Raw genomic sequence first — 144,179 nt, 5'->3', positions numbered from 1 at the left:
TCTGTAAACTTGATGCGATCTGGCGGCACTTCTTTTAGCCATTATGCCCTAAAAATTTGGAACTGTCTCCCTCTTTAAGAGAAAAAAATACCCTAGTAATTGTTTTTAACAAGCGTGTTAAGACACATCTATTTAAAATTGCGTATGAATACATAAGCTTTTAAGGTGTATGCATTTTATCTATATTGTTGTAGGTTTATGTGTGTATGTATGGTGTGTGCTTGCATTTGTAAGGACTATTGTGTGCGTGATCATGTGGATATATGCTTATATTTTGTGTACTTGAATGCTTTTATCCGAGTATATGTGACAAGTTTATGTGGTCTATTTTAACACTTTTTTGTTGTTGTTTGTGAGGCACTTTGAGTTGCATGTATGTTGGAAAAGTGCTATACAAATAACATTTATTATTATTACTTTAAACAGACATCAGCCATCGTCAACTGTTCGTTGATTGCCTCTATGATCTAGTGTCTGTTGAGCGAGTAGCACTTTGATCCTGATGAATGAACAATTTAGCATTCAGTTTTTTTAAACTGACAAACTATGGGTAAAAAAAACTCATTAAATTCCTTTTTAACCGTTTTTACATTTTATTTAACTTGCATTAATATGTAAAGTTTGTTTGTTTCGCAAGTTAAAAGTGACAGTTTCCCTTGTCTTACATTCCTAAGTAGATTTATTTTCTCCTCTGCTGCTCTAGCAGTAGGCTTTGGCACCCCCTTGTGGCCAATGTCTTTGACGTTTGAATGTACTACAGGGTTCCCGCGGGTCCTTAAAAAGTCTTAAAAAGTCTTCAATTAAAATCCGGAAAATTAAGGTCTTAAATTTTACCATAAAGTGGCTGTAGGTATAAAATTTTTATATATAGGCGCGGTAATGCACTGCACCTGTGGTCCACTGATTACAGCTGAGCGGTGCTGCGCACGGCAAGGCTGGTGACAGCGTACACGTGACCACCCAGCTGATAAGGTAAACACAACTGACAGCAACGCGACTCTAACACAGACACAGAGACACCCAACACACACACTCATACACGCATATACGTAAAACGCATAACGCACCACACCGCACACACACACATACACACACGCAGACACATCATAGAAGAACAGACAGATCCACAATCGTGACAGTCACTTACTGCCATAGCAACAGTAAACATTCACTTAAGAGTTAACGTAATGAGCTGTAAGTAGATGTGCAGAAACAAGCTATGTTTGTAAATACACAAATATATGTTGTATTTTACCACAATGTACATGATTTTACCAGTTAGTAATCCTATGAAAAATAATTTATTTAATAAGTAAAATTTACCATTACATTTATAGGCCACGCACAAGGAAGACCCCTGTGACCATATACTGACTTGAAAAGAGCACATATTAACCAGCACTATTGTTATAATCTGCATAATAGCTTAATCTGCAGGTATTTTAATATCAAAGCTCACATTTTTAATGTACGAAGGCATCCTGTATCATAACTAATGTCTGTCATTTGCAATAAAATAAATCTGAATTGAGCTCACTGAACATAAAACCATATAACGTTACCCATTATACAATGATTATCGTTAATTATGTTTATAATTACATTTCTGTATGTTTGCATTTTATTGTTGTGGATTACTTGGCACATTGAATTTATTTATTTACTTTTTTTTTTTTTTTTAACAAATGTGCAGGAAGGTACTAAGGACCTAAATCTGAACAACATGCTCTCACTATCAATGGATGGGCCTGCTGTAAACTGGAAGTTTGTTAAACTCTTACAAGAGGAACACAGAGAGCAGTGTGGTGGAGCCCAACTACAAATAATTGGGAGTTGTGGCCTTCACACGATGCACAACTCATTCAAGAATGGCTTTGCAGTGTGGCAAGTTGAGAAAGTCCTGCACTACCTGTTTCATTGTGCACCTGCAAGGAGAGAGGACTTTGTGTTAATGACAAAGTGTGGTATGTTTCCTCTGCCATTTTGCCTACATCGATGGCTGGAAAACATTCCAGCAGTGGAGCGAGCCATTGAAATTTGGCCATATATTGTCACCTATGTGGATCAAGTCAAAGCCAAGAAGCTCCCCAATCCAAGGTCATCGTCATAAGACACCATCGCAGAAGCCCGGATGGATCACTTCATCTTGGCAAAGTTACACTTCTTCATGATTGTCTCAAGAAGTTTTCAACCATTTCTCACCAAGTACCAGACAGATGCCCCGATGATTCCCTTCCTTGGCAGAGATTTGGAGGATCTAATCAGGGTAGGCCCAATGACTACTAAAAGTATATTAATGGTTTAATCATTCAAGCACCTTCATTTACAGAGGATATGAACAATAAAACAAAGTACTAAGTTTTCAGCATAATGATGTTTGTAGAAAGTATTGTAAATACTGTAATACTTTTTCCAATTTTGAATATAATTATTATGCTTGTGCTATTCTATTTTCAGAGCCTTCTTAGGCGCTTCATAAAGCGAGACGTCCAAGTTGATGTTTACCCAGTAAAACTGGTCAAGCTTGATGTGACAGACCAAAAGCTTTGGGTCAATCCAAAGCAAGTGGACATTGGCATGGGAGCCACAGCTGCCCTCAAGTTAAAATTTATCTTAGATTACCTTATTATGTGCTATATGCGCTGCAAAGGCACTTGACTAGTGAAGTATTTATGTTGAGAAATTAAAAGATCAGATTAATTGTTTTGACATCAGCCAGACCTATTATCTGGATCTGTCAAATGTTGTAGTTTAAGTTACACATTGGGAGAGTTTTTTTTTTAATGTTTCAGGTGATGTGACTTTTGTGCTTTTGTCAGGGAATGTCAGGCAGTCAGAGTGGTGGAATTAAGCATGATGTATTACTGTTTATGCGAGACCAGAGTGCTCTATCAAAAATTTGTCAGAACTTTCTATTGAAGTGCCCCCTGAAGTACCCCTCTGTTCGAAATATGATGTGCTTGGACCCCCAAAATATGCACAAACAACCAGACATGTGCCTGCAAAAAATGAAGGCCCTCATCATGAAATTTGTGCAGGATAAGAAGCTGTCAGGAGGTGTCACAGCGGGTAACATCTGTAGACATATCAGAAATGTGAACAGTTAGTCTAGTGTATATCAAAGGGGTTCTTATTTTAGTTCTCAAGTTAAACTAGCCTATTATTTTGCAGTTCATTTATTTATTTATTTTTGGAAATACAACCTCATATGAGTTATAATAAACGTATGTAGGCCTAATATACAGTTGAAGTTAGAATTATTAACCCCCCTTTGAATTTTGAATTTTTAAATATTTCCCAAATGATGTTTAACAGAGCAAGGAAATTTTCACAGTATGTCTGATAATATTTTCTCTTCTGGACAAAGTCTTATTTGTTTTATTTCAGCTAGAATAAGTGAAGTTTAATTTAAAACTAATTTTGAGAGGAGCATGTGCTCATGATTGACCCAGCTGGTCCACATTAGCTAATTATGATCCTCCAATCAAAGGATCTCAAATCACTATATATATCCTCATTTCCCTTCGACAACTATCTTCGTCTGGAAGAAAGCTTCCTGCTACTAAAAAGCTTCAGCTCTAAAAGCTTTTACAGCATTGCACATTTTAGCCCATCAATATGGCAATAACCAACAATATCTACAACTGCAACCAGAGCCCGGCTCTCCCTGAGACTTCAGCCACTGCAATGAAGCCAAACTCTCATCGCTCTTAGCGGTCCACCTGTGGTAACGTAGTATGCTCTAAGGGGAAGCTTCTCTCTTTAAGGAGAAACTACTCTCCAACAACACTAAACATTTCTTATGTCTTTAGAAAAGCAAAACTCTCATAACTAAAATAATTTAAACTATTTTAAAGACACAAACACTAAGGACTTAACGTCCTCCGTTAATCTGTAAACAAGCAGAGATTATAACAAACCAAATAAACCCACCTTTCAAGCTTGCTGTCTGTCCACAGGTCCATAACATTTTAACAGTCTGGCTGATTTGACTGCAAGGATCAAAGCAATCCAATCCATAAAACATTAGTCCACAACATGTATACATGTTGATAAACATCCATGGATACACTGCTGTCATCCAAACTAGTTGCTGGAGTGCTTTCAGTAAAGTAGTATCTTTCAGACAAAAACACTTGTATTATGGTCAACAAAATGGGCGCCGACCCTTTGATTGACACTTTATTGAGCCAATAGCTGAAAAGAGAAGTGTCACCATCCAAGCTGTCAGAACATGAGATGGTCCCGCCCTCTCTTATGATAGTTATGAACAGACTTAGTTGCAAAGACTTTGTGAATGAATTGGGCCAATTATGCTTCTGATTTCATTCATGTTAAGATTCCAAATGTAATGTTATCTAATCAATCAAATTAAAGTAAAGCCCATAGTAAACATTTAATTGACACAGTTTAATAAGGATGGTTCAAGTACAAATTAAATGACAACATCATTTTAGAAGTTAAAGAGCCCATATTATACATGAAATAGGGTCATATCCTGGTTGTAAGGGTCTCCAACAACAGTCTAATATGCATGCAAGGTCAAAAAACACTTTCATGGTCTTATAATCTGCATTTATTTTTAGCTAATTATCCCAGCGACTCCTGTATGAATCGTCCAGTGATTCATTTGTTCCCAAACCCCTCCTTAGCGCGGAGCTAATCTGCGCTGATTGGACCGATGACAGTCTGTCGTGATTGGTCGACTGCCTTCAGTCAGAGAGGGAAATGGCCAATAGCTAATCAGCAATTTAAAAAGTAATCACAGTTCATACACGCTCGATAGTGTAGACGTGGATTTTAGCTGCCACACTATGGCGAGTGGATAGTGCCACGGATAACCGAACGAAGGAGACAGTCGTGTACTCGCCATACCACACACACACAAAAACACACACACACCTCCGGATGACAACGCTCCCGCTTCCGCCCGCACCCGCCAGGTTTTAGCCCGAGAACCCGCTCCGTTTTCTGCCCGCCGCGCCCGGTCCCGCTAGAGCGGAGAACACAACCAAAAATCACCCAGTATACAGTCCAGACAGCCAAGTATAAACACACACACAGCACAAAGCACACAAAGCTCGTTCGGTCGTTCGTTCGTTCTCTCTCTCTCTCTCTCTCTCTCTCTCTCTCTCTCTCTCTCTCTCTCTCTCTCTCTCTCTCTCTCTCTCTCTCTCTCACACACACACACATACGCGCGCGTGCGCACTAACACACACACAAGCACCACGCAGACTCTCTCTAATTCGCATAGCAATATCCGTGATATTGCTAGACAGCCCGCTCCCGTCCCAAATTAAACCCGTTACTGACCGCTCCCGCGATTTATTCGGAAATTTATTCCCGCGGCTGTCCCCGCGCCAGATTTCTGCGGCGCGGGAATAAATTTCCGAATAAATCGCGGGAGCAGAACTCTAGCACGGAGCTCCATAAACAAACAGCACGCGTCGCGTTTTTAACGTGACTTTGCATGCGATAAGATAATATATCCAGTTAACCTGATACAGTACACGCGGTTACAAGTAACAAATCACAACTAAATACATTTGCAAGCTAGAGTAAACGAGGCAACAACTTTAACCGCACGTACTTACACTTGAGAAATGGAAGAAACCCATCCTGACGTCCATCAGTTACTCTTTACTGATCCTTCCTTTAACAAACTCAGATGAAGTATTCTTTGTAGCATGTAGCTTCCAGAAGTTTCCAACTGCTTGGTTATAATGCTGATGTTTCATCTTTGGGTAGAGACTCAATATAATGTCCATCTGCAGTGTTACTTCAATCGACCGGCATGTTTGTGGGTGTGCGTGTGTTTGTGGGTGTGTGTGTGTGTGTCTGGGTTTCTGCGTCAGAGGGCGGGGCCTCAGGTTTGAAATCTCCCGGGTTTGCGCGTGCACGTGAATTACTTGGTTTCGTTCGTACGTCATGGCGAAACACCTAATGAGTCGGTATCAAGGCGACTCGTTTGAAGCACTATGAGTCGACTCTTTTATAGATGAATCAACCGTTTTAAACACTGTATTCTTACAGATTTAAGCCTTAGCTGGATACTTCACTTCACTTAGAGCTGTGTTACACACTACATGGAGGGGAATTTTCAAAAACCCATAATATGGGCTCTTTAAAATAAATAAATAAAATAAACAAATAACTAACATTTAATAAACAAACCCTGCCACCTTCAATAGCTATTTAACTTCTAAAAAAATTACCCAACTAATGACAATAAGCATCACATCAATTATAGAAGTCAGATCGTAATATGCCACAGGAATTTAAACTTACTACTTCACCTACTCCACTTTAAAGAGGTATTTTTAGGATCACCAGCCAAGACATGCTCAATATCCTTAGCCCTCCACCATCCTGTGGGGGAATGAACGTCTACCAAAACATTTAAAACACTATCTGTCTGTCGATTCCTCACCTCGCTAGAGAACTGCGTTCTCACCACTAATTTTTTTTTCAGATTTTCTCATTTCAGGTCTAACCTATGGATTCCACCCGGGCATTCAGCTCTCCCTTCCTGTCCTAATATTCAGTCAGCTATTGCTGATTGAACCAGAAATTGTGGATCATCTTATTTAAAAAGAGATCGACAACCACTTTGTTTGACCATTCTCTGCCCCACCACTCAAGGTTTCACGCATTTGTCCCATAAGCAGTGCAACTCGCAAATTCTCCATCAATGGCTTCTTTCTAACAATCGCAGAATCCCCCACCTTATCCAACTTCAGATGATATTCTAATAGACCAACCCCCCCACCCCCCCTCCCCCCCACATTGCCTCCAGCCAAACACCTAGAGATCACCAAAAGGTTTTCGCCAATCTAGGTATTCTGCTCGCAGAAGGCTGGACCCAATACATTTATCTAAATTCTAGTGATCAACTTCGATTTGCTCAAATTCCAAGCTTCTCTTCCTAAAGAGAAAATTAGCTGAATAATTTCTCTTTCTCTTGTATTATAAGAAAGAGACTTGAATTTAAACACATACTGTTATCTATCCTCGGCCACCTAAAATTCACAGTGCAAATTTACCTCAAATTTGCCTACTCCAGCTCCCTACCACAAGTCACGATTTAAAAGGCACAATTTCTCTCTCAAAACCCACCCACAATGAACTCCGCTTATGGATTGCTTCCTTAAGCTATGGAATGGCTGTTACTTCTTCTGCAGAGATTGTTCGCACCCCCATTAGATATTCGTCTATTTACTGGTGCTACCCCATCAGTTGGGTTCCAAGGGTACTCCGAGGCCACTGGTTGCCACCACATGGCCCCCTCAATCTATTTCCACTCTAGAAAACCATTGTTCATCAGCTTTCTTCAAACTGTACCCAATAATTGCTGCCGCCATACTATGGGGAGACGAATGGTCCACCTCTAGCATTCTCATTCATTGTGTTGAGGAAGACAATATAATGCATAGACAAAGGCACTCCTAAACTAAAACCTTAAATGCTACTTTTAAGATGTCTTATTAGACAATTTATCATGTCTGCTTAATACGTGCCAGGTTGCAAAACCAAATCACTGACTCTCATTTTTCTTTCCAGAAATTTTGGTCACTGGCTACAGAAGTGGACCCCAACTCAACGCCTGTTCGTCTCTTTCCACAAATGACATTACCTTAAGCCACCCCCTTTATAACCTCCACCAAACTCCATATCACTTACCCTTAAAGTAGTAGCCCTCAAACCCTTCAGTCACACATCACAGCATGAAACATTCAAACTCAACCCCTCACTCCAACCCACCATAGCAGATCTAATTTTGTGTGATGAGGAAAGAAAGGGTTTCCTCGTCCTGCAAAGTAAGATAGATCTATTTGACAAAGTACATTTCATTTATATCTTCAACATTCCTGCCCTCACCCACCCTTCCAAACTCTCTAGTATACCTACACTTAAGAGGATTATAAGAAACAAATCCCCTCGTCCCCCTTTTTACTGATGACGCTAATCGTCCAGTATCACATCTCTGGTTCCAGAAACACCTCAAAGTTGTCCGCCTCTCAGGATTTCCTCTCGAACATTCTCCAGCCATTCATTCAGAATTGGCATTATTAAAAGGCTTTCCCAGCACCAGATCCAGACCCTCGGTCATTGGTTCTCTGAAGCCTTTCAAATCCTACATTCGCCTCAGTCTTTTCATCTCAAAGAACCCAAGTTGTTTCTATTAAACCTCTCAGCCCAATCTTGGCCACCCCTTTACTCTCTAGCCAAAGCCATCTATCTGTCCATCCCTAGCAAACCCCCTCACGGCTCAGACTCCCGCTGGAGTAAATATGAGCTTCAGCTCTCGCAGAGCTTAACATAACCCTCTTTCTGTTCCCCCTGCCAGCAATGAGTGCCTCTGCTGTTTCCTCCTAGTTCTTTTATTCCCTGCCTTTGACTCTCATGTAATCTCCTTGCTACATCAGCATCACCCTAAGCTCAGATTCCCGCAGGGGTCAACATGAGCTTTGGCTCTTGAGCCTCAAGAGCCTATCCTATCACCCTCTCCTTTCTGTTCCCCCTGCCAGCGTTGAGTAATTCCGCTGTTCCCTCCTAGCTCTTTACCCCTTGCCTTTGGCTCTCTGGTAACCTCCTTGCTCCGTCTGCATCACCCAAGCTCAGACTCCCGCAAGGGTCAACACGAGCTTCAGCTCTCGCAAGAGCCTCACCTTTCACCCTCTCCTTTCTGTTCCTCCTGCCAGTTGAGTGCTTCCACTGTTCCCTCCTAGCTCTTTACCCCTTGCCTTTGGCTCTCTTGTTACCACCTTGCTCAATCTGCTTAAAGCTCAGACTCCTGTAGGGGTCAACACAAGCTTCGGCTCTCCCAAGAGCCTCCCCTTTCACCCTCTCTTTTCTGTTATCCCCGCCAGCGTTGAGTACTTCCGCTGTTTTCTCCTAGCTCTTTACTACTTGCCTTTGGCCCTCTCATAACCTCCTTGCTCTATCTGCATCACTCTAAGCTCAGACTCCCGCAGGGGTCAACACAAGCTGTGGCTCTCATAAGAACCTCACCTATCAACCTCTCCTTTCTGTTTCCCCTGCCAGCGATAAGCGCTTCTGCTGTTCCCTCCAAGCTCTTTACTCCTTGCCTTGACTCTCAACTAACCTCCTTGCTCCATCTTAGCATCACCCTAAGCTCAGACCCCCACAGGGGTCAACACGAGCTTCGGCTCTCGCAAGAGCCTCATCTATCACCCTCACCTTCCTGTTTCCACGGCCAGAAATGAGTGCTTATGCTGCATCAGTTTATTCTGTATTGTCATTCATCAGTATCTACATTGTTTAATCTGTATAGTAGTTCTTTAGCATTACATGTTATCATATTCTGTATTTTGCATAGTAATCTCGTTACCTCCAACAGCTCTCCCCTTTTCTTTCCCCCCTGTCAGCGTTGTGTGCTCCCTCTGATTTATCTTATTGCATAATTTGTATATTCTGTATAGTAATTGTGTTGGATATTTGTGTTTCTTACAGCTGCTCTCCCCCCTTTTTCCTGCCATGCAGCATCAATCTGGGTGTCATATTAGACAGCAATCTAACTTTTAAAAACCATATATCCCATGTCACAAAAACTGCCTTCTTTCATCTGAGAAATATCGCTAAATTACGAAATATGCTATCCATCTCAGATGCAGAAAAGCTAGTCCATGCTTTTATGACTTCGAGACTGGATTACTGTAATGCTCTATTTGCTGGCTGCCCAGCATCCTCTATTAACAAACTTCAATTAGTACAAAATGCAGCAGCCAGAGTTCTGACCAGGTCTAGAAAATATGATCATATAACCCCAATTTTATCCTCCTTACACTGGCTGCCTGTTAAATTTCGTATTGAATTTAAAATATTACTTCTCACCTATAAAGCTCTAAATAATCTAGCTCCTGTTTATCTAACCGACCTTCTGTCTCGCTACGAACCAACTCGCTCTTTAAGATCTCAAAATTCAGGGCTTCTGGTAGTACCAAGAATAGCAAAATCAAGTAAAGGAGGTCGAGCCTTCTCTTTCATGGCTCCTACACTCTGGAATAGCCTTCCTGGTAATGTCCGAGGCTCAGACACACTCTCCCAGTTCAAAACTAGATTAAAGACCTATCTGTTTAGTAAAGCATACACTCAATGCATCACCTAGCGGGTTCCACACTGGCTTCTACATCTTGCTTATATACACTATGAACAGCAGCTACGCTAATTATTCTCTTTATTCTCTATTTTCACCTGGGGATACTCATCCCGAGGTCCTCAGATTAGGCGGAGTCACTGATTGGATCCAAGACCAGCGACGTGATGATCCCAAGGATTCCATATCCGGGACCAGGCCATATCCTGAGCTGCTGCTGCGCAGATTGGCGTGGGGAGTGGAGAACATGAGTCTGATTCCAGCGACGCTCCAGGGACAGACGAGTCTTCATTGAGGCCATCTTCCAGCATAAACCACGGCGAATGAAGTTCTGCACAAGACTTTTGGCCAGCGGAGAAATTAAAATGGTCGTGCCCAACTGAGTCTGGTTCTCTCAAGGTTTTTTTTTCTTCACTCCCATCAGGTGAAGTTTTTTTTCCCTCTCCGCTGTCGCCACTGCCTCGCATGGTTCAGGATTGGTAGAGCTACGCATCGATGAATTTGCTCTTCAGTGTTTGAACTCTCAGTAATGATTAAATCACACTGAACAGAGCTAAACTGAACTGAACTGAACTTAAACACTAAAACCTGAACCACACTGTTCCAGTTACTATGACCATTTATGTGAAGCTGCTTTGACACAATCTACATTGTAAAAGCGCTATACAAATAAAGCTGAATTGAATTGAATTCAAGCACCTTTGCAGCTCCAATTCATTTATTCTGCATAATGGTTTACTGTTATATCTTGTATTGTATCATTTGCATAAAAATTGAATAGTATATCTGTTACTTCCAGCCACCTTGCCCATTTCTTTTCCCATTCCAGTGTGGAGTGCTTCCGCTGCACCAGTTTATTTGTTTTCCATATAGTTATTTATAAAATGTCTAGATTGTGTTCATTCTGCATAGTAGTCCATTTTTATTTCATGTATTATATTGTGTATTTCTGGATAATTATCACGTTACTCCCAGCAGCTCTCCCCTTTCTTTCCACTTGCCAGAATTGAGTGCCTTACTGTTTTCTACCAGCCCTTTACTCATTGTCTTTGACTCTCATCCAACCTCCTTCCTCCACATTGGCATCACCCTAAGCTCTGACTCCCGCCGGAGTCAATAGGAGTTTTGGCTCTCGCAAGAGCCTCACCTATCGCCTTCACCTTCCTGTTTCCCCTGCCAGTGTCGAGTGCTTTCGCTGCATCAGTTTATTTATTCTTTATAGTTATTCACCAGTATCGGCATTAACGTGTTTATTCTGCATAGTAGTTCATTAGCATTTCATGTTCTGTATTTTGCATAGTAACCTTGTTACTTCAACAGCACCCCCCTTTTTCTCTCCCCTTACCAGTGTTGTGGGTTCCCGCTGCATTAGTATCTTTCTTATTGATTATTTTGCATATTATGCATAGTAATTGTATAGCAAATTTTTGTTAATTACAGCTGTTTTTCTTCTGCCAGCGCTAAGTGCTTCCGCTGCTTACTGCATTTTATTATGCATAGTATTTCCCTAATGTTTCATGTCTATATTTTATTGTTAATATATTAAATCTGTGTTAATACCAGCTTCCTTCCCCTCTTTTTCCCTGCCAGTTTTTAGCAACATGCCAGCATTGAGTGCTTCTGCTGCATAGCAGTTGTATATTCCACACAGTAATATATATAGCATTGTTTCCTCCAGCTTCTCTCCTTTGTTTACCCCTACCAGTTTTTATGCTTCCGCTACCAAATCTCTTCCCTCCTCTTAAACAGCCAGCTCCACGCCCTTCTTTATTACATCTCACAAACCTTCTCTTAAGCACTGACTTCCGTAGAGGGCCCATTTAAGCCCCAATTCACACACTAGTCTCCACCCACCCTCTAAGCCACTCAGACTTCCTAACTTTATTTCTTAGCCACCAAACCTACCCTGCCCTTCACACACTCCCTAGAAAAGCTTCTCCCCCACTTTTTTATCAGTTCTTCACATATATATCCAGCAGCCAGATATAGCACTTTTTCTTTGCACTTTGGGGAGTTGCCGTGTAAACACGCGGCTGCTGTCCCGAGCGCTTATCATTGGCTTTTTGGGGAGTTTGAGATAGACCTGAGCTCAATCTCCACTCGCCCTGCAAAAGGGGGGGAGCCCTGGGCTCGAGGATCCCTTGAGCTCAGGGCTCTCTCCCGGGACAGCATGCCAAACAAGCTATGTATAAATCATGAGCTAAGTGTGATCTCTTGAAGTGAAGTTTAATTTAAAACTAATTTTGAGAGGAGCATGTGCTCATGATTGACCCAGCTGGTCCACATTAGCTTATTATGATCCTCCAATCAAAGGATCTCAAATCACTATATATATCCTCATTTCCTTTCTACAACTATCTTCGTCTGGAAGAAACCCCCCTCCTCCCCTTCTTCCTCCTTTATCCAGATTGGGCGGCACGGTGACCCAGTGACTAGCACTGTTGCCTCACAGCAAGAATACCAATGGCGTTGAGTCCTCGCTGAGCCATCTGGTATTTCTGTGTGGAGTTTGCATGTTCTCCCCGTGTCCGCGTGGGTTTCCCTCAGGTTCCCCCGTTTCCTCCCACCATCCAAATGTGCTCTATATTATAGATAAAACAAGCCTAAACCTTTTTTACAATGTCTTACTCTCAGGAAGTTTGCCTTGGCCTCAGCAGCGGGGGAGTTTGAGATAGACCTGAGCTCAATCTCTACTCGCCCTGCAAAAGGGGGGGGAGCCCTGGGCTCGAGGATCCCTTGAGCTCAGGGCTCTCTCCCGGGACAGCATGCAAACAAGCTATGTATAAATCATAAGCTAAGTGTGAACTCTTGAAAAGCGGTTTTTAATAATAAAAAACATTTTAAGGACAATATTATTAGCCCTTTTAGCTTTATTTTTTCAATAGTCTACAGAAAAAAACTATAATTATACAATTACTTGCCTAATTACCCTAACCTGCCTAGTTAACCTAATTAACCTAGTTGAGGCTTTAAGGGTGTACTCACACTATCTACGGTTGCCTTGAACCGGGCCAAAGCATGCTTGCCCCCCCTTCCGTCTCCCCTGACGGCCTGCACTCACATTACATTCGGGCCTGGGCACGCTTGCATCATTGATGCACTGGTCAGAAGTGCTCTCGCTCAGCACAGTGGAGATTTCTTTAGTTATATATATATATCGATTGGGATGCGGTGACGCGCAGTCAGATATTTCGCTGAACAGATCAGCCACTTTTAACACTTATAAACAATCATAAAGCCCTCGTGCTGCAGGAATGAGGAGGTTTGCTGAAGGTGCAGCTGTGGTGCAGTGAGGGGTTTGCGTCTTTAATAAGCTATGACAGTTTGCGTTCATTGAACAGTAAGAATGATTAATAAACTCATATGAAACAGTCCCTCAAAAGTCACATCTCGGTTTCAGTTTCAGTCTTTGGCACAGTTTACACTTACCCACAAGCGTACCACGCCAAAGCCCAAGTGAACTGCGATCAGGCACACCTCTTCCAACCGGGCCAGGGCCCGATTCAGAGCAATCACACTTCTAAAACAATCTGGGAAACAGGCCTTGGCATGGTTCGGATATCATAGTGTGAGTACGCCCTAAATTTCACTTTAAGCTGTATAGAAGTGTCTTGAAAAATATCTAGTCAAATATTATTTACTGCGATAGGGCAAAGATAAAAATAATCAGTTATTAAAAAATTAATTATTAAAACTATTATGATTAGAAATTTGTTGAAAATAAGCTTCTCTCCGTTAAACAGAAATTGTGGTAAAAATAAACAGCGGGGCTAATAATTCTGACTTCAACTGTATGTTCTTATTCTTCTGACTTCAACTGTATGTTCAATGTAGTTGAAAATATGAGATACATTTTCCAGAGTATATTGAAAATAAATCTCTTGTGACAAAGTATAATTTAACTAGAAAATATTAAAGATGTGCTTATCTTTATCTAAATGCAGGTGATAAGATTGCCCAACAATTTCAGAAGTTCCTCTTGAGTGAAAAGAGGAATTCATGACTTTCAGTGCATTGGATGGAAAATTGCGAGTTGATAGCTTCCTCCATAGTGCCATGAATGGATATGCAGAACTTTGGAGCTTTGTGGAAAAGCTGCTGCTTCTGTCCCATGGACAAGCTACTGTCGAGCGTGGGTTCTCCATAAACAAGGAGGTGGAGATGTGCAACATGAATGAAGACACTATGGTCTCACAGAGACTAATCTGCGACTATGTGAGGGTGTGTGGTGGAGTGGTCAAAGTGCCTCTAACTAAAGAGCTGCTAAATGAGTGTGCATCTGCACGCACCCGGTACAGGATCTTCTTGGAAGATGAGAGGAGGAAAAAGGAAAAGACAAAACAGATGAACAAAAGAAAAGGGGTTGAAGATGAGCTTGAAGAGCTACACAAGAAAAGAAAAACAATCTCAAGTGTGTGTGAAACTCTAGAAAAGGATGCAGATGGCCTTGCAGAGAAGGCTGAGAATACAGCAGGGAACAAGATGGCAGAACTTATCACTAAATCTAATTCCATGAGAAAAAGATGCAAGGAAAAGAGAAGGGAGTTGGTAGACCTAGACCATGAAATTGAGAAGAGAGCAGCAGAGCTATGCCACATGTCTTGAGGAGAATTTGGGATGTTACAAAACAAAGGGTTTCTCTCGTTAAGTCACGTAATAACATTTGTGTTTTCTAACAGTTATGTAGATTATTTGTCAACATTTTGGCTTGTGAAAGGCTGTTTTGAGGACTTTCATTATTGAGCTTATTTTCAGTTTTCTATTCTATATGATTCCTTCATACAAGGCATTGTGTTTAGTGTAATACAATTTATCTGTTACGTTGGCTCTGTTCTACATCACAAAAGAACAATAAAAATAAAAAGGTCTCAAAGAAAAGTATTTTTACTTTTTTTTTTTTTTACTCACTGAATTTACACATTGCACATAATTGATACCAAATAGAAAACTTTCAAATTTTGATTTCATTGATGGAGGCAATGAATTGAATAGCCTATTCCAAACAAATTATGACATTTTTGAGTCTTAAATTATATTTGTTGAGGTCATAAAAAGGTCTTAAAAGCATTAAATTTGACTTTTAAAATGGTGCAAGAACCCTGTACTAATTAATCCGCCATTATGACTAATTATAAACTTAATACAACGCAGCAGCTAAATCAAACTACTAAAATTGTTTCTTGCCTTCCAAGAATTCATATACTTCACCAGAAGGACTTCAGTTGCTGTACCTTTAACCTTTAGATCTTGCTTCCGATGGTCTGTGTGGCTGGCTTAATTTCCTTTACAGAATCGATGCAGCAGTTTTGCACATCTGTTCTCTTCGTTCTTACAAGCAGACTTTTGACTAAATATACGTTTATATGTTTATGTTATATGTTTAAATATATGTTTACTGAATTTTTAAACAGCATAATATTAAACTCCAGTCAAAAAACAGTGTCGCTCCGTTTTTCTTTCTTTTACTTTCCTAATTCATATTATAACTTAAACAGTCCAATAAGGGCGGAGCAAACCATTACAAACAAAAGAGTAGGGGTGAAATCAACAAATGTACACAACTAAACCTATCAATATTTGTAAACTGTACATGAAACAATGCACTTATAATAAATTATATTAAATCAAATTATGGCTCTTACACTGAAACTCCCCTTTTTTAGTAATTGTGGCATTTTTTAAAACTTAAATATTCACTCTGCCTTTTAGGGTGTTTTATCTACCCTCTGAAATAAAGGTAGGTTTTGCACATACCCGCCACTTCCACATGACACTGTTGCAAAGAAGTGCGACCACCACTTCCACCTGATGTTGTTGCATAAATATCACTCATTTCTGCAATGATGTTGTGTGTCGTGAGATGCAGTTTTCTATTGGTCCTGATCTGTGTAAGATCCTTACGGGCAGCCACAAATTTGAAAGGTAGGAAAATGTATGTTTATATGTTTTGCTTTCCAGATTAACATTTAATTTTAATTGAATTTAATTTTTTGGTAACACTCACACTAAAGTAATGGACCATTATTTAATGCTAGTTAGTGTATTTAATACATAAACAAGCTATTAGTAATACATTTATGGTATTTATTCATTTTTGTTAATGTTATTTAAGTTAAATAACATTTGTTTAATGTCCTTTAGTTATATTCCTATAGTAGACACTTTTAGTAAAAAAAAATTTTTTTGAAGAAAAGTTTGATTTAAAAAAAAAAATCACTAACAAGCTTTGTAAAATTCATTAGAGAATGTACAGCATGTGTTTGTTTTCTCAATAACAATGCTCAACCGCTGCTTGTTTTCAAACAGTTACACAGATAACTAGAGCTTGTGGGAAACACATCAGCATTGAGTGCACTACACATAAAAGCCCGCAGAATGGTGTGTACATGTACAAACAAGAAAGAGCAAAAGAACCACAGGAAATCTTCTACTTTTACCAAGAAACCCCTCAGTCAATCACTCTAACCTATAAACAAATAAACAATAAAGTCATTGTAAGTGGAGTATTACCCAATCTTAACGTCACCATCTTAAACGTAACTGTCACCGACACTGGATTTTACTGGTGTGAGTTTAATTCGGAAGAAAAAATCACTCTTGGCAATATCACTTGGTTATTGATAGGTAAGTATTAAGTCTTATGTTTAAATGTAATTATTATAAAAATGTTTACGAATATAGACATATTGTTTCAACTTCGCTAAATGTTTGTTTAAAGGCAAAAGTAAAATTAGTTTAAGATTAATATTCAATGGAGTAAATATATTAAAGCTATAATTCTCTTATTTTTGTGTTCCGTCATGAAAAATCACTAGAAGAAAATCAAGGGGGAAATGCTGTTAACACATCTAAAGAAATCGGAAAAGAATGCACAGAAGATGCTATTCCACATGTAAAGATCATCCTCATTTTGTGTACTGCAATGTCTCTAGTCTGCATTTTGTTTTTTTTCTGTGTGATTGTTAAGGTAAGTGTAAAATGACAGTTTTGTTCTCATAAAACAACAGCTCAAATCTCAAAGCTTTTAGCGAATGTGATGTATATACTGTTACCAAAGCACATTAAAGGGCATGTTTTCATTTAACAACACTATTTGCTTATGAAAAAAATATCGTACGTGATTCAGCTCAGGCCAAAAATGAATGCGTCAGATAAATGAGACCTTTTAGATTTAGGGACTTTGGCAACATTGTTAAAAACGAAGCTGTTTCAAATTATATTTACTGGTAAATTAATGTTGGTGTAAAATATTTGGAAAAAAGGTATGACTTTGTTTTGTCATTGGCAGATGAAAGGGTGTTGGAGGAAAAAAATTACATTCACACAATCCAATCCACCCTCAGACTCAGTTTATGAAGAGATGAAACGGAGCAATTTGGATCCCCAGTCCAATGTGCGGACATTCATCAACCCTGACTATCAATCTACAGTACCAAGGATCTGTGATACTGTGAGATAGTGTAAGATCATTGTTTTAAGTAGAATGAATATGACGTGTCTCTAAATACTGTTGATCAGTAATAATAATTAAAGAAATGCATACTTGTATAATAATAATTGAAATGCAGCAGTTGAAGAGATATTTTTAGCTGACAAAATGTCAAGTGTCCCACTTGTGGTTAAGCTTCTCATGCATCTGCAATGGAACCTATAATGTAATGAGCGTATCTGCAAGCTTCAGTTTGACTGTTATAAAGTAGAGAAGTACATTTTACATCAGAATAAAAGAAATGTCATGGAAAACTTTAATCTAACAATTGAAGAAATTATTGTTATAAAAAATATACTATATTTGACTCTCTGATGTTCATTTCACATTCAACTAGTCACATTCTTTCAAACGTCGTGGTCATGTTTTCCATTCTATGAAGTCACATGGTTTTTCTTTTGATTAACAATGTTAAAGTTTACTTTAAGTGTGAGCTTAAGTAACCTACATGCAATTGAAATGCAATGTGTGCTTTTCATTTTTGCATTATATTTTATTTGGTTATTTTGGTTAAATGAACTGCAGATCATTTATACTGATTACCTGGACTATTTAAACACCACTCACATGCTCTCCGATTGCTGAGATTTTGTTGGCTGTTGCTGCATTTCAAAAACTGTTTATTATTTTTCTTGCCGTGTTTTGAGCCATCCGACTGTTTATATTGTTTCTGATTGTTTGCTGCCCTTCTTACCCATATTTCTTGTATTTGGATTATGCTTAGGATTATCTTTGTATACCATGTTTTGACCCTTTCCAACCTGATTACTCTAATAAAGCTGTATTTGTTTCCAACTACTGTATTCATGTCTCCTTCACAACAAATGTATTATAATAACTAATGATGTAAATACATGTGTTATTACAACAACAGGTGGAAGAAATTTCAACTGCCAGGTTTCTACTTTAGTTAATCATTAGCTATGATTTGCTACGATATCTTTATGATTGACTTTACCTGTTGAGGCACGTAATGTTAAGCAATTGTTTTAAACTAATTACAAAATAGTCAATTGGTTAACAGTCCTGTGTCTCAAAAGTAAAACTGCGGTCATGCTGCACTTTTCTCCCTGTAGACTTCCATTTATACACATGCGAATGAAGCAGACCAGAAATGCAAGCTCGTGTGGCAAGCTTCTCAGTTTGCTACATTGAACTCTGACCTGCGAAATTGCATCATGTGATTGCGTAAGACCAATCAAAGTTCAAAAAAATTACGTGACAGAAATTTATAATATTGAGCAATCTCTCTTTTTAAATATCCAATCATTTAATTTAATCCCGCCCTTTTTCACAGCACCATACAACAGAATTTCGCATGCTCAAACTCGGCATAAAGTCATAACAATATAATACCATAACAAATCATTAGCTAATGATTAAAGCAGATAACTTGAAGTTACATAACATTGACAATTGTGGTAATTAACATATGATATTAGTAACATAATAACATTACAATATTAGTTAAATTATAGTTTGTTGGAGAATAATGCATGATTACCTTATTACCAGTTTATAAATTAATTACTGCATGAATCATATACAATATTTATTTGTTGCTTGTGCAGTAACAATTAATATATGGTTAAGCTCTTTATTAGTTATTCCAGTGGTTCTCAGTCTTGGTTCTGGAAGTCTGGTGTCCTGCAGTTGTTAGCTCCAAACCTAATCAGACACACCTAGGGTTGCAAATCAAACTTTTAATCTGCGGTCATGCAGAACTTTTCTCCATATAGGCCTCCATTTACATGTACGCGAATGCATCAGACCAGAAATGCAAGCTCCTGCGACAAGTTTCACACTTCGTAACTTTGGAAAGTTCAAGCTTGGTGAACTCTGACCTGCAAAATTACATCATGCGATTGCTTAAAACCAATCGATAAATAGCAAAATAAAACAGTTACTGTTTTATTATTTACTATTTTACAGTTACTGCACAACCTACAGCAAGGGATAACAGTGTTAACTCATGATTATCTGTGCATCAGTTAAGCATTAATTAATGCATACCAGTGCACCCATATTGTGAAGTGTTACCCAACATCCTTTCACCAGAAGTTTTACAACTGGCATAATGATATTCAATGAATATGTTCAATTACACACAAGATTGTAGATTGTGTTGTTATAAATAGGTTATATGCAAGTGTTGTTCAGTCATTGAAATCTTCAGCCGAAATTTTTATGTGACTATTTTCAATTTCATAAGGTTCCTTTTACAGCATCAAAAATGTAGATTTTTATTTAGTTTATCAACAAAAGATAAATAGTGCAATTCCGCCTAGCCTGCTTTACTGAGATTGGTTAATTTTTAAACAAATGACAACCTGTGGCTACTCCCTATATCGTTTACCATGCTACTTTAAATATTCTGTCTGAAATAGCATGTAAGTATGGCTTGGTAATAACTGCAACTCCTAATTAGCCAACCATTATACAGTAGTCGCTTGAGGACTGTACCATCCACGATTCCAGCGATCCTTTTGTAATCCTTGGCTATAAGATATTAAAATAAAACCCAACTATGCCACCTAGGTTATATTACCCAGGAACATATAAAGAAGCACTTGCTTGATTAACACAAAAAGTTACAACAATATGAGGGACCCTGCTGGGTTTTATTTTATTTAAGACAAAGACGTGACTTACAAAAAAAAAAAAAAAAAAAAAAAAACAAACATTTATTGATTTACACCATCGTATACTCAATATTAAAAACAAATTTAAAATGGTCTCACCACAATTACCAATTAAATAACCACTGTCACAAAGAGACCCCAATAAATGACACCAGAATATAGGTGACACTCTACACAGCAAATCAGTGTTTAAAAATGATTAAAGCAAGTGACAAATTAAACCTATACAATTCAACAAACTCCCCTTTTAATTAATCAACATTACAACATTACCTGTGGATATGCACATAAAATACTTTCACAGGAAACAAACTGCACAAAATCACACAAGATAAAGTTCACAATGCAGCGTAAAGATCAAATTAAATGTGGATGTTAGATCAGGGTCAAAATGGTGACGGCAACGCACCAGCTGTGCAAAAATATATTGTCACCATAATATTTAATGAGTTGTCCAAGAAGAGTAACCACAGCCAAGGACAGTGGTAAATGAGACAAATTTAAAAAGCAGTCACAAATAAATGATATGTAACAACAGCTAGCACCTTCAGGCTGCACCTAAAATGCAAATACAAGACAGATGAAGTTTTTAGTTTTTTTCAATGAACTTTAACTTCTTTAAACCCACAGACTTCTTACCTCCTAGATGAATTTCATAGGCTAGAGTAGACTTTGTGAATGGCACTCGTCACTTCACGCACACACTTTCCTAATGATAAAGGCATTCTTTAGATTACCATTTAAAACTACCGAAAAACTGAAAGCAAACAACTTACCCGCAGAAGGCAAACAAGGGACTAAAGGAAATGGTATCTGACCACAGAGGCTTCACCTGCACTCAAAAAGCTCCCAATAATGAGCTGCACAGGTGTACGCAATTAAACTACGTACTGATGCAAGGAGGTGTATGCCCCTTATCACCCTAAAATTTTAAAAATAAACCTGTTACACCAAGGTTATTATAGTTAACGAAAACTAACGAAAACTAAAATGTAAAATAATTGTCGTTAACTGAAATAAAAATAAAAACGAGTTTTTTCAAAAACTATAACTAACTGAAACTGTATTGTGTACATACAAAACTAACTGAAACTAACTAGAATTATAGCAAAATCCTTCGTTTTCGTATTTGTAAATGTATTTAATACATAATCTTACTGTAAGCCTTTTAGAAGTAAATATAATCCGCGCTGCTGGTGTTTGTGTTTGACCCTTTCGCACCTCAGTGTCTCCTGCTGCCATTGGCCAGATCGAGCCGGCTCTCCTCTAGTCATCCTCGCTGTTGCTGCCGCGACAAAAACAACTAGTGGACGTGATAGCAGCACGGTGACAGCATTAAATAAAGAGACTGAAAACTATTACTTTAACACATTTGTGCCCAATAATGGGTTTCATTTCTGTATCGCGTTCACGAACTAATCTTTTTAACCGGATCTTCTAAGTGAACCGGTTGAACTAGTTTACCAAATCGAACTCAATCATTTGAAACGATTCGCGTCTCCAGAAAGCACTTATCCACGCACTTCTTACTTTATAACAAGCCTAATACCCACATCTGACTCTAAATAATCCAATATATACTCTCATGCAGTTATTAGAACAGCAACTCTACATTGAGAAGCGGTGAACCGATAATACTGCACAAGTGCGATTCAGTGAACCAAACACAAACAGTACAGCCCTCAGCCTTGCGTGTGACTGAACTGTTATTGTAACAACTGCAGCGGGGGTGAACCGAGGGCTTAAATCAGAGGATCTGGTGAAAAACGTAAGTTTATTTCATAACAGACAATCGTAATGGATTTTAAATAAGTGAAGCATGATTCTGTTGGGTTTACAGTTAGTAAAACTTTAATGTAAGACATTTTTCAGATCATGGTGATGTTTTAATTGACTAAAATTACTATTGCTGACTACATAATGTTGAGTCTTAACATGAGCGTTAGAAATCTGAATTTCCCGTCACCAGGCCCGGATTAATAATTTAGAGGCACAATGTCTTGCAGGCCCCCTATAGCCGCACCCCATAGTTGAATTAAAAATAATATTAATATAATATTTGTTATATAAAATCAATCTATAATGTATTGCCCACATTTTTTAAATAAATGATATATAGTACATATATTTCTAGTCTACAAAGATTTAACTTATTTTTAAAGCATTTAAAGCACAAAAATACAAATCGGGGAAATTAATGGATTTTAATATACTTGTTCAAGTTCACTTAAGCAGTACTAAAAATTTATATTTAAGGGTATTTTTAATGTATAAGTTCTTCAAACTTATAATGCACATGATTTGAATAACACCTCTCCAATCCTGTTCTAGGAATCTGATAATACACACATAAAACACACACTTATTATTAGGGATGTAACGGTATTGTAAATACCGTCATATCGCAATATTATTTTTTTTCGATATTACCGTAGTCGCATGACTCGGTAAAACTATAGGTCTTCTGAGAAAATTTGCTCAGGCGAATGAAGCGAACGGGAGGTAGCGAAAACTACAATTCCCATCAGCCCAGGCTTGGCCATAATCCCTTTGCGGTCTGTTGTCGCTACAGATCCAGTAATGCGGAAATGGAGTGTGCTGTTAGAAGCAGGGATGAAAAAGAGCTGGAAAACCCTAAAGCGGGTGTTGTCGCCGCGCGCGTACTGAATAGCGGTGTTGTCGCGCGCGTTCTGATAAGCTGTGTTGTCGCGCGAGTTCTTATCTGCTGTGTTGTCTCGTGCGTACTGTAAAGCGGGACGGAGGGTGTGTCGCGTCGCGGGGGCACTTTTGATCATTTTGGAAGGGAACTTTCTATCCAAGACTAAAAAGGGCATGTGCACTGCACAGGTTGAGCCCTGTGTGTGCACTTGCCTGCAAGTTGGGTGAATACGACTAATAATTAGTCATGGGGATTGCAGAAACACAGCACACTGTTCAGATTGATGCAGACATGAGACCTCTATCTTACTCATGGTTTGTCCTCTCAAGTGGGGGAAAGACAATGCACAACGTTACCCACTGCTGTCAACCTGGGCCAAGTCATATCTCTCTTGTCCCAGAAACCTCAGTCCCAAATGAGAGGGTTTTTTTCTGTTGCAGGGGACATTGTAAATACCCAGAGATACCAGCTTTTACCAGATTATATTTATATGATAATTTTCCTTTAAACCCATCTCTATCTAAGTGAGTGAGTGATTAAATGTTGAATGTGATGAGTTTTCAACACTACTAAATTGAAACTTAATTTTTTTACATGGTTTAATATTTTTTTGTTATTAAAATTGAAGTTCCTGTTTCAAAGCTTACAGATAGATGACTAATTTGTATGTCATTGACACTTTTGGCAATTTTTTGGAGTATTTTCATAAGTTTTGTTTTTTCCTGTAAATGATTCAATAAATACCGTACCGTGACATTCATACCGAGGTATTACCATACCGTAAAATTCTGATACCGTTAAATCCCTACTTATTATATATGATGATAGAGTTCATGTGTCCTCTGAATAGATGTTTCAAAAAATGTATGGCTGAGTTTTTATTATACAATATTTATACTGTTGATTTTGAATGTTGCACCTAACAAATGTCCTCATTTAGAAAAAAAAACTGAAACTAATACTGAAACTAATAAAAACTAAACTAAAACTAATAAAAACTAGGAAATCTGTCTCTAAAACTAATAAAAAAATTAAATAAACTGAATTTGAAAACAAAAAGTCAAAACGAAATAGAAACAAAAACTACTGAAAAATCCAAAACTATTATAACCTTGTGTTACTATTGCATGCATGAAATACTGACCATTATGACAAGTTTTGCTTGCTACTGAAAACGTGCTAGATATAATACAGCTTTTCGTTTAAAAACTGAAAGTACTATAATTCGCACTGCGCCAGGATGTCTATTCGCGCGCTTGCTTTGACTTAATCTCTCGCGCTTGACACGCGTTCTGCGTCTGGTGAGAACGCAGCATAAGAGTGATCACTCGTAAAAAAAAGTTATCCACCATACTTTTTAAGATCACAGCACACTTAAGTCACACATCCTGATGCATCAAAAACTGTCTAGTTTAAATGGTACCCTGAGCAAACGACCCCAACCCCCAAATTTTATTACTCGCATTGGAACATGTAACTGTCAAGCAAGCAAAAACAAAACCCTTTTGTATGAGGAAATACTTTCATCCGCCTTGAATTCAAATCATAAGCTGACAGTTAAACAGCTGAGCAAGCATTTTTTGAACTTTAGATCTGTAGTGTCTGCTTTTTGCTGGTTGTATGTGGGCGGAGTAATACACAAAGGGTAAAGAGGCTGTACAGGTGCTGATATTACTTAATTATATCGCGGCTGTCAGCCAATCAGATTCAAGAACTAGACAGAACTGTTGTATATATATATATATATATATATATATATATATATATATATATACACACACACACACACACACACACACACACACACATATATATATATATATATATATATATATATATATATATATATATATATATATATATATATACATACACACACACACACACACATATATATATATATATATATATATATATATATATACTTTGATAATGTAATAGATTACAGATTGCAAATTACCCTATTTAAAAATGTAATAAGTTACACAATTATTTGATTATAAAAGTAACTAATTACATTTGATTACTTTTAAGTTTGTAATGGACATTTTCAACAAAATCATTTTCTAGCATTTATACCGATGACATGATGTTATCCCCCCCCCCCCCCCCCCGATTTTTGCCCGTTAGTGCAGCGCAAATCAAAAGCATCAGAATAGCACCGCTTTAATAAAAAGCACGAAGCTTATCAAAAACAGGCAAAGCAACAGATTAATATTATTCAACATATTCCAGATTTTTAAAGAAAACCTTTAGATGTATACCCATTTGTAATCTGTAACATTTTCACAAGTAACTGTAATTTAATTACACTTTTTTATCAGTAACGGTAACGAATTTGTAACAAAGTGGCTGACACAGAGGGATTACCATAACACAGTTTAATAACAAATAGCACACAGATGTTGTGCGTGCGCAAACTCAAACACAGTAGTATATAGTCGTTGGGCTGGGGGCAGGTAAACACAGGATGAGTATGAAGGCATGGGTCAGAGGCAGGCAGCTAGTATCAGAGTTGGTAAGCAGGCTAGAGTTCAAGGCAGGCAGCGAGGATCAAAGTCGGGATTCAGGCTGAAGTACAAGGCAGGCGGCAGGCAGGACTGGCTCAATAAACGAAGCAAGATCCCAACGGGAAAGCAGGCAAGGATGAGAATGCTCAGTAGTGTTAGCCGGGGCACACAAGACTTCGAAATGAAGCTGTGTGTGTGTGTGCTGCTTATAAGCGTGAGCCAGGTGATTAGGAGATGTAGTGCACGTGTGAGTGCTAATCAGTCAATGGATGATGTAATGTCAAAAGTCCGGTGATGATGATCTCTACTGGCCAGCGAGGGGAATGACTGGGACCGAGTTGGTGATAGAATTACTGTTACTTTTATTTTGTAATTAAATTATGTAACGCCGTTACATGTAACTATTTACTCCCCAACACTGTGTCTGTGTGTGTGTGTGTGTGTGTATATATATATATATATATATATATATATATATATATATATATATATATATATATATATTCACCAGCGTGATTAAACCAGTCTTCTTTAACTGCATTACCTTGAGGTTTCTTTAAAAAGCCAGTGTATGAGATTTACAGAAACGAGGAGGAATTTCAGGATTGACCCGTATCCTTGCCTTAAGCCCATGGAGTATGTCCAATTCCTCTTTGAACACCCCAGAGCATGACTCCAGCACTTTTTTAATGGATGTAGCCTGACACATTTGACTGTCATGTTTGATTTTCTTCCAATTCAATGTGAGTTTTTTGCGGCCAATTCCTGCAACACAGGAAAGGGCCCTCCCCTTTTACTACATTTAAGGTTAGTGTTTCTCTTTGGCCATCATAGATCACTTTTACTTGAAACTGTCCTAATACATCCATAATCTCTCTTCTGTAAGTTTTCAGCTTGACTCTTGCAACCTCCAGTGGCTCAGTTGAGAATAACGTTTTAAATTGTTTATCAGATATGATAACTCTCGGCTGCATCAGTATCAAGGTGCATTATAATTCTCTTGCCATTTACATTAAATCATCACCTTAAAATTATAAGGTTCTATCTGACATTTTTGTCAAAATTATGTTATTGACATATTCTTGTTAAATGACAACTTATTTACGTTATGACATGGTTTTATAAGTTGTTTACATTTTAGGACTTTTTATTTAAAAAACAAATGTTACACACTTACATGCAAAAACTTTGAAGCTCAATATCTCATAATCATTCAGAACGCAGATAGAACCTTATAATTCCAAGGTGAAAAAATGTCTCTGTGAGTGACTCGTTTCTGTTTTCATCACTCAGGTTGTGAAACAATGGCAATTCAGCTTCCTCCACATACAATACTAAGTATTTTTCTCTGCATAAACTTCCATCTTACCTCTGCAAGCTTATTTTACATGGCTAGTTTTTTTTCTGCAGTTATGACACTTTGCATCTTTGAAATGAGATAACTGAGCATTTTTTTTTATTTTTGCCATGACGTCTATAGCACTTTATCATTAACTTTAATGTCACACTTCCACCTTATGTACTTGACCCAAATGTGAGTCATGCCCTCTTAACTGCTCCATGTCTTTCTTAGCCGTCTTCATGCTCAATGTGATCTCGAACACTTCTGCAAACATCAAATTAGAATCTGACAACAGCCGTTGCTAGAAGACTCCATTGAGAATTTCATTCACGAATCACAAAATGCCTCGCCCAGTGTTGCCCCGAACTCACAGCACACTGTTTCAGCTCCACTGTAAATTCCACTACTGTCTCATCAGCTCTTTGATTGCAGTTATGAAAACTGAATATTTCTGGTGTATCTAAGTCCAAGAATACACTGTTTAGTTATTCAATATTGAACAAAAGCATTACTTTTTCTGCAGTCGCCAAACCATATTAATCATACCTGTCCACCCTCTTGTCTTCCCATAAAGGTATTTTTCTGTATGTCTCCTGTATTTTTAATCTTTCTATAAAAGGTGATGCCCTTTGCTTTTAAATGTGAATCTGTTCTGTGCTTTCATTTTATTTAGGCATGAAAATACGTTGAAATAAATCAAAATAGTGGGATTCCATTTCTTTCCAATACAGGCACCGTTGCAATCCTCAAAACAGTCACTTCTTGTAGCGGTGCATGACTGTCTGGCGTGCTCCATATTGATAAATAGACACTGTTTCCAAAATGAAGTCTGTACACGTGATTTAAATCGGATCGAAAGCAGACTCTCTGGGTTTTGAGTGCGTGTTTAAATAGACATACACACAAAATAATAATAATGATAATAATAAATATAGCAGCAAGCAGCAGCTACAGCGCAACTGGAAAATTCTATAACTTTTTGGCAGCATGGTCTGAGACAAATTTGGTGGGAATTGAGATAATGATCTTTATAATGATTTATTGGCTAATAAATTATGTCAATGTTTTTTTGTAAGATCCAAGGAATCTAGCTAGACCACTATCACAATAGACAAACCTATTTCAAAGTCATTTGATAAAAATTGTATGATTTCTGTTGATAAAATGTAATTGCTTGTCTACTTTATTCATAAGGTGGTGCAAACTGATGTAGTTTGGTCAATCTCAGGTTTTGATCATACACATAAAGTTTGGTTTCAATACTTCAAACCATTGCAGTAATTCACCCTGTAATGTCATCTGGCACTTTTGGTCTACATGGTCTGAAGATGATCCAAGTTAATTTTATTGAAGATTGGACCAACGGTCTAGGAAGAGTTAAAAAAAGAATGGTTTAAACAAATTCAAAATGCCAGACAGGTAGTTGAGCAGATTATGGCATAATTGGTATCTGTCCATAACCCAAGTTTCATTATTGATGGCTAATTAATGTCTCGTAACTCTTGACCCATAGGTGGCGCTGTCTTTAAGTATCGCAGAGATACAGCTTAAGATGTAGTTTGGCATCATGCCAGCACATTTGTTGATCCAGTAAACGTAAACTGTTACACCTATCAACACAAACTCCATAACTTTTTGTCAGCATGGTCTGAAGATGAATGCAGGTGAATCTCTGACTGGCTTAGCTGTACTCCTGTGATATTACCTTTATATAATAGTTCAATGCACAAATGTGTAAATAGTAATAACATTAATAATATAAAAACACAGTGTCTTGAAAACCCTTGTGTGAGAACTGACTTTTTCCCACCACAGTTAACTGTATTACAGCTGAGCAAAAGCCTATTTAAGGCCAGGCAAGTTTGTTTATTTATTTATGTGTTAACATTTATGCTAAGCACTGTAGCAGAATAATTCACCATTGTATTATATGAAGTATTGTAATATTTTAGTGAAAGCAATGCAAAATCAAGTCTGTATTACTTTGCCACAAGCTGAAGTTCATCAATGTTTGTCCCATGAATAACTAAGACACTGTGATTACCTTTAAACCAGAATAAAGCAATGTTTTAATGTCTGCTGAAGAAAGCAATGTCTCCTTTTAACAATTAAAGGGATTTATATTTACTTCTTTTCATTATAAGTCTTAAATACTCATGATCATAATGCCATTTTGAACAATGTAATGCCAACAGTCAATTACCACTACAAACACAGACCATTTTGCAATACAAAGTACTATTAAATACTGTTATTTGCATAAAATATGACTTATGGAAAAACAGTATTTAAATAATATAACAATGCTAATCATTCATTTATTCAATATTTTGCAGCTTAGTCCCTTTATTAATCTGGGGTCGCCACAGCGGAATGAACCACCAACTTATCCAGGATATGTTTTACACAGCGAATGCCCTTCTAGCTGCAACCCATCACCGGTAAACATCCACACACACTCATTCACACACATATACTACGGCTAATATAGCCTACCCAACTCACCTATAGTCCTACCACGGAGCAAACTCCACAGGTTCGAGGCTCGAACCAGCGACCTTCTTGCTGTGAGATGAACGTGCTACCCACTGCACCACTTGCAGCCAATCCTAATCAAATTAGTCAAAAGGCTGTTTTGATATAGCTTTGAACTTTGAGCTTTATCAATTCAAATCTTTTTGCTTGGGAACAAATAACATGATTGAGACCAAATGTTGACAATAGGCATTAGCATTTATTCTTATTTTTGATTGTTTATTTTCAGTTTTTTTAACTTGAAAAGTCAAGTAAAGGCAAATCTTTATTTCAATAGCACTATTATAATGTAGACTGTGTCAAAGCAGCTGAACATATACAGTATGCTGTACTATATAATTTTAGGTTATGTTTATATATAATGTCCGCCCTATACACAACTCCTTATTTTGATTTTGATTGTAATGAAATAATGTGCACCTTTTGTAAAACTGCTTTGAAACAATACTTATTATGAAAAGTACTATACAAATAAACCTAAATTAAATTGAATAGATGAAGGAATGGGAATAAAAACATAAGTCTATAATTTAGATTGTTTAAAAATCCAGCATGTTCAGGCAAGCAAAGTAAACGGTTTTATTTTATAATATTAATAAATGCATTTATTTTTGTATTGTTTATACATTTGGTGTGTGTTAAGGCCATGATGAAATATAAACCAATAAATATTATTTATCTTTGAAGCGTCTAATTGATGGAAAACGTTAGGAGGGATTGTTTTAAAATACTTTACAATTGCGACATCTTCTGGTCAGAGAAAGTAGCTTGTTTCAGTCTATTTAATACATTAAACCGATAAGTAAATAAATAAAACAAATAAACCCGATTCAGAATATTGTTTTTTTTGTTTTTTTTTTACTTACAGCTCGCATACAGTAGCTAACATTAGCTGCTTACTGCCAATCACCAAGGATCTTGATTTCAGCTTAAAATCGACATCAACTCATCTTTAAATTTAAAGCAAATTTAACAGAATTTATTTTATTTTAAGAAAATATAAGTAACGGTATCAATGCATATTTTAAATAAAATAAAATTACATTTGTTTTGAATCTACCAAATACCTGTTATTCTTTTAGCAGTGCATGAGAAGCGCGTTCGTACGCACGCGCCCTACTTTGCGCTCTCATGCCTCATGCTCTTTTTGACAAGTGGAAGATGCATTCTAGCACGCCACAAACCTGGATAACAAGAGCTGCGCGCGGATTACACGTGAACCAATAAAGGGACGCCGAGACACTTATTGCGTAAATATTTACATAAAATAAGAATACATTATAAAACAGATTTAACAAAACATTCAAGTGGTTATTTCTTGAAGATGAAGAAGACTACTTCACATCAAGGTAAGAGTTTAATTCTGAGCTTTTGACTGTAGAGTTTAAAAGGGTTGAAAAAGGTTTGGCATGCTAATTTGTTTTAAGATTTCTTTCTTTCTTTCTTTCTTTCTTTCTTTCTTTCTTTCTTTCTTTCTTCTGCAGGATTTATTTATACACATTATATGATTTCCCTTCGGGGCTTTTTTTTTTTTTAAATTCTATTAATAATTTCAAGCTTCAATCCAGCTGACCTATATTCCTCAATGTAGATTTTACCTAGAAAGTGAAAAGGATATATATATAAATCATTTATTGATAAATGCACAAAAGCCTCAATATACTGTAAATATACATTTTAACATTAAATTGCTCATTTACCCCAAAATTAATATTTGCTCATTGTTTACTCACCATTCAGTGAATATGAACCTTTAAGCTTTTTTCTACTGCTGTACCCAACAGAAAATGTTTTAAAGAAAGCTGATGAATATAGCTGTAATACAGAGGGGATGTGTGACAAAAAGTCGGTAAGAAAGTAAGGCATAGCGCACTTTGTAAAGTGTACTTTGTTAAAATTAAAGTGTATTCATCATTCATTAAAAAAATTATAGTTTTAAGTGTGTATGTTCACAAGTACTTTATCCACTTTTAAAAAATAATCATGCCATATCTACCAGTATCTTCTACATTTTTTTTACACCAAAAAGCAGCAACATAGGTTCAGTTTACTCTTACTGTGTGCTTGCACTAGTGTCAAATTCATGCTCAGTGCTGCTGGCAATGCTACAATACTACTGGTCTGGGGCATGTCAAATATACGGCTTAGCAAGCCTATTTTAATCAGGTGGAAGACAGCATGTTTACATGTATATCACATGTCCATTGACACACTTGCAAGAAATGATTAATGCATAAACACAGGCATACATGTTTCAATGGTAAACTAAAAGTGTGAAGGCATACATTCTTATAATTAGCCTAGATTTCAGCTCAGTAATCAAGTTACCCGAACACTTGAAACATAAATCATTGTCTTGCCTTTTCTACTTTTTACAGCGATTGGTTGCCTCCTGGCCTTTTCTTCTTAACATTTGCATAAAGTTGAGAAATTGCCAACCTACTACGTATTGGATCTGATCAAGTATGAGTAATTTACCCTACTATGTCATTGTGCTACAGACTGCCAAACCTTTCTGATGCTCTCAGTGCTTTCGTTGTGCTACTTGTAATCTTACAATGCATTGCATGGGCATTTATCCTCAGCATTCATATTAATAAACTGAAAACCCTCTCTGCCCTATGCCTGCAATGTGCCAGTAAAAATGTGCCAATTGGGCATATAAATAGACATGTGAAACAGTTAGAACATAAAAAAATCTATATGGTTCAGGTCTTAAAATTTGGAAGATAAAGCTTTAGATGGCTATCTAAAACCTCACACATGTGTCATTATTAATTTTACAGAAAAAAATGACAATCCATAGATTAAATTCTTTCCGTTCAGATGCATGTACTGAAGATCCACTTGTAGGAGTAATTACTTCAAGTAATTATATTTTGTATAATTATCAGTTTCTCAGATCAATCCAGAGGAATTTTTGAACAGTTCTTGCCGCATCATTTCAGTCTAGGGCTGAGTGATTTGGCCTAAAATTAAAATCTTGATAAATTGAATATTTTAACTTGATTACGATTAATAAACAATTTTATTATTTATTCATTCATTAATTTTCTTGTCGGCTTAGTCCCTTTATTAATCCGGGGTCGCCTCAGCAGAGTGAACGGCCAACTTATCCAGCACATTTTTACACAGCGGAAGCCCTTTCAGCCGCAACCCATCTCTGGGAAAAATCCACACACACTCACACACACACTCATACACTACGGAAAATTTAGCCTACCCAATTCACCTGTACCGCATGTCTTTGGACTGTGGGGGAAACTGGAGCACCCGGAGGAAACCCACACGAACACAGGGAGAACATACAAACTCCACACAGAAACGCCAACTGAGCCGAGGATCGAACCAGCGACTTGCTTGCTATGAGGCGACAGCATTACCTGTGTCGCCTATTTGCTTATTTATATATTTATTTAATTTTTTGCCGTCATAGTTCACAAACAAGTTTACGGTTACAGTAAATTACATATTACAATAAATATTTTTGAATGAAGGGTGCATTACTTGATTTTAAAATAATTGATGGAAACACATAGATCTCTTATCTATGATTATTTAGTAAACATCAGCGTTGAACAACTGAAATTAAAACACACATTGCCTAAAGCCAACAGTCACTTTTTTCTTTTAAAAAAGTTAAAATAACGCACTTTTGGAAACAAGGTAAATTATTTTTAATGTTTTTCATATTAAAAGTAGAAAATAAGCAGTATTCAAACAGTGCATTTCTTGTATCTTCTGTAAACAAATATTTTAATGTAAATTAATATTTTAAAACAAAAGTTTCCATCTAAAGCTCCTCCATTGTACTCCACTTGCTCCAAAAAGCTTGCTACTCTCCTGTGGCTCTTGGCACCACCCGTGCTCATCAACACTACCAAGTTGACCAATCACAGAGTATGCACAACGCGCCATCACGATGTGTAGTTACATTTGTTGATAGCCACGGCAAGGGGTTTGCTGTAAATGATGAACGAGCATTGTTATCACACAACTGAAGGCTTCAGAGCAACAATCTGCTTATAATGGTGTTAAAAAGTGAACTAGATTGCTTTGTATTTTTTTTTTTAGAATGAAATAGCCTACACATGGGCACGTTTTATCAAGAAGTCGCTAACCCCATCATCAAATCTGAGATTGAGGAAATTCACTTTCTCTTTTGTAAGAAGGGAATTAACATTGCAATAAGGTATAATTCCCACTTCTATGAGCTAGTTTTCTTGGAATATTATGTTTGATATAGATATTTAGACATAAATCATGACAATATATATATATATATATATATATATATATATATATATATATATATATATATATATATATATATATAATTTGTTAATCTATATATTCTCTAAAAATATTTATCTACTCTCTCTTGCAATTACACCAGATGCTGCTGGGCCTTAGGTTATTTATAAATTAGCTTTTATGAAGCATGGAGCTAATGCCTGATGTTTGCTTTTGAACAGATGGAGACAAGCGGGTCATGGTGTTATGCTGTTTTTTACTCATTGTTAGTCATTAAGCATGAACTTTTAGTCAAACACACACTTTTTCCAGATGCTTGTTAAGGGACTGTTCCTGGGGCTATTTTCGTGGGCCATTTGCTGTATGTTTATTATCACACATAAATAAAATTAAATACATTTTTGTTGTTTTTAACAACAACAATTTTCAAGAAAGCTTTATGTTTGCATTCTTATTAGCACAAAACTTTTAAACTTAACACATAAAATGCTTTTTAGATTGTTATCATTGCCACACATTCAGTTTCTCAACCATGGTTAATGTTATTTTGCGATGTTAAATGGATAAGGTTAGAAATATGTAGCAGTTCAGGTGAACAAGTAAACTTGTTGGATATTGGTAGAAACTGTGACAGCCTTTTTGTATAGGCAGATCCAGAGCATCCCAAACATGCTCAATGGGTGACATGTCTAGTGAGTATGCTGGGATGTTTTCAGGTTCCAGGAATTGTGTACAGTTCCTTGAAACATGAGGCCATGCAGAAGAAGAGAATTATAATACTGCAACACGAGATAATGTTCGTGGAACAATGGCCCTCAGGGTCTCTTCGTAGTATCGCTGTGCATTTCAAATGGCATCCATAAAATCCAGTTGTGTTTGTTGTCTATAGCATATATACCAGCCCACACCATGTCTCCACCTTTACCATGAGCCACTTGATTACTACATTGATGTCAGCAAGTTGTTCTCACACACAATGACACACGCCGTCTGTTATAAGACCTGAACTGTTGAAACCAGGATTCAATAATGAAGAGAACACCTCTCCAAAGTGCCAGATGCCATCGAATGTGAGAGTTTTCCCACTCAATGATTAGAATTACAGTGTTATAAATAAATAGCTTTACTATCTGAGTTACTTATTTCAGTAACGATTAATCAAACAAATTCTGTTTTCCCCATTAAATTAATTACTAATATTTACACATGGCATTATTTAATTGATATATCTTTTGCTGTAATTGAGCTCAATGGAACACCTAATGCACAAAAGGTCAGGAGTCAGAGCGATGGCAAGATCAAATAAATGAAAATTTTGCAAATTAAAATAAAATAATAAAAGAGTATATATATATATATATATATATATATATATATATATATATATATATATATATATATATATATATATATATATAATTTATTTTTATTTTTTTAATTTTATAAAAATAATATTTTTTTGTTCAGTATTTTGGTAATAGCACTTGTTAAGCTTATATTGTGAGCACTGATGAACTTATTATATTGACAGCACTAAAATATACAGTGGGTACGGAAAGAGCCTTAGATTAAACCTTAGATTTTTCACTCTGTGTTAGGGCAGCCATTTGCTTTTGCACCCCATATACAGAAAAACACAGAATTGTTGACATTTATGCAGATTCATTAAAAAAGAAAAACTGAAATAACACACGTTTGCTCAATATGAATAGAAGCACATTTTAATCTAATACAGCCATGAAACTTTTTGGAAAGGATGCAGAAAGTTTTTTTGCACCTGGTTTTGGGGATCATCTGCCATTCCTTCTTGCAGATTATCTCCAGTTATGTTAGATTAGATGGTAAATATTGCATGACAGCCATTTTAGGTCTCTCTAGAGATGCTTAATTGTTTTTTAATCCTGTCTCTGGCTAGGCCTTACAAGAACAGTCACAGAGTGGTTGTAAATTCACTTCATTCACTTGTTTTTTTAGCTGCGTGCATAGGGTCATTGTCTTGTTTGAAGGTAAACCTTCAGCCCAGTCTGAAGTCCTGAGCACTCTGGAGAAGCTTTTCGTCCAGGATATCCTTGTACTTGTCCATATTTATCTTTCCCTTGATTCGTCGTCCTGCCCCTGCAGCGGAAAAACATCCCTGCAGCATGATGCTGCCACCACTATGCTTTACTGTTGGGACTTTATTGGACAGGTGATGAGCAGTTCTATTTTGGTCTCATCAGACCAGAAAATCTTATTTTTTACTATCTTGGAGTCGTTCAGGTATTTTTTAGCAAACTCCTCTAAGGAGAGGCTTCCATTGGGCCACTCTGCCATAAAGCCAGACTGGTGGAGGGCTGCAGTGATGGATGACTTTCTACAGCTTTTTCCCCATCTCCCGACCACATCTCTGGAGCTCAGCCACAATGATCTTTGAGTTCTACTTTACCTCTTTCACCAAGGCACTTCTCTCCTGATAGTTCAGCTTGGCTGGGTTCTATTTGGTTTTATTCGTCGCAAACATCTTTAATTTTTTGTTACTTTTGCCAGATCTGTACTTTGCCACAATTCTGTCTCTGAGCACTTTAGACAGTTTCTTTGACCTCTTGATTTTTATTTGCTCTGACATGCATTGTGAGATGTAAGGTTTTATATAGACAGGTGTTTATCACACACAGCTGTACTTAAATGAAGGTGTATGTAGAACCATCTCAAGGGTGATCATAATATGTATGGCACCTGAGCTAAATATATGAGTGTCACAGCAAATGGTCTGAGCATTTAGGACCACGTGATATTTCATTTTTTATTTTTTATAAATCTGCAAAAATGTCAACAATTCTGTGTATTTCTGTAAATATGGGGTGCTGTGTGTACATTTATGAGGAAAAAATTAATTTAATATGTCCATAGTATGTCTACTGGTTGTAATGTTAAAGTTTTATTTGCACTAGAACGATTGTATGTATTTGTTATTATCAGTTGGCATATATAATATTGTTGGCTCCCAAGTTTTTGACAAAAATTTTCCCCTGCTTCCCATGGCAATTAGTTATTTTTTTACAATGATGTAACTCAGTTACTATTTATGAGAAGTAACTAGTAACTCATTTTATTCATTCAATTTCTTTTTGCTGTGAGGCGATCTTGCTAATTACTGCACCGACATGATGCCCGTAACTAGTAACTATAACTAAAAATTTTAATTAAATACTGGTTACAATAACAAACTGCAGCCAGGTCAAGACCCTGATGAGGATAAGGAGCATGCAGACGAGCTTTACTGTTTCTGATAGTGTCTGTGTAGTCAAATACGCAGAAATGTTTTTTGTAGATGGCTTATGATAAAGAAATGAACATTCATTTCATATAAAACAGCTTTTGTGAACATGCCTGCGGTTAATATGCAAATTGCACACTCCCTCAAAACATACAAAATGCATTGTGTGATAAAACTGCACATTTTAGTGTAGATCTTTTTTTGTGGTCAGCCTAGGGCACACCAGTGCAATAATAATGCTGTATATTCCGCATTTAGATATGCTAATATGCCACACATATTGGATTCTCTTATCAAAGGAGTGGTGCCTTCTAACAGAGATTTAAACAAATGTGTGAACAATATCAATCAGGAATAGGTCAACGCCATACACCTTTGTCTTTCAGGTGCTCTTTTATTTGTATTGGTGATTAACAATGTGGTTGATAAGGTAGTTTTCAGTTGCTGTTTGGTGGTTGATTGTTGAACTACAAACAGCCACACATTTCAATTTTAGATGAACAGATGCTGTGAGTGAACCTGCGCATAAACAAAAAAAAAGTTGTATTTTAACATCAAGCTTTAATTGAGTAAATATCACATTAAAATGAGTTAAAAAAATACTTGTGAGAATAATGCTTCATCACTGAATGCTGCTATGTACAAAATACTTTCTGTAAAGTAAAAATAAATAAATAGGTGAAATACAACATATACCAACCTTTATTTCAACAATAGCAATTCATTCTTCACATCAATCAGAAATGTCCTCTTCTGAAAATAACAATTTCTGAAAAGACATCTAAATAATAGACATAAAAGATTATAATTTTTTAAAATGAAAATTAAAGTCTTTTCCATTTAACATTTCTTAAAACAGATTTTTTACAAATACATATCCCACAACAGGATTATTTCTGTTGTAGACTAATTTTATTGCCTGATTAGAAAATCTATGCAAGAAAGATGCAAAACAAAGAAAATGTTTTTAGTTTTCTTCAGGCCACATTTTTTGCAATAATTCTGAGATTTTTTCTAATTGTGCAATATTTTCAGAGCTCATTTAACACAGATTCAGAGTAAATTCCTACTTCACAGGGGGAAATATAACTCCTGCTTATTTTACAATATGTATTCCTCTATTATCACATTTGGTGACCATCAGGCCAAGTGTTTTATTAATAGACATCTGGAAATGTAGAACATTTGGCAGCCATCAGACAGAGGAAACCAGTCTACACTTATTACAAACCTCACCATTCATTAGACAGGGTCAAGAAACGGAATGACACAACCCACAATTGAAAAAAACTAATTCCATGACTTTAAAGAATATTATATATTTTAATGAAATTATTGCTATTTTCAATATTTCTCATGTGCACATATAAAAAGAAAGCCCACTTATTGCCCAACTCTGTTCCTTGAATCACTCCATCACATCCTTTTATCTTTTCCGTATGTCTCATTCTTTTTACTTCCTTTGCTTCAGTAAACGTCACTGCCCTGCGGCCCAGCCATCAGAGCTGGCTGTTCTAGTGAATAAACACTACGCGCTTATATAATAAAATGTGCATGTTTGAGTCATGCTTGTAGGTCAGAGTGTTTGGGGCTATAAAGCATATCCCCCTTTAGTTACAATGATGCTGTGCTATTTGTGGATTTATCTGCATTTCTGTTTTGCGCATGGATGCCTTTGTACACGTGCTCATGTCCACTTGCTTTTCTTAAAAAAAAAAGACTGCAGCAGCATGTGTGTATGGGAGTACATGTGTGTTTACAGAATGTTTATTCATGCAAGAGGAATGTGTTTGGACGATATGCTGCAGGAGATTGTGTTGTGTGAATCAGGCTTGAAGGCAGTGCTGAAAGGTATGGTAGAGATCTCCACTGTCTCTTCCATGTACTGATAAAAGCTTGGGGCCTTCCCTGTTTTAACTGCTGCTCATCCCACAAAGCCAGATGGCTATGTGCCCAGAATACGATTATATAAATATCTCTGTTACTGTGCTATTAACTCTAGTGACGTTTTGTATTATCAGAGAATCTGTGGTAGCCATACACCATGCTTTTCCATGCCACACAATATATATATATATATATATATATATATATATATATATATATATATATATATAAATGTATATATATATATATATATATATATATATATATATATATATATATATATATATATACACACACACACACACACACACACACACTCACACACACACACACATTTCCAGTGCAGCAATTCAGATGCAAATTAGACCAGAAGTTGGTATTAACTCAATAAATTTACACAGATAAAAGATAAGATTACAATCCACAATCCACCAAAAAGTTATATTCAAAAAAGTGAAATAGGAGAAAAAAGTATTGAACACAACGAAAAATAAATCTCATTTTAATCTCCTTTTTGTGCAAATTATAATCAGCCAGGTTCTTGCAGGTTGATTAGTTAGAAAAGCCTTACCTACCTCTGAATGCAAGTTTTAAAAACATCTCATGATTGGTAGAGGCAAAGAACTTTCCCCAGACCTTTACAACAAGATGTTTGGGCTTCATAAAAGTGATACTAGTCGCAGATGTATTTTACAACTCCTAAATTTTCCTGTAAACAGCATTGGGTCCATTATAGGCTAGTGGAAAGAAAAAAAACTTGACCATCAACCTGCCATTCAAAGGATGTCCTTATAAGGTTTCTGATCAGAGAGTCAGAAGGTTAATCAGAAGAGTAATCCAACAACCCAAAGTCAAGGACCACTCGGAAAGAGCTACACTCTCGGAAGGTTTCATTGTTAAAGAAAAGGCGTTGAAGTTGGGTCAGTACCTTAAAATATTACACGTTTGTATCATTGATGATCAGCGGAACAAAGAACAGGTGTGTGTGAGGTGCATGACAGGATTTGTAGGCCATATGGTGACAGGATTGTAATCCAGATAAAAGTGAATAATTCCCAGTGATCTACAAGCCTTGATCATTGGTGATTGTGATAGAGCCCCCTTTTAGAGCGGCATCCAGACACTCAAAATACAGGCCAAGAGGGAGGTGGAGCGGAGGAGGTGCCATGCAGGAGAGGTGAGCCTGGAGCGTGGAGCTGCAGAGGGCCTGGAGCGTGGAGCTGTGGAGGACCTGGAGTGTGGAGCTGCGGAGGACCTGGACCATGGAGCATGGAGCTTTGGTTCAGTTGGAATTGACAGTTCAGATAACCCCAATTTATTAGGAGGCTTAGGTTCAGGGGGCATTGGCAGTTCAAATAACCTGATTGGTTCAGGGTGCTTCGGTTCAGGAGGCACCGAGAAGTCACACAGCTCTGGGGAGTACACAGCTCTGGCGGTTCTGGGAAGTCATACTGCTCTGGTGGCTCTGGGGAGTCACACGGATGACAGCTATTTGTGGAACTTGGTTGGTAGCTCTGGCCATTCATGGGACTCGGGAGGTAGCTCTGGCAGTGACAGAGGATCTGGCAGCTGTAGAGATAATGGTGGCAGCTCTGGCAGTAAATGCTCTGGTGGTGGCAGCAGCTCAAGCAACTCAGGTGTTGGTGGCTCAGGTAATGGTATATCAGGAACAGGAACCAGGACAGGGACTATGACACAGCAAAACTTGGAACAAGAAACCATCTTCTGAACCAGTGGCAGATCGGAGGTAACAATTTTGTGAGCTGGTGAACTAGCTGCGGTCATTTTGTGAGCTGAAGCAGATACATAAAGATAATCCATAATCGTAGGCAGGCAGTCAGTACCAGCGGCAATCAGCATGTGAAAATAACAGACAAGGCAGAGGTTAAACTCGGCAAGGTAAGAGAAGGGCATTGTAATGTTCATTAAACAGATAAACAAGACGCATGTGTGTGTGCTGTCTTTATGGTCCAGATAATGAGTCAATGATGATATTCAGCTGTTTCTGTGTGTGTCATCAGCAGAAGACTAGAACAGGTCTGTGAGGTGTGTGACTGCAGTTGTAGATCATATGAGGATGGGATTGTAATCTGAGTGAAAGTGAATGATTCTTAGTGATCTACAAGCATGGATCACTGGTGATTGTAACATATATATGTATATGCATGTTAACAAATATATACATGGGATAGTCTGCAACATCAGAACACGTACAGCCTCCTCACCCTTCTGTATTTCTCCGCACACATAGAGTGACCGCAGATCAATAAACTCACTACAGTTTGACAAATATTGCAGCTGTTGGACAACATAATTTTTTTTGAGGCGAAAATGTGGTTTAGATTGCTAGTATGCAGTTTATTTATAAGGACAGTGCCTATACTACACATTTATAATTTCGGAGATACAACGTGTCGGCACCCATCAGCCTGTCATACTGAGCAGAGCAAAGATGCTTGACGTTGTCCATTCACAAGATGGTGACAGAGACCACATAACCTTAGAAGAGAAAAACTACATGTAATTTCAAACTGTGGCTGATCAAATCATTTTAAAACTAGAAAGTGACATTCTAAGTTGATCTCTCTTTTGTATGTTGTAGGGCAGTATTTATACTATAGTACTTGTATTGAGTGTGAGATGGGACTAACATATCAGGAATGTATGTATCTTGTGTCGGCCACTCTTTGTATAACCCTGAGTTACTTGTTGATTGGCCATCTATTTGTTTCTAATGAGTCCCTTTAAAGAAAGAAGACATGCCGGCATGTGTTTAGCATTTTTCCTTATTGCAAACACAACAGTAATCTGGTAGTTTTTGCGTTGCTTTGGCTTTTTCTAGGTTAGTTATTTTGATATCCTGATTGCAACAGAGAAATACTGGAAAATGTCTTTTGACTGATGGCATTTCATGGCGTTCAGCCTTATAACCTTAAAATGTCAGCAAAATCGCCTGCTTTATAATCACTATAGATATTGCGCTAGAGAATCATTCAAATACTAGCTCTAAAATGATGTATGTGAATTCGTAACAGTTTCTACTGTTCTGATGTAAGCTGAAGGAATAGTGGAAGAAAGTAGTTCCTCATACAAAAAGATTTTTAGACTGCGGGCCCTATTATACACCCAGCACAATACGGCACAAGACGTTTTGTCTGCGACATGTTACTATTTTCAAACCAAAGCAACCCTAATTTTCTCATTTTCCTTTTTACAGCAAAGTGCAAATATCTTTGTAAAATGAAAAAGAAATAAAAGATTAAAATATTACAAATATTATTATTTTCTACATAAATATATAAACCACTGCCTCCATGCCTTCCTTATCTCAGGGGGCTTTTTTCATTGCACTTGCTTTTCATTCATTCATTTTCTTTATGGCTTAGTGCCTTTATTTATCTGGGGTCGCCACAACGGAATGAACCGCCAACTTTTTCAGCATTTGTTTTACGCAGCAGACACACACTCTAAGGACAATTTAGCTTACCCAATTCACCTATACCACATGTCTTTGGACTGTGAGGGAAACCGTAGCACCCGGAGAAATACCTACGCTGACACAGGGAAATCAAGCAAACTCCACACAGAAATGCCAACGAGAACCTTCGCTCCAACATTTCAGTGCTTTAAAATCCTAATGCTTACAATAACTTTCACAGAGAGTTGAATAACTTAAATAGTGTATAATAATGGATTTAACAAAATATTTTAATGTGATAAACAAGCAATTCATGATGCTTTATCTTTTAAAACACAGTGGTTTAAAGTTTTCTCTCATTTGCTGTCATGGTGAGCGCATGAGGCTGTTTATAGAATCACATGGTTTATCCCCATCTCAGAGACACAATACAGCTTCAGTGTCAAAAGAGGTCAAAAGAAAGGCGAAAGAAGATGGAATGAAGCCATATGATCAGCACATGTCAGGGCAGTCCCATTGGATTTACTTGTCTGTAAAACAATGAGCAATTTATTTTGAAAGAAAGAAAAAAGAAAGAGGGAATTAGAAGAACAGTGTGATTGGACTGAGAGAGAGAGAGAGAGAGAGAGAGAGAGAGACAAAGAGAGAGAGAGAGAGAGAGAGAGAGAGAAGAGGAAGAGTGACTAAACTTTCGGAAAAAGCTAAAGGGGAAGTCTGCAAATAAAGGGAGAGGAGGAGAAACACTAGAAACCACATGTGGCTGTTAGGAGCCATAACCTAGCTATGGAGCGAGACAGAATAGCTGGTAAGTAAAGATTTGTCATTCTCTTTCATTTAGATGAAAATAAGAATGTTTGTAAATTGAATTTACATTTGTCATAGAGCTTTTTTCTTTAGACAGAAGTAACGGAAAGAATCGCATGTGTTATTTCCACTTTGTGCTGGTAGGTCAGGTAGAGGCACATTTGTGAAAATCATTGCTCTCATCTTTTTGATATGTATTATTCTGAACCCAAAACAGTCAAGTTTGAGAATACAGCAGTTTATGTAAATTAATCATCATGTATGCCTGTTTGTACTTAACTGACTTGTTCCAAAAGGAAAACAAATTTTCAATTCGTAAATTGCACAAAACTTTTTGTTTTACTCTATGTGGATTTTATTTTATTTTACTTTTTTTTTTTTTTTTTTTTTTTTACAGGAGACATATACAAGGGAAAGGAGAACTTAGGGGAAGCAGAACCTTATTTTAGTTTCTGCCTTTCAGTGTTGTCATTTATTTCTTCTTCTCTCACTTTAAAGTTTTTAGTATTTTCTTGTTTCTATTATGTATGGTAAATATGTAGTTATGCTATTTATTAATGAACAAAAAACAAGACAGGAGAATACTCAGGCTGTATGTGGGCAAGCCTCTAGTGAAGTTGATATCAGTGACACAATGAGAAGGTTTAGCTTACTCAGCAGAATCTTCTGTAAGGATTGTATCAGTATCAGACCCCAGAGCAGCTGTGCAGGGAGGGGTTTGCTGTGTGGCATGCCTCAAATCTTTGAAGCTCCTGTAACATCAGCTGTTCTAATGGACAATGCCACACGCCTTAAACACACCCAGAAACAGTAAAAAGTGTTTTATATATTATTAATTAGAATTACACACTTACTATATTATTGGTAAATTGCAATTTAATCTGGTGAATGGAGCAATCCAAAAATTTGCAGTTATGTGTTTTCATGCATTTCATGTTTTCGCCTGAATTGCAATTTAACTGAGCAACATTTATTTATTTATTTATTTGTTTATTTTTCAATAATAAAATGGCACTGTCTTTTTATTAAAAAATATTTGTGTGTATGCAAAGCTGTTGTGATGTGCTGGAGTCTGTGTTTGTTATCAGAGCTGGGAACAGATTTCCGAAGTGTAAGTTCAGCTTTATTGGGGAAGTTGTGGGCAGAGTTGCTTCCTGGTTTTGCGTATCCATTGGTTTGTACATGCTACCATGGTATTGACACAACATATTGTTTTAAAAGTGATACGGCACAGGGTACTAGATCTTTTGAACCAATAGTCTCCTCTAAGAGCTCAGATTTAAGATTATATTACATGATTGCACATAAGTTAAGATAGTTGGATAAAAGGCAGACAGTGAAAAAAATTATCATGTAACATACGGAATTGTTTTGGTATGCTAATATAATTTTAGCAAATCATACAGTGCACCTGGAAAGTATTCATAGCGCTTATTCTAAAATAGATTAAATTAATTTATTTCCTCAAAACTCTACACACAATACTCCATCCGCTTGTTAAGTGTGACGTCACGTGAAGCAGCTTCCGGCTCCAAGAGCTCTATTCAAATGTATGGGGAGACTCAAATTTCTCAACTCAAATGAGTGCCGGCTTGGACCCGGAAACAGTATTACATACGTCAACAACACGTCATCACTTAACAAGCGGATAATGACAATATAAAAAAAGATTTTTTTAATTGTTGCAAATTTATTTAAAAAAAAAAAAAACTGACAAAGGAATTGTCTGGAGACCTCCAAGACAGAATTGTCTCGAGGCACAAGGCTGGGAAGCTTACAGAAAAAATTCTGCTGCTCTGAAAGCACTTTTGCTGCTTCCAATGAGCACAGTGGCCTCCATCATTCATAAGTGGGCGATGTTTGGAACCACCAGGGCTCTTCCTAGAGCTGGCTGGCCATCTAAGCTGAGTGATCGGGGGAGAAGGGCCTTAGTCAGAGGGAGGTGATCAATAACCCGATGGTCACTCTGAGCTCCAGCATTCTTCTGTGGAGAGAGGAGAACCTTACAGAAGGACAACCATCTGTGCAGCAATCAACCAATTAGGCCTGTATGGTAGAGTGGTCAGATGGAAGCCACTCCCTGCCTGGAGTTTGCCAAAAGGCATCTGAATGTCTCTCAGACTATAAGAAACAAAAATGTTCTGATCTGATGGAGTAAAAGACAGGTGTTACGTTTGAAGAAAACCAGGCACTGCTCATCACCAGGCTAATACCATCCCTACAGTGAAACATGGTGGTGGCAGTATCATGCTGGGGAGATGTTTTTCAGCAGCAGGAACTGGAAGACTAGTCAGGATAGAGGGAAAGATGAATGCAGCAATGTACAGAGACATCCTGAATAAAAACCTGCTTCAGAGTGATCTTGACCTCAGAAGGGACGAAGGTTCATCTTTCAGCAGGACAATGACCTTCACAACAACTTGTTGAATGTCCTTGAGTGGCCCAGCCAGAGCTTAAACCTAAATCATATTGAGCATCTCTGGAGAGATTAGGTCTGGGCGGTATATCGAGTTCTAGGGATTTATCGATATGATTCCCCAACGCGATGTGGGATTATCCAATAGCTGTCATATTGATATGGTTTGAGGCCACACATGTGCATTCTGGTTTAAACAGATCACTCCAAGGTAGCACCACTTGCACAAATGTGTGCATACCCAAATAAATGATTCACTCCATGAGTCATACAAAAGATTTTTTCAAAATGAATGAATCATTCAAGAACAACCCATCGCTGACGCCACATGGAGGAACATCCAGTGCCGCTGTTGTATCGAAATCTGACTCCCCGGACAAATCTGACTCCCTCTCACGTGCACACACGTCACACAATGCCTGCTGTGGTCACAGTGGCTTATCAGAAACCTTTTATTAATCATTTCTTCTGCAATTGATAGCAAGAACGAACGTAAAAGCCTTGTCAAATTGACAAGCAACACCTGAATGTGTTCAAAAGAATTAAAAGCGTCAAAATAGGACAAATTTATACCACATTTTGAAAGTGAAACCACCTTATTTTCACTGATTATAAGTGATTATAATGATTATATACTGATCATAAATGCTATGTGTTTCATATTTACATTCAATGTGGTTATTTTCTATCCTACAAATATTTTTGATGTGTTACTATTTAAGTGTGTTCCTTTGTTGCTCTGACAATGTAGCTGTTTTCTACGGTTCCGTTTACTTTGTTACTTGCACTACAGCACAGTAGTGCTGTGTATAGTGTTAAGCAAAAAAAAAAAAAAAAAAAAAAAAAATCTGTTCTGTATTTAATTATCAAAGATTTTCTTTATCATTTGAAATGTTGTGCAACTTATAGTTTTAAGCAGGAGGAAAACCTGTACTGTATTTTATTTATCAAAGATTTTGTGCAGCTGTTTTTTGTGCAGCTGTTTACTTGTAAACAGGGAGGGAAACCCCTGTGTTTAAATTATATTTTGCTAAAAAATTGTTTAATAAAATTTTTAATAAAGACTTTAACTCTCAAGTAACCCTTTATAGGAAAATACCTGATATATATATATATATATATATATATATATATATATATATATATATATATATATATATATATATATATATATATATATATATATACTGTATGCCGTAATTTCTCTTAAAAATACAGAGATATGATTTTTTTGCCCATATCGCCCAGAGATCTAAAAATGGCTGTACACCATCGCTTCCCATCCAACTTGATAGAGCTTGAGCAACATAATCTCACTGCAGGTTGTAACTTTTTGATTAAGTTGCTAATTCGTACGATCTAATTTGTACAATTTAGTATGATTTGCTCTTCCCTTAATGACGGTTGGGTTTAGGGGTGAGGTTGGGTGCCAAGCCTCCTTTATAAAATCGTATGACTACGTATGACTGAACTCGCACGAATTTGTACAAATTAGTTACTAAACAGACAAAACATAAATTAGATACGTTTTCATGTGAGATCTGTCTGGCTTGAGAGGTACTGCAAAAAGGAATGGCCAAAAATTCCAAAAGACTGGTGTACCAAGCTTGTTGCATCAGATTCAAAAAGACTTGAGGTAATTGCTGCCAAAGGTGCATCAACAAAGTATTTAGCAAAGTGATGGTAAAATGTACCTTTTGTTAAATTTTTTTACACTTTATTTATTTAATAGATTTTTTATATTACTCATTTTCTACCTTTTGTCCTAATGCAAAATAATAACAACATGTAAATCATCTTGTAAAACCTAAAATGATTTGTTTTCCTAAAATGAATTTACAACTTAAAATTATATGTAAAAATGCATTTTTACCTAATTTGGCTGCTGGTTTTCTCCATGATTGAGGATAGGGGATAAATTTGTGCAGATGTAATAAAAATTAAACTTTTATTTGTTTTAAACACTCAAATCAAAATGATACATTATACAAAATATGATAGAAAATGTTATTATTAGTTTAATATTATTATTAAATGTTATTATTAAATGTTAATTATTATTTTTATTGCAGCTCTATTGCAAAGTTTACATTCATACTTTTGAGTTTGTGCCTTTATCTATGAATATTATCTGCAAGTACAGAAAAATGTTTTTCAGCCAATGACCTAATTACAATGATACACATATGGTATGTATGTGTTTTTACACACTGCATCTGTGCACACATTTTGAATTGCTTTGAAAGTAACTGCACAATTACTCATCCAGCAGTTTAGTCACATGGTTTTGTTATTTCTACAGTTTTAAAGTGAGCATCCTGCGTTCAGTGACCTCTATACCTGGCACTTAAGTTCTGGTTTTGTTCCATTAAAATGGCGTATGGGATATCCTGAATGACTCATGATCACAGAAGTATACAGCACACACACACACACACACACACACACACACACACACACACACACACAAACCAAAACACTGTCAGTAATTATTATTCTGGTATTTTATAACAGATACTCTTACCCTTTAGAAACACTGTATTTAAAGGCTTTGAAAACCCACAGCTTTGGCACAGTTTTGGAGAAAGAGTAGCACAAAATTTTCTCAGCACTGCTATGTCCCCAGAGGCCAATATTGAAAGTAGTTTTACATTTACAATAGAGTTAAAGGTTGTTTGTGCAGTATATGTACAGTATGTGAGTGCACAAAATAAACATTATAATATAATAAGTAGAATTGTTATTATATTTGCCCATTCTACAGTTAATAGATTCTTTCTAAAAGCATTTATAGTGTGATTAATTCACACCTTGGTACCGAAATATTTTAAACAAGACAAACTCCTGAATTTCACTGTGCTGTCAAGTAAATGTTGTTTCTTGAGTAATTAGCAAGCAACTTTCCTATCCTTTTTGCTTTCATATATTTTAAACAGTTACTGAATCTGACTGTGAGTCTGTCAGAATTAGAAAATCAAACAAACTCGATATCTAAAAGATGCTTAGTTTCTGACACTTGCTTTGCTTGTATTAGAAAAGAAAGGAAGCCAAATAGTATTTATGTTTTCAAAGGGCCAAAACAGGGGTTTGTTTTAAATGTTGACAAATTTAAGCTTCAATCAGGCTTTGTTGCTGCTAATAAGGATGTGCTTAACCAAGTTTCTGAAGCACTGAGTTTTGTTTTGTTTTGTTTTTTTACAACATCTGGTGGTCAATAAAAAACAAAATTTACCCCAGATATTTTATTTGAGATGTTTTGTTTATTGGAATGTAATTGCAAGATTTTATTTTAATATTTCAAGAGTTCACACTTAGCTCACGATTTATACATAGCTTGTCTTTCACAGAGTGAGGGAAGATTGAGTTTGGATCGATCTGAACCCCCCCACCCCACCCCTGCTGAGGCAAAGGTGAACTTCCTGAGAGTAAGACATTAGAAAAAGATTTAGGCTTATTTTATCTATAATATAAAGTACATTTGGATGGTGGGAAGAAAACGGGGAACCCAGGGGAAACCCACACAGACACAGGGAGAACATGCGAACATGCTCCGCACAGAAATACTAGATGGCCCAGTGAATACCCAACGCCATTGGTATTCTTGCTGTGAGGCAACAGTGCTAGTCACTGGGCCACCGTGCCGCCCATTCTGGATAAAGGTGGAAGAAGGGGAGGAGAGGGGTTTCTTCCAGATGAAGATAGTTGTAGAGAGTAAATTAGGATATATATAGTGACTTGGGATCCTTTAATTGGAGGATAATGATTCGCCAATGTGGACCAGCTGGGTCAATCATGAGCACATGCTCCTCTCGAAATTTGTTTAAAATTAAACTTCACTTCAAGAGTTCACACTTAGCTCACGATTTATTCATAGCTTGTTTGGCATGCTGTCCTGGGAGAGAGCCCTGAACTCAAGGGATTGATTGAGCTCTGAGGGAGCTTGAGCTCAGGTCGATCTGAAATTTGCCAAAAAGCAAACGATAAATGCTTGGGACAGCAGCCGCGTGTAAACACGGGAACTCCCCAAAGTGCAAAGAAAAAGTGCTATATCCGGCTGCTGGATATAATCTAAAGAACTGGTGAAAGGGGGGGCTTTTCTAGGGAGTGTGTAAAGGCCAGAGTAGGTGTGGTGGCTAAGAAATGAACATAGGAGGCTAAGTTTGACTCCTGCAGGAGTCTTAAGTGTTGCTATGAGGGTGAAGACTTGTGTGGGAGTTGGGGCTCAAGTGGGCCTTCTGTGGGAGTCATTACTTAAGAGAAGGTTTGTGAGAGGTAATAGAGAAGGGCATGGAGTTGGCTGTTAAAGCAGAGGGAAGAGATTTGGTAGCGGAATCATTCGAGGCCTCGGTGTGGAGCTCCCCAGTCTTTGCACTGTTATTGTTAGTCTGTCCTGTTTTATGTTTATCAAACATGATCAACTACACCAGAGACAAGCTGCTGAACATTTGGCAGTGCACACCAACTGATCAAGAACTAGATTTTGATTTCTCTGGCGTTTTGCGGAACATTGCATTTTGCAGAGCAGCTGCACTGTGGAAACGCTATACAAGATGCACAAGCGTGGGAAGTGAGCCAGCGAGCTCGCCAGGCTGAGACAGCGCGGCTTCAGAATGGCCCTGCCCAGCATCCATCTGGCGAATCATTGCTCTCTTCCTAACAAAATGGACGAACTACTTTTGCTCACTCGCAAAAACAAGAACTTTAACAACTCTGCTGCGCTGTGTTTCATGGAAACCTGTCCATTCCGGACAGCGCATTAGACCTACCAGACTTTCAGCTGTACAGAGCAGACTGCGATAAGGAGTCAACGGCCAAAACGCCCAGCTGTGGGACATGCTTTTACATCAACAGAAGATGGTGTACGGATGTAACTGTGTTAAAGAAGATGTGCTGTCCTGATGTGGAAGTGCTTTTCATTAACTGTAAGCCTTTCATTCAGCCTTTTTATAATTGATCTGATCACAGAGACAGAACAACATCACCTGGACTCTGTTTTTATCATACTTGGGCACTTTAATCAGGCAAAACTCACACATGAGCTGCCTAAATTCAATACAGCACATTACATGTCCCACCAGAGACAATAACATTTTGGACCATTGCTACGCCACAATAAAGGATGCATATCGCTCCGTCGCCAGAGCAGCTCTAGGACTCTCCAACCACTGCCTGGTTCATCTTATACCAACATACAGGCAAAAACTTAAAACTACTAAGCCAGTATTAAGGACTGTTAAAAGATGGAGCAACGACACAGAGCAAGTCGTACAAGCCTTTTTGAAAGCACTGACTGGAGTGTTATTGAAGCTGCAGCCACAAAGAGGAGTTATGCATCCCTACCAGGACCTACTTATCATTTAACAATGATAAACCATGGTTCACACCAAAACTCAGACAGCTTTGCCAGGCCAAAGAGGATGCCTACAGGAGTAGTGACAGGATCTTGTACAATCAGGCCAGGAATACATTGATAAAGAAGATTGGAGAAAAGCTATGCCAAAAAGCTGACGACCCTGCATCAGTGTGGAGAGGCTTAAAAGGTTTTACTAATTACAAGACACCATCCCCCAGCATCGACAGCAATAAACATCTTGCAAACAAGCTAAATATGTTCTACTGTAGATTTGACACCTTTGACCAGATACCTCACACCCACCCGGACCATCTCCCTACACAGCTATCAGCACCACATCAACACAGCCCGGACCATCTTCCTACACGGCCATCAATACCACATCAACACAGCCCGGACCATCTCCCTACACAGTCATCAACACCACATCAACACAGCCCGGACCATCTCCCTACACAGCCATCAACACCGTCAGCCATTATCCTCCTCCCCCCTGCAATTCAGATCAGTGAGGATAATGTGCGCCAGATCTTCAGTAAACAGAGAAGAAGGAAAGCACCAGGGCCAGATAGTGTTTCACCAGCATGTCTGAGAACCTGCGCTGACCAGCTGGCTCCCATTTTCTCACAGATCTTCAACAGATCACTGGAACAGCGCAAAGTTCCATCCTGCTTTTAGCACTCTACTATCATCCCTATCCCAAAGAAGCCAAAGATCACAGGACTCAATGACTACAAACCTGTTGCATTAACATCTGAGGCCATGAAGTCATTCGAAAGACTGGTGCTAGCATATCTAAAGGACATCACTGGACCTCTGCTGGACCCCCTACAGTTTGCCTACAGAACAAACCGGTCTGTGGATGATGCAGTCAACATGGGGCTGCATTATACCCTACATCTGGACAAACCAGGGAACTATGCAAGGATTCTGTTTGTGGACTTCAGTTCTGCCTTTAACACCATCGTCCCATCACTGCTGGAGTACAAACTGACCCAGCTCTCTGTTCCTAGCTCTGTCTGTCAATGGATCACCAGCTTTCTGACAGATAGACAACAGCTTGTCAGAATGGGCAAAATCCCATCCAACAGCCGCACCATCAGCACGGGTGCCCCCCAGGGATGTGTTCTCTCCCCTCTGCTCTTCTCCCTGTACACCAACGACAGCACTGCAAAAGGCCCCTCAGTCAAACACCTTAAGTTTGCAGACGACACTACTGTTATCGGCCTCATCCGGAAAAGTGACGAGTCTGCATACAAACAGGTGGTGAAGCGGCTGGCGTTATGGTGCAGATACAACAACCTGGAGCTGAACACGCTCAAAACAGTGGAGATGATAGTGGACTTCAGGAGAAACTCCACTGCACTCCCCCCACTCACCATCATGCACAGCTCTGTGGCTGCAGTTGAGTCATTCAGGTTCCTGGGCACCACCATCTCTCAGGATCTGAAGTGGGACATTCACATAGACTCTATCGTGAAGAAAGCCCAGCAGAGAATGTACTTCCTTCATCTGCTGAGGAAGTTTAACCTGCCACAGGAGCTGCTCGTGCAGTTCTACTCAGCTGTCATCCAATTCATCCTCTGCACTTCAATCATCGTCTGGTTCGGCTCATCTGCCACAACCGACCTCCGTAGACTACAGCGAATAGTCCGGACTGCTGAACGAATCACTGGCACTACCCTTCCTACACTTCAAGAACTGTACTCTTCCAGAGTTAGTAAAAGGGTTTGCAAAATCTCTCTGGATGAATGGTACCCAGCACACTACCTGTTCGAAATGTTACTGTCTGGTTTCAGAGCACAAAAACAGCGCTTCAGAGCACAAAAACAGCCAGACACAGGAAAAGTTTCTTTCCTAAGGCCATCTACCTCATGCACTTGTACACAGCACCTTATATCAATATACAATGCAATAGTTTCTGCAATCGCATTTGTACACATCACCGTATAACCTGTATATTTATTACGAATCTGTACATACAACTCAACATCCAAATTTTTCGACTAATTTGCATCTCTGTTTATTGTGGATCACCTTTTTTAAATTTTTTTTTGTGTTGTCACTTGTCACTTTATGTACACTGGAAGCTTCTGTAGCCAAAACAAATTCCTTGTATGTGTGAAGCACACTTGGCAATAAAACTGATTTTGATGAAAGATGAAAGATAAATGTAAACTACTATGCAGAATAAATTAATTAAAGCAGCAGAGCTGCACGATGCTGGCAGGAAAATAAAGGGGAGAGCAGCTGTAAGTAACACAAATATTATATACAATTACTATACAGAATATACAAACTATGCAATAAGAAAGATACTAAAGTAGCGGGAGCACACAACGCTGGCAGGGGAAAGAACGGGAGAGCTGTTTCAGGTAATGTGATTACTATGCAAAATACAGAATATAATAAACATGAATGATAATGAGCTACAACGGAGAATAAACAATGTAAACACTGGTGAATGACTACTTAGAACAAATAAACTGATGCAGCAGAAGCACTCAATTCTGGCAGTGGAAACAGGAAGGTGAGGGTGATAGGTAAGGTTCCTGCGAGAGCCGAAAGTCGTGTTGACTACTGTGGGAGTCTTTGCTTAGGGTAATGCTAAGAAGGAGCAAGGAGGTTAGATGAGAGTCAAAGGCAAGGGGTAAAGACCTGGGAGGGAAACAGTGGAAGTACTCAATGCTGGCAGGGGGAACAGAAAGGTGAGTGTCATAAGTGAGGCTTTTGCGAGAGCCAAAGCTCTTGTTGACCCCTGCGGGAGTCTGAGCTTAGGGTGATGCAGATGGAGCAAGGAAATTAGATGACAGTCAAAGGTGAGGGATAAAGAGCTAAGAGGGAACAGCGGAGGCACTCAACGTTGGCAGGGGGAACAGAAAGGAGAGGGTGATAGGTGAGGCTCTGCAAGAGCCGATGCTCATATTTACTCCTGCGGGAGTCTGAGCCATAGAGGGGGGTTGCTAGGAATGGACAGATAGATGGCTTTGGCTAGAGTATAAAAGGGTGGCTAAGATTGGCTGAGAGGTTTAATAGAACCGACTGGGGTTCTTTGAGATGAAAAGACTGAGGAGAATGTAGGATTTAAAAAGCTTCAGAGGACCAACGGCCGAGGGTCTGGAACTGATGCTGGGAAAGCCTGTTAATGGCTGCTGTGGTGGCATGCCAGTTCTGAATGAATGGCTGGAAAATGGTTCAGGAAGTAATCCTGAGAGGTGGAGGACTTTGAGGTGTTTCTGAAACCAGAGACATGATACTGGACGATTAGAGTGATCAGTAAAAAAGGGGAGCTAAGGGGTTTGTTTCTTGTGATCCCCTTAAGTGTAGGTATGCTAGGAGGGTTTGGAGGGGATGGATGAGGGCAGGGATGTTGAAGATGTAAATGAAATGTTCTGTCAAATTGATCTATCTTACTTTGCAGGATGAGGAAACCCTTTCTTTCCTCATAGAACAAAATTAGATCTGCTATAGTGGGTTGGAGTATGAGGTTGAGTTTGAATATGTTCCAGGCTGTGATGTGTGACGGAAGGGTTCTGAGGGCTACTACTTAGAGTATATGCGAAATGGGGTTTGGTGAAGGTCATAAAGGGGGTGGCTACAGGTAAAGTCATTTCCAGAAAAGGAGGGACTGCGTTGGGTTGGGGTTCACTTCTGGAGCCAATGACCAGAATTTCTGGAAAGCAAATGAGAAAGAGAATCAGTGATTTGGTTTTGCAACTTGGCAAGTGTTCAGCAGACATGATAAATTGTTTTTTTGGCTGATGTCCAAATAAGATGTCTTAAAAGTAGCATTAAAGGCTAGTGGGTAGTAATGCCTTTGTCCATGAATTATACAGTGTCTTCCTCATCACAATGTATGAGAATGCTAGAGGTGGACCATTCGTCTCCCAATTGTATGGCGCAGCAACTTTTGGGTACAGTTTGAAGAAAGCTGATGAACAATTGTTTTCTGGAGTGGAACTCGACTGAGGGGGCCATGTAGTGGCAAACCAATGGCCTCTGAGTAACCTTTGAAATCCAACTGATGGGGCAGCATCATTATATATACTAATATCTAATGGGGGTGAAAACAATCACTGCAAAAAAAAAGGAACAGCTGTTCCATTGCTTAAGGAAAGCAATCCATAAGCGGAGTTCATTGCGGGTAGGTTTGGAGAGAGAAATTGTGTCTTCTACATCGTGGACTGTGGTAGGGAGCGGTAGGAGGCAAATTTGAGGTAAATTAGCATTGCGAAATTTAGGTGGTTGAGAATGGAAAATAGTATGTGTTTTATTCAAGTCTGTTTTCTTGAAATATAAGGGAAAGAGAAATTCAGTCAATTTTCACTTTAAGAAGGGAAGCTTGGAATTTGTGCAAATTCAAGTTGACCCCTAGAAATTCGATAAACGAATTAGGTCCAGCCTTCTGCGAGAGGAATACCTAGATGGGCGAAAACCTTTTGGGTGATCTCGAGGTGTTTGACTAGAGGCGATGTGGGGGGAGAGATGATTAGAATATCATCTAAAAGTTGGATGAGATGGGGGATTTTGAAATTATTAGATAGAATCCATTTGTCTGAGAATTTGCGACAAAAAATTCTACTTATGGGACAAATGCATGAAATCTTGAATGGTGGGGCAGAGAATGGTCCAATCATAAAATGGTTGTCAATCTCTTTTTTAAATAAGATTGTAAAAATTACATATTTCATGCTTTGTTTATTCTCCAGAAATAAACATGTAGCGAATTATAATAATTATGTAGATTAACTTGCACGCATATCTACATCAATAATCCGTAACTAATTATAATGTAGATTAAAGTGCTCGCATGTCTACACCATTATTACTGTAGTAAATTAGCTCAAGGTTATTCTTCCCGCACCTTTCCCACCGTTATAATGTTGCGAGTTATGATTTAGGTTTGAGTGCTTGCGTACCTTCTGGACCATTATATAGCGGACTAGCTTAGCGGGAGGAAGATTCATTTGAACGAGGCTTCAAATGAATCGACTCTTTAGATCCGAACAAACAAATCGTCCAGCGATGCTATCAAAATAAAAATCCATAAAGTTTGAGCAGGGTAGCAAAATCAAAGTTTTAGACATTGGATTCATTAATATACACAGGCACCTTTCTTTATACAAAATTAAACTTTATTGGCTACTCTATCAGAAACCAACACCTAACACAAACACATTCATACAAGCATAGGGAAGAGTAACAAACGTGAAGTAAGAGGTTGAGAGGAAGTAATGATGGGAAAACCTTGGATTTTGTAAGAACAAACCAAGCAAACCAAACATAATCAAATTCAATATAACCCTTCTATTGTCTCTTTAGGGTTGAATTTAGCTTACACCACTTTAGATGTTGGAAGAGAGTTGATACTTGCGGTCTGTCCGTGAGGTCAGAGCTCCCGTTGTTGAGCTCGTGAGCTTCGGCTGTTGTACTTTGTTCCCACGAGGGTTGTAGTGGGAGAGTCTGTGTTTCAAGCTGAAGCAGCCAAAGGATTCTGGAATATGTAATGTCAGATCGCTGTGCGATTAACCCTTTTCTGTCTGGGTTTCTGAGGGAGTTGCTGAGAGTTTGAAGAAAGTTCAAAACAGCGTGTTTCAGAGCAGAGAGGGGGGTTGCTTTGGAGATGGAGGAGAGAGAGTATAGTTTGGTCTTAGAGCCGGGGGCGAGGGAGTTTGAACAGAGGGGAGAGGAGCTCCTAGGCAGCGTGTTCCAGAGCCGAGTGAAGTTTTTGAACTGCGAGGGGCGTTGCTTTCGGTCCCAAATTTATATAGGGCAGGTTCGGATCCACCCTCCATTGAAAATTGACCAATTAGAAGCTAACTTCCTGGAATAATAATTTTATGGCTCTTTGTCCGAGGCAGAAGAATTTGCATAGGCAAATTTTATGCAAATCAGGACAGAAATATTAAAGTCTCTTAAAATGTTAATATGTTGCACTCATATTAAAATAAAATGTCAACGATCAATTAGTACAGCGAGTGAGCTTTTCGAGAAGTCCAAACACCCAACAGTATAAGAGGTTGTTTAGCTTCGGTACAGTTAAACATTATATGCAGAGGTATTAAAACCAAAAATATTAATACAGGAGAAAGGGAAACTTTACAAAAAACATGATTACACAAAGAGAGTAAAGTTTATATGAAAACATCAGTGTTAAACAAGCAGCTTAAAGGGTCCTGAACCGTTCTTTGTTTAATGCCGCAAGGCACATTCCTTTTGGTTTGTAAATACTGTAGCGTACAGTCCACAGATAAAATTACTTATTGATTTTATCACGGTCTGGGTTTAGTCGACAGGACGGGTTTACGACTCCTGGCTCCACAAGTCTGGATACACCCGACAGACTTATCTCTCCAGTGTCCCTGGATTACTAAGCCTGGAACTTCAAAGACATTCCTGCCCAAATACACACACACACACACACACCCACGAGGCTGTCCCGACAGAAAGAAAATGAACTCAAAAAAATCCTGAACCAGCACAAGACTAAAGTGTTATGTTTTGTAAACTTTGTATCTCATTTCTGACTTTTCTTACCTGTGTAATCTCTCTTATAACCTGTATGCATGTTACTTTTAGGCCTTTTTAAAGCATAAATATTGTAAGGATATGAAAAATTATGTTGATGTACTTTTAAACGCCCCATGTTTGGTACCGATGGGTTTCTGCTGACATTTTACAACACATGATGCATAGAGCAAGATCATAACTCGCATTGCTTTATTCTTTAAAGCCATGTATTAAATGCCTGTCCGCATGCTTTGGGTGGACACTCAAATTTGCATACGAGCAGCCTCGAGACAAAGGAAGGTTCGCGCGCAAACTTTGTCCTAAAATCATCGGTCAGAATGCTGAACGGGTTGTCACGTGACCCGCAGGTATAACCAGACTTCTCCCCAAGCATCCTGCAGAGAACGTCCGAACAAAGAACTCACGAAAAGGTGGCCCCTCGGGCCACGCGGCTTTTCTAAGCCGCATGGACTTTTTCCCGCCACGCTTTTCTTTATTTTCCGGCAAAGTAAACTCAGTTTAAAGTTTGCGATCGTGTTCGTCCGAACTGCATTACAAACTCAACGCATCAAGAATTACATCAAGGGAGTTTCATCAGGACGGAAGCATAAAGAGAGAGACCCCAGACATTAAGTCCAGGTACTTTTCGTTATGTGATTAAGCTGTGCCCCTATTATCGAAAAGGTGTTTTTTATAATCTTGGTGGTCTTTAATGGTGGGTGTGGAACTGAAAGTTTTGTCACTCTTTTATCTGAAATCTATATTTCCGCGGTTTGCTATCTCTCTCTGTTCGTACATGTTTTATAGTCCCGTATAGACCCGATATCTCCACGTGGTTTACCTTTGTTCTGTGTTTAATGTATGTTTGTGCATTTGTTTTGTTTGTTACGTCTGACTAGTCAATAAATTCCATTATAATCAAATGAATTGTATTGTTTGCCTCACGAGAAAATGTCACTGAAATACAGATTCCCCCTGCCTAGCTATTATAAGTTGTTTAAAACTTTTGAATGATTAATCTACTTCACAAGAAGAAGCCATTAAATTCCCTTTTTCTAAATGAATAGATCATTACCGTGTCCGCTCGGAAGAGCGGCGGCTCTGCTTGTGTTTGTTTGGTCAAATTAACAATAAATTGATTCGGAATATTAATGATTAATAATAATTCATTATTGTTGATAGTTAATATTCATAATTTGGGAATCCGCTCGGTCGCGCAAGCATGATTATATACAATCATGTTTGTTTGACCAAATTGACTGAAGCTTAAGCTGGAATATCAATAACTAAGAATAAACCATTATTGTTGATTATTAACATTCATAAAATGAGCTAATTTCTGTTACAATACCTTGGAATCAGGTTTCGAGTCTTCTCTGGGCAAAGTTGGCTCGGTTGTGGAATAAGAAGCAAAATAATTATGTGTGAGGTCGGCCATATTTGTTACAAGATTTTCAACAGTTTCGGGTTCAATCAGTGATAGCTGATTGAGGATTACGACAAAAAGATTAATGGAAGGGAGAGCTGAGAAGCCCGGGTGGAATCTTCCAGACAAAGATAGTTGTAGAGAGTAAATGAGGATATATATATATATATATATATATATATATATATATATATATATATATATATATATATATATATATATATATATATATATATATAGTGACTTAGGATCCTTGGATTGGAGGATCATGATTAACTAATGTAGACCAATTGGGCCAATCATGAGCACATGCTCCTCTTGACATTAGTTTAAAATTAAACTTCACTTAATAAGCATATATGTCATCGGCAAGTAGTGGTGGCAACATGTGTGTGTGCAGGTGATATAATTTTATTTCTGACCCATGAATTTCATGGGCTGCACAGTGGCACAGTGGTTTGAACCTCACAGCAAGAAGGGTGCTGGTTTGAGTCCCAGCTGGGCCAGTTGGCATTTCTGTGTGGAGTCTGCATGTTCTCTGTGTTTGTGTGGACTTTTTCACTTTATTTTAGTTGCCCTGATAAAATGGGATTGATTTTGACATGTATTTGAAGAGTGAATTCTACAGTAGGCTATAATACCATATCAAGTTTCTATCACAGTTACATTTCTACTTGCATTAGTTATATTTTTGTTAAAATGAAAACAATAATGCCAACAATAAGAAAAGAAAAGAAATCAGCATCTTGTCATGGCATTGGAGTTTACATATAGGCTCGTTGTGTCTAAAATGGATATAGCCAAGCTATTCATAGACATTGCCAGATAATCACTTTACCTCTACCATACTTTTAACAGATCATTTGTGATTATGACTGTCATCCTTTCTTGCATTGTCTTGAGCCTTCGCATTGCCAATTATATGCTATATTGTTAGTAGCTTGGATAAGTCACAGTTATTCTGCTACATCATATCGCTTTCTACTGGATGTAATATGCTCTGCAGTACGTTTTGTCATTTTAGAATGTTAAGTTCTAATTCTGTTGTTATTTTGGTGAAAGTAACTAAAAAATAATATAAGAGTCATGTAACATATTTCTACTCGAGACAGTAATATTGCAAAGTAAGGGATTACTTTTAAATAACAGTAACAGTAATGTATTACAGTTTGGAAGTAACTTGCACAACACTGGTTGTTACAAGGAATACATCGGCAAATGAAAAAAAGTTAACAAGAATTTTTTATATTATTTATTAAATTACCTATTAAATTGTATTCTTTTAACGTCTACCCTTACCCCAACATTAAACCCAGTCATCACAGAAATGTTAAAATATTAACTATTGTTGTACGGTGTCAAACCATTTATGCTATATTGGTGTAAGTGAAAAAGAAAAATGAAAAATATTTAATAGCAATAAATGGACTAGAAGTATGAGACATAATTGACATGCTTGAGACTTTAGCAGTAAAATTGTGCAAAACTACCAAGCAGCTAAAAAGTATCATTTGTAGTTCTAAAAAATAAAAAAAGCCACAAATGAGTATTGGTCAATTTATACTCACAGAGCAAATTTGTAAAGGTGTATCAGAAAACTTGTACTCACAAAGTAAATTTGCAATTGTGTAGCTATTTTTTTTCTCTCCAACAATCTTTCACCATAGTTTCACAAGACTTTTTAGATGAATCTCAAATAAGGAAACTCATGTTCTTTGCTTCTATTACTTCAGTGAACATGGTGCAAAACACATTCACACACCTGCATCCAAAAAGAGTCACAGAAAAAATTTGCACATCTGCACATTGGAATATCTGCAACTCTCACGTGGTCTCCCGCTGAAGGTCCTGACTCTCTGTGGTCTTGAAAAATCCCAGGATGTATTTAAAAAAAAGAAAAGGGGTTTAATCCCGGCATCCTGGCCAAATTTGCCCACTGGTCTCTGTCCATCATGGCCTCCTTGCCATCACTCTGTCTTCTCTCCATCAATCTGGCACAATATGCACTCATACTGCCCTTAGATGTTGCATATGCCGCTGCCAATCATTACTGAAAATGATTATGTCACCCAAATAAGCAGCAAACAGCCCAAAAGGAAGCGTTACAAATTTTTGCAATCCAAACGCTGTTGTGAAGGATGTTTTTTCATAGGATATTGGAGTTAAGGGGATCTGCCATTATCCCTTTGTCAGATCCAATGTCAAGTAATATCGAGCAGCAGCTAACCGGTCAAGCAACTTGTCAATACGCGGCATTGACTTTTCCATAATCCACACAGAACCGGATCGAGCCGTCAGTCTTGGGTTCCAAGACGATCGGGCTGGCCCAGTCGTTGTGGGATTCTTCTACTACACCCAATTTTAACATATTACTCAATTCTTCCTAAATCCCTTTTTTCTTGTGTTCAGGTAGGCAATACGGCTGGGTCCTAATGACCATGCCCAGATCAGTCTTGATATGGTGCTGAATTAAATTAGTACGACCGGGCAGGGGTCAGAACACGTCAGAATACTCGCATTGAATGGGCTGGACATCTATAAGCTGGCTCACAGACAGATTGTCACCCCCAGTGAACAGAGCGCCTGGCCGCTGTCGGCCAGTTCTTTCTGGCCCTAGGTCATCCTCATTGGTAACCAGTGTAGCCAGCATCACTTCCTCCAGCTCCCTCCACTGCTTCAGCAGATTAATGAGGTATATCTGACGTGAATCAGCCCTGTTCGAATGTATCACCTCAAAATCGAGATCTCTGGCTCGTTGTGTGACCACACACGGCCCTTGCCACTTGGCGAGTAATTTAGAGCAGGAAGTGGGTAACATTACAAGCACTTTATCTTCTTGTGAAAATTTATGTAGTTTGGTGCCCTTATCATAACGCCAGCGTTGGTCATCCTGGGCCTTGAGCAAATTTTCCGTAGAGAACCAGTGTGTAGAGTTTTGCTCGTAGGTCCAGGATATATTGGATCATGGATTTAAGCTTGCGAATAAACCTTTCCACCAGCCCGTCTGTTTGTGGGTGATAGATCCTGGTATGAATAGATGTATGAATAGACACGGTGCCTTGATTAGTGAGAATCTCTTTGGGCATTCCCAATCGGAAGATCTAATGGCCCAGTGAAATCTATATCAATTCTCTCGAAGGGGATCTCCACAATTAGTAATAGGCGCAATGTCGCTTTTTGGGTGGCCGGTGGATTCACCAGCTGACATTTGCGGCATGCAGCGCACCATCTGCTGACATTACCATGAATGCCTGGCCAAAAGAATCGGGTCATAAGGCAATTTAGTGTGGGAGCCAGACCTAAATGTCCAGCTATAGGATTAGAATGAGCAGCCTGGAAAAGCATTTCCCGACAGCTCTTTGGTACTAATAATTGGGTGTATCTTTTTTTGTCTGAGCGTCCTGGGTCACTCGATGCACTCTGTCATTAATGATTGCAAAATATGGATAGGAGAGGGGTCGTTTAAGCTGGAGGTTTTGCCCTTTCGAGTGAAAGTCTCAGCATGTCGTTACGCGACTGCTCCATGGGAAAGTCTTTACACCGGGAAATTCTCGGTCCATCCCCTAAATCAGCGTGTGACATCAATGCTTGGGATTCCCCCAGCTGAGCGACATGCCCCCTATCCAGCGATTTCTTCTTCCAAGAAACACCCGCAAATAAGACCCCTTATAATCTATTAAATCCAGGCCAATTGGTTCCCAGAATTAATTACCTCTTTGCTATGCTTTTTACTCCGGAACTGAATATCTATCTCTGTTAGCGGGTAGTGAATTACATGCCTGTGCACACACCTTACCCTTACCGTGCGGCTCATATCCATTCCAGGTCTTGAAGCAGGCTTTGGTGGATGTAGATCTGGTTACACTCCAAATCCACCAAAGCTTGATATGTACCCTCTTTTATACTCACAGGTATCCGGTATAGCCCGTCGCGGCCGGGGGCGACGTTTGGGGTGGCTGAAACGCGAATCAATGCACTCCCCTCCTACACGGAGAAGCTTTTTGGTGCGCTATCCTTATCCCCGCGGCACCAATGCATCAGCCAAGACCTTCCCACTATACCCCCGGGGCCAGTAAGACCAAGTGATTGAACCGGAGAGAGACCTGGTGCTGTCTGAGAAGCAGCCAGGGGTCGAAACTCTGCCCCATCGTCCTGGTAGGTGCCCCCTTCAGCAGGACCTGCTGCGGATCCGCCTCAGTGCACCGATGTCTGGGTGCTGGTGTAGGCAGTCTCTACACTCTGGGCCTGGGAACAAGACAGGGGAGAGAGAGAGACAGATAAAGAGGGGGAGAAGAGAGAGAGGATATTTCGCCAACGTTGCACCTCACCACCAGGTGATCCTCCGCCAGCCGGATGGCCGTCTCCAGATCTGGCTGGTGGCCCTGAACCCACTCCGATGTTCAGGAGGGTAGGCAGCTGATGAACTGTTCCAGTACTGTGGCATTCACCAGCTGGGTGGTCGTGCGGCCATCCTGCACCAGCCATCTGTGGCAGGCGTCACTGTGCTGCTGGCCAAACACGAAGGCCATCTTCTCGAAGAGTTTGGGGAACACTTCAGGGTCGTCCTCCGGTGCCATTTTTTGTGGGGCGATGGGAGGGTAGGCTGCAGATGTTGCAGCAGACCGGATCTCCTGGGACAGCAGACTCCGGATTTGCTTGTGGTCCTCCCGCTGGGCTTCCATGAGGACTTGGAAACATTGCTCATGGATGTTCTTCAGTTCCACCAGCATTTCATTTTGTTGTTGGTGGAGGACTGCGAGGGCCTGGATAGCTTTCGCAAATGGCAGTCTTGATGGAGTGATCATTTTGGCAGTGAGGCTCTTCTCCTTCCCGGGTTGTTTAATTAAGTTTGTTCTTGTTGTGGGAAGAAGAAGACAGGGTCGGCAATATCAGGTGAGTAATTGTTTTTATTTTTAAATATTCACGCAACACGTGAAAGTGTGCATGTGTGTGTGCTCTCCTGTCTCCCAGCTGCTCCTTCTTTTTTCCTTAAAGCTGTGCCACACTGGGCTTTTCCTTCCATAGACTTCCACGCACGAATGCGTCAGACCGGAAATGCAGGGTCACGCGTGAAGTTTCATTGGTTGCTGCGGTGCAAAGTTCAAGCTTGGTGAACTCTGACCTGTAAAATCGCATCACTTGACTGTGTGAGACCAACCGTGGATTAAAACATGACCTCTCTGGACAGAAATTTACAACATGGAGCAATTACTCGCTTTTTTAATGCTCAATAATGTTGTTTATTCCAATCCCTTTAGCACCGCCACACGACAGAATTTTGCATTATCAAACTCTAGTGTGACCGGAGCATTAGAAGGATGTCTCTCCAGCACAATCACTAGAATAAACTGGTGTATTTATTATTTCTGATTTGCCTGCTGATTAGCCACAGGACTCTCTCTCCTCATTGGGTGTTTGAGTATGCTTACCTCTGCACACACCCTATTCTTTACATCTACAAATCATACTTTTTCAGCTGCTTGTTAGTTTTGCACCAAAAATACCTTTATATGAAATGTCTTCCTTCCAACCTCACAGTTGCATATTTATCTGATGAGGTGCTAGTTGTATTAAGAAGAAAAAAACTGAAATATTAGCTGTCATTTGAAACCACCGATAAGGAAAAAAAATTAACATTTATAAATTGCTATAAAAGGCTAACATAATCTCAGAAATAGCCTTTATTAGTAGGGTTCCCAGTCAATATGTACTGTAAGAATGCTTGAAAGTTTATTTTTACATTTTGCTCTGTGCTAATCTCAGTGAAGCAGATTTGTAGTCACCATCTTTAAGTGATGGTAAATGACACACCTCACTCAGCTTGTGGTTGTTTGATCTGCCCCAAATTTGCTGGTCATATGTCTGACTTTAAGCAGCATTATAAATGGTATTCCATGAAGCATTTAAATTTGAAAGTGTGATATCAGTAGTGAGCAGCGAGTAACAAAGAAGAGTAAATGTGATTCACTGCAAAAATTTTAATATTTTAAAAATACTTCAATTTTAGGACTTGTAAAATTAAATCGTCATCATACCAGTCAAGTCCATAATATTTTATGTGCTTTTTGCAATATTGCATGAAAGACTTTGCATAAAACATTGCATAAAATGTCCCTTTTTGTGGACTTTGCATGTTCTCCTTGTATCTACATGACTTTTCTCTGGATACTCCTGTTTCCCACACAGTCCAAAGACATGCAGTAAGTGAAATAGATAAACCTAATTGTCCATAGTGTGTAAATGTGAGAGATGTGAGATGTGAGTGTTTCCCAGCACTGATCACTCCAAGTGCTGGGTTACAGATGGTAAGGCATCCACTGCGTTAAACATGTTCATTTCACCGTGGTGACCCCTGATATACAGGTAGAAAACCAGAGGAAATCGAAAAAATGAGCGAGATTTTGAGGGCATAATGTAACCACTTTCAATTAATTTACTTTTGTACCTTAGGAAATGTGTGTGTGTGTGTGTGTGTGTGTGTGTGTGTGTGTGTGTGTGTGTGTGTGTGTGTGTGTGTGTGTGTGCGGTAGAGGTCCATTTGTCATATCTCTTGGATCAAACTTAATACAGCCTGGAGTAAAGGTTTATTATAGGAATGCATGAAGTTCAGGATTTCATACATATTATTCTAACCAAAAATGAAACACTTTTTTTAAATCCAGGTGGGTAGAATAGATAGTCAATATTCCCATAATTATGCTGGCTTTTCTTCAGAAACCAAAGCCAAAATGAGCTCTTAAGCTTAGCTGAACTCAGCCAAACAGCTGTAGCTACATCAGTAAATGTCAGTTCCTATAACTTTTAAAAGCACATTGTTTTTAACACAAACAGCTGTTTCAGCAGGTTGATCTGTTCATTGTTTTATTTTAAATATGTGAACCTTTGATATATAGATTTATATTAATATAAAAAATCTAAGGGGGGCTTATAATTTTGACTTCAGCTATATATATATATATATATATATATATATATATATATATATATATATATATATATATATATATATTAGGGATGTAACGGTATCTGTAATACCTCGGTATGAATATCACGGTACGGTATTTATTGACTCATTTACAGGAAAAAACAAAACTTATGAAAATACTCCAAAAAAGTGCCAAAAGTGTTAATGACATACAAAATAGCCATCTATCTGTAAGCTTTAAAACAGGAACTTCAATTTTAATAACAAAAAAAATATTAAACCATGTAAAAAAATAAAGTTTCAATTTAGTATTGTTGAAAACTCATCACATTCAACATTTAATCACTCACTCACTTAGATAGAGATGGGTTTAAAGGAAAATTATCATATAAATATAATCTGGTAAAAGCTGGTATCTCTGGGTATTTACAATGTCCCCTGCAACAGAAAAAAAAACCTCTCATTTGGGACTGAGGTTTCTGGGACAAGAGAGATATGACTTGGCCCAGGATGACAGCAGTGGGTAACGTTGTGCATTGTCTTTCCCCCACTTGAGAGGACAAACCATGAGTGAGATAGAGGTCTCATGTCTGCATCAATCTGAACAGTGTGCTGACAACACCGCTATTCAGTACGCGCGCGGCGACAACACCCGCTTTAGATTTTTCCAGCTCTTTTTCATCCCCGCTTCTAGCAGCACACTCCATTTCCGCATTACTGGATCTGTAGCGACAACAGACCGCAAGGGATGATGGTCAAGCATGGGCTGATGGGATTTGTAGTTTTCGCTACCTCCCGTTCGCTTCATTCGCCTGAGCAAATTTTCTCAGAAGACCTATTGTTTTACCGAGTCATGCGACTACGGTAATATCGAAAAAAATTTATATTGCGGTATGACGGTATTTACAATACTGTTACATCCCTAATATATATATATATATATATAACTTATAATTCTGACTTCATTGATTTATTTAAAAAAAAAAATGAAATAATCACATGGTATAAAGTATTCCGACCCTATGCTCAGTATTTAGTAGAAGCAACCGTTTGATGTAATACAGCCATGAATCTTTGTGAAAAAGGCGCAACCTCTGCTATTTCTCTGCGCAAATTCTCTCCACTTTTGTCAGGTTGGATGCGAAACGTTGGTGGACAGCTATTTTTAGGTCTCCGGAGATGCTCAATTAGGTTTGAGACAGGGCTCTGGCTGGGCCATTCAAGAACAGTCACGGAGATGTTGTGCCAAATGATCTTGAAAAGACACTCCTTTGTATTTTAGATGTGTGCTTATAGTCATTGTCTTGTTGAAAGGTAAACATTTGGCCCAGTCTGAGGTCCTGAGCACTCTGGAGAAGGTTGTCATTCCTGTACTTGACCGCACTCATCTTTCCCTCGAATAAAACCAGTCGTCTTGTGCCTGAAACTGAAAAACACCATGAAGCTGCCACCACCATGATATACTATTGAGACTGTATTGGACAGGTGATGAGCAGTGTTTTCTTCACATATACCACTTAGACTTAAGGCCTAAAGGTCTATCTTGGTCTCATTAGACCACATAATCCTATTTTTCACCTCTCTTGCAAACTGCATGCAGACTTTCATGTGTCTTACAAGAAGACTACGGGCCACTCTGCAACAAAGCCTTGACTTGGAGGGCTGCAGTAATAGTTGACTTTCTACAACTTCCTTCCATCTCCCAAAACCATCTCTGGAGCTCAGCCACAGTGATCTTTGGGTTCTTCTTTACCTCTTGCCAAGTCTCTTCTCCTCCAATACCTCAGTTTGGCTGGATAGACAGCTCCAGGAAAGGTTCTTGATATCCCAAACATCTTCCATTTAAGGATTATAGAGGCCAATGTGCTCTTAGGAAGCTTAAGTGAAGCAGATTTTTTTTGCAGCCTTGCCTAGATCTGTGTCTTGCCACAATTTTGTCTTCAAGCTCGTGCAGATCCCTTGACGTCATTAGACACCTCAGGACAACACCTGAATTAAATATATGAGTGTCGCAGAAAAGGGTCTGAATACTTAGAACCATTTGATATTTCAGTGTTTTTTTTTTATAAATCTGCAAAAATGTCAACAATTCCAAAATAGGTTCACTATGAAAACGTAATCCTATATACGTGTCTGGAGACTGCATATTATGTAGCCAGAGCTACTAACATTTTACTAGATATTTTTCAAGACACCTCTATACAGCTCTAAGTGACATTTGAAGGCTTAACTAGATTAATTAGGGTAACTTAACAGGTTAGGGTAATCAGGCAAGTTAGTGTATCGGAAGTCTATCGGAAAAAAAATGCCTAAAGGGGCTAATAATTTTGTCCTTAAAATGGTGTTTAAAAAATGAAAACTGATTTTATTCTAGTTGAAATAAAGCAAATAATACTTTCTCCAGAGGAAAAAATATTTTCAGACATACTGTGAAAATTTCTTTGCTTGTTACACACCATTTGGTAATTACTTAAAAAAGAGAACAAATTCAAAGGGGGGCTAATAAAAGTGACTTCAACTATATATATATATATATATATATATATATATATATATATATATATATATATATATATATATATATATATATATATATATATATTCATGGTAACAAAATTGGTTCACTTGCACTTGTATCCTCGCCAATCAAGCTTGCTCACTTTTGAATTAAGTCTTGTTGTTTTTTTTTCAACTAATAAATGATCTATTTAATTATATGACACATAGTTAAAGGGTAAGTGATTAACCTCAGCATTTAGTTCATATACATATACATATATATAATCATCTTGTGAATTCAACAGAAGTACCTCAAAAATGTTTGAAACAAGTGAGGGGAATTGAATAATAAAGTTTTGTGGAATCTGTAAAGCAGAAGACATCTGTTATGATGTGTCAGAAGCCGGTTGATCCATCTGCAGTGCTTTATTAAAAGATACAGATATCAGCAATAGGAAAACAAGTTGATAGACAGGCAAGGGGTCTTTTCAAGCACAGGTAATACTGAAAGTGTGTACAGAATGCTAATATTTTCTAACAGTAATAGTTATACATACTTGGGAAAATAGTAAAATAGTTTTAGAAAATTATATAAATAAAACTTATGTAATCTTTAGGTATAAACGCTTAATATTTAGGATACCAGCTTAAGTACAATTTGTGTATGATAATAGACATGCACATAGCCTATTCAATTGTTTTTTAAAGGAATAAAAAATTTATGCAGTCATGCACATGTTTTGACAGCTTATATGACAGTGATTTGATCCTTCGCAAAAATTGCCGACATCTTTACCGATATCAAAAAACTTTTTGATGCAAAAATGTTTCTACAGTTATTCCTTACACCGATTAAGTAACTTGAATAGGCCTAGGCTACTACAATAAAGAAAATCCACTCTGAATGTAAAACTAAATAAATTGCTGAACACTCCTGATACATGAAAATGTAAAGCCTGCAGCACACAACAAATGTGGAAAATTATTAGATATCATATTTAACAAATAGTTTACTATGTATTCTATGTACTTTTGCTCACTTGGATTAATAAATATTAATTTGATGATGTCATTACTCTGTTGTGCAGTCAGCCAGTCGTTGCATTGCTGATTTTCGATAGATCTGTCCTTCACAACACACACATCAATCTTAGATCAGTTTATCCAGATTTTTTTTTCTGATTCGCAAACTTGTTTGAAGAACCAAATTAGCCAGAGATCACCAAGATTAAACGATCCATGATCTACCACAGATCATTTAGATTAGTTAAGTGAGGTACGGAGAACGGACCTCTGAGCTCCATTTACAACAACATCATGTACAATATTGCCGTTACCTTTGTTTTGTTTCACAAAAAAGTCAGAAATACTGATAGTTTATTAGTTTCTGCTGAGGTGTATTGAGTGACATTATGGTAAAATCATCTGACATGTAGAATATATATAAGCAATGCATGTGGTGTGTTTCCACATGCTTTATTCATTACTGTTTGTGTGTACTGTTGAGTGTGAGAATCTCATAAGGGATTTCAAAGCACTGCGAATACTGCAAGCACTTTGGCAAACTTTGGTATCTGGGAAAGTTTGTGTCTGGAATATCTGGCCCAACTTTAGAGAGATTCTGTTTTTCCCCAAGTCATATAAAACAGACTGGTGGGATTTTGAATCCAGTAGTAGAGTGGTTTCTCTTTCAGACTGTTCGTTTTATTTTGAACATGTTCACATATCCAGATTTGATTATAAAACTGGAAGTGGGTAAAACATTTAAATGAGCAGTTGAACATTTATTTAGTTGTTAAAGTTTATGACACTGTGGTATTAACTTTACTATAAAGTGTTAGCATGGGAAGATTATGCTTTCCTTTAGCAAATACTGTTTAACCATTTATTCAGATGCCATAATAAAAAGTCGAACAACTTACACAAGTCAAAATAAATGTCACACAACTTTTAGCTGTTTTTTCCCCTTTATTATAAAAAAGTTAAGTGTTCTAGTGTCTTGTAACATTAAGTATTAAAACTGCAGATTCAGAAAAATCTGAAAAACTTATTGCAAGTCATTGCATGGTTAAGTAGCATACGGAAACTCATACTTTATTTGTTTGCAAGTGAATAGGCCTATGTCAATGATTATTCTTTACATAAGAGGAGTAATACACCACAATTTACAACCATGAATGGATATGACACTTTAAAGTAAGACATAATTAAAAAAATAAATGTTGTGTAAAAAATTGTCATAAATCATTTGATAAAAGGTGACAAAGCATCAACATTATATGAACATTATGCGAAGCCATTCTAAGGACAAAAATGTAAAAAAAAAAAATGTGATTATGACAGAAAAGTGAAAAGTAAATGATTAAAATGTTAAGGAGAATGATTGGCTTGTAGTTATGGCCATAATGTAAATATTTCACAATTTGATTTGACTTATTTCAAAACTTTTAACAGTTATGACTTATTTTCTTTTCTTTCTTGTTTGCCAGAAATGTACATCCACCTGATTTATAATAGAGGACTGGATAGCTCATGACTTAACTGCATATCCATATTGGCATCCCTAATTATGATTCGGCATTGGATATAATAAATAGAATATTATATGATTTAAATGAGAAAACATTGTCAAACAAGCCACATATTTGCATCTGTAAACTTCATGTGTACTGTCCGACTGACAGAAATGTTCTAAACATGAAATTGTTATTTATTTGGGATTGAGAAACATTTCATAACAATACCAACTAAATACAGGGCCAGTATAGCACACATGTGTGTATGTGTGTAAGTGTGTTTGTGTGTGTGTGTGTGTGTGTGTGTGTGTGTGTGTGTGTGTGTGTGTGTGTGCGTGCATGTGTGCGTGTGTGTTTGAGAAAAATGCTTTTTTCCCTATTTTATTTCCCTAAAAAGTATTTCTGAGGATACATATGAGCATTCAAGTGTTTATAAACATGAACAAATAAAGATAGAATAAAATGCTTATTTTTATGCAAATTCTCTATTTCGATATGTAATATGGTCATATTCCTATCAGAAAATCGTCTAAGGAAAACCTTCAAAATCTTCAAATATAAAAAATCTAATTGACATCCAAACTTCAGAGTTTTGGGTTAAAAAAAAGAGTCTAATAATAGTCCAAAATATACTATCAAATAGACAAACTAGACAGACTTCCCATTTTTTCCTGTCTATTTAATGACTAGTCAATTTTCATTTTTCACTGACAATCCAAATTTAGCCTTGTTTTTAGGATGTCTATGTATGTATGTCTATTGGAAGTTTTTATGCACACAAAAATGTTTGCTAGAGCATCTTAAATGCTTAACTAGGGCAGCTCCTCTGGGCCTCCAGTGACCTTCAACACGGCAACAATGATTCTGACAGTGCTACCAAACAGGAGCAATTATGACAAGCATGAGAAAACAGCCCACTATAGCAGGCCACTACTAATATGATTTAACCAGATATGAGTTTGTTTCACTGTACAAATTTACGCTTGTAAGAAGACTAAAATGTAAAATTTTAAAGTAATATATATATATATATATATATATATATATATATATATATATATATATATATATATATATATATATATATATATAATGTATGTATATATATATCACTTTTTTTTTTTTGGGACATATTTTTTCCTCAGCAATTTATTTTCTTTTACAACAACTATCAGTAATAAATTGCTGGGGAAAAAATATAAAATATGAATAAAGCATATTTCTGAACACATTGGTGCTGTGTTTGGGCTACATTTTTGGCCAGAACACTGACCTACTGAGCATTCATTATAACATACTGTAAATAATATTTTTGTTCTGATAAATTCATTCTGGTTACAAAGTCACATTTACCACCTGTACTTTTTTTTGTGGGTTTGACCAATGTGCCTCATAGTCTGGATGCCCTCAGACCACCCTTACTTTGCTAACACTATAAAATTTAAATGTTAGGTGGAGTGCAAATGAATGGCTCTTTTTTTGTTATTTATATTTCAAACCTCAAATGTTTCTCTAGAATGTTCCTTTTAGAAACAAACTATATTAAAGAATAGTATTTAAATTAATTGTTCAGTGTGATTTAAGAAGATTCATGGATGTCAGTTTACAAGTATTGGCGCAATTGTTTACACTTAACATTGGCTTAGAGAGGGAGAGTGTGTAAAGTGTATTTTTTCCTCAAATTGTTTTTATTTATTTAAAATGGCAGAATAAAACATTACTCAAACATATCAATTATCATCAGTTTTACATGCAGTCCTGTGCAAATTTGTGCTACTGTTTCTATACACTGTAAAACCTAATCAGTTCAGAGCGATCACATTTTTGTGGTAATCAATTATCTAGTCAGAATTATTAGCCCCCCTTTGAATTTTGTTTTCTTGTTTAAATATTTCCCAAATGATGTTTAACAGAGCAAGGACATTTGTCTACAAAACAAATCATCTTTATAAAATAACTTGCCTAATTACCCTAACTTGCCTAGTTAACCTATTTAACCTTTTAAGCCTTTAAATGTCACTATAAGCTGTAAAGAAGTGTCTTCAAAAATATCTAGTTAAATATTATTTCCTGTTATCATGGCAAAGATAAAATAAATCAGCAACTAGAAAATATTCTCTCTATTAAACTGAAATTGGGAAAAAATAAAAATAAAGAGGGGAGCTAATACTTCAGGGGCCTAATAATTCTGACCGCAACTGTGTATATATATATATATATATATATATATATATATATATATATATATATATATATATATATATATATATATATATATATATATATATATATACATGCACTTAAACTTTAATGATACCAAAATCTTACAGTAGGGTTTAATATGCAATTGTCTCACCCTTTTAACATTTAACAGATTTTCACAAGGTTTAGGGGTATGTTCATGGTATTTATTATTATTATTTTTTTTTAATAATTAGACATTCAATGATTAGACATTCTTCTAATCTAGAATATGAGGTCAGGGCTCGATGTTGGATGAGAAGGCCTGGCTTGCAGTCACATCTCTAATCAAAGAGGTTTTCGAAATTGTGTTCTATCAGGTTGAGGTCAGGACCAGTCAGGTTGCTCCACAGCAAGCTCACTTATCCCTGTTTTTATAGACCTTGCTTTGCACTGGTGCGCAGTCAAATTTGAACAGAAAGGGGACATCTCCAAGCTGTTCTTACAAAGTTGGGAGCTTAAATTGTCACCATAATCACCCAAACTTTACACTTTGCACAATGTAATCAATGTAAGGCCACAGAAAGTTTCAATTCTTGTCTGTAGCTGTCTGTAGCTTCTGGCTGCAGAAAGTTTGGTGACGTCTGCACATTGTGCATCTCAGCTTGTGTTGACCTAGCTCTAACCTTAAATGGCCTATTACTTCATGGCTGAGCTGCTGTTTTTCCCAATTGCTTTCACTTAGTTATAATACCATTAACAGTTGACTATGGAATACCTTGTAGTGTAGAAATTTCATGAAAGGTCTTAATGTACAGATGGCAGCCTATCACAGTACCATGCTTGAGTTATGGCGCTCCTGAGAGCAATACATTATTCACAAGTGTGGTCATGGATGGACGTGTGTCTGTGTGTATGTACTGTATATATGTACAGTATGTATGTATGTATGTATGTATGTATGTATGTATGTATGTATGTATGTATGTATGTATGCATGTATTTGCTTCCTAAACATGAACTTATCTTGACAAACTACATATGATACATTATAAACAATCATTTTTAAGTCTGTACTCAAAATAAACTCAAAAAGGGTTACAGTTAAGCGATTCATTTTTGTAGATCGCCTGAAGGACTTCTCATCACTATCTGCATTTTTGTTGCAATGTACAAAATCTAGCTCCATATTCAATGCTGACTATTAATATTCTGATCTCTTATTTATTTCTCTAGCTCTAAAACGCTCATTTGAAGTGGAGGATGTGGATTCTTCATCACATTCTTCCTCACCTCACACACGCCGAGCACCGTCTAATGTTCAGCGTTCAGCCATGTCCCCTACCAGTGGACGGTATTATGAATTAGGTTCCAATGGTACCAAGCCTTCTGACACCTCGAGGCCCAAAGCTCGAACTCCCGAACCTGTGCCACGTAGGACAGAGCTGTGCTTTGACATTGCATCCAACAACAACGGAAAAGCTATTGAAGGCTCTCCAAGGTAAAAACACGTAACAATGATTGCAATGTTTACATCATTGTCAGTTATTAGATTATATTGACGAAACCAAAATTGCTTTCTGTGGCATATTTTAGCCATTCCAGTTGCGTGGTCCTGCTGTAAGCAATTCTGTTAAGATTGGTAGCTAAATAAGCAGGTTCACTGAGAGAATAAAATAAAACTAATTTTAGTATTTGTGTAAATTTAAAACACTGATTTGCAAAAATGCTTTGTGCACTGGTGGCAGAAGCAAAAAAAAAAAAGGTGTTTCCTCAACCAGGAAATATTATATTGGAGTAGAATAAATGCCATTTCTCGAATTTTTGTGCTTTTTAATGAAATAATCACTGTTTGCCCTTCCCTCAGGGAGGGTAAATGTGAGTGGGTACAATTTTATTGATCTTAAAAAGTGGGTGGGTCCTGTCTCTACCACATACAATGGTTCCAACACTCATGCAATATTTTTTCAAGATTTATAGAACCAGTCAAGAATAAACTCTAATATTGATTCAGGATTATTTAGATTCAAATAGACATTATACAGCAGTTAGCCTCTTTTTGCATGTTGTAAATGAGTCATTTAATAATTCACTTAAGAATGGGTGTTGTTAAATAGTTTTAAGACAATTTTGATGAAAGGTGATGATCCACTTCAAATGTTGTCTACTGTATATGACTGCACAAGTGTACAAATTGTACTGTACCATTTAGTACAGTACAATACAGTACAGTATGGGTATGGAATTATTTAAATTTCTACTTTAAGATGTACTTAAATAGCGAACAGTACCGCATCTTTTTTTGTGACTTTCAGATGGGTACTCAGCACCATAAAATGGTTGAGCTAGACTCACTGCAGACACTGATTGGTTTACAGATAATCTTTACTTGTGTATGCTAAAAGTAGAAAAACAAAATTGATGTGCCATTTTTTAAATATTCGTCTGCAACATAACATCATAATAATACTTTACAATTACAGTGCACATCAATTAACTATGGTCAACCTAAAGTATTCTTACAAACAGCCCATTACAATAATTAGGAAGGAACCTGTTGTAAATCTATAATTATTAAAGGTCATTAACATGTCTTACCTAAAAATTAGTGGAAAGCATGAGGTGTGCCTCTTCCTCTTTCTCTATTTCTCTATTAGTGCATGCATCTACATTTAAAATAACAAACTTAATCCCTCTGTTGTCTTAGAAATCTGTTTTCGAATGGTAAAATTGTATATATCATTGTACAACCATTGTGGCCTAAATTTGTACAGCCTCCATGACAATATTAAAGTAGAAAATTATATATTTTTTATAATGTTAACAAGGTAATTGTTGAAAATATTACCAAATTTAGCTTTTTTAAAACTTTTTTTCTGCTGTTAAAATGGTGGATGGGACATTTTTGACCCATAATCAACAGGAGAGTTAAGTGTACATAAGATAAAAATGTGGTAATGAAACCTATGTTTTTTCTTCTTTGAGCAAAATTAACTTTGATCGCTACTTTCCAGCTTATCATGTGATATCGATTACAACCTTCTGGCATACACCACCCCTACCAACAATTGGTAGGCTACAATTGGCAGAGGAAGCATAAATCAGGGTTGCACATACCAAATTGTACTGTGCTGTACTATACTGAATTGTACTGCTACAAAGATGAAGGGTAAATTAAATTAACTGGAAAAAAAATGTTGTTCTGTACTAGTCCAGGCACATCTCGGTTTGGGCTGAAGAGGCCAGATGTCTTGGGCCACAGTAAGACACCTGAAACCCAGAAGCACTCAGTGACCTTCAGCAAGACACTAGAGACTATTGCTCCCATCACACGTGCAGCATCTACCATTGTTCCCCATGCCAGTTCTAAACTCCCAGAGACCACCTTTAGGAAGAGTGAGCCACCAAGCCCTGGGGATGGATCAGCAAGAAAACCTGAAATTACTATCTCCAAAACATCAGACATCAGAAGTCATGAGAGTCTTCACCATCCACCAGTTACAACCAGGTGCCCATCACCTAATCACGTTGGACGGAAATCTCCTGGATCTGATGGCCATAGTAAGTACAGTCTAATTTTATCATTTTTTTCTCAGAAGAAGAAAGAAATCTTAATTGTCAACTGTGACTGGTCATTTGTGTTCTGATAAAAAAAAAATATATATATATATATTTCCAAAGACATTCAATATATATTGTTTTAAACAGAACTTATACAAATTGGTTGGGTGGGTTTGGGGTTTGTCCCTCGTGCCCTACATTATGGTTAGATCCTATTATCATTAACCTCATCTTTTTCTTTCCGTGATATTTAGAAACTGTCACCTGTAAATGCCTGCCATTACTGCCTTTCAGTCTTCTGCTTTGTCTAATCTTGGATTTCTAGGCCTCATCCTACTTAGCTAGAGCACATAGTCTTTCTTCTGTGTGTTTGATCTCAGCTGGGCACTGAACGTAGACTGACTCTTATATCTTGAATAAGTTTTGAACATGACCTTCAATGAAATTATTAAGATGCAAATAAGCCATAAGTGGAAGAAGACAAATGTTTCCTTCCTTGTCTGGACTGAAGCCTTTCAGTCCAACTGTGCTTCAGACAGCCTTCATACTGAGATGTAAACATAGTGTGGTAACCCCGATCACAAAGAACCTGAGGCAGAGAACAACAGTGCTTAATGTGAAAGGAAGCAGTCAAATTTAAGTTAGGACAGCTGTGGAATATTTCCAAATTATAATGCCAATTGTAGCTGAAACCAAAAAACATCCACAGGCTGTCAGATTTCATTTAAAGTTTAAAATTGTTATAATGATGGCTGGTGTTTATTTTAAGACAATTAAATGTGATGGATATGCTGTCAGCTTTATTTATATTTGGTATAAATATAATGAATGAGGAGAGCTTTAATTTTTTTCTTCCAAATTTAAGCCGACAAACATTTTTATGGAAGGTGGAAGTAAAGTTAAGGCTTAGAATTAGCTCATGTTTTAGTAGAGGTTACAACAGGTGCACAACCTACAATTAGCTTACCATGTCTATTATGTAATTTGCAGTCTGAAACTCTGCCTTTGTGGTTGTAATATGGGTATGATGTCAGAGCAGCTCACATGGAGGTCACTGAAATATAAAAAACTATTAAATAATTAAGGAACCATACATACAGTATGCCCATTATAAAGGTGATGCTGTATTGTTGTGGAGCAATTTAAAAGTTAGCATCCCCCGCACCTGATTGCCTTAACAAAATTTCAACCAGATTGTGTAATTGTTTTTTTTTTTTTTCGACATGAGATTCATGCATTACAGAGAGAGAGATGCTCTGTAAAACTAGTAACAAATAGGCTGCAATGAAACGCCCCCTGCTGGTACCCTAGAACCTTTGCAGTCTGTTTTGATTGGCTCCTTGCCTCATCCTGTGTGTGCCTGAATGGATGTGTGTGTGTGTGTGTGTGTGTGCATGCGTGTGTGAGAGAGAGAGAGAGCGTGAGAGAGAGAGAGAAAGAGAGAGAGATAAAGAGAGAGAGCATTGAATCTTAGAGAGTAGAATGGAAAACAAAGATTTGTTTACAGTTTTTTTTAAAGCAGTGGACCCATAGTGATGTGAAAGATGTTTTCTATGTTTATTTTCAACACGATAAAAGCATAGAGCTAGTAACAAGTAATAAATAGACACTTTAACTCAGTAATAATACAACTAGAAATATTAGCCTTATCAAACCATTCTCTACAATCAATCATTCATTTTCTTGTCGGCTTAGTCCCTTTATTAATCCGGGGTCGCCACAGCGGAATGAACCGCCAACTTATCCAGCAAGTTTTTACGCAGCGGATGCCCTTCCAGCCGCAACCCATCTCTGGGAAACATCCACACACACATTCACACACACACACACTACGGACAATTTAGCCTACCCAATTCACCTGTACCACATGTCTTTGGACTGTGGGGGAAACTGGAGCACCCGGAGGAAACCCACGCAAAGGCAGGGAGAACATGCAAACTCCACACAGAAACGCCATCTGAGCCAAGGTTCGAACCAGCGACCCAGCGACCTTCTTGCTGTGAGGTGACAGCACTACCTACTGCTCCACTGCCTTGTCTTCCAATCAATCAGTACATAATAAAAATGTTAAATAGAGTATGCTTTGTACACACTTTTGTGTGTAAAAGAGTGCTGGTAAGAATGAACAGAATTAATCAGAATCCACAACTACTTCAGAGAACTTGAATATTCTACTGCAAATTAACTGGATTATTTGCTTTTAAGCAGAATGTTATAGTCCTACTTGTTTGAGCAATAATACTGCATAAATGTTATTATAATTACATAATTATATGCTTGTTTTTTATGTTGTATATTTGTGCTTTGAACCTTTTTGAATTCTTGGAAGCTATGGAAATGAAATGTATAATGCAGGAAATACATTAGGACCATTGTTATTGCTTACATTTCTCAAAATCGTACATAGAAATAGATTTATTTTTGCATGTTTAGGCTAAGGAGTAAGGTCACTTTGTTAATCCCCATGGGAGTACTTAATTTAAGCCATATTTTATTAGATCCTATTCCGGGAAATATCATGTTAATATTCATGTTTTGTGTTCTGTTACTTGTTTTAATTACATTTACATTTACATTTAGTCATTTAGCAGACGCTTTTATCCAAAGCGACTTACAAATGAGGACAAGGAAGCAATTTACACAACTATAAGAGCAACAATGAATAAGTGCTATAGTCAAGTTTCAGGTCTGTAAAGTCTAAGAAGGAAAGTATTAGTAGTATTAGTATTTTTATAGTTTTTTTTTTTTTTGGGAACAGTTAGTGTGATATTCAGAGAGGCAATTGCAGATTAGGAAGTTAAGTGGAGACTTAGTAGAGTTGAGTTTTTAGTCGTTTCTTGAAAATAGCGAGTGACTCTGCTGTTCTGATGCAGTTAGGGAGTTCATTCCACCAACTGGGCAGATTGAGCGTGAGCGTGAGCGAAAGTGATTTCTTTCCTCTTTGGGATGGAACCACGAGGCGACGTTCATTCACAGAACGCAAGTTTCTGGAGGGCACATAGATCTGCAGAAGTGAGAGCAGATAAGAAGGAGCAAGGCCAGAAGTCACTTTGTAGGCAAACATCAGAGCTTTGAATTTGATGCGAGCAGCAACTGACAGCCAGTGCAAACGGACTAGCAGCGGAGTGACATGTGCTCGTTTAGGTTCATTGAAGACCATTCGTGCTGCTGCGTTCTGGAGCAGTTGAAGAGGCTTGATAGAGTTAGCTGGAAGCCCAGCTAGTAGAGAGCTGCAGTAATCCAGTTTGGAGAAAACAAGAGTTTGAACAAGGAGTTGAGCTGCATGTTCAGATAAGAAGGGTCGGATCTTTCTGATGTTATAGAGTGCGAATTTGCACGATCGAGCAGTTCTAGAAATGGGGTCAGAGAAGTTTAGTTGGTCATCAATCGTTACTCCAAGGCTTTTCACCATTTTGGATGCAGTAATGGTTGCCCCATCCATCTGGATTGAAAAGTTATGGTGTAGAGTCGGGTTGGCAGAAACTACAAGCATTTCCGTTTTTGCGAGGTTCAGCTGAAGATGATGATCTTTCATTCAGTGTGAAATATCCAACAGGCAGGCTGAGATGCGAGCTGGAACTGAGGGATCATCAGGATGAAAAGAGAGGTATAGCTGGGTATCATCAGCATAGCAGTGGTAGGAGAATCCATGTCTCTGGATGACTGGTCCTAGAGATGACGTGTAGATGGAAAAGAGAAGTGGCCCAAGAACAGAGCCTTGAGGTACCCCAGTGTTTAGATGCTGTAGGTTGGACACCTCTCCGCTCCAAGACACCCTGAATGACCTGTCAGAGAGGTAAGATCTGAACCATTGTATAACAGTGCCCGCAACGCCCAGTGACTCGAGCGTAGATCGCAGGATCTGGTGGTTGACAGTGTCAAAAGCAGCTGACAAGTCCAGCAAAATGAGGACTGATGATTTTGAGTCTGCTTTAGCCAGTCTGAGATCCTCCACGACCGAGAGCAGGGCAGTGTCAGTTGAGTGGCCTTTCTTAAAGCCGGATTGCTTGTTGTCCATGAGATTGTTTTGAGTAAGAAATTCCAGGACTTGATTGAACACTACTTTCTCCAGAATCTTGGCCATGAATGGAAGCAGGGATACTGGTCTGTAGTTTTCAAGTAGCGTATGGTCCAGGTTGGGTTTCTTTAGCAGTGGGGTTACCCTAGTCTGCTTAAATGAAGTGGGGAATAAACCAGAGTCAAGAGATGTGTTAATTATGTGAGTCAGTGTGAGTCAGTGTCAGTGTGAAAAAGATCTCGTGAAGATGGATTTGTAGTATAAATAGTGTAAATAGTGCATTCAAACTGAAAACTCTAAAAAGAATAAGTTTACCTGGATGCACTTATTCAACCATTAAAAAAGAAGCATGTAATGTCTGACACTTTGCACACTCAAGAGCCGCTGCTTTGCTCATGTAGCAGAAGGGGCGGAGCATTCGGGCAGTGATGTTGGTTTACTTTATTTATTCTGGACTGCTAAAGCAAAATTATTTTACAACAGTTTGAATTTTTGCTTAGTATACAAAAACATTAGTGTTCCATTTGGGATGACACTACATACATATACTGTGCTGTTGAGTGTGTAAGTGAATAAGTACATAGTGCATACTGTATAGTGTGTCATTTGGGATGACGTTAGCGTGTGTAATTTCTTTTTTTTCACTTAGAAATGAACTAAATATCAGTGGCATTAGTAAACTGAATCGTGATGCTTCATAATATATATGTTTGTAGTATGTTTGTTTTTATCCATTCACCCATAACATTGTATGGCACAAAATAATTAAAATCCGTTCCCATATTTGATGCTCTTTATTGCACCATTAATGATGTCATGTTCCAGAAATTGTGTGGTGGACGTCAGTCATGGTAACTTTTATTTCCTGGTTTTGTTCCGGAAATTATTTATTTACAAATTAAGCACAGCCTCAAAGGGGTTATGATTGAAAGTGTTATCATTCATTAATTCATTTTCTTGTCGGCTTAGTCCCTTTATTAATGTAGGGTCGCCACAGTGGAATGAACCGCCAACTTATCCAGGACGTTTTTACGCAGCGTATGCCCTTCCAGCTGCAACCCATTTCTGGGAAATGAAAGTGTTATCATTATCAGGTAATAACAATACAACACGTTCAACAGAAAATGCAAAAAAACGTTTTAATGTCTCATATCATCAAACAAATTTAAATATTTGTATAAATTTGATTAAGGTTTTTATTATTTAGGGAAAAACACAATACAAAACTACTTAGCCCAAAACAACATAGAAAATGTGTTTGCCCTCTAAAACTATTTACTGGTTGGGCCATCCATAGCAGCAGCAACTGTAGTCGAGCATTTTCGATAAGTTTAAGGTCATGCAACAGCTTCTCAGTTGGATGTAGGTCAGGACTTTGAAGACCACTCCTCATTTTGTTTTTTTCAGCCATTCAGAAGTGGATTAGCTGTTGTGCTTTGGAGAATTGTCCAGCTCCAGGACACAAGTTTGTCTGAGCTTGAGGTCACTAATAGACAGATATTCTCCTTTAGGATATTTTGGTAAAAAGTGCCCCAGACCATCTTACTTGCACCACCACCATATTTTACTGTTGGCATGATGTTCTTTTTCTAAAATGTTGCATTACTTTTATGGCAATTTTTTAATCGATATCTGCACAAGATGTCAGTCAATATGCCCATGCAGAAACACATTCCCCAATGCCTCCGTCCTCAGTGTTAATCTACTTACACTTACATCCATGTCTCAATTTTCCCTCACCATAGACCATTTCTTCAGTGTGCTTTTATAGGCTGGGCATGGCAGTACAAGGTCCTCCCCTTCGGGCTGTTCCTGTCTCTGTACGCTTTCATTCGAATATGAGAATATTTAGAATTAGGGGATCCTACAAACTTTTCCGTTTGTAACTGTAGAATTTGTAGAGATAGGAACATATGTTTGGAAGGCGTGCCAGTCCCAACGAGGAAGGAAGATGCATAGGTCATCATTTTGCCTATGCAAAAAGGTAGACCACATTTTAATTATCGTGCCTACAGCAAGCTAGCCAGGACGAGCCAAGTCCAGTCGCGTTTCCACTTTCACTTCAGGGGCCTAATTGAGCCAAGGCGGGGCTTTCTTGGGGCCAGCAGCCGGCCTTTTTTGGCCCGCCGAATACCTTGGGCCAAAGAGGGCCAGCTGGGGCTTCGGGGCGGAGTGAAATGAGAGGTGGAGTGCGGACACATTTTTCCGATCGCACATACATGCACTAGACAAATAAATAAATAAACAAATAAGGAAAAAAAAAAACGTCTAGCCCTATAGGATGGGCTGTTGCATAAAATAATAAAGTTTTCATTTATAAGAGACTTTTCTTTGCTGCGTCCTCCTTGATGTTTCAGTAACACATATTAATCTTTACACCATATTAAAGACACAGCAGACAGTAAAGGTTTTTAAGAGTTTTTGTCAAGTTTAAAAGGTGTGTTTGTGCACGTTTAGATACCTGTTTGTTAATGTGAGACCGGGCAAAAGTGCGCTCCCTTCACTGCTCTGAGGCTGGAGGTGTAAGAGAAATAAGTTTGTTCTCTAAGACCTGGGAACCTGTGGCAAAGCGCACAGAGGTTATGAGCTGGAAGGCAGCACATCTCATGTTGGAACCGCTTTTCGTTTTTTAACACTAGGTGCTTTTTTTTTTTGACAATTTGGGTACTGCTATCCGGTTGGTCATAGTTGAGATATTATGTTGCAGAGCTAATTGGAGGTGGGATCCTCTGCTCTCCATGAGGTTGTAGGCTCAAGGCATGAAAGACAAAGACTGACTGCAAAAGCAAGGTCCACCTGGGGAACAACTCGCTTATTGGGCCCCATGCAGCACCCATCTAGCCGGTTTGGTGACTAGAACAGGGGTGATAAGAGGCCAGGAAGTGGGAGGAGCAGGGGACAGCAGAATTGCACCATCGATTCTTCCCAGGTCTCATGGGTGCAATGATGCCACTCCACCCCCAAATGCTGATGTTTATTCAGTTTCATTTTCCTGTAATACAACACCAAATCTATGCATTGCTCTTGCTAATAAGAATCTTAATAATATTGATCTTCTGGATGTATACAACCATCAGTTGATCTGGAATATCTGGGGTAATATCAGATATTAGAAAAGAGAACACTTTAGAGTTAAAAAAAAATCAAATAAGTGATTTGAATTAACACTGAGAAATAGAAACACCTGAAAGCAGGTGGTTATTTATAATATTGCCATAAATATTTAGTTTTAATTCAAGGTTAGCAACCTAACTGATGCATAAAAATAATCAGTATACCTATTTTTATGCATAATAAATGAGTTGTATTCCAGAGTGCACAGAAGACAAAAGTTAGTTTCGACTTCATGTAGCCCTATGCAGACCGATCAAAATTGACTTGAAGCAGTGTGTGCTGGTTAGCAATGTTGTCCAACTTGAAAAGGCACAGACACGATACCATTAATACATGTGTCACTAAAGTATTGTGATAAATGGGAGGCTTCGACCGGTGGCGATCGGCTTTAGCCTTGGTGCGATCTGTCTGGCTCTGCTCTAAGTGTGTCGACACCTCTGGACAAAGGCGTGGGCAGAGGGGACCGCGATATCAGATTCCAGACTGGGAAAAGCTGGTGGCTGGTAACCTAAGCTACACTGAAACGGAGAGAGGCCCGTAGCCGACACTGGTATTGAATTGTGTGCGTACTCCACCCATGGGAGCTGCTGACTCCAAAAGGAGGGATTTTGGGAAACCAAACAACGTAACATGCACTCGAGATCATGGTTGGCCCTCTCTGTTTGTCCGTTACTCTGAGGATGGAAGCCAGAAGAAAGACTTTCGGTCGCCCCAGTAAATGACAGAATTCTCTCCAAAATTTAGAGACAAACTGGGGTCCCCTGTCAGAAACCACGTCCGTCGGGAGGCCATGAATGCGAAAGACGTGATTGATGACAGCATCCGCTGTCTCTCTGGCTGAGGGTAATTTAGGCAGAGGAATGAAATGAGTAGCCTTCGAGAACCGATCCACAACTGTCAAAACAGCCGTATTGCCACCAGATGGCGGGAGACCGGTGACGAAATCTAGCGAAATGTGCGACCAGGGTCTCGAAGGCACTGACAGCGGCTGAAGGAGTCCAGCAGGAGGGCGTTTAGAAGTCTTAGAAACAGCACAAACAGAACAGGCCAAAACAAACTCGCGTATGTCCCGTGCCATAGCTGGCCACCAAAATCGCTGTTTAACCAAAAATAAGGTACGACTCACCCTAGGATGACAAGCCACTTTGGAGGAATGTCCCCACCGAATGATGTCAGACCGAATCTCCTCCGGCACAAACAAACGACTGGGTGGGCATCCGACCGGGAGCGTTACCCCATCCAGGGCTGTGCGGACCCTGCTCTCGATCTCCCATGTTACTGCACAAATACAAATCCTCTGGGGAACGATGGGCTCAAGAGGCGTATTGCGCTCTGAAGAATCAAAAAGACGTGATAACGTGTCAGGTTTGATGTTTTTAGAACCCGGTCGATATGAGATAGTAAAGTCAAAACGTCCGAAAAATAATGCCCACCGAGCCTGCCTGGAGTTAAGTCGTTTGGCGGACCTGATGTATTCGAGGTTCTTATGATCGGTCCAAACGATAAAGGGAACCCCCGAACCCTCCAACCAATGACGCCACTCCTCCAAAGCGAGTTTGACAACCAACAACTCCCTATTACCAATGTCGTAGTTTTATTCTGCGGGAGATAATCGGTGTGAGAAAAACGCGCACGGATGAATTCTGTCATCCGAGGCTGCGCGCTGGGACAGGATCGCGCCCATGCCCACCTCTGACGCGTCAACCTCCACCACAAACTGCCGGGAGGGATCAGGTGTCACCAGAATGGGAGCTGAAACAAAGCGGCTCTTTAGTTTAGTGAATGCAACCTGTGCTGCACTCGACCACCTGAAGGGAGTCTTGGCGGAGGTTAAGGACGTCAGAGAGGCTGCGAGCTGGCTGAAATTGCGAAGAAAACGCCGGTAAAAATTAGCGAAGCCCAGAAATCTCTGCAGGGCCTTACGAGAATCGGGGATTGGCCAATTTACCACAGCCTGAACTTTCTCCGGATCCATGCGCACCCCCTCGACTGACACAATGTGTCCTAGAAAGGGAACAGACTGTGCATGGAACACGCATTTCTCCGCCTTGTTAAAAAGCCCATTCTCTAGCAACCGCTGAAGCACTCACCTGACGTGCTGCACATGTTCCTGGAGAGAACGAGAAAAAATCAGAATGTCATCCAGGTAGACATAAATAAACTGATCTATTATGTCTCGCAACACGTCATTTACGAGTGCTTGGAAAACCGCAGGAGCATTAGAAAGCCCAAAAGGAAGAACACAATATTCAAAATGCCCCCTAGGGGTCAAGAACGCGGTTTTCCACTTATGGCCCTGCTTCATGCGAACCAAATGATATGCGTTGCGGAGATCTAATTTTGTGAAATACGAAGCCTCCTGCAGACGCTCGAACGCTGAAGACATCAGCGGCAAAGGATACGTATTCTTCACCGTGATGCTGTTCAGCCCTCGATAGTCTATGCAAAGTCTAAGAGACCCATCCTTCTTTTTCACGAAAAAGAACCCCGCCCCCGCCGGAGAAGAAGAGGGCCGTATGATCTTGGCCGCTAGAGAATCAGAAATATATTTCTCCATGGCCTCCCTCTCAGGAATGGAAAGAGAGTATAACTTGCCTTTAGGCGGAGACGTACCTGGCAATAAATCTATTGCACAGTCATAGGGACGATGGGGAGGCAGAGAAGCAGCTCGAGACTTACTGAACACTCTCTTCAGGTCGAGGTACTCACTGGGCACGTTTGACAGGTCCATGCGCTCCTCCTGAAACACAGAACAAGAAACAGCAGAACGAGTAGACGAAAGACAAGACTTATGACATTTCTCACTCCACGAAAATATGGAATTAAGACCCCAGTTAATGTGAGGTTTATGAAGAATTAACCATGGATGTCCTAAAACCACCGGTGAGTTGAAACAGTCTGTTAAAAAAAATGAAATGTGTTCAACATGATTTCCAGACGTGATAAGTTTTATGGGTTTGGTGGAGTGAGTGATAGTGGGAAGGGAAAGCCCACTGAGGGCGCGTACTGCAATGGGTTGTGACAGAGCTATAACCGGAAGTTTAGATCTAAAAGCGAAACTGGAGTCAATGAAATTTCCCTCCGCCCCGGAATCGACGAGGACATGAGTGTCATGACTTCCGGAACCCCATGATACAGTGACGGGCAATAAAGTAGCAGCCGTAGAGGATTTGTCCAAATTAATTTCACCCATCAGTAACCTCTTACCTACTGATGGGGGTTGTCTTTTACGGGACAGGAAGCCACCCTATGAGTCCCTCCGTTCTCCGTCGGCGCTTTTCTTGCACGGACAAGCGGGATCTCCCCAGCTGCATGGGTTCCGGGTCAGCGCTTACTACTACTGGTGTCACAGCCAATGCCGGAAAGTCAGGGACGGAATCCGAAAAACCTGCTCTGCTGCAGGCGAGTCTCACGTCGAAGCAGTCTGGTGTCCACACGGATGGCCAAATCTACCAATTCGTCCAAAGACTTTGGAAGATCTAAGGAATAGATCGCATCTTGAAGACGATCAGATAATCCGTGCAGAAACATGTCCCATTGCGCCTCCGCGTTCCAGCCGCATTTAGTGGCTAGTGTCCGGAACTCAATCGAGTACTCCGCCACGCTCCGATTCCCCTGGCGGAGTTCAACGAGGACTCGGGCGGCCTCTCTCCCGGAAGCGGCCCGATCGAAGACCTTCTTAAGTTCTTTGGAGAACAGGTCAAACGTAGAGCAGTATGGTAGCTTTTGTTCCCAAGCTGTTGTTCCCCACTGGGCTGCCTTGCCCGAAAGGAGGGTGATGACAAACGCCACCTTAGATTGCTCAGAGGAAAATAATGACGGCTGCAGCGAGATGTAAAGGGAACACTTAGACAAGAAGGATCGGCACAAGAGAGGCTCTCCAGAGTAGCTGGTCGGAGGTGGAAGGCGCGGCTCAACAGAGCGACCAAGAACTGCAGGCGCTGGTGACACTTCCGGGGTCGGTGCAGTCTCGGGGGCCGGTGCAGTATCAGCCTGTGCAGCTCGGGTAACCAGTTGTTGGACATGGGAAGTGAGCAATGAAACTTGGCCAACCAGGGCCTGGATCGCCTGAGCCGTGGTGGCTAGGGCCTCATCCTGTCGATCAATCCAGGCGTTGCTCTGAGAGACGAATTCGGAGATCTGGGAGACACTCGCTGGATCCATGTAAAGGTCAGCTCGTTCTGTTACGTTCAAATAAGGGTCAGAGAGGATCCAAGTGCAAGTGACAAATGTTTATTAGTATCTGACAATTAAACCAAAAAGTGCCAGGCTAGAGGGACGCAGAACACAGGGCAGAAACAGAACGGGGAAACCGGATCCAGATAATCTCCTCAGGGCCTGAGCACAGACAGCACAAACATGAGTGATAGTAACGAACTGACACAGACACACAAAAGCATCGCCCAGATATAGGCACCATGATGAGCCTCAGCTGGCGAACTAATCAGACCAACTGAGTGTTGTCATAACACGTGAGCATAACAAATCCACATGGACAACCAAAACAAAACAAACCCACATGATCAAACATACACTCCGGAGAAGCGCACAAACCTGCAACCGTGACAGATTCACCCCAGGACAACAATCATGTGTGTTTTGTGTTTATTTGACTCCAGGCCCAATTATGCAACTTTTCAGCTTTGTGTTTAACTCCCCCCTCGACTGCACTCACCTAATTGTCTTGGCTGCCGGCTGAAGCCATGGTTCAAGTAGAATGCTCCTAAAACAAAAGCTGTCATGTGATCTTTTGTAGGCAGGCAGATATGATATTCTACAAATTCACATGAATTGTGTGGACCTTTACTTATATTTCGTAAATGAAGCACATACCGTAAGTGTTTTATGTAAATTATATTTACTGTCACGGTTGTCAATGTTTGCCGCAATCACAGTGTATTCCACTTTTAATGTAAAAAATAAAAATAAAAAAATAAAAAACACATACATAATATAATTAATTGTTAAAACACATCTTGCACACTGCAGTCACTGATTCAGAATCAAAAAGGCTTACTTTAGGTATATTTTAAGTTCTTTTTCATAGAGCTGTAATGTTGACAGAGGGCCCCCTAACTCAATGTATGAGAAGATTGCACTGAAAATAGTCCTCTTGTGATGAAATTTCAGGAAACACGTTTACTTTAAATGACAAGATGGAGGTCAGAGGTCACAAATTTTTCCCACCATATTGCAAACTGTTGGGGAAGATCACTGGAGATTACAACACAAACGGGCTCTGTCTAAATTATTTATCCTGGGGACCCTTTGCGTTTTCCCTGCTTTCGTTTCATATTCTGTGTTTGTGGTGTTTTTTATGTCTTTAAACATTTTAAGAAGAATGTAGTTTTATATAATGTCTGTCTTTGGGTTAAACTATTTTCAATACTTTTTTTATTTAAATATAGGCTACCCCTGGTATTTACATACCTATAATTTGTTCAAGTCAGTTTCCAGTGCAAATACTGGTGTAAATGGATTCTGAAAAATTACATTTTGTGATAAGATCAATTAATTAATTTATTTATTTATAGTAAAAATTAGGTTTAATTTGAAATAATAGATGCAATATAAATATATTTATGTTCAGAGAGTAAATACATGACATCCCTTTTTTATTAGGCTTTTTTTTCATTAGGCTTATTCACCAATAGAGTAAACACACCTTCATTCTTCCTAATTAGCGTTGTCCAAACCAGCCAAGGGTAGCTATTACAAACAGGGTAGTACATGGTTGTAATTATGCTGTCTCCAGATTTTACTTATTAGTAGGTCTGCTCTTGAACAGAGTGACTAACTACAAACAAAAGTTTCGCTCTCTGTCTTGACACTGCCGCTCACAACAGTGCATGTACTGCGAGTCTGATACTCTGTAAACTGCTTCACGCACACTATGGCCAATTTTAGTTAATCCAATTCAATTTTAGTGTATGTCTTTGGACTGTGGGGGAAACTGGAGCAAAACCTTGAAGAAAAAACTGGTGGAAACTTATGTGAACACAAGGAGAACATGCAAACTGCACACAAAAATGCCAACTGGCCCAGCCTTGACTCAAACCAGCGGCCTTTCTACTTTGGGGCAACAGTGCTAACCACTGACCCACATTGCCACCCCTTGTCATTGAAGTTTCAGCAAAAAAATATATAATAAATTTGCACATATCATTTATTATAACATTAAAACATGTATTTTGTGGTGTGTGAAAAGAAAGCTGTTTTGGTGTGTGATAGATGATTTTCAAAAGCATGCATAGTAAATGCATCTCTGCTTTGCATATGTATAAAAAAATTATGTTAAGGATGTGATTGCATCATATATAAATTTTAATTCTCATTGAGTAAATTGTAAATATTGTAAATTGAATTACCATCAAAAATAAAAGTAGCTCACTTTCGCTTTCTATGTGGCTTAGTTCTTGGAAGCAAATGAAGTCTTCAATGTTAAGCCTGATTTTGCAATGTTAAACACAAAGATACAGAAGCATCTTACACTTGGTAGTTGTCAGTTGCATTGCTTAGGACATGATTTTGCTAATGCAACTGCTGGGCTGTATAAAAGAAAAAGGACAAAATAAAAGACCATGTGCAACAACTAAGGGCAGAAACTGTGGAAATCAGCTATAGGCGGAGCCTAAACAGTGTGATGTCACATTGCCTAAAAAATCTGAAGTGCATGCCTAATGACACTGGTTGGGTTTAATGAGAATTAAAAAGAAAGGAGTGGATGGATTTTTATAAACGTAGTATGGTTGCATTCAAAAACTGTTTACACACAACGTAAAAGTGGATTTAGCATAATAGGCACTATGTAACTAACCCTTCCCCCGCAATGACCAGTCTGCATTGTGTTATTGATGTGAAACCCAATGAAATGCTTTGATCTGCTTGAATCTGAAGGAGAAAAAGATAAATTATTCAGTTGTGGAGAGTGCACAACAACCTTTGACCTGGCTTATTTTCCTTTTGTGTGCTGCAACATTATGCCTCATGACTCACAACTGACACTCAGAATACAGAACAGCAGAGTTCATCCAGCTCTAGGAAGGCTCATTCTCTGGTGATTCCAAAGAGGAGGCAATGAACAACACTGCTGCTTTGTTGAGAAATTTCATATCACATCATAACATCAAAATAATCAGCACATAACATCAACATATTTTTTTAAGTTTTAATTATACTGAGAAAAACTGAAGCAAAAGCTTTGTGTATTTAACAGCCTGTCCTCACGAGAAAACGTAAGTATTTTACGTTTTGCCAGTTTAGTGGCTAATTCCTACGAATTCCTACCCTAGTGGCTAAGTCGTACGAAATGGTATGATTTTAAAAAGGAGGCGTGGCACCTAACCCCACCCCTTACCCCAACTGTCATTGGGGGATAAGCAAATCGTACTAAATTGTACGAATTAGATCGTACAATTCATATGAATTATCCACTAAATGAAAAAGTTACGAATTGCCATGAGATTGTGTTGGTATTTAACCATAGAGTAAATTAGTTCTGAAAAAAAAAAAACAATAAATCCAAACTTAAATGCTTCTAGAAGTCAATGCCTGACTATTATTATGAACCACTGAGAGCCTTTAGGATATTTTAAACTGAAGGCTGCAGCTTTACTATAACTACATATCATCTTTAAATCTAAACAGTCTTGAGTTGAGTCAGACAGAAGAACACCAGGGGGACAGGAATGTATTAAACCAAGCTTCTTCTAGATAAGACAGAGCTGCAGTATTAAATCTCTGAAGGGTTTAAGAATGAGTCATCCTAGATTCCTTGGTTCTACGAAAGCTGTGAAATCAATTCCATAATTATAAAGCGTGCTTTACAGTATCATAATTAATCTTGCACAGCACCAGTCCCCTTTCTCTACAATTCATTGTCTCATTTCATCTTGTTTCTGTACAGTAATACACCTTCATTTGCTTTTTAGATGACTTCCTGTGGAGAAAACAACACAAACATTAATGAAATAATAACAAACACAGTGGAAGAGGCTGGCTGTGTGTGAAAAGCAGCAACCGGTCAGTTATATTTGTGTGTTTACAGTGGTTTTCATGAGCAGGAAGTCATGTTGTAAAAGCACTATGGACCAATTATTATGTATATATAATTAAGATAAGCAGTGAAAACATAAACACTTGAGGAAGTCAGCCCCCTCTAATTCTTTCTCCTGACAGAAGTTCCGGAGTAACATAATATACTGTAACAGTATTGAAAATCACACTCTATTGCAACTCTGACAGAATGCTATCATACAGTCATGATCTAGCTTTTATGCTTTCTTTTCATTTTGCTAAAATTAACGTCATATCATTGTGTTTAAATGAAGTTTGTGATCAGTCGGATCTACACTTTGCTGGATGTGGTTTCTCTCAGACACATGAAGCAATAAACACCAGTACTTACGCTTTCTTTAAACTCATAAGGATCTGTTCAGTTTAATGACTTCCTTCCATTTGCATGCATACTTGTATACATGTGTATTAGGCATGTAACGGTATTGTAAATACCGTCATACCGCAATATAATTTTTTTTCGATATTACCGAAGTCGCATGACTCGGTAAAACTATAGGTCTTCTGAGAAAATTTGCTCAGGCGAATGAAGCGAACGGGATGTAGCGAAAACTACAATTGCCATCAGCCCATGCTTGACCATCATCCCTTGCGGTCTGTTGTCGCTACAGATCCAGTAATGCGGAAATGGAGTGTGCTGCTAGAAGCGGGGATGAAAAGAGCTGGAAAACTCTAAAGCAGGTCGCACACCAGAAGCGGCGCTCGGCGGTGCGCCGCGCAGCGCCACGCAGCGCCATGTATTTTAGAATTCTAAACATAGGTTTCTATCAGGATACACACACCGGCGCCGCAAGTCGGCGGCTGTCGGCGGCGCCCGGCGACGGCTCAGGACGCAGTTCATTTTTCAGCCGCGCCACAGAGCGCCATCTGATTAGTTTCATGTTAAATATCATTCGAATGTGCGCGTCTGGTGTGTGATACTTATAAACTGTCATGTACATCTGGAAACGGAAGCGGGGCTGCAGACATTCGCCTCTCTGATTGGGGCTTTTCCTGAATATTAAGTAGCCTAACACGCACAGTTCAGTCCTGCATTATCTCCGTGTAAGTTCAGACTTCGCAAGTTTGATCAAGGCTGCAGTCTCTTCTTTTCAGTTTGATATGGAAAAGCAGATTATACCGAGGACACGGGTAAATCTTCAAAGGGAACAGTGTACTTTATAACTTCATTCACATCACCCTGGCTTCGTTGTTTCACTTTCTCAACAATAAAATGTAAACATGATTTAAGGAACTGCCTATTTTCATTTTAATATTAGCAACTTAGACAGCAGACATGTTGAGGCGTCGTGCTGCATAAGATGAGCCTCATTTTCACTGTGTGGATATTTATAACAAAACGGAGCCGATAAAAACACTGCCTCCTTTCAATTTCAGTGAAAATACGAAACACAAGCTGCGTCCCAAATGGCACACTATACACTATGCACTCATGCACTATGTACTTATGCACTTACACACTCAACAGGATAGTATATGTATGTAGTGCTGTCCCAAATGGCACACTAATGTTTTTTTACTAAGCGGAAATTCAAACCGTTTCCCTGATGACGTTTGACTGTTGCCAAATCAGTGAAATAAACGACTGAATTATCAAGTAATACCTGCCGTGAGTATTGCCGCATTTACCATCCGGAGGCGCTATAATCACTCTCGTAGGAGAATTTTGCTTTCACCATCCAAAATAAATAAAGTTATTCAACATGTGCGTCCGATCGCTCCGCCCCTTCCGCTACGTAAGCAAACCTGCGGTCGTTGAGTGCGTGAAGTGTCCATCATTACACACTTCATTTTAGCGGCTGAATGAGTGCATCATCCGGGTAATTAAAGTGCACTTATTATTTTGAGAGTTTTCAATGTGAACACACTACTTACACTATTTATACTACAAAATGGCGTAAAATAGTGCATAAGTATGCGATTTGGGACGCAGCTACAGCCTCTCTTTTGCTGAGTATCAGTTTTAAGAATCGATAATGGCCATTTTAAAAGTATAACATACAATAAGTTTATACATTATAGGAAATAAAGGCAAGCGATCAGTCAATATACAGAATGGACGTGGTTACATTAATCATTAACTTATCTTTGCGCTCAGCCAAAACACGTTACCTGAGAACAAGTAATAGATTCCAATGCCCAAAGTCAGGGAATATGTCGTTAGATAAACACAACAAGATAAATGAAATATCCCGTTTAATAAATATAGTGAGATTAGATCCAGCGGGAGATGCTTGATGAGAAGTCCGACTAGCAGAGCTCTCATCTGGGTAGATGGGCTGAGTGTGATTAAATGTTGAATGTGATGAGTTTTCAACACTACTAAATTGAAACTTTATTTTTTTACATGGTTTAATAATTTTTTGTTATTAAAATTGAAGTTCCTGTTTCAAAAGCTTACAGATAGATGGCTAATTTGTATGTCATTGACACTTTTGGCACTTTTTTGGAGTATTTTTATAAGTTTTGTTTTTTCCTGTAAATGATTCAATAAATACCGTACCGTGACATTCATACCGAGGTATTACCGTACCGTGAAATTCTGATACCGTTACATCCCTAATGTGTATACAAATACACTCATGGGCGTTCATACAAATACAGTTGAAGTGCGAATTATTATCCCCCCTTTGAATTTTTTTTCTTTTTTAAATATTTCCCAAATTATGTTTAACAGAGCAAGGAAATTTCACAGTATGTTTGATAATATTTTTTTCTTCTGGAGAAAGTCTTATCTGTTTTATTTCAGACAGAATAAAAGCCCCTTTAAGCTATATTTTTTCTGATTGTCTTCAGAACAAACTATTGGTATACAATAACTTACCCTAACCTGCCTAGTTAACCTAATTAAGTTAGTTAAGCCTTTAAATGTCACTTTAAGCTGTATAGAAGTGTCTTGAAAAATATCTAGTTAAATATTATTTACTGTCATCATGGCAAAGACAAAATAAATCCGCTATTAGAAAAAAAGTTATTCAAACTATTATGTTTATAAATGTGTTGAAAAAAAATCTTCACTCAGTTAAACAGACATTAGGGAAAAAAATTAAAAGGAGGCTTATAATTTAGGGGGGCTAAAAACCATCTTATATTTTCTTCTTAAATTAGCATTTCTCTCCATCACCTGTGTGTAGGCTGAGTAATTTTTCTTTTATAGTGACAAATAAGATATTTACATTACCTTAAAGTAAAATAACTGAACATAAACATAGAAGGCTGACAAAAATGGTAATTTTAAGATGGTAATTTTAAGAAATAATTTCAGATGGCATTGAACATATTTTTTAACATATTTCTAAACATGATAGTTCTAATAACTAATAACTGTTTTTTTTATCTTTGTCATTTGATAATAGTAAATTGTAACCCAGGGTATGAAACTTGCAACAGAGTTCGGATCCACATGCAGGTTTATTGAGGATGTCAGGCAAGCAATGGTAACAGGTGATCGGTCGGAAGGCAGGCAGCAGACAGGGATAACTAGAGAAACAAGGTGAGGGTAAACACACAGAAAAACAAGACAAAGGAAACACACATATGTTGCAAGACTCAGCGACTGAAGTGAGTGTCTTAGGCAAGTTATTGCATAATGATGTTTTTTCTGTAGACTATTAAAAAAATATAAAGTCTAAAAAGGCTTGTAATTTTGTCCTTAAAATGGTGTTTAAAATTTTGAAACTGCTTTTATTCTAGCCGTAAAAAACAAAAAGACTTTCTCCACAAGAAAAAAATATTATCAGACATACTGTGAAAATTACCCTGCTCTGTTCAACATCATTTTGAAAAATATTTTAAAAAGAAAATTCAAAGGGGGGCTAATAGCTCTGACTTCACGCACATATATATGGGCTCCACCATGGCACAGTGGTTAGCACAATCGACTCACAGCAAGAAGGTTGCTGGTTCGAGTCCCAGCTGGGTCAGTTGGCAATTCTGTGTGGAGTTTGCATGTCCCCCTTGTGTTTGCTACGGTTTCCTCCAAGTGCTCCAGTTTCCACTATACGTCCAAAGACATGTGGTACAGGTGAATAAGTTAAGCTAAAAATGTCTGTAGTGTATGTGTGTGAATGAGTGTGTATGAATGTTTCCCAGTAATGGGTTGCGGCTGGAATGGCATCTGCTGCGTAAAACATGTGCTGGATAAGTTGGTGGTATTTATATAGTTTTTTTCCTTCACTTCGTCAATTGGTGAGTTTTTTCCTCACCACTGTCACCACTGGCTTGCTTGGTTTGCAAATTGTGGAGCTGCGCATCAATGGATTTCCTTTTCAGTGTTTGAACTTTTGGCAGTGAAATTTAAACTACACTGAACTAAACTAAACTAAACTAAACTGAACTTAAATTCTGAAATCTGGACTTTACTAGAACTTTTATGTTAAGCTGCTTTGACAAAATCTTTGTAAAATTAATATATATATATATATAATTTTTTTATTAATACATTTATTCTGTTCATCATTCATCATTTCAGTTCATCATTTATTAAACGCAAAAAAAATATATATTAAAATAAAAAAGTTAAATATTTATAAAAAAATTAATATTAAGATAATTCTTATTGCATGTAGTTTCAAATGAAATTATTAATCCAGTAATTACTGCTTTTATTACTATTACCGTTACTACTACTACTACTACTCATAATAATTATAATAATTATAATAATATTATTATTATATTATTATATAATAAATTAATATTATATAATATTATAATAATAAATATTAGAGTGATTTCAGATTTTAGTTGAAGTCAGAATTATTAGACCCCCTTTATTTTATTTATTTTATATAAGGGAATGTTACAGTATGTCTGATATTTTTTCTTCTGGAGAAAGTTTTATTTGTTTTATTTTGGCTAGAATAAAACCAATTTTAATTTCTTTAAAAACAATTTAAGGTTAAAATCTTAAGCCCCTTTTTGATATTTAGTGAACAGAACCAACTATCATTATACAATAACTTGCCTAATTACCCTAACCTACTTAGTTTACCTAAATATCCTACTTAGGTCTTTAAATATCACTAAGCTGTATAGAACTGTCTTGAAAAAAATATCTAGTCAAATATTATTTACTGTCATCATGGCACTCTCCATCAAACAGAAATTGGGGAAAAAAAATTTACAGGGTGGCTAATATGTGTGTGTGTGTTTGTGTGTGTGTGTGCGTGTGCATGTCAGTGTGTGGTCAGGGCTTTTCACTAATTTCCACTTCCTTATCTAAAATGACCATTTGGACATCATTTGTTTCCGTTCTCTCTCAATGTACACTGGATAAAAGCTGAATATTTTTTGGTGTCATTTGGTCTGCATCAGCCAAAGCTTGAGGCCCACCACACACACACACACACACACACACACACACACACACACACACACACACACACACACACACACACACACCATGACAGATTCTACTATAGCCTGTATGAATGGCTGATGAGTGTTGCTTGGCTGTTCTGTGGTCACATGACTCTGAAGTGGGCGTGGCTGTGAGTCCAGCTGGTGTTGCAGGCTGACTCAGGCACTGAAAAAGAGGGTCAGAAAGAGAGATAAAGAAAGACAACAAGAGCTGCTAAAGGAAGGGTAAGTCACTTATCTGTTTTCTATCATTTCTTTTGTTAAAATGGGTTTTCTCTTTGTGAATTTGACATCTCTTTTTAGAGTCTCATTCAGACAGGCTGTAATGCTTTCGTAGAGCTAGAGTGTGGGTGACGTGCATGCGTGCGTGCGTGTGTGTGTGTTGCTGCATGCAAGTTTCCCAGGTGTCTTCACTGTGTTCTTGCCAGTGAGTAACAGAAGAAAGCGAGTAGGAAAGAGAAGAATGGATTTTGGCTAGCGTTTTTGGTGTTTTGTATTGATTTAAGACCTCTGCTTCTCTTGTTTGACTGTGCATTGAAACAGATGATAAGCTCAGAGGACCCCTCCTTCTACTTTTCTTCCACCCCCTCTCTTTCTCTCCCCTTCCTGGCCCTCTCTTTTCTTTGTGTGGGGTGTGTGACATCCTTGCTCTCAGTTTCTACATTCAGAAATTAACAATCAGTACTTAGTAGTAGTAATTAGTCTACATTACACTCAGAGTCATTTGCATCAGCATTAGATTAATTGCAGATTTGTTCCAGGACGAACAGATGTAGCTAGTACAAAATCACACAAGTTTTCTTATAAATCAAATACAAATACCTCTGTTATCTAGTTACAACAACAACGTTATTTGATACTTGTTTACAACCACTTCCTCATATATCAACCCAATAATTTCATAACAAACCCTTTCACATATAATATGCTGAGCAGCTGCCATTCAAGCTTTTTTGGTGTAGTCAAATTCTCCTGCAGCTGTTTTACTTCTCAGTCGCATTAACCAAACACCATGCATCCAAATTCAATGGTTGTGTTGAATAGTGTATCAGTTTAGGTAGCCAATGCATGCATATTAGATAGGTTAAATTGTGACAATGGTCACAAGATTTATAATATTTACTGAGTTTAATAGAACATTTCTTGGAATATGGCATCAACAAATGAGGAAGTGTTGTAAAATTTTGGACCATATACAATGTATGATTTATCACAATATAAAACAATCATGGCAATTCTTTAGCATTGGCGCCTAAACTGTGGTTCTACGTCATATTGTGTTAAGTTTTAAGCAGCTGTTTACGTGCATGCTGTTGTGACCAAAGCTGGTCCATGGACATTTTTTGGCAGTGTCAGAATTTTAGGATGGCAATCTCAAAATTAGTTTTTTCTTATAACTTAAGAATGTAAATAATGAGTCATGGCACAAGAGGTCTTGTCAGAGTGCTTTGTCAACATGACCATACAAGTAATTCCAAGCATGTCATTTTATTTTGTTATCACTAGCTCAGTAGCCCATACTGAGTCAGTTGGGATTTCTGTGTGGAGTTTGCATGTTCTCCCTGTGTTGGCGTGGGTTTCCTCTGGGTGCTTCGGTTTCCCCCACAGTCCAAAGACATGCGTTATAGGTGAATTGAATTAGCTAAATTGGTCGTAGTGTGTGTGTGTGCTAGAGTGTATTTGTGTTTCCCAGTGTTGTGTTGCAGTTGGAAGGGCCGCATTGCGTAAAACATATGCTGGATATAAGTTGGTGGTTCATTCCGCTGTGGCAACCTCTGATTAATAAAGGGACTAAGCCGAAAAGAAAATGAATAAATGAATGCATCACCTTAGAATTATAAGGTTCTATCTTAAATTTTTGTTAAAATTGAGTTATGGATATACTCTTATTAAATGACAACTTATTTACATTATGGGATTTTGTTTTTTAAGTTGTTTAAGTTTTAAGACTTTTTATTTAAAAAACAAATGTTACACGCATGCTGTTTGCTATAGAATGCAAAAACTTTGAAGCTCATTATCTCAAAATTTTCAGAACGCAGATAGAACCTTATAAAGGTGACGATATGCCATACTCAAGTTTAGAAAGTTTGTACAGATGCAAACGCACAGAATATGACCTGTTCAAAAATGTTGAACTATGATGTGCTTGTGGAAAATGAAGACGTTTGTCAGCTTCATATTCTCTGATGGCTAAATCCTGACTCGCACTGTAAGATTTTTATTAGTACTAAACAATTGTACATATAATTTGACAGACTGCGCAAATATAATCCCCATGTTACACTGTAAAATCTTAGTTGTCATAATGCCAGACTCAGCTACAATGAAGGTGCACCAAACATAGGCATGGAAGAAAACTCACCCAAAGATTGACGTTATCCATCGATGACACAATCAATAATGTGCATTCTGAAATTATACATAATAGGCTGTAGTGGAATTTTTTACTCACAGCATGCCTCAAAAAAAGTTTTGACATTTCACAATGCTAGTTATCACGCTGATTGCATAATCAAATTCAACTTTTCTATTGGTTCTTGGTTTGACGCTCATCACAATTGAAGTCACACAACTGCCAGAACTCTATCGAAGGGAAATATCGATCACAACTGCCATTAAGCAGCTGCCAGTGAACATGTCAAACCAGCAATCAAAGATCACAGATTTTAGCCTATGATTACAGGAATACAGACCAAGTTGTAGCTTAAATTGCTATGTGAGAGGTTCTTAAGATAACTGTTTGGACATGTACACACTAATTATTATTATTATTATAATAATAATTATTATTATTATAATAATAATAATTATTATTATTATTATTTTAAAGCCATAACCTTGATGTTTGGTTTCTGATTCAGATTTTTTCAATTACAACAGTGATAAAGCAACATTTAGTTCAAGCTGAATTGTCTACCAATATTTAAAATATCTGAACATCAGCTTCAGCGTCACAAAGGTGTTCAAATAAATATGTTTGAATATAAATGAGTTTATTTAAAATCAGTTATTCACACTTGCATTGGCATAATAGCAGTCATAGAGGCATTAACTGGAGATTTCTGGAGCATTTCTTGTGGCTGATCAGATTAAGAGTCACAGTTAACAGTGTCTTTTTATTTCCTCTTTAGAAGGTCCTGTGTAGAAAGCTGTATTTTAACACCCTTCGTCACCATCTGCTTGTGGCATGTAATGGCAAAGGTTGAATTCTCAGGGGGTGAGCATAAAGAAAGATGAGCCCACCAGTAGCATTCTTCATGCTGAGCACCAGAGTTCACCTAACCCCCTCATTTGCAGATCAACATTGACTCTGTAGTTTACAGTTTCATCTTGCTTTTTTGACAGGAATTGTGAGGTAACATGATTCAGATGGAAATGGATGCAGATAGAAAATAAAAAAAAATCTAAATACAAGGCTGTTTTATGATATTTTGTTCTCTAAGGTATAAATTTGGTATTGTTCTGGTACCATGAAAAGAAATACCTTGATTCTTTAAATTTGTATTTTGAGAGGGATTTCCATAGAATAAGTCACATCACAGCAGAAAGTGTACTTTAGACACTAAAAACCAAACACTTTGCCAGTGATCTCTCTTTAATCTTGCATTTTGCACAATAATAAGTCTAGAATTAAACAACATGCTTTATTTTTTATTACTGAAATATTGATGTGGAGGGCTTCAGTGGAAATGTTCAGAGATCTCCATTTGATGAGAAACACTTATAATCAAGTTTGTACTTCAGTTATTATTGTTCCCTAGATTATGTTTTTATGATGCTAATGAGACTGGGAGTTTATGATTCCTTGTTGCCTGATGCATCTGGTGATCATTTGAATATTGTGAAGATCTTCCGTGTTGGTGCTTTTTATCTGAAAGTTTCTAAAAATACTCCATGTCCAAGACTCCATATACTGTGTCTGCATCAATCAAAGTGAATCATAAACTTTTATCACCATTTGTTATGTTTTTTTTTTTTTTTTTTTTTTTTGTGGTTTGCGACAGACTGTAAGGAACAACAAAAACAAATTGGTAATCTGATATAGCTGATCTGAAGGCTGGGCGATTTAATCTACAGTAGGTAACTTCAATGCACATTTTGTAAAGCCAGTTCTAGTAAACTTCCAGCACGTGAGGTTAAATGGAGCAGAGTTTAAAGGTGCAGTAGGTGAGCTACCACAATGCTAATAGGTTGGCACAATATCTTTAAAACACAGTTCCTTCCCTGCCATCTAAAGTCACGCCTCCTAAAAAATGAATGCACGCACCTTAAAGATAACAGCAGACAACCCTCTCTCATGTGCTGTCCTAAAGCGAATTAGTGCTTAGCTGGTGGCATGCAGGAATTACACTTATTACCTCAGCCAGATCACCCTGCAGCCCAAGAACGGTTACTCACTGAAGCTAAGCAGGGCTGAACATGGTCAGTACCTGGATGGGAGACCACATGGGAAAACTAGGTTTCTGTTGGATGTAGTGTTAGAGAGGCCAGTGCCATTGAACCTGCGGTCTCTGTGAAGCCTGGTTTTTAATTCTGCGTCAAGTGATCAGCGTGATGCCGACGGCCATGGCGTAGGGCTATACTTCAACGTGTAGGCTGTACCGTAGGATATGCGTGCGCTTGACGCTGAAGTATAAATCAGCCTTAAGTCCTAAGCCCCATATAAAAGTGAAGGGACACTATACTATTAGTGGGCGTCGTCTTTTGCATGCGAGATTAAACTGTGGTACGTGTACCACTAGTGGTATGTAGGCCTCCTTCTAGTGGTACTCGGAGGAATGAAATATGTCATGTACATGCTAAACACATTAAAAAAATTATCAAAAATGATCTATATAATATGCCATATATGACATATAGCCTATATTTCTGAGGTAATCTGCCACGGTTTTTTTTTTCCTTTTTTTTTTTTAAGTGTGCAGAGATGTAGCTGCTTTACTGGGCCTACTATTGTATTTCAATACTGCTCATTTTGGTGGCACTTGGAGAAATATTTTTTTTTCTGAGGTGGTACTTGAGGAAAAAAGTTTGAGAACCACTGCTCCATAAAAATACACATTACATTATATTACATTACATACTTGCATGCTATTTCAGACCAAATATTCAAAGTAGCATGTTAAACAATATAGGGAGCATGTCACAGGTTGTTATTGTTCAAAAAAGTTATGTGAATTTAAAACCAACTTTACCTCAGTAAAGCAGGCTTGGCAGAATAGCTAAAAATAAAAGAAGTCCACATTATTGATGCTGTAAAAGGTATCTTCTGAAATTGAAAATAGTCACATCTATCTTTTGCCAGAAGATTTCAGTGGCTCAACAACACGTCTGTGCATATAACTCATTTGTAACAATAACATCTACATCAGCTTTGATCCCAGCTTTTTTTTACCTGTCTAAAAGAAATACTTCATCTATGGTGACATCCTTTCTCCAGTTTGCAAAAGTAACTTCAATATTAATTCAGGATTTTAAAAAGTTTTGAGTCAGCGTTTGTTGTTACCGCTCTTTCTCTTGTTTAGTGTGAGCATGAACGCGTGGTGTGTGTATGCGGCAATGGCGAAGGTGCGCTGTTGTACAAATCTACATTTGCTGACAGACAGTTTGGGCTACTTTTCAGAATTATGGGAATTGTCGGCTCGACCATATTTATATTGATGAATTTAATCAGAGCATTTTTGTAGTATTATGCCCAGAATATAAAAAAATAGTAGGTATGTGACGAGATCTCGGGCTTCGAGTTGTGATGTTAGGATGGGGCGTGAGGGTGAATTTAGCACTGAAGATTGGAGGCAGAATTGAATTAGAACTGCACATCAAGTGCTTTGCACACAACTGACAGGCTGGCCTCAGAGTTGCTCGTCACTTGTTTGGGGTGGGATTTTTTTCTTCACCGGAGTTCAAGGGTTGCTGCGTTTAAAAGCAGTACGACTGCAGCCACACGCATTAACCACAGCTCATGACATGATGGAATAGCACAAGCTATGCTTAAAGCCTTTTATCCATAGGTTATCATTATCATAAGCATTATCGAATCGACATGTCAAGTAATACTATTTCAGCTTCATTATTTAAGTGCAGTACAGATATGTAAACAACAAAATCAAAATGTTACTGTTGTGTAGGACTTTTAGGTGCTGTTTATGTCAAGATAAGCCATACACCCACAGCTGTTTGACACTTCTTTGCACCCCACATCTCCTTTGAGTGCATAAACACACACACACATACACACACACAAACACACGCACACACATGCGCACACACATACACACACACACTCACTGAACTCCAGGAGGCACATACAGCCCTCGGCGTCATATATTTATGCTGCCTGGAAAAACGGAAGCTGTGGCTAAATAAAAGTGAAACTGTTGAAAATTTAAAAACCAAAAACTACATGATTACATACATTTTTTTCTTAAATTGATTTGTGGAAAGGAGAAGAAGCCAGTCAATAGAGTTTATTGCTAACTATTTAGAAGTGTTTGCATGTCCTTTATGGCAAAATTTATTCAAATAAATGTAAAATAGCATTAATTACAAGTTGATTTAAAAAAAGCACCTGAATTGTTTTGCATTTTGTGATTTTTTCTTCAGTTGAATAAAAATCTATTTTCCATTCATTTATTAGCAAAACATTTTGCAGTGTTTGCAACTTGTCTTTTACTGCATAGAATTCATTAAAATAGAAGTAAAATAACATTCATTACAATTTGATTTTAAAAAGCACCTAAATAGATTTGCAATTTGTGATTTTTTTTTTCAGTTGAACGAAACATTTTCCATTCATGTATATCATCATTGAGAATTTCTTAAAAAAACTGTAAAAATTCCATCGTCATCGCACCCTTCCACATGGGAGTCGGTTGCTCTAACAAGGAGGCTAAAGACCATGGCCTCTAGCTTCAGTCGCTAAAGCACCTTTAGAGGTCAGAGGAGAGAGGTTTACCTGCACAGCACTTTCTAGCTGGCCTCCGTTACACTCGCCCCCCTAAACCTCACTCCTATCTGGATCATGGCACCAATGTAAATCTGTCGGCCCTACACCATCCAACCGAGCTGGGATTGAAGAAGCGGCGTTAAGGCCCGTGCACACTGATACGTTTTTTGCTCATGTTTTCCATCGACGTTTAAGGCCTCATGACTAAAATAAAGGACGTCAATGTGATCGTCACACCAACGCACAAAACGGCAGGCGCAAAAGCGTCATTTTAAAAAAGAACACCACATACTCGTTTTTTTTTTTGCCCCCGCCACGTTAAAACCTTTCCACCAATCAGATTTGCTCTTTTGTTCACGTGCACGGAGCTGCTGAAGTAACAGTAAACGGCACTTGGAGGCGCTCAAGCGCAAAACTGCCAATACGAGCGCACAACGAAGAAGATGTCCAAAGGCGATATGAACGTGCACCTGCTTATTGCACTGGTGAACAATAATTATTTATTCATTGCTAGAGCTGTAGCTGCTGCTTGAACTATCCATAACAACAAGCATGTCAACTTTGTCTTCCTCTTCTGTGTTACAAGTGGGTGGCAGCAGCTTAAATTTGTGTAGCGCCATCTAGCCATCTACTCTTCTGCTCGACGCCAGTGAAAATCGCTTGGGTTTGAATCGGGAAAAACGTCTCTTAAAACGCTGACGATAAAGGCAAATGAAAAGCGCCCTGGTGTGTAGGAGCCTTTACACTGTACTTCCTTGAGAAGTTGTGCACAATTCACAACTTTGCTCAATCACATTTGCAATTTCAATTGGAATGCACTGGGTGTCACATTTAAAATAAAAAGAAAAAATTGAAAGACTTGAAAACATCCATTGGATTTCTACCTATTTTTTTCTCATCAGGCCACATCTATGGGAGCATGTGTTTCAGATATGTTACAGATAATTCAGCATTAGTTCTGCCTGGCTTTCCATTTGCTAACAGTTTTTTATTATTTATTTATTTGTTTGCAGCCACATAATATCAATGAACCCTGGTGAATTTGGGCTTTAGGTGGTTTCAAAATTGGTCTTAGGTGGTTTCAAAATTGAGTGGTACAGTGGTGTTGATTTGTTCATTCATTCTTGTGAATGTGCACTTTAGGATTGCCATTCATTCATATCTTATTGTAGTTTAACAAAGACACATTTAGCTACACATTTAGGGCAACTGTCAGGTCAGTTTGACTGTTGATAATAATTGCTACACAAACAATTTTTATTTGGCATGTGCCTGATGTTGGATGTCTATTGCCAGACTGAATTCCAGTCACAAAAGCCAATATACCACAAACCACTAAACATAGGCAAATTCCCAACAGTTCTGGCTTAGAATAAAGGCTGAATTAAATTGTATGTTGCCTGTAAATAATGAATTGTTAGATGGCCTTGTTTCAGTGTTCATCTTACTTTTCTGTGGCGATGTGGTTGTGTAAAGGATTTCATTTGGGGGTCACATACAACCTTACTTAAAGTGAAAGAAAAATGTTCAGCTATTTCAGATTTTAGGTACAGATAGGAGACAGTTATCTGTGATGTATAGCATTTCTTGGAGAATGCATTGGGAACACAAAACCCCTGGAACACTGAGCTATAGCTGGGGATTTTGTGGTTCTAAATGTTATAATTTTCTGTGAGGACAAACCCAATGAAATGAATAGATGTACAGTTAGTAAAAGAATAAATACATAAAATACATACAAGTCCTTGACGAAGCTGTAAAATACAAAATTAAAAGCGTGTCAATGATTTTTTGACATTTAAAAAGTATAATTATTTTCAATTAATATAGTGTAGTCACTGAAATGTTAAGAATGAATTGTCAGGGTTCAACAATAAGGACTGCCCGCTGGCCCGGGGCCAGTGTGCAAGACGCTCGGGACAGTATACAGAATGGTAATTGGCCCGATAGGGGCCAGTGCTGCCTTGACACTAAAGTTTAATTTGGCTGTCAATTACGTGCTTTCATGCCTAGATGTTTGTTTCGAAACCTATCTTGATTGCCCAGTAAGCGCGGTTTGTGGCACATGTGAATCCCACAATCTTGTTCGAGTACACGCCAAATCGATCAACCTGGGATTGCCAGAATGAGGTGGTCTTGGTTTGATTGAGCAGATTGATTGTAGTGAATCAAAACAATCAAACGAACCAGGCTATATCACTGTGTAATGGCCATATATAGACTATATGTTGATAGAATGATGAGTAGGGCAGGATGTCATTTCCATGGGCAAATATGTGTTTGTTTCATGTATAATATGAAAGTGAAAGCATGCTGAAATATTACCGAGTGCTGTTTATCCGTTGACCGAAAAAAATTGACCGAAATTACCATCTGATAATTTTTTCATATTTTAATCTTATATTTTGTATTAGGCCATATGTTTTGTTCATTTGTTTTGTTCATTTCGACAACTCGAAAGAAAGATCAGCATTGTTTCACGATTTGACTGCAGTGCCTGTGTTGTGAAAAGAAATGTACCCCTGCATGGACCCCCTTCATAGACTTTCCTTGGCATTCTTATTCTACATTTAAAAAAAGAAGACTCAAAGGCCATAATTGATTAAAACGTTGGCTAATATGATTATAATGTTGATGCATCAAGCAAGAACAAGAAGTCAAATGCATTTTAAATCTAGGTTTACAAATAAATGAAAAATAAAAATATTGACAGTATTATAGACTGATGTAATGAGCCGGTTTCTAAAATCAGTGGAAGCAACAGGACATCAGCTTTTCTCTACAATACACAAAACTATATAAACACGTGTGCTCATCTGCCTCGCAAACAACAGACTGAAGACGCTAGCACATGTGTCCTCTCAAGCTGCGTACGAAATCACATACTTCCATTCTATATAGAACGCTAAATGAGTATGCGAGCCGAGTAGAATCAAATCATGCAAACAAAGCATTTTGGGGTGAGCAAAACCATCAGAAACTACCTTTCAGGTTCTTTCTGTCTTCATTTATGATTTCATTAGTATTTTGTTATAATTTGAAAACCATTTACTCACCAAGATTAGGTTTTGTAAACGTGTTTTTGTGGAGGAACCTTTTTTGAAACCACTGCAGCTTTAGCACTTTAACATGTTTTGGGTAGGATTGTTTGTTGATCTTCCACCAGCCAAGAACATCCATTCCATTTTCCATGACTTCCCACACAGCAAATTCGCTCTTTTTGACTTCTCCATCTTCATTTGTTTCACCTTTGCAGGGATGGGTTTTGATGTTGTAACAAACAATTTGATTACTTTCTCGTGATGACTAATTTAATTTTTAAATTTTACCACATTTTATAAAACAATACTCAAACACTTGTTTGATGCTATAGTACACATTTTTACCTGCAGTTTTTCCCAATCTGTTTGTAAAAAAAAAGCTCTGTTGCACAATTTGATTAATATCCTCATATCCAAATGCTTCATAAATAAAATGTATTATAAAATAATAAAATTATAACATACTCCGTTGTTTATTGTTTTTAGAAAAATATCTTTTTTTTCAAAGGCCTTTGTAGATTTAAAATTCAAAATGGCTTAAAACACTTTAATTCATTTATATTATACTGTATATTCCTAAATCTTTATAGCTTCAGTTTGTTTTATATTGGTTATTTAATGTTTTTTATTATATCCAATATTTGTATATCTTTAAATGATGTCAATATAGCTTAGAACATTTTATCTAGATCTATGAAATTGTGTTGAGCCCTCAAATGGGTAAAGTTTTATGTCTTTCTGTGTAACAAATATCTATACATTATCTCAAAAATAAAAAAAAATCCAGCCACTCAAGGCATCGACGGAGCTGAAACGAGCGCTCTCGCACACAAATACTGTACATGCATCTAAACACGCATGACAACTGGGTCAATGGAAAAGTGGTTGTTCCTTGCGCTACCTGGTGGCTATTGCGTAAAGGACTAAATATATATATATATATATATATATATATATATATATATATATATATATATATATATATATATATATATATATATATTTTTTTTTTTTTTTTTTTTTTTTTTTTTTTTTCTGGATTGCTTACACACTAAAATGAAAAATAGTACACTATTAGCAAAACCTTACACTCAAGAAGCAAAACATCAGCGCATATTTAAACAACTATAAGCACATTGTCAACTTCACACTTGTTGCAAAACTCTACACACAGTGATTTGCAAAACACTAAACACAGTATTTACAATAGCAGAATGTTCGAGTAAATTTGCCTGTCTCTGTGTGCAGGGACACACTTTAGTGGTAGACCCTATTTCCTGTTTGTCAGAACACTGACGCATACTAGTGAAAAATATAGGCCACAACCTTTGCATGACAGATAGGATAACTGCCACGGAAGCTGCATCTTTGCAGAAGTGTCTGTCTATCTGTCTGTCTGTTTATTTATGGAGGGTGTGTAAATCTAATTACAACATATATGCATACATATTATTAAGTTTTTCTTATCATAACTTACTTATTCATAACATTTTTTTGTCAAAGGTGCTGTGTGTAATTCGTTGTGATTTGCGATTTGTTAATTACAATATGACTATATTTGTTCCTAACTGCATTTACTTCTGGTTCTGTGAAATGCATGGATTTGAGAACCACTGCTAGATAATCAGTTTGCTGAATTTTTGAAAATGAGCACTTTCTAAAATGTGGAGTAAAGCATAATAACCATTAATTGAGATTTATTTGTATTTAAAATAAAAGACTGTCACTGACTCAATGACTTTATGCATGCTTCAGTTTATTTGTTAGCAGATGGTACACAACAGGTGCTGGCATCTTTTACTCTGAGGGCCAGCGGGGCACTTGTGTGGCACAAATGTTCATTCGTCTCACTGCATTAAACCATAATTAGCATACCTCCACATTGTGATCTGCTCCATCCATTTTGCTTGCAAAAGACAAATTATATCCTGGCTATAAAAATAACATTAAAAAAAATTGTGCATGCTTAAATGGTAGAATTTTTCTTCTCAAAACTGTTTCATATCTGCCCAATAAACACAATCTTCAACTTAATATTGTTACTAAAGATTTGGTAACCCCAGAACCCCAGCCGTTCTGACTCCAATCTGGCTAAACAAACAGGGATAACGTTCTTATTTAAAGCATTTAAAGCAGTGTGGTTCACTCAAGGTTAAAGTGTGGATTTCAAATGTGATTAACTGTTAGGTTTACATGAAAAATACAGGTCACAATAAACCATGAGGCTTTTCCGAAACAAACGGAAAGTTCTAGGCCTCAGTGGTGAAGGTTGTTGATGGGTCAAGTTTTACCTAGACCCATCATTTTATTTTAATTGGCTTTCGTACTGTTTGCCAAAATTCCACACAAATTGAAAGACTACATTAATCGTGTTTTTGAACCAGAGGTCTGAGCAATTGTAGAAAGTCCAGCTTAAAAGCTTTTTTTAATATTTTCTGCTTTTGTTTCTTGTTATGAAACATTTTGTGTGTGTTTGTGTGTATTTATGTGTATTTTTCTTTGCGTTTTTGAGTAAAAATCTCTAATATTCTTTTTGTGTGTGTGTGTGTGTTTGTGTTTGTGTGTGTGTGTGTGTGTGTGTGTGTGTGTGTGTGTGTGTGTGTGTGTGTGTGTGTGTGTGTGTGTGTGTGTGTGCGTGTGCATGATTCAAAATTAGGTTATGGAATGTTATAGATATTACACTTTTACAGTGAGTTTTTTTGTATAGCTTCGAATAATACGATCAAATTATACAGTGCAAGAGAACCCATAGACACATTTATTTTGATAATCACTGCCCTGAAATTATTTGAATATGAAAAATGAAAATTGTAATTAATGAGCAGGCAGTATGCTTAGTTAGCTAATTCACCGTTCTTAAATATCTTTAAATGGCACCTGCTCTAGTCAAACATTTCACATGCTGCTTGAAATTGCCTTTGTGGTTGTACAGTATTTTTGGTTAAAGTTTCGGGCCCTTGTATGTATGTTCTCTCTGTCAAGTAGTAACTCACTGACAGGAAACGAATTATAGAGTAAAGAAAACAAACTATTTTCTATGCACTGATACTGTACATAAGTTTTTTCAGTTTACTTTTCAGTGTCTATTCTACTTAGTATTTAACATTATGTACAGATGTGTAACAAACAGCATAAAATGTTTGGTTGAGTCACAAACCAGGATTTCATAGCCTCCACCTCAGGCATCTGATGAAGCAATATTGTGTTTCATAACTGATAGTTATGTTTGTACATGTCTATACCTTTAGTAAATTCACCTTGTGTTACCTGGATAGATTATATTATTTATGTTTCTGATTTACATTTCATTTTTGAAATCGTTTTTGAAATATTTGGTTGATTTTCTTTTTGTATCTTCTTGGTAAGGCTTCTTTGAAAGTGTCTAGACACTCTATGAAAAGAGGAAGCTACGTTTAGTCGTTATGAAAGGAAAAGCAGCTATCTTGTCCCCTCCCACTCTCACATAGTGAGTTGTGCTCTGTCAGACGTATTTTTCAACTTACTGAATCCTCCAATTCAGCAACTTTGCATTGCAGACTGAATATCCTTTTCTCTTTTGGGTAAGTTTGTGGTAAACATTTAATTTATGATATTTTTCTTTTTTTTAATAAGGCTGCTGGTCAATTGATCATTTTAATTTAGAATTAAGAAACTAATTAAAGAATTAACTGAAGAACTTAATGAAATGTTTTTTTAAAACAATGAAGTACACAGCACATTGCGAATGGTGTATGCTTGTCTGTTTACATGTGTCTTGTTAATCTTAGATAAAGGAATAACTGTTTGTGGTTTCTCTATCTTACTTAGTATGCTAGGTGTTTGACATCTCAAAAACAAAACAATGCAATATAAAAAATGTACCACTTCAGAGCTACAAGAACGTCAAATTTAACAAGGCATATAAAAACTAAATCATGACTCACAGAGGTCACATTTAAATCAATTACATGTGTGCACAGAGTGGAGATTTCTATTTGTTGAAATAGAAGTTTCAGTAGAAACTGTCTCAGATTTAGTGGACCCCTAAACTTGTTAGGGGGTTACACTGTTATATGGCATATGTGCCATATCTTGTGCCAATATTTTTTGCAGACAAACCTAGTTTATTAGCTTAGAGGGTCTACATTTTGGTGTAGTACCTGAACAGTACACCATTTGGTTCTGAGAACCAGGGCTGAATTGAATTTTTGTGATATAGGCAAAGAACATTTTTTTGCGGCTTCGATCCCATAATTGTTGGCCCTAGTAAACATACTAAAGTATATTTTGATATTTTGTTTTATATTGTAATAATTTTCTTTGAAATTGTTTTAAAATTTTAGCGATGTGAAATTACAGTGATATAATAATATTCATTAAAAATATGTATTTTTTCCTTGTAAAATTTAACTGTTGTAAAATGGTGAAAATACAAGGTGTTCAGGAAGCTGTAACATTTACATTGTACTCTTCATAAAAAATGTTAAAAATGAAAATCCTTCTCTGAATGTCAAATCTTTCTTTCTTTCTTTCAGGACCCGAGGTTATTACAAGTTTTTACGGAAATATGGCAGATGTAGGAAAGACACCTGTGGCACGGAACGAAAAGACCAGCAGTGAATTTGGCTATGTGGGCATTGATGCTATCTTGGAACAGATGAGGAGGAAAGCCATGAAACAAGGCTTTGAGCTCAACATAATGGTAGTGGGTAAGTTCAGGTGTTTGTGTGCAACAGTGTGTGCAGTTTTTGTATTAGTTGTGCATATTTAGTATTCATCTGCAACCTTGAAATTAAATAGTTAGAGCTAATGCTATTTTCAAATTAACACAAGATATGTGGTTTGTTTATTGAATAAAAAAAAACGAAATAGCATTTTATATATATATATGTGTGTGTGTGTGTGTGTGTGTGTATATATATATATATAGTATTATTTAGCATCTATATAATAAAGCAAAATACAAAACAAAGAAATCAACAAAACATAACACTGTATTTTCCATTTTTTTCTGTAATGGTTTAGATCAGAGGTGTCAAACTCAATTCCTGGAGGGCCGAAGCCCTGCACAGTTTAGTTTCAACCCTGCTCCAACACACTTACCTGTAGGTCTCAAACAAGCCTAAAGGACTCAATTGGTTTGATCAGGTGTGTTTAATTAGGGTTGGAACTAAACTGTGCAGAGCTGTGGCCCTTTTGGAACTGAGTTTGACACCTGTGGTTTAGATGTAGTTAAAATGTCACCTGAGGAAAGCATTCCTCAAAGTGCATTTAAACCTCTGTGCACCATTTGAAAATTCTTCTAACATGTGCATTTAATTCAGGCTCTTATGTCAGGTTCAGTAATTTTGCTTTTATGGCAATGAATATGTTGTTTTCATTGCCTATAAAATGAAATAACTGAATATAAACAGAAGAGGCTGAGAAAAAAATGCTGAATGTAGAAAGAAACTCCAGATGGCACTTAGAGGTTTTTGCATTTTAACTCTTCATATATAGTCATGGTGTGGACAGAAAGTTAATATATTATATCTTCTAGCTTCAAATTCCTTATTTCAAATGTAGACGCTTGACAAGCATGTGCAAAGAGAGAGGAAGGGTGTGCCTCGTGCTTTGAATGTGTTTTAAATGCAATATGTATATGATTTTGGAACTTCTCACCCAAATAGTGTGTCATACATAATCCCATTCTTCATTGAATACCAGTGAAATACAAATTAATCGTTAAGCTATCATTCTGTTTTTATTAAGTAGAGTGGTTTTAGTTATTTTCATTACTTTGGATTCAAAATGGCTTGGATCTAGGCAGGGTAATTGAAGCTACAACCTAAAGATCATAGTTGGGACCTTCAACCAGGATTAAGCCAATAGTTTAACCTTTGGGCAACAAAATGCTCTAGATGTCCCCAAATGACTTTAAAAGTTATGGCCTCTGTCTAAGGTCCAGTCTGTATTTTCCAAGGCCATATTCACTGACTCAAGTGCACCAGTATGGCACTGGTCCAGAACACTGCCTGGCAGCACATATCCGTCCCACTTCCAAAATCCAACTACAATCTTTTTAAAAACAAATATCTTCCAGTAAACTGATTTGTTATTCTCCAGCAGTAAATATGCCTGATTTTATTGGATTTTCTTGGCAGAATGTAGAACTCTGCAGCATAGAACCTGTAGCCACTTGTAGAGTCTTAGAAGGATTGTGTTGTGTCAGTGCGGCATGGAAGTCTTTTTCTTTGAGGACATAAGAACTGAGACAAAAGTCTTTGGTCCAATCCCAATTAAACCCCTTAGCCCTTCCCCTTACCCTTACCCCTCGATTTGCACATTCACGTGAAAGGCTAGGGGTGTCCCAATTCTTTTTAGCTTGAAGGTGTATGGCTAAGGGGAAGGGCTAGATAGCTCTTGAAACTGAGATTTTTCTGGACCACACTCAAAACCAAGGGGTAGTACACCATCTAAAATGACAGCATGGCTGCACATGGACTTAAGAAGATTCACAAATTAGTAATTAAAAAAAAAAAAAAAGCATATGTTTTGATGCATTTATAACGACCTTCATGTTTTACTGTCATGTTTTATTTATAAAAACTCTAAAATAAAAAAATGCTAAATTTTGCTGTCTGTATCCCTAACTGACATAATTCGTAATTCACATCTGTCACTTGATGACACTGGAATACCTTGTCAGAAAAGTCTAGTGGCTGGGAATGACCTTTTTACAGTGTCTGGTATAATGGGAATGCTGTTTTTGTGTGTTTACATGACTGAATATGGGCACGGTATAAATGTACAGTACAGTTCTGATCTTATTGCCACAGTATATTGTCATGATAACATGATATATGCCTTCAGTAATTTCCTGAAAATAAATACCAAAGCAAAAACAAAAAAACACAACTGGAATCACTACAGCAGTCGTCGTTGTCAATCTCACATGAAGTAAGAGATCATGGTGACGTATGATGTTGTGTGCAGGTGTTGTAGTGGTCTTCCATTTCTTAAGGGTACATTTTGAAGTACTTCCTCTTCACACTTTCAAGGGCCAAGGGGATGGGGTAGGGGAATAAACATAGAATTAGGGTTGGGCCTATGTTTCTCTGAAAGAGCTTGATTATATTTAGTTTAATTCACGACTTTGGTAAATTAATCTATATGTATGTAGTGGTTGCACAACATTTTTTAGGCTTGTTAATCTTTTCAATTCAATTCAATTCACCTTTTTTTGTATAGCGCTTTTACAATGTAGATTGTGTCAAAGCAGCTTCACATAAAAGATCATAATAATTAAAAAAAAGCAAAAAAAAGTAATTTTTTGATCTGGCTTTCGTTAAAGACTTGTGTTTTTAGCCTTAAACCTACCATTAGCTGTATCTGAAATCACACACAATATTAGTATTAGTTATAGTATTAGTATAGTATTAGAAGACTGTCTGCTTAATATCTGTTGATATGCTCCTTCAACAGACATTTAACTGACTATAACAAACTTTGCAAGTGCATGTCAACTTACCCTAACCCTAACCCCAACCTAACAGTCTACTTATAACCTAATGAGATGTAAATTAAATTCAACAAATGGACCATCAAAAAAGGTTTGACCAGCTTTTAACTTAAGCGGTGAAGATGTTTATTTTAGCTATGTAATATAAGCCACCAGACAGAGTAACCTAAAAAAAATATAGGCTGAAGTTTACTTAAACTTGATGGAAGACAAGTTAACTTTTTAACCAGAGATGTAATGTGTTGTATTTTGAAGCTAATATGCAAACATGGACAGAAATTAATATCAACCTGAGCTTAAACAGATGACTCTTAATAAAGTATATTGCTCCTCTTTCAATCCAGCTAAATTGTTATAAGAGCTAAGGTATAAGATACAATTCTTAAACCTGCATTAACAAATCAAGCTAATTTCACAATAAACATAATAAATCAAGAAAAGACATAACTTATTCCTCTTTGTGGTGACACTGAATAAATGTATAATCTGTATATCCTGCATTTTACATTCTGACAAGCTCTAAAGTGTTGGCTGTGGGAGTCGTTGCTTAGTTCTGCATAGAAAACAAACTGGTGTGGCTGGTTTTGACTTTGCTGTGTCTCTCGTTTTCAGAATAAGAGTCCCACATACATGGAAATTTAATATAAACTTAAAAAATAAGGGAGAAAAGCATTATTATAATCTGAAAAAAGCTAACTGGTGAGTGCATATTATTAATGATTCCATAAGTAACAAATAAGTCCATGTTTTGGCTAATGATCTCCTGATGATGTAGCTGCGCATCCGGTCCAGATGTCGTAGAACAGTGGTCACTAACATGCCAGATCTGAACCCAGATACAGTCCCATACGAACCCAGACCTACAGCCTAGACTATTGGGACTATTTTTTCAGTTCAGCTCTCGCTGGATTTTATTCCATACCCAATTGCTCTTACTCTTTATTCAGTCTATGTTCACCTGTTGTCCACTTGGAACAATTTTCTTTCGGACCTGACTGTTCCACTGGATTAAGACTAGAGAGAAGAGCCACACAGTCTCTCTTTGCTTAATCTTTACATTCTTTGCAGATCTGGGTCAGTCAGCATAAACTTTTTTATTTTATTTAATTAATGAGTGAACATTTAAATCTACACTTGCTTGTGTTCAGTTTAATGTTAAATGACAAAAAATATTGTAAAAAAAATTATATTGCACTGAATTTATTAATTTTTAGTAGTGTCCGAAACCATAGTGGAAATTTTGAAGTTCACTCAGTCAATCCCAAAATGCACCAAAATAACTAGTGTACCCTCAATTGCAAGAGAATACCCATTATGCGTACCCATAATACCAAAATAAATGTTTGCTTTTGACATCGTTCTTTATTTTATTTTTTATTTCAAAGTTTATAAAAAGTTTATTTTCACAGCCAGAAGACATAAACGCATTGGTTGAGGAAGACATTGGAAAGGACATCAAGCTTTAAACAAAAAGAAGTAGAAAAAATTATGCTCAAAGTTTATGCATAGGAAGGGATACATTTTTTCTGCAAAGTTCATAATTGCATGTGAAAGATGTGGTAAAGGATCTATAAAATTACAACACACAGTTATCAAATTATGATGTTTACATATTCTGCACAAAGCACGCATATTGTTTAAATGATTAGTTCCATTTCAAAAATGCGAATTTCCTAATGATTTACTCAAACTCATGTCATCCTATATTTTTTATTTTTCTTTCTTCAGTCAAAAAGTACAGAAGGTTTTAAAGAAAACATTTCAGGGAATTTCTCCATATACAGTAGTAGACTTCTATTGTAGTCATTGCTTTAAACTACTGCATGATCTACATGAGTTACATGATCCCAGCTGAAGCATACCTAATGAAAAAAATCTGCCATTTAAAAAAAAAAAGAGAGAATGTAATTTAAATATATGTTTGTACACATAGTCTAGGGTTGTTTGTTTCTGTGTATTTATTAAATATTGTAAAATGAATCTAAAATAAAATCAGTTCACTAACTGTGACATTTATTTGTTTTTATTTTTTTACAGGTCAGAGTGGTCTGGGTAAATCCACATTGATGAACACACTTTTTAAATCTAAAGTGAGTCGTAGATCCGTTATGACAACAGAGGAAGAGAGAATTCCTAAGACCATTGAAATCAAGTCAATTAGTCATGGTAAAAATGCCTACAGAACTGAAACTGCAATAGCTGCTTACCCGCCGAGGGATAAGTCTAATTATAACAATTCTAAATTTGGTTTTACTCATTCACAACTTTTCTTTTTGCAGATATTGAAGAAAAAGGAGTGAGAATGAAGCTGACCGTCATTGACACACCAGGGTTCGGAGACCAAATAAACAATGAGAACTGGTCAGTATCTCTGTAATAATCAGCCTGTTTTGATATCTGCCATGTTAAATGCACTTACATGTAATACGTAGAGAAGATGTACTAGCTTAATACTAGTTGTTGTTCAAATAACCCTTTAATGAACCTTTTTTTTTAATCTATCATTCATTCTTTTTGTTTGTCTGTTTGTTCCCCTCTCTGTTTGATCTGTATGTAGCTGGCAGCCCATCATGAAGTTCATTAATACACAATACGAACAGTATTTACAGGAAGAGATCAACATTGACAGGAAGAAGAGAATTCCAGACTCACGAGTCCACTGCTGCATATACTTTATTCCTCCTACCGGACACTGGTGAGACACAAGTGCACATGCACACACACACATACTGTACATGCCACACAACACAACCAAACCGAAATTATTTTGCTATGTGTACAATACATTTCTTTAGATGTCAGAGGGCTTTGTTCAAATGTGTGTTTTTTTAGAGAATTATTAGGTCAATCCAATCTGCAATCTGATTGCGGTATGTCACAGATGTGAAATCAGGGAAAGTGTTGCCTTGTTAGTTGTTGTTGTCGCGCGCGTACTGAAGAGCGGTGTTGTCGCGCGCGTTCTCATCAGCGGTGTTGAAGCGCGAGTACTGTAAAGCGCGACACCCCCCCTCCCGCTTTACAGTACTCACGCTTCAACACCGCTGATGAGAACGCGCGCGACAACACCGCTCTTCAGTACGCGCGCGACAACAACAACTACAACAACTTGTTTGTTTGTTTGTTTGTTTTTTGTTTGTTTGTTTGTGTAACGAGGAGGCGGACACCGAGAGATCCATCTGCAGTATGTTTATTAAGTACAGTTGAATCAGAAACGCACAAAGTGTTGTTAGAGACACTCACATAAAGATCAGGCATAAGGAGTCGAAAGGCAGGCAGTAAACACTCGTTGGTCGTTGGAACAGGCATAGATCAGGACTGGCAAGGATACTCTGAGAAGAAAGTAGAGGGTCAGGGCAGGCAGCAAGGAAGACAAGGTCAAGAGCAGTCCAGGTCAGTAACAGGAGAACAGTAAGGATACAGGGAGAACCGCTTGGTAATGTTGACTGGGCAAACAAGACCTCGTAATGATGTGAGCGTGAATGCTGCTTATATGTGTGTGCATGTGATGCGAGTCAGGTGCAGCGCAATCAGTGACAGATGCAGGGCTTCTGGGGGATGTAGTGCTAAAGTCCGATAGGGCCAGTGAGGGGAATGACTGGGACAGAGCTGGTGTTTGTTTGTTTGTTTATTCATGTGATAATTTAAAAAGTATTCCAGTGTCATCAATTACAAGTAAAAATTATTGAAGTTCTCTGTCAGCAAACACTGCGTGTATTCAGCACTCATGCACACATGTGCAGCTTGAAGAACTTTATTGTTAACTAGTTGTATATAAACTATGAGTATTTAGTTAAACTGCGTCCCAAATCGCATACTTATGCACTATTCTACGCCATTTTGTAGTATAAACAGTGTAAGTAGTGTGTTCACACTGAAAACTCTAAAAATCATAAGTGCACTTTAATTACCCGGATGATGCACTCATTCAGCTGCTAAAATGAAGTGTGTAATGATGGACACTTCACGCACTCAACGACCGCAGGTTTGCTTACGTAGCGGAAGGGGCGGAGCTATCGGACGCACATGTTGGATAACTTTATTTATTTTGGATGGTGAAAGCAAATTTCTCCAACGAGAGGGATTATAGCGCCTCCCGATGGTGAATGCGGCAATACTCACGGCAGGTATTATTTGATAATTCTGTTGTTTATTTCACTGATTTGGCAACCGTCAAACGTCATTAGGGAAACGGTTTGAATTTCCGCTTAGTAAAAAAAACATTAGTGTGTTATTTGGGACACCACTTCATACATATACTATCCTGTTGAGTGTGTAAGTGCATAAGTACATAGTGCATGAGTGCATAGTGTATAGTGTGCCATTTGGGACGCAGCTTTAGTCTTGTCTGTGCCTCAACAAATAAAGTGAAAACCTAATGATAATTTAGCAAATTCATTGAAATCGTTACAATATAAAATGTAATTAGGAAATTAATACATTAAGACAAAATTAACTAATAACAATTACATAGGAATCATTAATGTAGTAATCAGTAATACCTGTTTTAGTTTTAACTCGTGATTATCTGTGCATTAGTTGAGCATTAATTAATGCATATTAGTACACCCATAGTGTAAAGTGTTAGCAAATAGGAGGATTGAAAGATTCAATCAACCAGCATTGTGCTTCACTGCAGTATAAAATGTTTTCTTGCATTTGTTTTTGTGTTTGTGTGTGAGTGTGTGTGTGTGTGTGTGTGTGTGTATGTGTGTGTGTGTGTGTGTGTGTGTATGTGTGTGTGTGTGTGCGTGCAATGGGGCCAGGGGAAATGGCATTGCGTGGTCCTTGAAGTGGTTTTGTTTGCTATCGCATTTGCTAGGTGTATATGGTGTAGAGGAAGAAGGATGGTTAAGCCATTTTAAGAGGACATTTCCTTCTGTGAGTGTATGTTGGTATGAGCACAGTGTTATTAGATACTGTCTTGCAGCTGCTGCATGCTTATAAGCTATCTGAACAGCTGCTCATCTTGCCACATGTCACACTTAAGACTGCAGTTCCTGTGTTGAAAAACTCTTAACAGAGTATCAATGTAAAACTTGTGGAGCCAAAAGGGCAATGTGCCCAAAATCTGTGCTCTGGCAAAATGCCAAATTTTGCATTGCTATTGTTGTACAACTGCCATAACCTAGTGAGGGATTGGACATCATATTTATGACATATGAGTGATTACTAACATTACTTTGGTGTAAGAAAAAAAAAATTGTGAGACACAATGGCTTGCCTACTAGTTGAAAAGTACAGCACAGGTTTGTAAAATTAATATCTGGAGATGGACAAAACAGTTTATTTAGTTTTTTCTATATATTATTAATATTATATATATATATATATATATATATATATATATATATATATATATATATATATATATATATATATATATATACATATAATTTATTTATTTATTTTATTTTTTTAGGGAATTATACAGTTGCTAGTTAGGCACTCTATAACAAACTCTTTTTTTTTAAATAATAAAACAAAAACATGGTTGCTAAAGAGCATTTAGAAACACATATTTACCTCTCTGTTTCATAAGAAAACAAAAGTGTTTGCATTGTGTTAAAATTCAATTTAATTGGAATTTTTTTGTTGTTGTTTTCCAAAGCCCCACCCCAACTTCTATGTCCAACAAGCTTTCTGTATCAGCCATGGTACTCCCATAATAATTTGTGCACTCCCCAATGAAATAGGAAGTGATTTCTGGGAACAATTACGTACTGATTTCAGACCGAATCAGACATAATGGTCTGCAATATGCATATGGGGGATATATTCAGGATATTATGTAACTGAATATGGAAAAAAGATTAAAGCTATCTTATGATGGAAAGTTCAGAATCATTAATATAATTACCTTCACAAACACACACAAACGGTTGCATGTCAAAAAGAATACATTGGATCTAGGAAATTATAAGAAACAATAAAAATGGGTCTTCGGGCAATGCAGTTTCAGTTACATGTAGCTAATCTCACCTGTAACAAGTCCTCAGGTAGTTCACAGGTTTGTTTTGAACTCTTTTAAATAGAAAACTAGAAATAAACAAACAAAAAAGCAAAGTTTAATTGTTTCACAAAGTTATAAAGTTTAATTAATGAATGTCACCCTCATTAATAAATATGGTTTTGTTAGAAACAGAAAGTGAAATGAGAAGTGTCCACCACCAATAAAGAATGTTCCTCTATGAAAGGATCATGAGAACTATAGATACAGGTTTTCAAAATATCAGACTGTCTGTTCTTATGCCAGGGTATAGTGCTTACAGTGGAAAGTATGTATAGCGCTTCAATTTTCCTACATTTTTTTTATGTTACAGCTGTGTTCCAAAATGGATTGAATTGATTTATTTCCTCAAAGTTCTACATTCAATACCCAATACGATTCAATACGATGATGCAAGATCTATCATGTTGAATGGGAAGCAACGGTGTGCAGCCATTTTCAGATCTCTCCAGAGATGTTCAATAGCATTTAGGTCTGGGTTCTGGCTGGGCCACTAAATTAAATGTAAATAGATTGTACTGGAAATTTTAATACCAAAATATGAAAATACGGCTGAGTAAGCAATCTGTGTAAATGTACTTCTTAACTCTCAGACAAAAAAAACAACTACAAAAATGTTACAACAAAAATGTTACACATTTTTAATGGGTTAATACCCTAAGCTGCAAAATACTAAATTAATATTTCTGTGAATAATTTACAGTACTTAATTTAAATGGTACAAATATAGAAGTGCACATTAGCTATCAGTTCTTTAAAATACATATATCAAAGAGTGTTTTTATTTACTTTATACTACCCAAAAGAAAGAAACAGGCGATATCATACTTTCTTTAAAAATGTATTAATGTCATCAAATTTTGTATTGTATTTTTTGTGTTGTACACTGTTAGACCTTACCGGGTTTTTTTTACAGTAGAATACTGGCAACACTGTTGCCAGCCACTCACTGTAAAAGTTTGGTTACAGTAAGTAACTGGCAACAGTGTTGCCAGTTAATTACTGTAATAGAGCAGCAGTGGTAACTAACTGGAAACTGTGTACAGTTAATTACTGTATTGTAGTGTTACAAATCACAGCATTATACTGCATACACATTAATAGTATGTCATATATAGTTATTGTAGTGTTACTAAAATTAATCAGTATTCTTAGCTGTTATTTAAAAATAGAAGGCATAACATTTTTCAGACAAATTTATTTTATTGTTTTGGCACCAAACAAATAAATAACAGAAAAAGTATAACAAAATTAAGAAATCAGCAAATATAAATATTGTCTTACATATTACAGGTCTGCACAGTAAGGCTGCGGTCACATTAACGTGAGCATGCAAAATTCTGTCATACTGCAGTGCGAAGTGGAATTAAACAAAGCCAGTAGTGGAATTAAACAAAATAATTAGAGATTGAAAAAGCAAGCCAGAGAGGTCATGCTTTGATCTTTGATTGGTATCAAGCAATCACATGATGTGATTTCTCCAAGCTTGAATTTTCCAATGCTGAGAATTATGAAATTTGTCTCCTGAGCTAGCATTCCAGGTCTGCAGTACTCACATGCGTATAAATAGAAGTCTGTAGGGAGAAAAGTGCAGTGTGACCGGGACTTTAAGCTGTAACTCTAATTAAACACACCTGATTAAACCAATTAAGTCTTGTTAGAAATCTACAGGTAATGTTGAAGCAGGGTGGGTACTAAACTCTGCTGCGCTGCAGTTCTCCAAGAACTTGGAGTTTGACCCCCATGGTATATAGCAGGGGTGCTCAATCCTGTTCCTGGATATCTACCTTCCTGCAGATTTCAGTTGCTACCCATATCAAACACACCTGCCTGTAATTATCAAGTGGTGTTCCAGTCCTAATTAATTGGTTTAGGTGTGTTTGATATGGACAGCAACTGAAATCTGCAGGAAGGTAGATCAGCAAATGAACAGCAAAAAACACAACATAATTATTTTAAATTTTAAAGTTTTAAATAATTAAAAACTGTGTCAAATCTTAATAAAAAGTTTTAAGTAATTATAAAAAATAAAAATAAAGTTGGCAACACAGAAAAACCAAAGGATCCAATCTTTTATTGTTATAATTATCTCATGACAACAAACTTTTTTATTGTTTCAAATATAAATTCATAGATGGAAACACAGCTCTGAAAAATACTTAGCAACAAACTCAAAACCTGGGACCTGACAGTGGAGCTTTTGTGTGTGGATGGCTATGTGTATCATGTTTTTGTGATTCCCTGTGATGATGTGCACATGTTACCTTACTGAGATGATGGAATTTAATTTTGGCTTAATTGCCAGAAAGATACATACAACTGTTAGCATCTGTACATTATGGCAGTATGCAATATCCAATAAATACATATACTTAAACAAAAGTATTTTTGTTTATTATAAGTTATACGAGGAGAGGCGAACTAGCTAACAATGTAGCTTTCAAGTACACAGTTCAAGATAACAACAATATAACTTAAAACACAGCCTTATTTTAGAAACCCTCAGAAAATTTGAACACATTTTACTTACTCATTGTAGATTCTTATTTAAAGCCTAATACATATCAGACTCTACATCTGAATTGATGGACAGAGAATAGAGCGCACTCAGCAGTAAACAAATCAAACACCTGGCTCCCTTAAAGGGCCAGCATTTTCTGAAAACTCTTTCTAACACCTTTGTGTTTAGAATAAGACAGACAGCCTGTGGGAGTGTGTGGTGATGCCTAAATCATTATTTTCTGCCTTTAAAATGCACGTCTCTATAAATAGCAACATAAACCATCAGAGAAGATGGGACAGTAATGGTTGAACAGTAATTTGCTATTTATTGTCAGTTACTTTCTGTAATGAGTACATAAAGTAAATTACTGGAATTTATTCTTTGCACTACACAATTTCATACAAAGTCTACTCCTTTTACAGTAAAATAATATGTGTTCATAAATAATAAATGTTTTCTTTTATTACAGCAAAACACTGGCTATTAGTAACAGTGCAGTTATACTAATTAAACACCTGATCAAACTAAATCTAAAGGTAATGTGTTGAAGCAGGGCTGGAACTAAATTCTGCTGGGCTGCGGCCCTCCAGGAGTTTGACATCTCTAGTACATAGCATATTTTCAAAGGAATTGCCTACATTTATCACAATCATGCACATATCATTGAATAAAAACAATAAAAATATAAAAACTCCATCCAAAGCAAAAAATAAAAATAAAATAAATAATAATCTGATCCTCATGTTGTTCCAAACCTCTAGTAATAATAATAATAGAAAAAAAAACAAATAACCTGATTAATACATTTATTTAGGAAAGTCTTTATACTATACCGTTAATGCCACTTTTACCTACTTCATTTGAAGTTTTCCAAACAAATTCATTGAGTCTCTGTGAAAATGTATGTATGTGCTGTTTAAGATATTTTTTAAATAACACATTTTTACTAGTTAATTAACTAAATACTAATATTCAGCTTAAAGTGCAATTTAAAAGCTTAACTATAGGCTAAACTAGGCAAATTAGATTAATTATAGAAAAGTAAACAAAGTTATAAAAATGATTGTGATAATTTGGTTGCTCTGTGTGAATATTTTTGCCTTTAAATGCATCTCGTCGATATCTTTACCTTTTAATTAGCTCTGTGACATTGACATTGGTTGACTCCTGATACTCAATGTTAAAAACATAAAAGGAACCAAAGAAAACACAGAGATGGCTGCAGAGAAATTTAGCTTATCATCAATGCATTGTCTCACTTTCTCCTCTATGCTGACCATACACATACCAAAACTGAACAGTATATATATATATATATATATATATATATATATATATATATATATATATATATATATATATATATATATATATATATATATATATATATATATGGGTAATAGGTACATAATGTAAATTACTGTAATTTATTCTTTGCACTACAAAATTTTATACAAATCCTGCTCCTTTTACAGTAAAATACTGTTTCCTTTTATTACATCAAAACACTGGCTATTTTACAGTTATTTACTGCATAATCTACAGTAAGGGTTAACAGTGTATATAACATTGTATATTCTATTTTAACACACAGTAAAATATACAAAATATACAAATACTAGTATACTGTACTAAATAGTATTTATAAAACATAATTCATTGATTGTAAACAGGTAGAATGCAGTGTGAGTTGGTTGAACCTGATATCTGCCTATTACAGATGTTATTGTTGGTTGTTTTAGTCTTGCAGATGCAGTGCACTGCAAATAAATACTCCACACAGTGCATTAAAATATGCCAGCTGGCTATATGTAAATTATGTAAAATATATAAAAATCTTTCAGAACACATTTCACCCCAAATTGACGTATTTAACACTTTGTTATAATAAAATGTTAATACTTTATCATTACATGCATTTTGTAGTTCCAAAACTTGTCAATTGGAGGCAACAAAATTTGTATTTGTATTTTCATTTGTTTACTTCAGAGTATTGTCAACAATCTGATGAAAAGGTTTTTAATTCCACATCAGACAGAAAATCTTTTTTTGTTTTTTTTTTGTTTAATTCCCAATATTTACTAATACATTTTCTTTTAAACATCACAGTATTTGTTTATCTAGTGATGAATATTCCTTTTGGGTAACTGTTTTGCTTTGCTCTGCTGTCTTTTATTGTTTAGTTTGCGACCAATTGACATTGAATTTATGAGACACCTAAGTAAGGTGGTAAACATTGTTCCTGTCATCGCCAAGGCAGATACTCTTACCCTGGAGGAGAGAGACTTCTTCAAACAGAAGGTGAGTAGTTTTTTTCTCAGCTTATCCGTAAATCATGGACCTCTTCCAACCATCGATAAGAGATTTTGTAAAGACTATGATAATCTTTTTTTTTTTTTTGTCTGTATCAGCCTCTTGTGTCATTTAGTTCGATGATCCAATATATGCCATCAAGTTATTGCATAAAAGTTGTGTAACAATTTAAAATGTTAACACACACACACACACACAAACTCACACACACAGTGGTATGAAAAAGTGTTTACCCCCTTTTAGATTTTTTTTCCCATGTTTGTCACACTTTAATGTTTCAGATCATCAAATTTTGAAATATTAGTCTAAGATAGATAACACACATAAACACAACATGCAGTTTTGAAATTAAGGTTTGTATTATTTAGGGAAAACTAAATATAAAACTACTTAGCCCTGTGTGAAAAAGTGTTTTCCCCCTAAACCTATGAGTGTTTGAGTCACATTTAGCAGCAACAACTGTAATTAAGTGTTTTTGATAAAATTTGTTGAGTCTCTTACAGTGCTGTGGAGGAATTGTGGCCCACTTCTCTTTGCAGAATTGTTGTAATTAAGCAACATTTGGAGGGTTTTCAAGCATGAGCAAATACGCCACATGATCTCAAAGTCCTCAGGCCAGGACTTTGACTAGGCCATTACCAAAGTCTTCATTTTGTTTTTCTTTAGCCATTCAAAAGTAGACTTTCTGGTGTGCTTTGGATCATTTTCCTGCTGCAGAGCATGTTTGCTTCAGTTTAAGGTCACTAACAATTGAACAGCAGACATTCTGCTTCAGGATATTTTACAAAGCAAAATTTATGGTTTCGTTTATTACAGCATGTTTTCCAGATCATCATGTTTTTGGATTCCTATGGATCTTGGCATGTTGTCTAGTTTTTAAAGATCTGTTGGTCTTCTTCACTTTGACATACAAGTCCTATTTAAGTGATTTCTTGATGTGGCAGTTAGTTCTGAGTGCGGCTTGAGATATTGAACTCAGGTGTGATTCACCAGAATTAAGTTATGTTAATCACAGGGCTATGTAGTTTTGCATTGTGTTGTCTCTTAATAATAAAAACCTCATTTAGTATGTATGTATGCATTTATTATATATATATATATATATATATATATATATATATATATATATATATATATATATATATATATATATATATATATATATATATATATATATATATATATGATTGCATCAAATTTAAACAAAGAGCAACATGTAGCATATACAAACAGCGAGGGAAATATTTATTCAACATACATTTATTTCCTGGGAATAATATTTCTAATGGAGCAGTTGACATGGAACTGGACCAGATTTTGGTAAAAATTAAACAATGCAAATATGAAAATAAAACAAAAGAAAAAAATCAGGAACATTTTTTTTTACATGTAATAACTATGAAATGACACAAGAAGAAAGTACTGAACTACTGAAATGTATTTAATACTTTATATAAATGGCTTTTTGGTGATGGCAGATTAAAGACACTTCTCATATGGAGAATTACGTTACATGCATTGCTCTGGTGTAATTCTTTCTAGAACTTCAACAGAGTGTAAAAATCGTCATTAACAATTTTTAATAATAATAATTGTTAAAAATAAATTATTTAAAAATAATATTAATAAATTATAAAATAATTTTTAAGCATTAGCAAAAAGTTAATTCATCATTTGTTAAGCATTAACCCTATTATATGACATTAGTAAGGAGTTTATAAATGCAACTAATATGCTGTATTCTTGACTTGTTAGCACATGTAGAATGGTTAATAAGCGTACTTTCATACTTCATTACTGCATTACTTCGTAATGCATTATTTACAAACCAGTAGTTGGTGGTTTGGTGGCCTCAGTTCTCAAGAGTCTTGAGTTTTGTTCAGTGACTTCAAAATGTTATTTTTTTTCACTAACCAAACATAAACCTTTCCTTCTCAAAAACACTATCTTGTACATAAATGTTGCTAAAATATTATTGTAGCCCAGTTTGTGCTGTTTACAATAGTATTAGAGTTTGGTCACTTATATGTTTATAACCATCTGAAAAAAGGTATGTCAGGGCATATCAGAACTTATCCAGTCCCCCAAAACACACTTAGACATCAGAGGGTGAAATTTCACTTTAAGCTAAATACAATCTTGCAAAATTAGTAGAAACATATTATTCACTGTTTCCAATGGTTATTAGAAATTAATTTAAAATGTGTTAGGAAAAAACATCTTTCTGTTAAACAAAACTTGGGAAATGTTTTTATATAGTAAAAATGTCACAGAAGGTCTAATAATTTTTATTTTATATATATGATATAAAGAGTTCAGATGCAAAAACCTTTCAATACCATCTGACATTTACTCCTAAAATTAGCAATTTTCCAGCCTCCTATATTGTATTCTGTTATTCATAAAAATAACTTATTCATCACTACAACAATAAAATTACTGAGCCTATACACAGGAGTCTGAGAAAAATGCTAAATTTTGAAGAAAATATCAAACGGCATTTAGAGTTTTGCATCTAAACACTTTGGTTGGTTATGGTTTAACCTAAAACCATCATTAGCGTGAACCCTGTAGTGTAAAGCAATATTGTGTAACATTTTGAAAAATTACGTTTAATTAATTTAGTAATAATTACCTTAGTTTTAATTATTTAGTTTTAATTTAAGTTTAATTAAAGCATATAAACTAGCAATTAAATTATTCTATTTCCTTTTGCTATTAGGTTAAGGTAATTTCATACTTCTCATTTTTACCTTGTACAACTTTTTTTTTTGGCTTTTTGGCCTATGTAGCTGCCAAAGGAAACTCAGAGGTCTTCCAAGCTACTGTTTCCTCCTAACATTTTCTTCACCTGCCAAACAGAACAAACCCCATGCTCCAAAAGATCTTCAAGCCTGTATGCAGCTATTATGTTTGGCTGTGGGGTCAACGCACAATCCTTAGATCCTTTTTCTCCACCCTACACACGCAGCCTTTGACTTTAGAGAAAAGTGGGGGGTGACTCTATTTTCAAACTTTAGAATATTGATGTGGACTTGCTGAATATGTCTGGTTTATTTAATGTCCGGCTATGGACATCAAGCATATGGAAGCGGACAATCAAAACAAACACTAGCTCAGTGTGGATTCTGTGAAGGGTGTAGTTTTGATTCGTCGTCATTCATTAAAACCTTCCGCTGGATAAATGCTCTCTGTGTTCTTTTCATTATGCTCCAAGTGGCCTGTTTAAATCTTCACTGCCAGAGGTCTGAAGTCATGTGGGCTACGATTATTCATTCTGACATCTGAGAAACGCCGTGACCCTGAATGTGACCACAGAATGCGTCACCCAAGGTTCACCCAATGACGAAATGAATTTGATTCACTCACTGACATGTCATTACTTTAACTGTTGTTTTAATTATAATGTTATTGTTCATTTATTTTAATGTTAAGGAGTCACCACAGAAAAATCAAACTTCAACTACCCTGGCATATGTTTTACACATCGAATGCCCTTCCATCCACAACTCAGCACTGGGAAACAACCATACACTTTCGTATTCACAAACACTTATACACTACAGCCAAACACAGGGAGAACATGGAAACTCCATGCAGAAATGCCAACTGGTCTCAGCAAGGAGTCAGACCAGCAACCTTCTTGCTTTGAGGCGACAGTGCTAATGACAGTTGTTCAAAACAAGAAAGCATTTTTAAGCCTGTACTGGCTGCTCATTTCTGTATAATGAAAATATAGCGCCGTTCAGACTAGTCATATGCTGGTATAAGATTCTGATGGAACAACCTTGAAAAAAAATGTCAATTTTTACAATATCCGGTATCCTCACGGTGTTCTTTTTAAATGTCTGGTTAACACTAGAACCACTATGGGGTCAGATTTACCCATCACTGTTATTCAATTTTACATAGCAGACCTTCAATAAAACATTCAAACCTCCCAGTCATTAACTTCTACTAAAATTGCCTTATTTACAATTCCCAGATATTAAAAATTGTTTTGATAAAAATATATTAAAAAGTGGGACATTTATACCTATAAGTTTCAGTATAGGTCTAATTTACCCACTATAAAAAATGCTTGCATTTACACATTGCTTGTTTGAAATTACTTAATACTGACTTTTACTTTCAATTTTACTCACTGAATTAGTGGTTATAATAAATGAATAGTCACAATGACTAGAAGGCGATTTGTAGAGCTATTAAAAACTAAACAAAATGACAATTATGCATCAGAGTATGATGGCTCAAATTTAGATATTGTAACCATAATCATGAATGTTCAAATTTTAATGGTGTTGTTCTTCTAAAATAATCTTGTTATCCTGAAATAATCATTTCATGAGTCTAGAAACTTTTTGTTAACAGTGGCAAAAAGCAATTTTAGCAATTTCTAAACAAAATTTGGGCAAACAGTGACCTCAGTTGGTTCTAGTAAAAAAAAAAAAAAAACTTTTCCCCATTGAACACAATATATTTTATTTTAATAAACATTTTAAATATTTTGGAACTGTAAACATGTCAGGCTAAATCATTTTAAAAACCTTTGACTTCTGCTATCTTCATTAGTTTTAACAAAACTGATTTCTTTAAAACTTCAAAAAGTATCATTGGATATCTTTCTTCTCTTTACATGTAAAGTAAAAAAATGTTCAGGTCCAGAGTATGCTTGTATTTTGGCACATGAGCAATTTATTTTAGTTTTCTAAATAGGAAGCTGATCAAATGCTTTTGATATTGGGGGGGGGGGGGGGGGGGTCCTTTTTTATTGCAGATACTGTTGCCCTAAACAACTAAGTAAAATAGTCATAAAAAAACACATAAAATTGTACATATACCTGTATAGGAACAGAACATGTTAGTGGTTTTAAAGACTTGACTTTTTGACCAAACCACGGTAAACCTTGAAACCGGTTATTGTTCCATGCCTAATTCACACTAAGGCATAAACTGACCAAAAAACAAATATATAAATCAGGAACTAAAACATAAAAAATGTTACCTTTTGTAAAAAAAAAGAAAACAAAAAAAGTTATAAATGGATAATATGAACCAAACAACAACCACATAAATCGGAAAATAAAGCATGTATTAATATTATATTATTTTAATAAAAATTTAATAAAGCTAATTTAAAACAATAATATAAACAAATTAAAAGGTAACAATTAACTGTGTGACTCATATACAGTCAGTTTGAAACAAGTAAATGAAGACTGAGTTTACTGTTCTGGGTAACCCATACCTCTAATTTAATATCAGCTTGTTTGTCCATTATTTTTTGATTTTAAACAATTCATTCCCTTTTGTTGATCAAAGATTAGTAATGGCCTGTGCATGCGCTTTCATGCTTGTCCTGTAGATGAAGGAAGAACTAAAGCATCCATTGATTGTTGATGATGATGATTGTGTGTGCTTGTGTGTGCAGATAAGAGAAGACTTGCGAGCCAATGAAATTGACATCTATCCTCAAAAGGAGTTTGATGAGGATGCAGAGGACAGAATGATTAATGAGAAGATCAGGGTATGTGTCGCTTTATATCATTCAGTAACTCCTACTGTGGCGAGCGTTTAAAAAAAAGTCAATGTTGATGGCTTACACTTAATAAAGAATTCGATTTTGTTTCTGCTCAGCTTTGTATTATTTCTAACAAAAAATGGAGTGGAGACTATTGAAGCTGTGCATCGATAGACTTTTTCTTCAGTGTTTCGGATATAAAGATGACTGAATTGAATTTCAAGTGTTGCCTTTTTCATATTGAGCATTCTCCTTTCATGTATGTTTTAGGAGATGATCCCATTTGCTGTGGTGGGAAGTGATCAAGAATATCAGGTCAACGGAAAAAGACTTCTGGGCAGGAAAACAAGATGGGGAACAGTAGAAGGTTGTGCTTACATCTTTACACACACACTTCTTGTATTCACCACACTCACATTTGCACATCCTCTCTCTCGGTTCTTTCTTTGTTGTTGGGTTAGTGTCCTGTGTTCCTCTTCTTGGTTTAAAAATAAACATGCTTTTGTTTAGGGAAAGTATGTCCAAACGTTGGGATCTGTAAGATCTTTAAGAAGAAGCTGATCCTACTTACCAAGGCTGCATGTACTGTATTTTATCAGAAATACAGTAAAAAATATCATGAACAATTGTAAAAATATTTGTTGTTTTAAATTTTGTTATGTATTTAATTTTGATACAGTTGAATTTTTAGCTATCCTGTGAAATTTGTAGTCTTTTTAAAAATATGGCCCAAATGATTTTAACAGACCAAGAGAATGTTTACAGTGTCACAGCATATATACATATAAATGTGTAGCATGGTCGCCAAAGAGCAAGAAGGTTGCTGGTTTGAATTCACACTGTTGTATTTTTGAATAGTCTTATTTCTTTTGTTTGGCAGGATTAAATGCAATTTTTAATCAGTTTTAGGACAATATTATTATCCATCTTTACATTATTTTTAGTTTTTCTTTGTTTTATTGTCTACACTGTTATCCTATAGCTTGCCTTACCTGCTTATATTGTAATTAAGAGTTTAAATTGCACTTTAGGCTAAATATTAGTATCTTCCAACAATAACTAGTAAAATATTATGTACTGTCATCATTGCAAAGACAAATGAGTAAATGCATGTAATAACTGTCTTATTAAAATGGATTTGTGTGGTACATATACATAAGAATGGTGTTCAGATTCACAAGCATTTTTATTAGAGGAGACCAATACCTCTGGTGTCGATTGTAAGTTGAGGAAGGTTCAATGAGCAATGAGTAATAAAATAATTTGATTAATAATAAGGCAAAAGATGTGACATACTGTAGCTTACATGATTAGTATGTGTTGAGTAAGAAATGTAAACAACAAAACAGAAAACAGTGCTTCAGTTACTATTCTGTATTTATTCTGTAATTTGAAATTCATTAATTGCTTTCAGTCTCATTCCAACATAATCTCACATTCAAGTCATCATTACCCTTGAGTTAGATGACAGAAAACAATATTCCTTCCTTTTTCAGGCATGCATAGTTGTATTTTTAAGTAGAACTAATCAACAATACCAAATTTTTTTCAACAAAACCAAGATTTTATTGTTTACCACTTACTAATTTCATTACTTCATTTGTGTACAAGCATTTTTGATCATTTCCTAGTGTCCTATTTTTAATGATATTAAAATATTTTGCTGCTCATTCTTTTTTGTTGTATTTTATAAAACACTACCATCTAGTGGCAAAAGGATGCTACTACAACTCAAGCAATAGTATTACATGCTGGCTCTCTAAAAGCTCAGTATTCTGATTCTTTGGCTTGCAATGCTAACTTCTTGCTAAACAAACAAAACAAAACACAAACAGACCGGTATTCACAACATTTTTGTATCTGTCATCCAATAATTGCAAAAATAAAAGGATAATTACAGGAAGTGAGAATGTATTTATTCTAGCTTACAAAATCAGGTGATATTTATAAGTGAACTACTCTCTAAAACACTTCAAAAAATCTTCTTTTAAATTATTATTTTAATATATTTGATCGTTTTTTTCTTTTTTTCTTTCAGTTGAGAACACCACACATTGCGAGTTTGCTTACTTGCGGGACCTTCTCATCAGGTACTCAACAATTCAACAACTAATTTCTTTGTCAATGATTATATGCTTAAAATTCCATTACTCGTACTGGTAATTAACACTATAATGGCTGCACATTATGAATCATTTATTAAGCATTAGCTGACAGTTCATCATTAGTTAAGCATTAACTCTACATTATAAGACATTACCAAGCAGTTTACAAAAACAGCTAAAAATGCTGTATTTTTTACTTATAAGTAGGTCCACATGGAATGTGCGTGTGCAGAAATACAGATTTAAACAGAATTTAAGACCATCACTGAGTCTATTTATTTACTTGTGTAAATGTGTGTTTATTATATTTATATTATTGACTAATGTAAAAATGTTCATTCGATTTATTTACAATGCAGTTCTAAAGTAAATAAATAAAATAAAAAGTAAACAAAGTAATATTTCCTTTTTATAGTAGATATATTATATAAGAGACTTCTTTACTAATTAAGTAGATCTAATTTAATTTGCATTGTAAACATTAAATACAAGTTAAAAGGTATATTTTGTTATTTTATATATATTAATTTAAGGTTTTACATTCATTTAGAAAAAATCCACATTTTTTTTTTACACAATTCTACGCAGAAATAGCAAAAAGTGTCGGCAGATTCAGTCTGACTCTACTTATAAGCACAAGTATAATGTGCTTAATAATTGTACTTTCATATTTTGATTCTGACTGATTTTTAGTACTATATTAAGTATTGAATGATTTAAAAACTATTTGTATTTATGAGTAGTTGGTGGATTTTAAGATTTTAAGATTAGTAAACGATTAATAAAATATTCAAATCAAAATGTATATTGTTCAAAATCTATGTATTATTCATGCATATTGTAATGGTTACTATGTATGTTAATAAATGCTTTATTACCACATTTATTAAAGTGATAACTATTTATACTTTTTAAATCACTTATAAACGAAAATAAAAGGTACCATATTGAATGAAAAATAAATATTTGCCTTCGTATCTAAAGAAAAAATGACTGTACAATTGTACATTACTGTAAACAGCCAAATAAGAGGTGTCAAAATATAAACTTTTTGATCAGAAGAACAATATAATAATATAACAGTATAACACTATTAATTTCAGTGTTAACTAGTGATGTTTAAACTGTACAGTAATTTTATATTTAGATAAGATTTGCAAAGATTTATTTTGCATATTAGAGTTTTATTTGTGTATACTTATAAAGCATAAATTACAAAACTGCATGATGTTGTGTTAATAAAGCATTTATTGACATGCAGGGTAGCCATATGCTTAAATAGGGTATAACAATTTTTATTTGAATATTGCTAATCATAAACAAATTCTTTCTGATAAACTCATTTCCCACTATAAATATGCTTCTACATCAATAATACAGCATTTGTTGTTGAATTTATAAACTGCTTCGTAATGTCTTATAATGTAAAGTTAATGCCTAACAAACGTTAATCAAACAATAATTAATTTAGTAATGAAAAATTATTCATTATGAAAGTATGTATGTACAATCATTAAAAACATTAAACATGTACAAGTCAATAATACAGCATTTGTAACGGTATTAATGAACTGCTTGCTAATGTCTTATAATGTAGTGTTAACAAATTATGAATCAAGTTAGCAATTTACTAGTAAAAATCTTTCAAGGTCCCTTTTTCTTTGTGTTTTCCCATTTCTAGGACTCACATGCAGAATATTAAAGATATTACAAGCAGCATCCATTACGAGATGTACCGCGTTCGCAGACTCAATGAGAATAACACCAAACCAAATGGACAACCAGCAATCCACACCAATGGTGTACCTGAGCATGAAGTTCTCTCCCATGAGATGTAAATGTCTCTAACTATATTTCAATACATCAGTCCGTCCATCTATCTATTTCTCTTCCTCAGTTCACTGTACTTTTTTCCATCTGCCCGTTTGTAATCTTTGACTGTTCTTTTATAACATCAAAAATTTCTGAGGATTTTTTTCTTTAGGTGTGTAGCAAAATGTAATGTTCTGTGATGAGAGTTTTATTATAGTGTTTTTATGGTAATTGTTAAGTGAGCTGGAGCAATGGCTTGTCAAGTTTAACATGCCATGATACTTAGCGTTGGATTGATCACCCAAAAAATTTATTATTATTATTATTATTTTATCTGTTAAACACAAAACAAGATGTTATGAAATGTACTGTTTGTTGTTGTTCTTTCCTATTGTGAAAGTCAGTGGTTACAGGTTTCCAAGATATTCAAAATAAAAAATCTAAATCCAGGGTGAGTAAAAGATAGTAAAACAGAATTGCCATTTTGGGTGAACTATCAATTTAAAGCTCTCACACATAATTATTACAGATAACACAGATGGTTTTGTGTTAAAACTGCAACTTGACAAAGAAAATGTAGCTGTTGCTTGTAGAATTGAGGAAACTTACAGTGTAAAATCCCCCACCCCTATCAAGTTTTAGAGCATTTGAAATTTTCGAGTTGTCCAAATGTAAAGAGCAGGACTTTGGTTTACAGTATGTAGTCGCATGACAGGATGTATGATCCCGATTATGAGTGTTATATGGAAAAACATATGAAAGTGTTGAAATATATGAAAGTGTTGTATAAATACCATTTAAACAGAGTGCAGACAGTTTGGTTTTACAATCTCCCTTTTCTGTAATAAATCAATCTTGTGGTGTATTATTACCCATTCTATAATTTCTGTCCTAGTTCCATTTTCAAAGAGCATATTTTATTTTATTATTAAGTGTAAATTTTTTTGTAAAAGCCTATGTATGTGGAGTCCATAGTTTTTTATTATTATTTGAAGAAAAGCAAACTTAGTTTAATTTGTGAACATTTATATATTTATAAATGGCATCATGCTACTTGGATGTTGTGGCTTTTGTAGGTAAAATGTAAAGAGTTCTAGAATTACCACAGTGACCCAAGCATCTGAACATCTGTGTTTTTCTCCATTCGTTTCTTTGCAGATATTAGTATTCAGTAAAGCAAGTCCTGAGCCATTCTAATCACTATCTGTGTTCTGTAATAGGCTGTATACAGTATGACCTTCATTTGTTTATATAGTGTTTCATGTTGTCACTGATTCTGAACAGTTTTGGATATTTTAGCCCCTCACAAAAGTTCATGGAGGATTTTGCATTATATAAAACAGAAAAAAGTCATGGATACACATTTATAAACAATTTGTGCAAATTAAGTGTCCAAAACTTGCATCAATGATCAATTAACAATATAGGCTAGCAGTAAATTGGCTGATTGAAATGATTGCTTAGCAATCATAATAAGTCCAGTATACATGCTGACATTTTTTATTATATAAGAAAATAAAATTTGGACACAATTTAGATTTTAGCCCATTTGCTTGCATAGTTTAATCTTACTTGGTTGTACATCTTATGCAGTTTTAACCTGATTTTAAAGATTCTTCTCTCAGGTTCCTATATTGATATGACTGTCAAAAAAATACAATGTGTCAATGTGTATTTTGCAGCTGATATTAATGAAAATCTGTTACCAAGTTTCAAACAAACTAATATTCACATAATACTATTCAGCCAGTATTTTATGATATGACATATGTATGCCCAGTATGGCCAAAGAAATTATATGTACACATTTTAAATAATTATTTTGTGAATATTGTACACCCATTGTATTTTGATGTAGTAAAGGTAAAATTTATATTACTGAAGATCTGGAAAAAAAAATAAAGATTGCTATTTTTATTGTTGTAACCTTTGCATATGATTCTTTCTTAGTCTTAATAAAGATTTAAATGAACAAATGTATTGTCTATAATATTATTATTTAATTTACAGTTTATTTAATTAAAACACAATTTACATTATTTAGGAGTATCACAAAATTAATATTAAAATGGGCAAGATTCTTCTCCTTCTTCTTACTCACAAAATTACCAGTACCACCGTTTTCATCCCAGACCCTTCAAATTGCAGTCAAATCATGTGGATTATCAGGAAAGGTATGCAATGACTTTTATAAGGGTCCATTGACAAAATCACATTATGCCCAATTTTGACACATCATAGCGCCAAGTGTAAATTTTGTGGAAAACCCTAGCAATGCCTTAGCAATTGGCTGGCAACAGCTTTAGTGACCACTAAGAACACCCTAGCAATTCCCAAGTAATGACTTAGCAACTGCCTAGCAACCATTCAGAACACAGCCTAGCAACCACTTTGCAACACCCTAGCAACCACTTAGCAACACCTTAGCATCCACATAGTAACCACTCAAAGCACCCTAACAACCAACTAGCAACCTCCTAGCAGCATGTGAGAACACCCCAGCAACCACCTAACAACACCTTTGCAACCATCCTAAAATCAGATGGACAACATTGAGCAGACCTTCGACAAGTTCACAACATCCTGAGTGACAACATACCTCGCAAGAGGTTATATGTTGTACCCCTGGGTTGCTAGAATGTCTCAAAGTACTCCTTCGGGAGGGGAACTTCAATGCTATGTGGAAAACCAAAATGCTATGTTGAAAACTTCCACTATGGGGATTTTGTCAGAATCCAATCATCTGAAAGAGTATAGAAACAGGCCAATGTTAATGATTTGGTCGCATCAGCATGCACAGCTGGTGTCAATTACACTTAAACGAGTTATAAAGACGCAGCTCGTGCCATGCTAGACATCCTTTTCACTTTCAGAGCCATTTACAAAGCTTCTGAGAGAGTCTTTGAGGGTTTTCTCCAAGTGAATCTTCACAGAGAGACAGAACAGAAAGCAGGCTGCTTCTCGTGGTTCAGAGTGTTTGATGCATGGCGGCAGACGGTCGAGCTGGGTTTCTCTCTTGTTTTCTTTGGGTCCGGTCCTCCCAAGCGGTAAGTTTTTCTAAAAGAGCAACACGGTTGTGCAGCGCGTATTTTTAAGATGTCGCTCTGACCGTGCGTTTCTGGATGCGGTGGTTTCCTGTCACCGGATGAAGGGCACGAGCACTGCGTTTCATGTCTGGGGGTCAAGCATGTTGATGCGGTGCTTACGACAGTGCATGCTATCATTGTGATGGCATGTTTGTTGCGTAGTTAAGATTGCGGCTCGCTCTTGCAAAAGGGCGATCCATCCCAGTGTCATATTGAGAAAGCAGACTTGATGGCCATGCTTTCCTGGGCTGCTTCGCCCGTGGGTCTGGTGATGGTTTATCCTCCAGCCCCACGGCCGGCTCAACTAAATGGGTGTTATGTGGAGGATGCTAAGAAGGCAAAAACTTCTAAGCCTCCTGTTTCCTTCTTTCTGAAAATGCACAGTAAGCTCACGCAGTCCTGGAGGGCAACTTTTTCTGCCCGATCTGCGTGCGCTTCCATCCTCACGATCCTTGGAGAGTGGGCTGTCAATGTCTGATGAGGATTGAAGCCCCCTCTCTCCTTCTGGGGTAATGTTCTAGAAGCAGACTCGGTGGCCGTGCTTTCCCAGGCTGCTTTAGCTGTGGGCCTGGAGATGGTTTATCTCCCAGCCCCACGGCCAGACCAACAAGAGGGATATTATGTGGAGGATGTAAAGAAGGCAAGACCGTCTAAGCCCTCCGACCTCACCATGCATGCTATGGCCACCTACCAGCGCAGGGGCTGGCCCAGCTGCACGAGGATGGTTCCGACCCAGGACGAGCATGAGCTCCGCACTACAACCAACTATGTTCTGCGTACCACCAACTCGGCTGCGTGTGCCCTGGGAAGGATGAGGGTCAAATTAGTGGTCCAGGGATGCCACCTCTGGCTAACCCTGGCTGATTCTTAACACACCCATATCCCAGGCTGGCCTGTTCGGTGACACCGTAGATGAAATACCCAGGATTTAAAGCTGGTGAAGGAGCAGTCGGAAGCGATGGGATGAGGTCATCTATCGGCAGGATCGTAAGACCGCTCCCCCTGCTGAGCCATCCACTGCTTTTCGGCGAGGGTGCTTGCCTGCAGCTTTTGCTCCGCTGATTGACCGAATTGCCTCCGGCCAAGCGACTGCATCGAGCATCTCGCAGACAACCAGCGCCACCATCTGAGACGGGCCATCTGGAGAAGAGGGAACTTGCTCTTTCCCCAGCATAGGGTGGGGCTTTCCATCTAATGGCATAAAAAAAAGAAAAAAAAACGCCATCAAATGCTTAAAGGAAAAGCATTTTCCCCCCTTCCCTAGATGTGACAGCGCAAAAACGGCCAGTCTTAGACGCTATGCTTTTCAGCCTGCAGGATCGGTGCACTTCTCTAGTGGCTCACAAGGAGTGGGAGGACAGTCTCCTTTCTCTCACACTTACAGCCCCTGCTCTGGAGTCTCGGTGCGAGATGAGAGTGAATCCCTTGCCTCCTGCTCTCCCGTGGGACACTAGTGCTCCCCAGTTGAGTCCGCTCACTCCGCGCTGCCCCACCAATGGTATGTCAACAATCGTGCGAATAAAGCCACTTGCGAGGGATCTGCCTGCCTGGTTAGCGGGGGCCAGTCAGCCAATCTCAATGGCTCATTCGCGCGATCAGACTTGGCTATGTGGTTCAATTCTCGAAACGGCCTTACAGGTTCACGGGTGTGTAATTAACCAGGGTCAGCCCTGTGCCCTCCCCTGTCTTGGGAGAGGGAAATGCGGTCCTCCTGGTGAAGGATGCAATCGAACCGGTGCCTCCAGCCAAGATAGAGAGTGGGTTTTAGAGCCCGTAATTCATCATACCCAAAAAGAGCAGTGGGCTATGGTCTTCACAAGCTGTTGTTCAGAATGCTTATGCAGAAATGCATCTGGTGCGATCATCCTCAGAATTGGTCGGGAGCAGTAGACCTGAAGGACACCTATTTCAAGGACTTTCATGTTTCTACACTTCCACGCCATGCCAATTTCTGCAGTTTGCGTTAAAACGTTGAGTCTGGCAGTACAAGTCCTTCCCTTTAGGCTCTCTCCATCTCTGCAGGTTTTCACCAAGCTTGCAGAGGGTGCCCCAGTGCCCCTTCGGTGAGTGGGCATCTGCATACTCAATTATCTCAACAACTGGCTTGGATTTCAGCACACTCACGGGATCAACTGAATATGCACAGAGACAGAGTGCTTTGGCATTTCAACCTATTGGGGCTTCAGGTCAACCAAGAAAAGAGCAGGCTTGCCCCCGTACAGAGCAACTCTTTTCTCAGGATGGAGCTGGACTCGATAACCTGCAGACCTCTAGAACAAGTGTCCAGGTATGTCGTTGTTTAATGGATGCTTCCAGCATGCCCTAGGGGGGTTGTGTGTTGCGAGCATGCAGCTGTGCATTGGCATTTTAACTGCCTAAAGCTGTTGGCGGTTTATCTCACGCTGCACAATTTTTTTTACCGATGTTAGAAGAAGAAAACACCTGCAGGTCAGGACGGACAGCACGACAATGATGGTGTATATCAACTGCACGGGGTATCTGCTGTCACCGCATGTTTCAGCTTGCTCGCCATCTGCTCCCCCGGAGTCTTAGACAACGAAATCGATGCATTCCATTTTTCCACGCCGAGCTCAACTGTGCAGCCAATGCACTCTCATGGCAGTTCGCCTGGGAAAATGGAGACTCCACCCCTGACTGTCCAGCTGTTATGGGTGCATTCTATTATACTGGCTACACAGCTGGCCCCGGGACGTGGGTAATACCCATTTCTTCTGTCAGCCTACTTGCACAGATACTGTAAAGTCATGGAGGACGAGGAACAGGTCTACATATTGCACCTCTCTGGCTCAATCGGACCTGCATTTCTATTATCTTCGTGATGGCCCCTCCCTGGCATGTCCCCTGGAAGAAGTTTCTTTTCTGGGAAAGGCACCGTTTGGCACCCTCGCCCAGATCTATGAAATAGTGATGGGAAGTTTGGATTATTTTACTGACTCAGATCTTCGAGTCTCGTTCATTGAGTTAAGCGAATCTTTTTTCGAGTCATTTCGTTTATTTGGTTCAGTTTGCCAAAATATTATTAAAATGTTATGAATTGCTTCCAAACACATCTACAACTAGCCCAAAAGGTTGATTACAAGACAAATAAGTAATAAATAGAGTACTATAAGTAGAAGAAAACAACAATTCAATTTTTACCTGCTCTTTTGTCTATAAAGGTATTGTTGTCTCTTTGCTCAGCTCACCTCTTCATGTCTTCCAAAGTTAGTGATTCGGTCACATTAAACTGACAGTCACATATAATCTAAACCAATGTACACAGTCTGAGTCGATAGGAGCCATAATAATTAGTTCACCTTTCAATTCAATTATTTTTTTTCAGCTCTAAACGCATATGATTGGCCCGTGAGGAACGAATGACTCGAGAGATGAACGGATTAATTATTTTTCCGGCTCTGAACGCAAACGATTGGCCCGTGAGGAGCGAATGACTCAGACCCGATAGAGGAATCGAGAGATGAACGGTTCAATTATTTTTCTGGCTCTAAACGCATATGATTGGCCCATGAGTAACAAATGACTCAGACCCGATAGAGGACTCGAGAGATGAACGGATAATTTTTTTTCCGGCTCTAAACGCATATGATTGGCTTCTGCCTTTCCGTGATGATCGACTCAAAAGACTTGAAATGAACGATATCACCTGCACAAATGTGCGCACGTGCGGATGAACGAATCACTCCCTGAGAGGACTCGTAGTTCCAAGTCATTTTGAAGATTTGTTCAAAATGAATGAATCGTTCATGAACGACCCATCACTACTATGAAACCTCAAGTATGGGCCATTGATGGAGCGCGGGGGACTTAGGTGACCAACCGTTTAGGTGGTTAATGCTGTCACACAAGCTAAAGCATCCTCTATGAGGCATGTAATGGCGATCTAATTCTTCAAGTTTTTCACCATTTCCATAGTGGCTCGAAACAAAGGATTTGACGCGCAAAACCAAAAACTTGCAATGTAACAGTTTACTTTTTTTTGTCGAGAACAACAATAATCAAAATACAAACAAAAGAACTATGTACACTTTATCGAAGTTTCGAAATAAATATGATTTTAGAACGGTCAAAAGACCGTCATCAAGCCCCTTCCTTCTTTCTAAACATTCTTTCCAGATGCTTACGCATACATTTGACGTATAGCACCACTGAACACATAAAACGTCATGCACACACCATAATATCACAAATAATAATATTAAATACTGCATCAAATGGCACTAACTTTGCATCCCTATACAAACAATACAATATTATAGAAAAATATTACAAAAATAAAAAGACAAATCTCTAGTGCTCTTTATGGCTCTAACAAGGCATGCCTAGAATCTAAAGTGGATTCTATTAGCTGTGTGGTAGACTTCTCTCCAAGAAGGACCCCGGACATGCCAGCTCAGTGTGATGCCAGGATACCTTCAGTTGGCTGGAGATAAGGCTGTCCCCTTCACACTGAAGGGTTGGCATTAAGATCATCCTCGCTCTAAAGATGCGGTGATGGTGGCGGGCTGAGAAAGCATTGTCTCATCATCCAGCTTCCAGAGGCGGGAGACGTGAATATTATTTTCCTTCGCCACAATAATTGCCTCTTAGCTGTTAGCTGACGCTGGCCCAAATACATTGATCCCATTGACTCCCATTATACATGCCACACATCAATAAATCTACATAGCAGTGTCAATCAGACATAGGGTAGGCTCATTTTACTCAGACAATCAAAAAGATCTCAACATGACAATGAAGCTCTAAAGCCACACACCCACAGTATTTAAATACCTTAACCCTAAAGCCTAAACCCAAAATCCCATTGACTTTACATTGAGCAAAACTTTGACGAAGTGTGAATTTTATAAAAACATGGGATTCACAGGATTCACAACATCTGAAAAGGGTTGCCGTCTGGGAATATTTGGAATGGTATAGAACTTTGAATTTTCCCTTAGACTGTGACAGTTTGCAAAGGGTAAGAGTAATTTTGGACATGCCAGTTTTTGTTCAAAGGCAAGGCAAGGTTTTATAGTACATTTTATACACAGTGTTAATTCAAAGTGCTTTACATAAACAAGAATAAAAGAAACAAGTATAAAGTAGAAACAACAATGAATAACAATGATTTAAAAACAGATAAAACAGATTAATATGTATTAAAACAAGTTTTAAAGGAATGCAAAAGAAAAAAAACATAATAGTGCGATCTGTTGGACGTAGCACAGTGCTCATTCAGCAAAGTCTTGAATTTAATGTGCCTAATGTTGGAGCACATCTGATCATTTCTGGAAGCTGATTCCAGCAGCGGGTGTGCAGTAGCTGTAGGCCGATTCACCCTCTTTTGACTGAACTCTTGAAATTTATTTGATCCTAAAGATTTAAGTGTTCTGTTTGTATTCAGTGAGCATATCTGTAATGAATTGAGGTCCTATGTCTTTTAGTTATGTAAAGACAAGTAATAAAACTTTAAAATCTATGTGTAGTGTAGACACTGTAAAAATGTGATTTATTTACAGCAGTTCGTACAGTTGGTCTGCCAAATCCCTAAAAAAGAATGATGGTAAAAAACAATAAATTTCTAGTCAAACAATCCTCTGCAACTTATACCAATAACAAAAATAAGGGCAGTTTTAATGGGCAAAGTTTATTTTTCAAATTAATTTCAAGAGGATCACATGCTTATGATTGCTAGCAGCTGGATCTGCATTATTCAATTCTCAATGCAATAATCAGACGACTCTTAAGCTACTACAAATACCCTGGGTTACGTACCACCATTATCTTCATTATCGCTATCTTTCACCCTTACTCCTTCTTTTTCCTAGATGGGTGACACGGTGGCCTCATAGCAAGAACGCCTGTGGGTCCAGGCTTTACCAAACCAGCAGACATTTCTGTGCAGAGTTTGCACTCTCTCCCTGTGCTCACGTGGGTTTCCCCCAGGTCCCCGGGTTCCTCACACCATCCAAAAACATGCAACTTAAGTTAATTGGCTAATTCAAATCGGCACCATAGATATGCTCCTAGTAAATAGTTATCTCTTAAGAGCAATCACTTTCTGGGGTGCATTTCCCAAAACCATCAGCCCACTAAAGCTAAGCAGGGCTGCGCCCTCTCAGTACCTGGATGGGAGACCACATGGGAAAGCTAGGTTGCTGCCGGAAGTGGTGTTAGTGAGGCCAGCAGGGGGCGCCCAACCTGCGGTCTGTGTGGGTCCTAATGCCCCAGTATAGTGACGGGGACTCTATACTGCTCAGTGAGCGCCGTCTTTCGGATGAGACGTTAAATTGAGTTCCCGACTCTCTGTGGTCGTTAAAAATTCCAGGATGTCCTTTGAAAAAGAGTAGGGGTTTAACCCCGGCATCCTGGCCAAATCTGCCCACTGGCCTCTGTCCATCATGGACTCCTAACCCTCCCCATATTATAATTGGTATATCATCACTCTGTCTCCTCTCCACCAATCAGCTGGTGTGTGGTGTGCGGTCTGGCCGTC

General features: G+C 37.3%; 2 protein-coding genes, 1 long non-coding RNA gene and 2 pseudogenes across 14 annotated transcripts; 4 read left to right on the top strand and 1 right to left on the bottom strand.

Annotated features, from left to right (window-relative positions):
* The first annotated feature begins 1,699 nt into the window (after window positions 1-1,699).
* LOC147836343 (uncharacterized) lies at window positions 1,700-2,666 on the top strand (annotated as a pseudogene).
* A 137-nt stretch (window positions 2,667-2,803) lies between these two features.
* LOC147836342 (uncharacterized) lies at window positions 2,804-14,722 on the top strand (annotated as a pseudogene).
* Window positions 14,723-15,935: 1,213 nt separating this feature from the next.
* Window positions 15,936-18,398, top strand: si:rp71-81e14.2. The gene is given in 4 exon segments (NM_001098259.2): window positions 15,936-16,039; window positions 16,424-16,741; window positions 16,933-17,084; window positions 17,406-18,398. Coding segments are annotated over 4 exon segments (723 nt in total). The 5' UTR covers window positions 15,936-15,957; the 3' UTR covers window positions 17,577-18,398.
* An 11,976-nt stretch (window positions 18,399-30,374) lies between these two features.
* Window positions 30,375-136,573, top strand: septin9b (septin 9b). 12 transcript variants are annotated; one of them, XR_015492774.1, is made up of 13 exons: window positions 30,375-30,643; window positions 73,976-74,240; window positions 75,951-76,300; window positions 111,371-111,544; window positions 116,374-116,502; window positions 116,616-116,697; window positions 116,894-117,031; window positions 125,030-125,147; window positions 130,591-130,686; window positions 130,951-131,047; window positions 132,719-132,770; window positions 134,467-134,851; window positions 135,011-136,573. XR_015492774.1 is itself a non-coding variant. In XM_087255559.1 (12 exons), exons 2-12 carry the CDS (start codon window positions 74,074-74,076, stop codon window positions 134,621-134,623), a joined length of 1,560 nt encoding a protein of 519 aa, XP_087111685.1. In that variant the 5' UTR covers window positions 30,398-30,544; window positions 73,976-74,073; the 3' UTR covers window positions 134,624-136,573.
* Window positions 100,830-106,387, bottom strand: LOC147843507 (uncharacterized). Its single transcript, XR_015493628.1, has 2 exons — window positions 101,909-106,387; window positions 100,830-101,751 (listed from the first exon to the last, which is right to left on the bottom strand). It is a non-coding gene; the product is annotated as an uncharacterized LOC147843507 (long non-coding RNA).
* Window positions 136,574-144,179: the final 7,606 nt, after the last annotated feature.

Source organism: Danio rerio, chromosome 6, assembly GCF_052040795.2.
Source record: "Danio rerio strain M-AB ecotype USA chromosome 6, GRCz13ab, whole genome shotgun sequence".
NCBI lineage: Eukaryota > Metazoa > Chordata > Actinopteri > Cypriniformes > Danionidae > Danio > Danio rerio.
This window is presented reverse-complemented; position numbering and strand designations above follow the sequence as displayed.

What these genes read in the sequence shown, in the direction of transcription:
- septin9b (XM_087255559.1), top strand. Translation starts at nt 74,074, where the DNA reads ATGTCCCCTACCAGTGGACGGTATTATGAATTAGGTTCCAATGGTACC. An exon ending in TCCTGGATCTGATGGCCATA is followed by an intron (nt 76,301 to 111,370) that starts GTAAGTACAGTC and finishes TCTTTCTTTCAG; the next exon opens with GACCCGAGGTTATTACAAGT. An exon ending in GCTCAACATAATGGTAGTGG is followed by an intron (nt 111,545 to 116,373) that starts GTAAGTTCAGGT and finishes ATTTTTTTACAG; the next exon opens with GTCAGAGTGGTCTGGGTAAA.